Source organism: Protomyctophum parallelum (genome assembly GCF_964188405.1).
Source record: "Protomyctophum parallelum genome assembly, chromosome: 17".
In the NCBI taxonomy this organism is placed as follows: Eukaryota; Metazoa; Chordata; class Actinopteri; order Myctophiformes; family Myctophidae; genus Protomyctophum; species Protomyctophum parallelum.
The window spans coordinates 35,821,124-35,965,302 of NC_139719.1; the positions used below are offsets into that span (position 1 = coordinate 35,821,124).

Genomic DNA, 144,179 nt, shown 5'->3' on the forward strand with positions numbered 1-144,179 from the left:
GCAATGGTAAAAACCTAAATGATATATAATCTTAATCATATTCAGCTATTCGGTTTTCGGCCAACTGTTTCCTACCGTATATTCGGTTTCGGCCAAGAATGTCCCATTCAGTGCATCTATATTTCTATTCTGCCACCTATTCTATTAGTAATAATATTCATTCACCTGGGGGCATCAGTGGCTGCTTGGGAACAGTACAGTATATCCCCAACCATGCTCCATCTGGGTTAGTGCAGAAGTATCCTTGCCTTTTGTAAAGCACTTTGGGCAAAGAACCATTTACTGTACCATTTATTTTACAATTTATTTGTATGCACTTCTATCTTCTATGCACTTCTCTTATCTTCATGCCTTTTATCTAAGGATGCAGGAAAGTTTGTGATTATTGTATTTGTGAATAGAAACATGTAGCAACACATCATTTATGCATTCAATCCTCACATTCTTTCTAATGGTCTGGTTTTTAAAATGGATGTTGCCTGCCTGCCTGCAAGTGTACTGCCCATGATATAATAGCAGTGGTGGAAAGTAACTAAGTGCATTTACTCAAGTACTGTACTTAAACCATTCAGAACGGGAACCCCTTTCAGTGTTTTAAGGATTATGTTATACTTTACCTATTGAAAAATAACAGATCTAAGAGCTTGTAGATCTGTTATTTTTTTTAAATCGTGAAAATGTGTCGCAAATCTTTAAATATATTCTTTCAGAATGAACATTTTTAACTCAAATCTTTGCTTCTGGGAGGGTCCCTGGAAAAACATATTTTCAGAAGGGGGTCCGCGGCCTTGACATGAAAAAGGCAGAGCACCGCTGACATAGAAACATAAGTTTTCCAGGAAACTTTAGGATTTAGAAGACATTTGTTTAGAATCGGCCTCAGGTGTAAATGAGTTTCATGCGTTAAAGTAATTAAGATTAAATGCTAGCAATAGTGGAAGCAATGTAGAGAAAATAAAATAAACATTTTTTTTTTTTTTATATATATATATATATATATATATATATATATATATATATACACATACACATAGCCTACATGTATCCATACACACATATACATACAAACATGCACATGCACACATTCATACATATGCACACACATATGCATACCCGTGCACACATATACATACAGTACATACATGCACATGCACACATTCATACATATGCACAGTAGCGGGGGAATATTGGAATTAGTTCCTACTTAGATTGTGGTTAATGAATTGATGTATGTGAGGAATGGGTCCCAGGTTCTGTAGAACCTCTAACCGTGTATTTGATTTTTGGAGAAAGGATGACAAATCTTTTAGCCATAATGACGCATCAGGAGGATTAGGGCTCTTCCAGTGGAGCAGTATACGACGCCTGGGTATAAGGGAGGAGAAAGCAACCGCATCGGCCTGGAATCTATTAAATCTGCCTCCTACAGGGGACACACCAAAGATAGCTATAAAAGGACAGGGTGATACAGAGAATCCTAGAACCAAACTGAGTCTATCAAAGAAGGATTTCCAAAAAGAGGCGAGCTTTGAACAGGAATAAAAAGTGTGTGTGTGTGTGTGTGTGTGTGTGTGTGTGTGTGTGTGTGTGTGTGTGTGTGTGTGTGTGTGTGTGTGTGTGTGTGTGTGTGTGTGTGTGTGTGTGTGTGTGTGTGTGTGTGTGTGTGTGTGTGTGTGTGTGTGTGTGTGTGTGTGTGTGTGTGTGTGTGTGTGTGGTTTGCAGGCGATTGAAGGCACCTGTTACATGAGTCATTTGTTTCTGGGAATAGTCTGCTAAGCTTAGCTTTAGTGTAATGGATCCTATGAACCACTTTCAATTGAATAAGGCACCATCCATCCATCTTCAACCGTTTATCCATAGTCGAGTGACAGGTGCAACAGCTCCACCAGAGAAATCCAGACTTCTCTCCAGAGCAACATTAGTAACTTCCTCCTGTGTTCCAAGGCCAGTGTGGCGATGTAATCCTTCCATCTCATTCTTGGTCTGCCCCGGGGTCTCCTCCCAGTGGGACGATCCTAGGGAGACGCTCGAGAGGCATCCTAACCAGATGCCCGAACCACCTAAGCTGGCTCCTTTCCAGGTGAAGAAGCAGCGACTCTACTCCGAGTCTCTCTCATGTGACTTTACTTCTCACCCTGTCTTTAAGGGAGATGCCAGCCACCCATTGGAGAAAACCTATTTCGGCCGCTTGTATTCACGACCCTATTCTTTCGGTCACACTTCATGACCATAGGTGAGAGTAGTAACGAAGATTGCTTGGTAGACAGAGAACTTTGCCTTCTGGCTCAGCTCTCTTTTCGTCACAACAGTGCGGTACAGCGACTGCAACAGCGCCCCTGCCGCTCCAGCTGATCTCCTTCTCCGTCCTCCCCTCACTCGTGAACAAGACCCGAGATACATTTATGATTCTGATGCACACACAATGTAATATTGCTTAAGTATATTTTAATGCAAATGCAAATTCGAATGTACTTTTACTCAAGTTCCTTTTTAAACTGGACTTTTTCTTTCTGCGTTGTGGTATTGTTAGTTTTTACTTTAGTACAAAATGTGAGTACTTCTTCCACCACTGTATAATAGTCTGTCATACAATAATACTGATCACTGGTATTGATCTGTGTTCTCCATCTGTACTAAAAAAACAATCAATTTATATTCATCTCTTCATACGTCACCCTTCATTACCACAATGGTCTCTCTTCTGCTGCTGATCTCCTGAGACTGGTTTCATGAATTCGGTATTAAAGGACCATATCGCCATCATGTCGGTGTTTATTCAGAGCTTCAGCCTTATACATAAACATAGACCACTTTCCCATTAATGGCTTTCTTTTTTTATTAGATTCTGCATTTGTTTACATTTTGTCCAAAGTCATTAAAACATTACTGAACGTACCTGACCTGAATAACATCAGTGAATGGTTAGTGTGTTTAAATTTCATTCGTAAACCAGTATCTTTTTTTTTTCCTCCAAAAAAACCCAGTTTTAACATGCATTAAAATGCAATGATTACTTATTGGATTACCTAGAAAGAAAGTCTCTGCAAATAATTCCATACTGAAATGAATGGTATTTGATGGCTTTCTAGAAAATCAAACAAACCACGGTATGCTTTGGTAAAATGGTCAGCAGCAGTAATGTAAAGTATACCGTGAGTTGTACAGTAGTCAAGCTAAATATTCCAGACCTCAAGTATGGTCGTAAACAAAGTATAAGCATAAGCTTTAAATCGGAATCAACTTCACATCAAGATTAAATGTTTAAAGAATTTGGTGAATTAGTTTTTGTGCAAGCTCCATCATTTTTTGCTGTTTTTCAGGAAGAGAAAAGAAGACGATAGGATGGGACAGGGAGAGCAAAGAGTTAAAATGAAACAATAAATACAAACATGTCAATGATAGGCAAAAATCTAATATATTTACACATCTACATCTATATACATATGTATTTGTTTTGTCAAATTAAATTGATTGGAGAAGCATGAGTACTCGTGCATTGAAGGAGCTCAGTTCGGAGCACTCCCCAGGTTGGCAGGGGTAGAAATGTAAGGTTAACAGTAGATATCTCCAGGTTTTTTCAAATAATATGCAACATACAAATAACATAAAAACACCAATGAACCAAAAACAACAACACTGACCTGTGAAGCAAAGCAGCCATTTGTCATAGGAAGATGAAACATCAGGGAAAAACCTGTGTAGTCTGGTCTTTGAATAACCAAGTCTATGAATTGCATTATTGAATAACATTATTGACTTATACGTCTCCGGTGAGCACCTGGTTGTCTCTTTTTCTCTGAAATATATATATTTGAGAGGCCATCTTATACATGTGTGTTCTTTTCCTGTAGAAATTCAACACACCATGGAGAGCGTTCTTCACATCTATGCCAGTGTACGCCATCATCGTGGCCAACTTCTGCAGAAGCTGGACCTTCTATTTGCTGCTCATCAGCCAACCTGCTTACTTTGAGGAGGTGTTTAAATTTGAGATCAGCAAGGTAAGAATGGGCAATGCGCAAAGTGGGTGTCGGGCGATATGGTGTGTGAACTAAGTACTGTAATCCCACAAGAATCCATACACACTGCAGTTTCACTCTAAACAAGAGTACGTCAAACTTGATATTTGGCACACAAGGAGTTTCACAGAATAAAGTATAATTTGAAACATAGCCTACATAACCTTTCACAATCCCATTTACATAATACATCACACAGAAACCATAACACGAGAGTGAACATGCAAATGTGCACGTGCAGTAAGGCTGTGTGCTTGCATGTGGGTTATTAGAAAAATATATGGATATTGGCCTTGGTGAGAATAAAGGATTTTGGGCTTTAGCTAGGGCTCAAATACAGACAACTACAGTACCAGGGGAGGGTGAGAGGATCATTTTTAACCTTCATTGGTAGCATTTGTCTGTGAAAACTTGTTGCATATGATGCACAGAAGTATATGTGTCTTTAATCTGTATAACCTAACTTCCATCCCATCCACCACTGTCCCAATAGGTGGGAATGGTTTCTGCCCTCCCTCACCTGGTCATGACCATCATTGTGCCCATTGGGGGGCAGTTAGCTGACTACCTACGAGCCAACCAGATAATGACTACCACCAACGTCAGGAAGCTCATGAACTGTGGAGGTACAATAAGAGAGGAACAGAAGGGTGGAAGAGTACTGTAGATAGGAGTTTACATGTCCTGGGATGTTTTGCTTATTGTTGTTTATTGAGTGGCACTTGGTACTGCTGGCTCCCAGCAAGAAGGTCCTATGTTTGAATACCACTGGGATTGGGGTGTTTGTGTGGAGTTTCCATGTTATCCTGTGTTCACTCCCACCAAAAGACACATGCCAGAGAATAGTAGCTGCTCACCACTCGTAAAAGTTAGGATGGGTGAAATGCAGGGAACAATTGCAGGTATGTGTAAATGTACTTCACTAGAAAATGCATTAAATTAAACTACTTGACAGTCAGTCAAACTACAAAGCCATTCCACTACACTGTCTCTATCAGAACTGGATCATAAGGATTATGTTAAACTTAAGTGCTCAGTAATTCATATTCCAAGGTAGGGATTCTCAAACCATTCTGACAAATAATACTGTCAGCCAAGTTTCCTCTCTGGGTCGATTCCAGCTTGAGTAATTTATTTCTCCCTTTCTATGCTCATCTTCCTTCTTCACTACTACATAATGTATCAGTAATTGCCCCCAAAGAATAATACAGACTTCTCAATCCAATCAGTTGAGCAGAAGGACAGAAGTCAGCTGAGGTGAGAAAATGATAGCTGCATCATAAAGGCAAATTGTTAGTCGCAATGGTCAGACGAGGACTATTTCTGAACTACAGAGAAATCAATAGAGAAACGAGGGACATGGGGGAGTATGCATGTCGCACTGTGGTGAAGCTGCATCATGACGGAGACTGTGCTGGGCTAATGTTAGCCCCCATTGCTAACACAGCTTTTTAGAATGTGGAAGATAGACTTTTCCTTCCTACCAATATTCGATTATAACAATGTCCTCCTGTTGATGCATTTTTCAACACAGAAAACCTGTATTGTAACGGTACACCTTTAGCCCATTTATGTTCATCATCCTTTTTCTATTATTGTTACCAAGTGGTATCGGTATTTAATGATGTTGAAACATAAGCAAATGATATACACATACTGTACTGTATCTTGTTCCATACATAATACATCACATTCTACCTGAAATACTTTTCCAACAGCAGTTTTACAAACTGGTATATGTGTTCAGTTTCTTCCATCATTTGTTCTTTGCAACAGGCTTTGGAATGGAGGCAACATTACTGCTGGTAGTGGGTTTCTCTCATACAAAAGCCGTTGCAATTACATTCTTGGTCCTGGCAGTTGGCTTTTCTGGGTTTGCAATTTCAGGTGAGATACTATGAATATAGTACTTTTCTATACCTCCAACTTCTTCTGGCTGCAGTTACTTCGCTTTATTCTTTTATGTGGATAGGACAGCTCATATTAATGAGCAATATACATAAATACATAATGTAATGCAAATATGCTAATTTCCATAGACAGTCCCCCCAAACATAATAACATAAAGCACTACAAGAAAGTTACACAGCATTCAGTATGTTTAGCTCTCTCACAGATCAAAAGGATTTTCATCAACACCCATAACGCTCTAATTCAAACTCTGTCAGCCTTGATCTCAACTGAGGTGCTTGCCTTGATCCCTCTATTGAGAATTGCTTCATTGATAAAGCATGTGTAATATAATAAGATAGATCTGTGTAGTTGCCCTGAAGTTTACAAAATAAATAAGAAAAATAATAAATAAATAAAGAAGATACCTTATTGACTTTGACATAGATTTTATGATATAGTTTTTTTGTGCATGTGGTTCTGGAAAACAACATAATATTGCATTATGTTAGTAACCTCACAATATGTCACATAATAATACACAATCCGCTGCACCCAAAAACTGTCAAACACACCCAGCCAACTCGGATGTATCATTGCTTCAATATCAATTCGCTTAGCATAAACGATAAACAGGCAAACTTGCAACAATACTGTATTTTCTTATAAATTGTCCAAATCCATACAATTTCACCATAAAATGTAAACAATACGTACCTCAAACAAACTCACTTATGTAACGCACAAACACAGAGAATATGTATATGTTCACAGTTGGAAACTGAGAGAGAGTGCCAACTAAATGAAACAATACTATATTGGTTAAGTGTAAACCATTGTTTTTTTTACAGAATGTTGTAATTGGGCTAAACCAGCTTCAGCTTGAGACTTCAATAGTGTATAAACATGATAATACACAATCATAGTGCAGACTTCCTGTGTTTGTGATTGTGCTCATGTCATTCACATGCTTCTCCACAAGGGTTCAATGTCAACCATCTGGATATTGCACCCCGCTATGCCAGTATCCTCATGGGCATCTCCAATGGTGTGGGCACTCTGTCTGGTATGGTTTGCCCTCTTATAGTTGGTGCCATGACAAAAAACAAGGTGAGAACTGTTTCTGTATATACTGTGTTATAATTCAGTGGTTTTTAAGTTTCTGCTTTGGTGCTGAAGATCATGTTGTGGTGAAATTTGATCTTTATACTTTATCTTTATTCTCCTCTCATCTCACCACCTAATCACTATTCACTACTATCTCTTATCCTTTCCTTCTCTCTGTCTCTTCTCTCTCTTAGACACGGGAAGAGTGGCAGGGTGTCTTTCTCATAGCCTCACTCGTTCACTATGGAGGGGTTATATTCTATGGTGTGTATTCCTCTGCTTCCCATTTTCTGCTTTCCTTTAATTCTCATCTGCATCATTCTTACTCATCTCATTCTTATTCTTACTGCAAATGTGTACAGTATATACTCGTATACTGTAATCGTTGGTTAATTACGTCATGGCAGTAGTAACATCTGACATGGGTGTGATTAATGGGTGAGAGTCATTAATGGCTGTGAAAGACTTTGGATTTTCCTTTTTACACAATTATAATGTTTTCATTCTAGTCTCCAGGTTTTCTACAGAATATGTATGACATTGCACATTACGTGTCCAACTAGTACTAGTGGTTCTTAAATGTTTTATTTGCAAGGGCCCCCTTAACTCTGAGAGTGTTCAAATGGAACCATGCAGGACCTGTTATGGTCATTCAGGCCTAGCTCTAGCTCTTGTGTTTCTGGTAATATTATTAATAATATATTATCATTTTGTATGTCCGTGGCAAAAAAGATGTTGACAAAAATGTCCACCACAAGCCAGCATGGCGATCATGACCCCTGCTGTGAAAGCTCCTCTGTGTGCTGTAGGAATCTTTGCGTCCGGAGAGAAGCAATGGTGGGCCGAGCCGGAGCAGCTGAGTGACGAGAAGTGTGGCATCCTGGACGAGGACGAGCTGGGCAACGAGACGGAGGAACTGTACCGGACGACAGGCGGGGGCGGCGGCTATGGCGCCATGAACCAAGATCCCAACGGAGGAGTCGCCGATGGTGGCGGCGAGGGAGGTGGAGGGTGGGTCTCGGACTGGGACAAAACTGAGGAGTATGTTCAACCAGCCGGGACCAATAACTACCTCTACGGAGGCGATGACTCCCGGGAGTTGAGATAGAATGAGGGCGTGTTGTTGGTAGTCTTTGGGTGTTCGGGTGGTGGTGGTGGTGTGGGCACAGGAACGGGAGGTCGTGTGTGGAACACAGAACTTTTTGAAAAGGAATTTGGTGGGGAAACTGTAATGTGGGTGGGGCGGGGGGGTTACTCAGCTGTCTGGATGGACTATTATCATTGAACTGTAACAAGTGCTCACTGCACAGTGGAAATGAAGGGGAGATGAAGGACGCATAGGTTTGTGTGTGTGTGTGGTGTGTGTGTGTGTGTGTGTGTGTGTGTGTGAGGGTGTGTGTGTGTGTGTGTGTGTGTGTGTTTGCATTTGTGTATCTTGTGTGACAGACATGGTCACTAAGACTATTTCGGGGTAACCCTTTGTCAAGTCCCGGCCCTGATCCCACCCCTCTTCCGTGTGCATTTGTTGCTGTTCAAAAATCTTCTCTCTCTGTCCAGTAGCATTGGGAAACGAGGTGTTTGTAATTTCCTGGTTGGACGGTCAGGGACAAATGAGAAGGCTGACAGACAGGATTGTAGATTAATAGACCTAGTTTTGTTTCTTTATGTTTAGCATGTTATTCATGTCCATTTCATTCCATAGTTTAGTGGTTATCTATTCTATCTACACAGCAAAAAGTGTTCTTTTAACTCTGAAACCTTCATAGTTAAATGAACGTTGCATTTTACTGTGTAGTTTTGTCTATAATTTGAACATTTTCTAATTTCCTTTGTAAAGTTTTGATCTTCCAAGAACACCAATCAGTGGACAAGAGATTGACCACATGGTAATATCCTGAATATTAGTTCATCAGTGAAACTAAACACAGGATTTTGTTGTGCACAACATGTACACAAAATACTGGTAACTGACAATCTATTTTCAAATTCAGTCCTTAATAATGTGCACAATTTTAATCCTCCTTGTGCCAATACAGTAAAGCATTTTGCGCTGTAGTGTGGGTTTGCTTATCCACTGTGGGAACCTCAGTGTTAGTAAGAGTAATAAATGGACCTTACAAGATGCCACTTTATCTGGTGCTGAGAATCAAGGCAGAGAATTAATATCACCAATAATAAACATATACACATGATTGCACAAAATAAAATAACTATTTCATTACAATTCTTCAGTAAGTGTATTTTAGAGATATAGTTCAAAACGTAATTGATCAAAGGAAGTTTTTATGACACATTAAGCGGCGTGCGTGTGTGCGTGTGTGTGTGCGTGCGTGCACACACAAAGGCCAGCTGGTGCTCTCTGCCATGGTGACTTAAGTACACCGTGGTAAACTGACACTAGTGTTGTGATCTCAAGCGGTTAAGACTCGCCCTCTCCTCCTTTCTCTCCTGTTCTTGTTCAGTCTCTTGGTTACTCTTTCCGTCTCCCTCTCTCATGGAGGAATTTCTCATTTCCATACCTTCACTTCACTTGTTAATATAGCCAACTTGTTTTTATGTATTTAACCGTGTTAACGACAGCACAACAATGTCATTCCACTGTACATACATCTTTATTGATAGGTGTTGTGATTATTTAGCTAGCTTTCAGAGTCTAGGCTATAAATGTTAAACATCGCTGTTAGGTGATGGTTAAACAGCACAGGTAAAAGGTTAATCCACACAGCATCACTTTGACTGAGTGTTTCATTCACATTAATTTACAATTGTTGCTTAGTCTCCGTCACAGTCGCAAAGAAATTATTAAAAACATTTTAGGATTTTTACTGTATCTTCATTTTATTTTATTTGTTTCAGAATGTTTTTGACTGGTATTTTGGTTTATTTTATTTTACTGCAAATGGTATTGCTCTTGACTGTAAACAAATTGTATATGCAAAAGACAAAATGTGGAAATATTGTTTAATAACAAGTTAGAAGTGATTACAATATTTCACTTCAATAGTTATGGACGGGTTTTAACATAAAATTGTTTAAGTTGACTTGACCCGATTTGCTTGTCATTTAAGAATTGTAAAACCACAACTTGATCATCTGAGAGCAGCGTTGGGGTGAGTTTTTACAAAATGACACTGTCTTGTCTAGCTTCAGGTGTGAGTCCTGCTACATTGGTCTCCCCGTCGGCCCTCAAAGTGGTTTACAGTAAACGTTAATGGGGCTTGGGATCCTTCTGTCCTGATATAGTGGTTTACAGTAAACGTTAATGGGGCTTGGGATCCTTCTGTCCTGATACAGTGGTGTCCGGTTCCCGTTATGCTCTGCCCCTTCCCAGGAAGCGCATCGATCATGGAGCAAACAGATATTACACCCGGGGAAACGAAGATAAATCGACCTTTTGATGGGACAAGAAAGCAGGACTGGTGGCCGCTGTCAGCGTGGTTCCATATAGACCTGTTACTAATGGGACAGGGACTTTCTGTGCCCTCTCGGTACAGTCTAAAATCAGTTGGATTATCCCACCTCCGTCTCCCAGCAAGCAAGAGAGTGAGTGAGGGTGGGGGGTGCAGAGATATTCATTGCATGCTGATAATAGCCTGCTGCAACACTATATGCTTCAATGCATTTGTACATCCACAGTGTGGGGTTTTTTGTTAACAATAGTAAGGAATGGAGGGAGATGGCTGAAGTCTGAAGCTGACTGACATGTTATACTCACTCGGGTCATTCCCTTATGGAGAAATTATACAATAATACATTATACATTCAGAGCTTACTAATGAATATTGTGTGTGCGTGAGAGTAAATATACTATGTCACATTTTATGTATAATGTCACATTTTGGTCCTTTTACAATATAAATTTTACATTGCAGAGTTATACCATATAAGTCACACTTTTAACTGCCTGCTTCCTGAATTACTTCTGAGGTATTTTTTATTTTGGAGAGAATCCAGAAATCAGAAATGGCAAGGAATCTAATCACTGAGAAATGGCTAGACTATTGTGAGTTTTACTGTAGCTTATGATTTATTTTTTTAAACATACCACAATAGTTCTACCATAGCCTATCATGTAATTAAGAATGTTGTCCAGCAATAACAGTTGAAGTTGAAACACATGGAGTGGACAAGTGCTAGGGTACTTAGTTTAGTATCAAACTGCAAGGCAAGCGCTGGTTGCAGTTGGTTGGTAAAAACTAAAACAGTGTCTGGTCTGATTTTGGAGTGACATGTATTAGCTCTTTTTCCACAGATAAGAACTGAGATGGAGTATCTTCCTCTTCTTTGGACGTTACCCACTCACACACTGAACCGTAGAGTCAGAGTGCTTGGGGACAGCAGTCCCTGTATGCTTCACGTTCTGACCTGAATGGATGTGTTGGCTCAATCGAGACCTGAAGCCATGACGGACTCTCTCTTGGCCTGTTGTCACAACTCACCACTAATTGTGTCCCCATTGGATAGAAATGCAGGTAACGTTGAAATTAAGATGACACAGAGAGTGACAATGATGAATATAAAAGTGTAGCTGCTGCACAGCAGTGGTTTTCAACTCTTATCTGGTCCTGCTGAGGACATGGGATTATGCTAGTTTTCATTATAGGCCTAGCTGTATCTGGCTGTGCAATCAGGGACTACAGTATAAGAAAAGTGAGTATGTATGTACCTGGAATATATACTGTAAAACCAACAATAATCCAGGTTCACAGAGCACAAGAGCTGAGACCTGCTGCTGTGAGCTTTTGTGCAACCATATTGAGACCTGACATTTGGGGTATCTTTTAAGTGGCAAAGCATTACCTTGCATCATTGCTACCACCTAGTGGTATTCACTTGACATGAGTTTAACTCTTGTCTTATTATCTGGGAGGCTAGCCTGGGACTCCAACATCCCAGCTCTTTAATGAACAGAAATGATTTTCAGGTATATTGTATTGTATTGTATTGTATATTGTATTTTCAGACATCATTTTAGCAAATCAGCCATGAGGGGCAAGCGTGTACCCATTTATCAGCTTAATTGTGATAGTGTTCCATTTTGTCTGCTAATTTATTTGTGTTATCACTTCCCATTTATACCCTGACTGGATTGGATAAAATTAGTATCCCAACCTGAAGAATGGCCGGATGGGAACCGCAAGGTTGCTAGTTCGAATTCAGTCTCCCCCAGAGTTAGTGTCATAGTGTCCTTGAGCAAGACACTGAACCCCTAATGGCTCCCGATGTGCAGGTTGGTGCTTTGCATAGTTTCCTATATATGTGTGAATGGGTGAATGCAATGCACAATCGAGCGGGTTCAATACAAAGGTTTTATTAACAGAGGAGGGTGGAGAAGTAAGGGTTTGAAACCGAAAGGCAAAAAGCCGGCAAATAAATCCAAAAACCACAACTCCAGAGTCCAGGGACAAGCAAAGGTCAAACACACAGGTAAGACAGACAGACAGAACAGAACAGACTCCAGAAACCAGAACACGGATACAAAGGAACAGATGCTGAGACGGGACTCAGAAACATTTCACATACTGTACAACTATGAGGTTAGGGAGCCAAAGCCAAGACAAGAAACACATGGTGATAATGTTTAGAATCTGGCAGGAACAGCAGGGCTTAGAGACGGATCATGACAAAAGCTTTTGTCAGGACTCAGGATGATGATTTGCTCTTGAACACAATATAGTTTTGCTCTAGTCTTGCTTCCAGGTCTTGTAAGTTCAGGGAACCATACCTTTGTCTTTACACCTGTACAATTTGCCAGGTTCAAATGTAGACAATTACTTATGTATAGAGCAGTAAGTATGGACGTAAAATATATTGAACTTAAACTTAGAATAGGGTAATGAATTTGTTTACTGTGGACTATACTGTATCTAGACACCAAATATCTTCACCTAAAATAGCTAGTTCTACAAGATTATGAGCTTGTAGATCTGCTATTTTAGCTGACCGTTCGCCCCAGAATTAGGACGCTTGGGTTCATGTGGTTAAGCACTATTTTATAGTAAAAAATAGCCAATCTACAAGATCACTCACACATTGCATTTGTGATTAAAAGTACGAAAATAAATATCAACCATTTTCCAAAGGAATTTGGAAATCTGATATTTGTTTGCCTATTATGAGGTCCATGGACGAGGACTGGCTGAAACGAGGACTGGCTGAAAGTGGTCCCCTCTCCACCCACTTTCAGTTCCCTTTAACGGCCACCAGGGCTCACCGCTGCATTCTTCCCCTAGCTACAGTGACCAGGAGTTGTACTGTGCCATGCAGCATGTTCCCATTTGCACTGATTCATACAGATCATTCACATGATGCAGTCTACACAGCATCTAAGCAAGAATATGGTGCATAGGCTTCACGGCGTCTAAGGAACAATTGGCCAACAAGGATCAAAATCAAAATCATTCACATTGCTTTACAGTGTGAACCTAACCGAAGTCACATGCAGCATGTGTTTAACCTGTGATTTTAAGTGAGGCACGCTTGGCTGAGGCTCCTCATTTCATCACACAAGACGACACCTCTTTTCCTATGCCTTCACTTACCCTACATCTCTCTGATACTCTCTCTTGCACGCATGTGCGCATGCGCACACACACACACACACACACACACACTACGCAGCAAATTCTCATTGCACTGGACTGTACTGTACCTCATCTGCCCGTGACCCACTTTCCTCCCCTTGCCTTTGGCATGACAAGAGTTAACCCAGAAAGCACAAGCCAGCTTCTCAGAATAAGGACATTGGACACACAGTAGACCCACTGAAACCACTGTGGTACATTAAAGCATGCAGCTGATGGAGTGGCTCACCATCATAGGAGAGCACTCTAATGTGTCATCCCAGCCTCAATAGCCTGGATGTGGTACACTCTGCACTACCTTTGTAACCACTTAAGCCAATTTTATACTTTGGTGTCCTGCAGCGAAAATCGTCAAACTACACATGGTGAGTGACGTGTCGAGAGCTTGTGGATCTGCTCTTGTAGTTAGTATACCATGTCCAAAATGAGGACACCAGGTTGAAAGTGGTTAACACACCAATGTTTGATTTACCCTCTGCTGTATGACTTGTGTGCTTGTGCTGTAGATCAGCTATTTTCGGCAAGCAAAACCATCGTACGACGTAATGTAATATGTACTATATACAGTATATCTCAGGTCTAAATGGCGGACATCACTTGTCATTGTCAATGACTCCACCAGTCGTCGTCGTCCCCCCCCCCCCCCCCCCTGTTTGCGTTCTCTCTCTCTCTCTCGCTCTCTCTTTCTCAAGAACATCAACTCAATTCACAGTGACTCATGATCATGGGTGCATTTGTCATCACAATATCACCATGTGCCTGTTTGCGTCTGAATGATCAGTCGATATGTCATATTGTATGTTATTCTCTTTTGTAACCGTAAACTCGTTTTGATGTCAGCTTTGATATCTCTCTAATCTTCCCATGAGCTACTGTACCTGTTTTCTTTTTCTTTTTTTGCACCAGGTGTCAACGGCAATAGACCATGATGGAACAGATGTCTTCCACAGCTCCTCCTCCCACTGGGACACAGATGTTTGTAACAACAATACATCTCACCACACCTTACTGGGGTAACTGTCATCTGTACAAATTGGGGATAGTTTTGTGTAATTTATTTTCTATTTTTTTATTCTAACAGATATGCTTGTGTGTGTGTGTTGGGGGGGGGGGGGGGGGGGTGGGCGATTATTTTTAATAGTCTGTCAGCATCAAAGACACTGGGAACAATAAGATGGCCTGAATCTGACTGCTGCAGAGTGAAAGAAGGGGGGGCGGGGGGGCGTGTGTGTGTGTGTGTGTGTGTGTGTGTGTGTGTGTGTGTGTGTGTGTGTGTGTGTGTGTGTGTGTGTGTGTGTGTGTGTGTGTGTGTGTGTGTGTGTGTGTGTGTGTGTGTGTGTGTGTGTGTGTGTGTGTGTGGGGGAGAGTGGGATGGGGAGAGTGGGATGGGGAGAGTGGGATGTAGCATATTGAGGCTCTAACAGAATAGGAAAGGGATGCACGTGGGTGTGAGAGAAAGAGAGGGTGGGGAGATACTGATTGTGAATGAGAGGAGAGAGAGTGAAAGAGAGGGATCAATCGAGGAACTGGAACGAGAGGAAGGAGAGCAGGTACATACGGATAGAGAGAGCGGCTATTAAGATACTCCACAGTGGAGTGTGTGTGTGTGTGGGACATGTGAGTCAGACAGCTATAGAGGGACATGGAGGAGGTGAAGGGTGTATATGTGTGAGTGTGTAAATGAAAAGAGGGAGTGCTTGTCAGTGGCAGTGCTTGTTCTGTATTAACAGAAGCTGTACAATAGACCTTTTTGTTCAGGATTCAACCTGCCCATTTACAGACCATAGGGACTTCAGGGGGCACGGAAATGTGATTTCAAAAGAGAAAAAGAAAATTGCTTTATTTATCCACCCTCCTTCTTCTCCTCCACCCCCCTCTTCCTCCATCTCTTGACTTCACTGGATCTTGTGCTCTTTAGTCTGTGGGACCTACTTTCTCTGTGGCTTCATGAAGGAGGTCACTGCGGACACAAAAAGGAGCAGTGTGGACATCAGCCGCGCACTGGAAGGTATTCGCTATTTTAAGTTCCTTTTTAATTGGTGTGTTTGTTTTCAGACACATTTTAATCATACAGTGTATGACTTGTACTTGTAATGTTGAATAAGGCGCTTGTGGTGTCAGGAGCGGAGAGAAAAGAGGTGTGAGAGAGAAACAGGGAGCTGGAGATAAGTGTTAGTAAGATAACAGAAAGTTGCAATGACAGCAGCCGGGTGCATAATGAGCACAGGATACATGAGAAAGAAATGCAATCTGAAGCTCTGGGCATCTTTGTTGCTGCGAGGTGTGTGAGGCTGAAAGTCACAGTGATATTGAGAGGAAAGTGCGCGCTGGAGTAAATGTAGCAGAGTGTACCAGAGGGGTGAATAACTCCAGTAACCGATATGAGAGGTCTGAAACTCACATATTTTGTGTAATTTATATGCAAAGCATGGGGATGGAGCGAACGTGTAATGATAGCAGAGCCTTCCGAGACAACTTTTCAGTAATTGCGCAAATAAATTCAGAACAGCTTTAGACGAGCTTAAATGGGCTAACTCAAAGCCCACATTACCATTGATTGATCTTTGTTAGCTATTGTGTTTGTCTGCAGCAATTTTATTAAGCAACTGTACTGGAAGTTACAGTAAATGGATTCACTTCTTTCTGGAAAGTGAGTTGAGTGAAATGTAATATTGATTGTGTGGCAGTGATGCAAAGATTTGTTGTTCTTTGTTATACTGTCTATATAGAACCGAATACTGATTAATACTGATTCATTTGTATATTTATGCACTCCCACCTCTCAGGCAATATTGCCTAGAGTTAAATGAGCCTAAGTGGGTTATAACCTCTGGTAACGCGCAGTGACTGAATTTGGTCTGCAGAGGTGATTTCTGCTGAGACAGGCAATATAAAAGTCAGCCTAAGATTGCTCCAGAAATATAAATACTCTAAATACTACTCAAGTCAGTTTAGTGCTTCAGAATCTGCGAGACAGACAGACAGGCATGGTAGACAGACAGACTGGAGAAGAAAGTCATTGGAGAGCTCATCAACACACTGGTTTCCACACTGTGTGATGGCTTGTCTAAAAACTGTAGATCGTTAACTGATCTGTGTCAGCGCCTCGCCCAGGGCGCGGATTCACCTGCACACATACATACACGCGTACTGTATTTGCAATACGCATACTGTATTTGCAACACATGCCCACACGATAACCATGAACATGAATGTGTGCACGCACACACGCTCTCACACACACACACACACACACACACACACACACACACACAGTCTCTCTCACACACACACACACACACACACACACACACACACACACACACACACACACACACACACACACACACAGTCTCACACACACACACACACACAGAAGCACCCTTGAAAATGTTTACTTCATTCCAGGCCTGTAAGAGCGTGTGCACACACACACGCACACACACACACACACACACACACACACACACACACACACACACACACACACACACACACACACACACACACACACACACACACACACAGAAGCACACTTGAACATGTTTACCTCTTCATTCCAGGCCTGTAAGCATGTTTGAATTAGCATGTTATGTGTGTCAGAGGCTTGTTGTAGTGGCGGTACAGTGATGCGCTCTCTGCCAGCGTAAGCAAGTCATTCTCTGAGAGCAGCTCAGTAGACTTTGATCTGGTGGGTACAGACTAATTGGCTATACACAGCCTCCACACTACAGGCCCTACACTACACATGGTGTAATGCACAGCAAGCAATATTGACTTTAATAGCTTATTTTTGTATGGGAGAACTGGACCCAGGGGAATTAATTTGCAGAGAGGGGGAAATAGACAACTGGGGCACTTTGCAGGAGAGTGGATGCACAGTAAGATTAATGGCTCCCTTGCAAACAGAGAACAATTGATCAAAATTGAACAAAGGCAGTCTCCTGACATTATCAAAGCCAAAATGAGATTAAGCAATCATAGATGCTGTAAATGTGAGTATGTCAGAAGAGGGGGTGTGTGGGGACGGGGGTTCATTATTAAAGATGAAAGGAATAAAATAAAACAAAAGACTTATTGTTTTGTGTATGTATGGCCTATCTTAAATCCTTTCCTTCCTTCCTTTACAGTAAAATCATCTGTACTGTTAATTGATCCATTTCTTACTCTGAGAGAGTACAGATGTAACCGAATGGATACTGATGGGTCCATTTGGTTACATTTGTACACTCTTGTTGTGTTGTTGTGCCCTTTCCTTTCCTCTCCGATCCTGTACTCTACCCAGTAGTTTCCTTTTGTGTTGAGTGTTATTCCATCACTGACATCGAACTAAGTAGTATAACTACGGTGTAGGTCACTATAGAAGATGTGACAATGGCATATGCTGCAGTAATTCTCCAGGGATTCCTATAGGAAGAGAAAGAATAAGACAAAGGAGAAAATGTTCCAAGTGGCAGCTAGAGGAACTGCTATGGAGGAAATGTAGAAGTATAGGCTCCATTATCCACCTCTGGAAACAAAATGCAAAGTCCAATGTTTGTGATATTCCTAAATTCAATCCCAAGAGAGGTATTAAAGTTACAGCTGAATGGAACACACGCTCACGCACCCACCCACGCACGCACGCACATGCACGCACACACACACATGCACGCACACATTCACATGCACACGCACACATTCACACACACACACACACACACACACACACACACACACACACACACACACACACACACACACACACACACACACACACACACACACACAGACCACAAACACATGCATATATTGCCCTGATTTGCATCCTGCATGGTGGCTGAGCAGAGTTGTTCATTATAGCCCTGTGAGGTAATTTGATACTTAATTGAGATAATCCTCAGTCTCGGTTTTAATTGAACCGTATATATTGATTGTACTAGAACAGACTAGTAGAATCAGAATGAATGCAGTTGAGCCGCTCATTAAGCCGGTGGAACACAGCAAAATAGCAGTTTCTCCTGATTCTGCAACTTTTATATTACATTCAGGCAGACATCCCCCCAAGGGAAAGATGGATTTATGTAAACTGTGAAATGGAAGTGGTACAACTATACAGTATATCCAACCTTATAAGAAAATGAAGTAACCCAAGGCTTGCCCTACAGCAATGACTGTGTCTTGTAAGCCTTGTCGATATTTTATGCAACACGGCAAACACCTGACAGTTGCTTGCTTCACTTGACATTTGCCTTTGCTTTGGTTGGTCTTTGTGGATTTAATTATGCTACGGTTACAGAGGTTAGGTCAAAAGGTGCAAGACATCACAGTGACTATACAGTATGTAGCAAACTAATTGCGGTCTAATAGTACCTAGTAAAAGCAGAAGTAGTTCAAGTAAAGTAGACTGTATAAAGCTGCAGTGAAGTGTCCCAATTAAGGTGACTGCCTCTCCCTGTAACCAATTACACAGCAGTACACAGCATTAATCAGTAGTGGGGCAGACCCTAATGGGACCTGACAGTCATGGCTTATAGACTACCGTTCTCATTCCGTGACAGCTGGGGCCTCCTGTTTGTCTATCTGAGTTACCTGCATTAACAGACATATACAGTAAGTGGATCTGTCACTACGTCAGGCCATAGGTTTGGGCCATTTCTCCATGCTCTGAGTGGCGAGTTTAGACTCTTCTTTGTCCTGCTTTCATTGCAGTTGAGGCCTGAGGTTTTTACTCGGGAGTCTTGGGACAGCGAGGAAACATATGCCCTTGAATGAGTTACTTGATATTAGATTTTCAAGTAAATGCTATATACTTCGTTGTAAGTCAAATGGAAAAATAGCGTATTTGCCTATTTTCACCAAATATTTGCCTATTTTCATCTAGCCTGGCCCAGCCACCGTGATTTCTGGTATAGAGGGTGTCGCCGGGAGCAATACGCTGGATCATATTGGTTCAGCGATCTGAGTGCCCGCCCCCCTCCGCCCTCTGGTAGGAAACAGCGGACAACACTGACTGATCACCAAATTTGGTGTGACGCCCTTCTGCATTGTAGTTCACTCCCACTCCTAGACCAGGTAATGTGTCTCGTTTCCCCAGGCTTTCATTTTTGAGCTGAATGCGAGGCTAATTTTCATCAATTGTGTCACGACCAGAATCGGGACGCTATAGGATTCAAGTGGTGCAACAGGGCTTATTTTGATGTTTAAAGCATTCAGATTCTCCTTTCATGCCATGTGTAATGGACATAAAGTAAAAAAGGCCACAACCTTGGAATACAATGCACAGCGGTTTCCAATAGTCCAATCGTGCCGAAGTCTGACTAATCCGGATTTTTCTAACCTATATGTAGTTATTCACTTCGGTTGATTGATGGGTCCTGGCGTGGCTGGTTGTCGGGCGATGATTGTACTGAATTTCTGGAGTGAGGTGAGATTCTCAGAACTTGGTGTCATTTTCAGTCCTTGAGGCTGACCTTGCGGTTGGAAGAAGTCTCCCCAACCTGTTTATCTCAGTGTAGCTGCAGGATTGTTTTGTCCCCTTCTAAGTCATAACAATGAGTCCAAGACTGTGCATGCAAACTGTGTGGAGTTTGCATGTTCTCCCCGTGTCCGCTAGGGTAGGTACCCTCACAAAAAACATGCAGTAATCCTGGTCTCTAAACTGCCTCCCCCTGGCCAACCAGGGCACCTGATGGAGGGGAAAGGAACTGGTTGGAATAACGTGTTCCTTCCACGCGCTACGTCCAACCAGGGAAACTCCCCCCTGTCAGGTGTAAAGGAACAACTTGGACACTCAGGCATGAAGGAAGCATGACTTCAAGTCCGTTGATCTTCCCCTGTCCCCCATATAATTATGGGGACTAGGTTGGCGGAGGGTGTGTAGAGCCCAGGGTCACATTAGATAATTGACACAGGGGTGAAAAATGGGTTACGAAATCGTGGTATAAAAATTATAAGTTTCTTTTAAAAGTGCATTTATATAGCGCCTTTATCCAAGGCGCTTTACAGAGATTGTGCATTACATTCACCCATTCACACACACACATTCATAGTTTCATACACCGATGGCAGCGTAAACCATGCAAAGCACCAACTAGCACATCAGGAGCAATTAGGGGTTCTGTGTCTTGCTCAAGGACACTTCGACAGTGACTCTGGGGGAGCCCGGGTTCGAGCTGGCAACCTCACGGTTGCCATCCAGCCACTCTATCCCTGAGCCACCGCCGCCCCTACTAAGAGAAGAAGCTTCCAGCAGAGGTCAGGAGGAAGTGGGGTGAAGAGGTCATAAAGATCAAATTGGTCATTGATACTTAAAAACATTTTTCCATCTGGCCTGTAACAGAGGTCAATGATTATTGGCCTGTAACATAGGTAAATCATTATTTTTCCTTTATTCTTTAGTGCACAATTTACTGGATCAATACTGAGTAGTACATAATTTAGGACAGAGAGGAAATCTCTGACGTAATCTGAGAGATATAATGCACCACAGACCTCCAGAATCTCCTCACATGCACATACAGTAGTAGCCCAGTATACTGTACAGTAGCTTTGTAGTTTGCAGCTTTCAGCGTAGCTTGTGGCTGTTGTGGCTTGTAACTGTTGCTTGTAGTGGTGAAAGGATTAGCAGTATCTTGTCGATCTCGCCGATCTCGTCAATACTCCCAGGGCCGCGACCGCAACGTGGGCGCTCCTTTCATGTCCCAAGCAATGGAATAGGGTACCTTTATGTTCACTTCATTTATAAAATAAGTCAGGAATGTTAGGATCGAATTTATTCAATTTCTCCGGGGTTATATACAGTACACTGTAAACTCTCATTATCCAATTACATTGAATTAGTTAGCTAGTATTAATAGTTTGTGCCTCAGAACATATTAAACCTCAATCAATTTTCCATTTGAAGGTCCTCCATTTTGTATCCATTTTGTCTTATATTCTCTGAGTCATCTTTATGAAACCCTTCTAGTATACAGTACATTTGTGAGACCAACCCTTTTCCTAAACAATCCTGTGTGGAAAACTTCTCAAGCACGGTTAAAGGAGGTTGTTTTGTATTTATGACACATTAATAACATTTCTGACCTGCAAGTATTTGAAGAAGTGGTTTTGTGGTATGTCATATCTCCTCCTCAGCCCCTCAAAAGACATTAGATTGCCATTTTTATATAGATCCACCACTTTCTTTAAGACTTTATTGAACTATATTTTAAATCCCAGGTCCCTTTTAGCTGGAATTAAATGTTAATTTCCCCAACTTTGTGCAAAGCAGGACAGCTCAGGGGTGTCTCCTACAAATGTATGGATTTCAAACCAAATATGTATAGTATTGATGACAAAAGGGTTAAACACACTTTTCCTTTTAACTTTAGCCGAGTATAGCAAGGAATCCAGAGACAGATCCCTTGAGGATAGGAGTTCATTTTGGACCCAGGATGGCTTAGAATCTCCAGTAAACCAAAATATTGCCATTATTCCACTTCTAAGGGTTTTTCATTTCAGGTATCACATGGATTATATTTTTCATGTTAATTAGTTTATAGCCCACAGTATCACAAAGCAGCAGCGCTTCATAACCTGAATATTAGTTTAGTTTCACTGCAGAAGAAATGTGTACAAGGGCCCAGAAGTCATTGAGTGTTTCTTGTTATTGCTGTAGGGAACGTTCATTGACGAAAACAGCAACAAGAGCCTCATAATGCAGAATTATGACTCGTACATTACTTTTGGTGTAAACAAAAAATCTGCCTACAGGCTCAAATTCTAATAACAGAGCGTGAATTATATTTTACTTTCATAGCAGATTGGTTGAACACACATATTCATATTCCAACTTGAATGCATATAGCGTCTGATATTGTGTCTGACAAATGTTAAGAATCAAGTGTTATTTCTTTGCATTTAATGGAGTAATCATCCTGCTTTTTAAACAGGCTTTTGGTGTAAAAGGGGGATGTCTAAAAATAGCACAGGGGATGTTGCTGCATTGAGGGCTCCCAGCCCTTGCTGCCAAGTATAGCCCAAGTGAAGTCCTCAGCACATGCTTCACCTGACCCATTTACACACCCAGACTGCCCACTTTGATCTGCAATACACCACCCAGCTGAGTTCATACTCCATCTCACTACAGTGTCACTTGCCGAAAAGAACAGATTTTCACTTTAACAATGTGATGTGTACTTTGCTTGAGAATATATATTGTTCCGGCAAGCTCTAAAGAAAATTAGCTATAGGTCTGGCACTTAGAGTGACTTTATGCTGCAGCCACTTTTCCAGGACAGAGGTGTTTGTGCGCTGGCTCAAAAGTCAGCAGTCCCTCGATTTTGTGTCCCAGATGTACCAGATGATGAATGGCCTATTATTCTTAAATTGGACGTGCGTATCTGTTCCTGCTGCTTGGGTACACCCCCTGTCAACGCCGTACAACGCTTGCAGACTTAAGGGCCATGTGTGTCTATGAGCTATGGTGAAAAGACCCTAGATGAGTAACTTTTTCAGCTCTGAATTATAAGTGTTATTGTCGTATGTCAAGAAATGTCATATTTTTAAGTGTAACGAAACCATGAAAGCCATGAACATGTATCACGTGAACTTTGTGAAGTAGGTGGTGTTCATTAGCCGCCGATAGAAGACCAGACATGTGGGGCTCTGGAAATGGATAAAAGGATTGGTGCAATAATTGTTACACAGTAAAATTGTCAGTGAGTATTTCACTCAGAGAATGTGTGGTCCATTTCGTCGGTACATCTCAGATTGTATACTGTTTACACAGTATACATTTCATTGGCATTCACTGATGGGTGCAGGAGCTCTTTTGATTGATTGATTGAATTATTTATTAACAGATTGGAGAATTACAGTACATTACAAGCACAACTCGGCACAACTCAGCTCTCCGCCTGCAGTGTCTAAGGCAGCATATCCAACAGCCTTTGGCGTGCCTACAGTATGGTGCACTCTATGGTGCACTGACACCACAAATATGGTTAGTTTGTTGCTATTAGGTTCTGCACTAAATGTACCACTAATTGATTTTGCACAAAGAATGAGGCAATTCTAAATAGGTGCCACGTACTGCTTATTGCATCGTTGTTCATTTTGAATGTACCAGGGACAAATTCACATGTCCTACATAGACCTCTGAATTTTGTCCCCTGTATCTACATGATACAGTTTAAAAACCCGGGAAAGCATCTGTGTCGTTTTATATTTTTACGTTGACTAAAATAGCAGATATACAAGGTCATGGTACGTAACTTCGTGCTGCGCTGTGAGCTACTACATCTGCTATTTTTGAGTGGTGCAGCCACTCCATTGCCCAGCAATGTGTGTCCCTGGCTAGGTCCCTGGCTGGCTGGGTCCGTCCGGAAATAGCATTTTTTGTCACTGTTGCGCAGCCTAACACACACACACACACACACACACACACACACACACACACACACACACACACACACACACACGTACAGTACAATTACAGTATTTTCTTGAAAGTGTGAGAACTATACTATGTCTTAGTGGTATCAAAACTCTCATATATCACACGTTTGTGAATGACGAGGGAGTACAGTATGTGGGGGGTGTGTGCTTAATTGTGCGTGTAGGTGAAGTGTCTGTGTTCATGTGTGCATAGTGCATACACCTGTCGGTGTACTCTTTATGTGACTTCACAGGTGTGTACTAGGGTACTATTTTTGTGTGTGTGTGTGTGTGTGTGTACACACGTGTGTGTGTGTGTGTGTGTGTGTGTGTGTGTGTGTGTGCATTCATGCATGTGTGGTCAAAGCATAATCCGCCTACCTGTCTGTAACCAATCCAAGGAGAGTTGTGCCCCCCTTTAAAAATATAGTAAAAGAATAAATGTGCTGCAGTGGCAATGGAGAAGATAGAACTAGAGACTAGAGATGAAAGGCGAGGAAATTGTTTACTGTCATGTAGGGCATGGGGTAATTATCCACTTAATTAATGATTAGATGCTGAACTTTTTGTTTGAATAGAGCTTTGATGCACATCAGGCTAATTGTTTGATTAAAATGTTCTTTCTTTTATTGTTGCTGGAGGGGATCATTTAAGGGATGCTAGTATTGGCATCACTGTTCTTTTATGTGTGTATAATATATGTAGATTAATCACAGCAGCAGGGATTGTCAATTAAGTGCTTAACAATTGCACTTGCATTGCGTCACATTTTCCCAAGTCGCAATCAATTTAATTTTGAAACACTTTCAACGTGGAGTCTATATTTTGGGTACGTAATTTCTTTTTTTAAATCCACAAATTGCAAAAATAGCCGACCTTACAAGCTCACAATGCGTCACACCATGGCGCATTTTTTTTTTTTTTAAGATATTTTTTTGCGGCTTACGCCTTTATTGATTTTTTAAGGGATAGAAAGTAGGCTGACAGGAAACGGGAGAGAGATGGGGGGATGACATGCGGTAAAGGCCGTGTCGGGTCCGGGAGTCGAACCCGCGGCACACCGCGACTGGATCACCAGTCCGGTGCCCAGACCGTTACGCTACGGCCTGGGCCACCATGGCGCAATTTTGACCATTTTTTTAAATAGGGCTATGGAAACCCCTATGGATAACCCCTATGGATAACCCCTTGCCTTTTGGAATTCTTTATAATCTTTTCCTGACTAATGGAGAACAGTCAGAACACATGATGTTTTTAAAGAGGGAGAGTGGGGAGGGGAGTCGTTGTCCTTTGTAGTTGTTGAGTGGCGCAACCACTGTTGGCTGTGTCTCTGGGTCCCTGGCTGGGTCTGAGCACGGAAATAACTTTTTTTCACCATCAAGTGTCACTGTTGCGCAGCCTAACACACACACACACACACACACACACACACACACACACACACACACAGGCCAGGGAGGAGGACTGTACTGTACTGTACTGTACTGTACTGTACTGTACTGTACTGTACTGTACTGTACTGTACTGTACTGTACTGTACTGTACTGTACTGTACTGTACTGTACTGTACTGTACATTTACAACATTGGCAGAACCCACTTTGTTCTTGTTTGTTCTTGTGAAAAAGAGAATGAATGGAATCAGTACTTCCAGTTCCATACTCTCAGAGCTCAGAAAAAGATGATTCACAATATTTGAACTTGCCCAAGGTTGTTCACTACAATCACTTCCATCATTAACGTCTCAATGTGACCCTCCCCTATATGCCCAGATTAACCACATTCATCTTTGTGTCCCTATTTTGGACAGGTTGTTATAGTGTGTATATATGCTTATAATAATGAATAGACCTATTTGATCCCACAGGGGAAATTCAGCTTTGCACAGCTGATTGCTGCCCAAGTGGTAGACTGCTTAATTTATAATGTGTCGTATGCCGACACATTATCTACAAGCTTACTGTATAACCCATTGCAATGCAAGATGTTGTGATTTTTGTCAAGGGTATACTATAAGTGGTTTAAACTTCTACCCTGTACTTGGTTGACTCGATTCCCAAACCCAAGTGCAATATACCAGTAAGACACCCAGAGGGTGAGGTCGCGCTGAAACTACAGGTCTGAGAATGCCCATATATGGATTTATTACATTTCTTTTTCGTTTTCGTTTGTTAATTAGTAAGGCCAGACGGGACCTCGAGTCAGCCCAGTTAGGGCCCAGGCAATAATAATAATAATAATAAAACTTTATTTGTATAGCACCTTTCATGACATGAAATGCAGCTCAAAGTGCTTTACAGAACAATGGAGAATAAAAGAAAAGCAAGGCAACGACAAAAAACAAGCAGTAATGCAATACAGTGAGGACATGAATAACAAAAAATTAAATAAAAATAAAAGATCAATTAAAAGCAATGTTGTAGAAGTGGGTCTTGAGCTGAGCTTTAAAAATGTCTACAGAGGCTGCCTGACGAAGGTACAGTGGGAGCTTGTTCCATGCCGATGGCCCGTAGAAGCAAAAAGCTGCTTCCCCGTATTTTTTAGTTGCCATTTTTTTAGGCAAAGCGAGCAGGCCAGCAGTGGAAGACCTTAGGGGGCGGTTTGGGACATATTTAGGCAGGCAGTCATGTAGGTAGGAAGGTGCGAGACCATTGAGAGCTTTATAGACAAGTAAAATAATTTTAAAATCAATCCTAAAAACAACCGGAAGCCAGTGCAGTGATGCCAAAACTGGAGTAATATGTTCTCTCATCTTAGTTCTAGTTAAAACTCTGGCTGCTGCATTTTGGACAAGTTGTAATCTGTCAGTTGTTTTCTTAGGCAGTCCTGAAAAAAAGTGCATTGCAGTAATCAAGCCGAGAAAAAACAAAGGCGTGGATTAGCGTTTTTGCATCGTCCAAGGACACATAGGCTCTGATTCGTGCAATATTTCTAAGGTGAAAAAAGGCAATCTTGGTAACATGATTAATGTGTGAATTAAAATTCAATTCAGAATCAATAATAACCCCCAGGTTCTTTACTGTACTGTTTAATATTGATTATTTCTGTTCACTAGAACCGATTATGAGAACTTCTGTCTTATCCTCATTTAGCTTGAGAAAGTTCTCACTCATCCAACATTTGATGCTAGACAGACAGGTAACCAGCGGGTCTAAAGCACAGGGATCATCTGGAGCCACAGAAAGATATAGTTGGGTATCATCAGCATAGAAATTAAAATTGACTCCGTGATTGGCAATGAGTTCGCCCAATGGCAGTATGTACAAGGAGAAAAGCAGAAGGCCAAGAATTGAGCCCTGTGGAATACCAGAACTGATGTCGTGTTTGTCTGAGTCAAACTCGGCTAGATTGACAAAGTAACTTCTATTTGATAGGTAGGAGGAAAACCAGGACAGGGCCGTACCAGACAGGCCTATCCAGTGCTCCAGACGCTGTATTAAAATTGAATGATCAATCGTGTCAAATGCAGCCGTTAGATCTAGAAGTAAGAGAACGGATACATGTTTCTTGTCAGCAGACACCCTAACATCATTCATTACTTTTACAAGTGCTGTTTCTGTACTGTGACCTTTCCTAAAGCCAGATTGGAATTTGTTGTGCACATTATTGTTCTGTAGAAACACATCCAAGGTGACGAGAGAACTCGTCGGCTGCAGAAGAGCTAAAACAAACGCTTTTTTATGGTATATTCAGTGATGTTTTTCTCTAGATCAGAGACAGTCATATTAAAACACAGCAGATAGTGGTCTGATAGCTCAGGCCTTTCAATAGTCCTTTCCACAGTGATGTTCAGCCCTCTAGAAATCACCAGGTCCAGAGTGTGCCCATGTTTATGTGTAGGCCCAACAACATGTTGGATACATTCAAAGGAGTGCAATAACTCTAAGAAACCCATAGCCATAGCATCTGTAGCATCATCCAGGTGAAGATTAAGATCACCTGAGATAAGAGTTCTGTCATAGTTAGTGGAGCAGATAGATAAAAGTTCTGATATTTCTGTTAGAAATATTGCTTTACTGCATTTTGGCGGGCGATATATGCTAATCATTGGCATAGAGGCTTGACCATGTAGTATAGTGGCCTGGTATTCAAAGGATGTAAAGCTGCCAAGGGTCAGAGCCTTGAATTTTAACGTGTCTGAAAAAATAATTGCCAGTCCACCTCCTTTCTTAGCCTCGCGAACAGAGTGAATGAAACTGTAGTTTGCGGGACAGGCTGGCGCTAGGAGAACAGCTCCATCTGAGCCAAGCCATGTCTCTGTTAGAAAGATTATATCTAGCTTCTCTTTACAGATTATATCATTTACGTGATGTTAAACAAGGCAAGGTTAAGCTTGTTATCACATTTTCGGGGGCTATGATGCCTGTGAGGTACAGTAACCAAACAGCATTCTCTCTCCAGACCACTCCTTGTGTTGGACACTCTATTTGAAATAACAGTAGAAATGTTGTGGACCTCAACCTGTGCAGTGATTGAAACACCAGGCTTTCTAGAAGCATGGGGTCCATACATGTTTGTTGCTGCGCATAATGGACCATGTTCATATCAGTTATCAAATGTATTTTCTAGGCTATCTGGAGCTGGGCTTGACGGGTGCATCCCTCCATTCCGACATGTTGCCATTCCGATATCCCCCCATTCCGACACATTTTAGTCCCACCATTCCGACAGTCCACAAATCTTAAATGTATTTTCAAGGCAATTTTTTAAGGGGTGTGTAGCAACTTATAATGTAATAATCAGCTCATAATGTAATTAAAAGACGAGCACATAACTTAATAGATTTTTCTATAATGTAATAATGTGTTACATTAAGAACCTCCACATACGCGACTCATACTGTAATAAAACTTCATAATGCAATGATGTCTTTATAATATATGAGCTGATTATTACATTATGAGTTTTTATTACATTTTAGTCATATTATTGACCATGATACTGACATGACACTGACACTGACCATGACACTGACATGATACTGACCATGACACTGACATGACACTGACATGATACTGACCATGATACTGACATGACACTGACCATGACAATGACATGATACTGACCATGACACTGACATGATACTGACCATGACACTGACATGATACTGACCATGATACTGACATGACACTGACCATGACACTGACCATGACACTGACATGACACTGACCATGACACTGACATGATACTGACCATGACACTGACATGACACTGACATGATACTGACCATGACACTGACCATGACACTGACATGACACTGACCATTACACTGACATGATACTGACCATGACACTGACATGATACTGACCATGATACTGACATGACACTGACCATGACACTGACATGATACTGACCATGACAGTGACCATGACACTGACATGATACTGACCATGACACTGACATGATACTGACCATGACACTGACATGATACTGACCATGACACTGACATTATACTGACCATGACACTGACCATGACACTGACATGATACTGACCATGACACTGACATGATACTGACATGATACTGACCATGACACTGACCATGACACTGACATGATACTGACCATGACACTGACATGATACTGACCATGACACTGACCATGACACTGACATGATACTGACCATGATACTGACCATGATACTGACATGATACTGACCATGACACTGACCATGACACTGACATGATACTGACCATGACACTGACATTATACTGACCATGACACTGACCATGACACTGACATGATACTGACCATGATACTGACATGATACTGGCATGGATGGAACTAGTAACTAGGTCCCGTTTTGTTATAATAATACTCAGTTGAAGGCATATTTCTGCTGGCATGTGACTTTCTTTCTGCTGGCATGTGACTTTCTTTCTGGGACACACTGTATAGGCCTATCATCTTCAGAAATAATCAAATATAATTCAGAGTTAAATTAATAATTCAATTGAGTAATTCATGCTATTACATTCGATAATATTCAAGCAGGATAAACCATTTGTACTATAATCAATAAACCATAAATAAATAATAATAAATAAATATAAATAATAATATTTATATTAATATAAATAATAATAAATAAAATAATAATAATAATAAAGAAATATAAATAATAATAATAATAAATAAATAAAATAAATATAAATAATATAAATAATATTTATATTAATATAAATAATAATAAATAAATAGTTGTAAACCATTTGTACTATAATCAATAAACCATAAATAAGTAAATAATAAATACATAAATACATAAATAATAATATTTAAATTAATATAAATAATAATAAATAAATAGTTGTAAACCATTTGTACTATAATCAATAAACCATAAATAAGTAAAAATAAATAAATAAATAAATAAATAAATAAATAAATAAATAAATAAATAGTTGTGAAAGTGATCTGTCGGAATGGTGGGACTTTTTCTGCCGCGGGTCCCTGTCGGAATGGTGGGACTTTTTTCTGTCGGAATGGTGGGATGTTTACAAATATGGAGCATACCACCATTCCGACAATTAGAAGTCAATGTCGGAGTGGCAGCATGTCGGAATGGAGAGTGAACACCGGGCTTGACATATGGGACGCCGTCAGTTGGTGACATCGTCTGGTAAGGGGGGTCGACTTTATTCCAATGTTTATCAGGTCCACCATGCCCGGGGTGAAAGAGAGGAGATGTATTGGTGAGGGAGTTAGAAATTCTTCATCAACGTCTTCATCATCGTCTTCATCATCGTCATTGAAGGACAATCTTTCAATCGACTGTCGAAATTCTTCCAATCGACTGTCATTGAGGGACCTCTCGGCGGCCTCAGTAACTTCTTCCAATCGACTGTCATTGAGGGACCTCTCGGCGGCCTCAGTATCTTGTGGTTTTTTCTCCACCAGGGGACGCTGTGACTTCATGCTCTGAGATTTCTTCTCCACCCGGGGACGCTGTGGCTTCATGCTCTGTGACCTTTTCTCCACCAGGGGACGCTGTGACTTCATGATCTCGGCGGCCTCAGTATCTTCTCCACCAGGGGACGCTGTGACTTCATGCTCTGTGATTTCTTCTCCACCAGGGGACGCTGTGGCTTCATGCTCTGTGGTTTTTTCTCCACCAGGGGACGCTGTGACTTCATGCTCTGAGATTTCTTCTCCACCAGGGGACGCTGTGGCTTCATGCTCTGTGGTTTTTTCTCCACCAGGGGACGCTGTGACTTCATGCTCTTGAGATTTCTTCTCCACCAGGGGACGCTGTGGCTTCATGCTCTGTGATCTTTTCTCCACCAGGGGACGCTGTGACTTCATGCTCTGAGATTTTTTCTCCACCAGGGGGCACTGTGACTTCACACTCTGTGAGTTTTCTTCCGCCAGGGGGCACTGTGACTTCACGCTCTGTGAGTTTTTCTCCACCAGGAGGCGCTGTGTCTCCACCAGGGGGAGTTGTGGGTTCACCATCTGTGACATTCCCTGTTTTTGGCTGCTTGGCGATCATTGCCACCATATTATCTGTTTTGGCTAGGGCGCTATCTCTTGATTCTGCTCTGTCCTTGGAATTTATGTTGTGGGGCAACACGTTTCTGGCCAGTTTGGAGAGTTGACAGGGATGATTCATGTTATGAAATATGTTGGTGAAGAATAATTTAACACCCAACTTGTTTAGGTGTGTTGCGTCTACAAAAAGATGCCTTCTGTCCCAGAAAAAAAATGAAATAGTCAATAAAATTGAATGATTTTTGCCCGGGCGATTCTTCTGTGCATGCCGTTGAGAGCCATTCATTGAATGCAAACAATCTGCTAAAACGCTCACTCCCTGTCATCGGAGGAAGTGGGCCACTTATCCAAATGTCAACATCAACAAGTGAGCTCAGGGTGGACAGTAGGGCTTTGAAATCCTTTTTTACGATTTCTGATTCTCGTTTTTCCGCATCACGTGTAACGATGTGCAGTATCAGCGTTTTTACCATGGGGTGTGCATCAACAATCTCTTCAATTCTGTCATCCATATCAGAGACAGTGTCATTGGGAAAGCATATTACTTTAGCTTTTCTCTTTTTGTTGCTTTTAACATATTTTACAGCCTGATCGCCGACAATCAGACATTCAATCATTTGCTCTCCATTAGCTACCCTGCTCGGAGTGGCGTTAACACGGTTATCTGATGGGCCACTAGACTCAGCAGCATTCAGCAGTGGGTTAAATCTATTAGTCAACCGCATATTCTCCCTTTGGGGAGGTGTGAATTTTGATTTGCCTTTTACACATTTCCACTGCGGGGGGGGGGGGGGGGGGGGGGGTGGTTTTGGGTCGGGCTGGGAGCGTAGGCCAGCTGGTCTTATCAGGGCTCCGAGTCCTCCCACTTAGCCGTCCTTTCATGTTATCTCTGTTAGTAATCACTGTGGAGATAGTTGATATTATAGCGGGCGGTGAGATTCTCACCGCCCGCCCGCTACTCACAGTTTTTCGACCTTTCATGTCCTTTGGCCTTGCGCAGAGAGTACTCCAGACGAATTAGTTATTCTGCGTGTGATTTTCTTTCCCATGTTTTACTCCCAAATTCACTCTTAAGAGGTGTAATTCCGTTTCCAGCAAAGCAATCTTTTGAAGCAGCTTCTGAAAGTCCTCTGAGGAGATTGTTGGGGGCATGGCTGGCTATTTGCCAAGTATCCAGAGCTAGTTAGCTATATAGCTAGCTATGTGCCACGTACCCAGTCACAGAAGGTAAAAAAAGGGTATTTTGAAGTAGGCAAAAACTTCTATCTAAAGAACAAAAACAGTCCCATCGGTTTACAAGTATCTAGGATCCACTTGTAGAGATAAAAAAAATAAAAAAAAAATAAAGCATGGATATCAGTTGAGGAATGCAAGCATAGGCGAGAGCGGCGAAGCGAAGCGTCCTCACTGTACGAGGAGCAGGAGGATTATTATTAGGTAGGGCCGGGTCTTAATTTTTGGGCCTGTTTTCGCTCGCTGTCGGGCGCGGCTGCGCTAATAACTTTGGGGCTGGCCCATTTAGAGTTTGAATGGACACGTATCCGTCAAAAGGGAGACATCAAAAAGGAAGGAGGGGTGGGGACGGATCAATGTCGGAATAGGTCAGCTCCATATGGAGATCTAAGGGTTTGAGGTTTGAGGCCAGATGTAGAGTTGCTGGCCGGCGCAGATCTAGGTGATGAGCCAGTCTTCTCCATATATGGCTATCCAGGGTTTGATGAGGTCAGTGTCGTGATCTTCAGATGGCCATATATGGAGCGTGTCACAAGGCGTGATGGACTGACTGCCATATATGGAGGCGTGACGGATGGACGGACTGACTGACGGGTTTTCAGGTTTTCGTAATAATCTGCAACCTAGTGTCGCAACTAGGCCACCATACTGTTTTCGCTCTACTCACTAAACGTCTTCACTAAAAACTGCTGATCTCCAAGCTTTTAGAACTGTTCTTTTAGCCACATTTTAGCCCCAGTATAGGGATGCTATTGTGGATGTGGATAAACAATTAATTCATTGACGCTGTAATAGGGTTTTGGTATTCTTGAATGTTGCCTGTCACATCCAACAATGATGGCCTGGAAATGTGGCTGAAGGATGGAGACCCAGTGGAAGGGAAGGAAATATGGAGGACAGTACTTGGCCGCTCCACTTTCACGGGGACGTAGAAGTGGGACAATCTGTTCCTTGGATGATCTCCAATTCTACTTTCTGGGGACTGATACACTGAAAATATATCTATACACATGCTCTGTCCTACATAGAGAGAGGGATGGAGAGATAGAGAGAGAGAGGAGCGAGAGAGGCAGAGGGAGAAGGCGTAAGCCCTTTAAAATGCACCCTGCTGTGTCCGTGTTCATGAATGTTTCTGTGAGATTGGGCAGGCACTTTTTAGACTGTGAATGAAAGATCCAGCCTTTAGATCTGAGCCTGTTATTGACTGACTGACTAACTGACTGACTGGTCTATTGCATGCACAGTATGTGTGGAAAATACGGAATTCAGTTTCAGTTTCAAATGCTCTGCTAATTAGTGGACAATATTAAAATGAAAATGCAACTTTGAAAATTCAAATGAAATAAGATAAATGCTATTGCATTTTAGATTATTTTGTTTCTCAAGAAATGCGTTAATGACCTGCAAATGAAAAAGCATTCATCTTATTTCAATTACTTTTCGTAATTACCATTTAATTTGAATTTTGGCAGCTTTATGCGTCCATAGATGTGTTCACCTATTAACCACCAGAGACAGACCCTGACTCTCTGCTTTTCTCCTACCCACCTGTGAGCTCTCCTGTTGAGCTCCTAGAGCTCATACTGGACTACAACTCACCTACAACTCACCTATAAGTATGAGTTGTGCTCGTGGCTTCTATAGACCAAAGGTTCTCAACCTTTTCCATGATAAGGCCAACTTATTCTTCATTAGCACATGTCAGATAATTTCTCATTTAACATTTATTAGTGCCACAATGCAGTGCTTTAATCAATTCATTCAACTTTAAACCTAACTTTAATGATTAAAGTGGTAATCTTTTTAAGCTGGCTTAAATTGAATCACTGGTGCTTCGTTTGTAAATGGCACTTTAAATGGCACTTAAGGGTTTCATTTCAATGCCTAATTTGGAAGCATCAAAACTCAACCCACGTGACTGGGCTTTTGGTTCAGTGTCATCACCTCAGGTAAAGCCATATTTAATTAATTCTGGACTATAGAGAACAGCTTTGCTGTTTGTTTTTCATTTGAGCTACCTGTTGTATTCTGCCACAATCCACATGCACACATACACCTGCAGAGTGCCTGCATTCTGACTTACTGAGACAATTACTCCTTTGATATACAGTACCTGATTATTTTACATTACACTTGAACATCTATTTTATATTAAGTTGATCATTTTTCGTTGATAATCCCTGCTCTAGTCCAAAGACTACTCGATGTAGTTAAAATGTGAGAAAATGTCTTGCCTATGCATTGTAATTTGCAAGCTTCTGTGGTAAGTGGATGAACAGGAACAGACATATCAGGATGTAGCTCCCCTCACAGGCTCACACTGACTTAATATTGAGAAATAATATATCATTTTATATAAAATACAGAAAAGTGTCCAGAACAGCCCAAAGTCAACGTGACTTTGCGTTTCTTGGCTGAATAACTAGCTCAAGATTGTGTGTTCAATCACGACGAGGTCAAAACGACAGATGGCGACATGGCTGGCTGACCAGTGGTGTCACTAACTTCATCAATCAATGACATTCAGCTTGTCATGTTATCCCCATAGAGGTTTGGTCGTGCCAGTTTAATAGATCACCCAGGCTGACTGAAACCAAGGGTTGCATACAATATGTATTCAACCATGACCATGCAAGTAGTATACTGTAAGCCCTGGCGTTCTGTATGCTCGATTGATTTCTGAACATAGCCCTGACGGAAACTGCGGACTGGGTCTGCATGAGTTCATCCTTCATAAAAGGATATCTGCATATCTATAGCATAGACTGTAAACAGTTGTGAAGTGCCTGCAAGTAGTGCTTGCTCAGTGTGTGTGTCTCTCTCTCTCTCTCTCTCTCTCTCTCTCTCTCTCTCTCCCCCTCCCCCTCCCTCACCCATGCACAAACTCAATTACTCTCACACACACACACACACACACACACACACACACACACACACACACACACACACACACATGCAATCACTCACTCTCTCAGCCTGCTGTCCAGAGGCAATACGCAATTACAACTATCCAATCAGATTACAATAATTGTTTTAGGATTGCTTGAGATTTAATACATGGGGTGGGGGCAGGGTTAAGGTTTGGTGATATATGATTCTGATTCTGGGTAGGATTCTGGTTCATAGGACCAAATGCAAGTGAAATACTCACACTCTTTAGAGGACAGTCCAGGCCGAAAGGCAAAGATAGACAGAGCCGTGAGGTGTCAGTAGCACTATCTTGTGATCTCTCCATCCATCCATATTTTCATCCCAGATGCAGAGGGAGGATATCCATCTCTGTCATCATTATCAACATTAATCAGCGCCTAGTCCTCATCTCACTTTCAGTTCACTTCCTTCTGTGCTGCGTCTGTACCCACCACAGAGAGACAGACAGACAGACTGACTGACTGATAGCTATAAACCAATAATAACGAAAGTTATATTCTTTATATACACAGTTTTATTTCATGATTAAAACCAACAAACAGCAGTGTAGCTGCTCTTTAAAGAATCCCTTTGCCTTTGTACAATTTTTTACAGTTTGTAAAGACACTCCTTTCATTTGTGATCATTGTAGCAGCACGGGGACGGGATTAAATCATGCATTCTCACAGACTGGAGGGGAATTGCAGAAAGCAGAAATGATAGGAACTACCTTGCTGTACGGAAACATGCATTCACTGTTAGTTATGCTGTCTGTGTGCTATAGACGCCCAATTCCATATCCTCCCTGTAGCGTCTACACTCCACAGGGCTTCTGATGATCGGGCGTCAAGCTGCAGTACCTACAGTAGCAGAAACTGTCAAATGCCTGGGATTTTTCCACGAGCAAAGCAGCTTCTGAAATGTTCAAATGCCAACCGCACCATTATTTTCCATTGCACGTGACTTACAGTATATGGTCTGTGGAGTTGCTCTGGAGGAGGAATTCTTATATACTGTGCCACCAAAAATGAGACATTTACATGTCAGACAATGCTAGTGTATGAAATCGCCACAGCTTACATTACATTACTGTAGCTGGTTGAATGGGCAGTCTCTTTCATGTAGCCTATCTCTTTCAGAAGAATGGCAGGGAAGAATACATTTTATATCCTGTAGATTTCTAGTGTTTTAGAATAGTCCAAGTGGGCTGCAGATTTGGTCATTTTTAACGAGGGTTTACTGTATGTTACTCCATCTTTGGTGTTTGGCTACTCTTTTAATCTCGTCTTGTTTTGTCTTTAGGTTACTTCCTCCGTCGGCTCATTTATCTAGTCACTCTCGTTACAGCTCCACCAAGGCAATTGCTCTCTCATTCCCTTTCCCTGTCTTAATGTGATTACACTGCTTTATGCAAAATATAACACCCTCTCTACTCTCTCTCTCTCATGTGTTCCCCCCTTCCCAATTAATTAGACCCTGCCTCTCCTCTGCCCGACCCCCACAGTTTCTTATCGTTCCCAATGCAGACTCAACGTTCTTTAATATTTAATGACACTTTGTTCATATATCAACCTGCTTGGGCAACCTGAATGATAGTGTTAATCTCCTGAAGACTTGTGAAACTTAACACACAGCAGTCTGTCAACTTTTGTCTACCGGGCTAAATGTGATGCGTGTGAATTTATTTACAGCTTCAGTCTGAGCTTCAGTCGCCAGTAATGTTGGTGTAAGTAAGTCTTACACCAACATGGGTCTCCTTCTCCCACAAATAGGGCTTACGTTTCCTCTTGACTGTTCATAATTTCCAGACACTGACGTACTTTCGTCAGACGTGGTGGATTGGCTCACTCTGTCACTCTCCGAGCTCCCAGGGGTCTGTCCTTCAATCGTGACACGGTCAATTCCTACAGCTATAGCATCTCTGCTGTCATCCAAACTGCTCAAGTGGCACACTTCCTTAAACGCGTTCAGACATGACATGGACATGTTCAGACTAGGCACTATATTGATTTGCCGGTATCCAACCTGCCATTCAACTAATTATCTGGGTTGAAACCTGACCTTCAAGGCTCTGTATGTCAGTATAACCTCAATCTGGGAACCCATCGGCAAAACAAGAAAAAATCACACCCGTATGAAATGAGGGGCGCTTTGTGTTGCCACAAATTTATGTCATATTTGGCGGACATTTTACCTAATTTCTCCTTTCATTGTCAATGGCAAATATTGAGACATGTGGGGAAAAGCTATATATAGGGGCCCCTCAGAAACAGAAAACAATTTTCTGTGTGATATGTTTAATTGCAAAATTTTCAACCATACAGTGGGTCGCATTTACTATGAAAACCTGCATCTCCCGTCCGTCAGTTTGTTAGTTAATCACCCATGCCTCCATATATGGTCACGCCTCGTGACATCACACCTGAATATATGGTCACGCCTCATGACATCACGCCTCCATATATATAAAAGGGACACAGACAGACAGACAGACAGACAGACAGACAGACAGACGGGTACAAGGTGTACTCTGACACTGGTACAACAGGTATTGCATAATAGGGTGGTGCATGCATTTTCAACTATTTATTACACTGATAGTAATCAAACTCAATTTCAGTGTTGAGTAATACAATATCATATAAAAAATCACACCAGTGTGAACCAAGTGGTGCAACTCCCATCAATTGGTTCTCTGTATCGTTCCAATTTGTATCATTCCAATTTCTTCTCTGTATCGTTTCAATTTCTTCTCTGTATCGTTTGCGTCCAGCAGGTGGCAGCCATGTCACATACTTCTCTCGTTCCAATTTCACGCATGCGCACACCACTCGTGCTCACAGACACAGGGGTACACACAAACAGGCACACGGACATTGTAAGCTGGATGTAGAAGTGGTTGCACCACTTAAAAAAGAAAACATCACAATACATCAGAAGAGCAATAAAAGGTATATGTGAATTGCATATGTTACAAAAAAAAAGCTGAGCTAAATCCCTGAGTAGTCCGGTGGCCAATGGGCACCAGTCTAGTACAGTATAATGTACTGTATACTATACGTACAGTACATAACATAATTCTGTATTTAAAATATACTGTAAGTTTCAATCAATACATTTTATAGTTACTCACTGGACCTCACTTCATACAAGTGTGATGTTTTATTTTTTTACTAGATATAATTAGCGGTAGGCCTACAATACTGTATGATATATAAAAAAAAGTAAAGATAAACAAAACGCTACATAATGATAGTGAGACACAACATACAATAAAAAGGCAAAAAGAAATAGTACGCTATTTAATATGTTTTTGTAAGAAAACTGCAGTGCAGAGAGTGCTGCTGAGAGAATTCTTCCTTTTTACAGAACAGTGGGAAATTAGATTTTCTCTTTACAATATGGTTAAAGAAGGCATTCCATATCCATACTTCATAAGCAGTCTTTGTGGCGCCCCTTTTTATTTTATTTCCTCTAACATGAGGAAGTACAGCGTATCTTTGATCCAGTGAGTGGAAAGAAAAGTGAAAAAAGTCCGATTGACATACAAGATCTCTGTAGGGAAGTAGGAAAAACACCTGTCTGTTTTCTGTCTCCATCAAGGTGACTTTTGACAGTGGCCCCAATTTGCAGAGGGCTGTAATGGCACCTTGTTGGTTGTTGCACCAAACTATCTACTACAACCTGAACTAGGACGTAACATAGAGTATACATACAGTATACAGATGCACCAACCTGTCGAAATTTAACTCAACTAGAACATAACATACAGTACAGCGGCACAGGCACCAACCAGTTGAATTTGCAGCAGAATAAAGCGATGAATACATTTTGAACGGCTCATACTGCAAGTCATTAGTCCAGGGTCGTCTCTTAGAAACTGTAGTTGTGTTTTGTTAATTCAATAGTAGTAATATTCCTGACCACTCGGGACATTCCGTTACATATCGCTCTCACCAGCAATGAATCTGTGATGCAAATTCATGGGATGTATATATAGCTATTCCCGCATGCATTCCCAGCAGCCAAATGGAAATATGTGGACCAGCTTTGCCTCTGGCTAGTGCTTCTATTATTGGACTTGTCTTTCTACTCAAATGCCTCGAATGGCACCCTCGACATCGATTAGTACTACAGTGCACGTGCACACACCGTACACCTGCACGCACGCACACGCCTATACGCACGCGCACACACACATGCACGCGCACACACACACACACACACACACACACGCGCACACACGCACACACACACACACACTTGCACACACACACACACACACACACACACACACACACACACACACACACACACACACACACACACACACACACACACACACACACACACACACACACACACACACACAACAAACAAACAAACAAACAAACAAACAAACAAACAAACAAACAAACACACACACACTGTGCAGTCTGAGCACACGAGAGAGTGAGGTCCTGTTGGCTGTGTAAGTTCTTGCAGTGCAGAGTGAGATGTTGAGCATTGGTACTCCACTACTCCTTGATTAAAGTGCTACAGACTAACCTCTGAGCAGAGTTTCACTCTTGCTTCATTGCTTCTGCCTTCGTCCACAGCATGTTTCAAAGGAGGAAGCCATGGGAGCCACATGGGGCGGCCATGACGCCACGTCGCCATGACAGCAGTGTCCCTCTGCGCTCTCTGCAGTGACCCCCCGCTCAGCCAAGGATGCTGGGAAATAACAAGCACTTTTATAATGGACAGGATGACAAGGACGGGGATGAGGAGGAGGAGGAAGACGAGCAGAGGGAAGGTGGATGCTTCAACGAGAACGGAGGGCTGGAGGAACTGGGGGAGTTGGAGTTGAGGACCAGGCGACAATCGTGGGAGGGGAAAGGCAGCGATGGGGGCAAGCCGGCGGCCATTGTTGTCGGGAGGCAGAGGGCAGAGCGGCAACTGAGGTCGGCCAACCCGGGGAACAGGGGTAACTCCAATCAAGTCCCCACTCACCATCAGCCAATGAATAAGCAGCATCATCATCATCATAAAGTTATCTCAACCAATCAGCAGCTCCATCACCCCGGAACAACCAATGCATTGCAGAAGAGGCGGGCTCATATGGAGCGCAGCATGACCACAGTAGCGCCATTGGAAGACACTCACCTGACTATGATGGTGTTCCGCATTGGAATCCCAGACATCAAACAAACGGTAGGTGCATTGTGTTGTGACTGGGATTGCTACTGCAGGGCCTGCTACAATATGCATGACTATGTAAGCACTGGTCCCTTCAAGGACAGGTTCATTAAGCACATTGCCTGTTGTTATTTTCATATTATAATTCCTCCAGTGCCAGTGATTCCCATATGGAAAGTCTCTGTTTAAGTGTTTGTAATAAAATTTCAAGTGCAGACCCAGCTACAAAACAGTGCCCCTTGGATCCAGGATTAATCACTTACTCTAGGTCTAGGACACTTCAGCAGGGCAGACATGCGGAACTTCAATCTGGGACTACCCATTGTGGTGGTTGTACCCAGAGTATCTAACATCTGCTGTATGTAAAAGAGTAGAGTTTTCAAATGCAACCTCATTAAAAGTATAACTGTCACTGGGCCCACTTGTAATAATTATAATTACCATTTTTATGACTGAGGCTGGCACCCATATACTGTACAGTCAAGTACTCTCTGTATTGGGGTGGAGGAAAGTGAGAATTGGCCGGGCCCAACTTAGAGTATATATGAATAGAGACGGTGGCAGCGGTGGCCGAACGGATTGCGGAGCGGTCTTGATACCGGAAGGTCGCCGGTTCGAATCAGCGGTCCGACACGTTAAAAATGACCACCGCTGAAGTGCCCTTGGACAAGGCATTGAACCACTACCATGAAATGTTCTATGAAATAAGCAGGGCCTGGCTGTAAACAAGTATCTGATGCTTAGTCAGTTACCCTGGGTAAACATAGTACCTTTCCTTTCCTTACCCGGAGGAAACCCTGAGGAGAAATTGACATAGTGGCCGAATTTGGTATTGCAGCGTGGGCCCAAACACTTGAACGCGCTGGTCCGTTGACTATCATTGTTCACGATGATACGTGAACGCTGTTTCATACGTGAACGCACGTGAACGCGTGCAATGATAGTCAACGGCAGCGCGTTCATGTGTTTGGGGCAAATCCATCCCAGAATGCACTCTGTTCCTACCCGGAAGGAGGAGTGAAATCGCCTCATGCGCTTTAGAGCAACTTAATGCAAGTGGATGGGAGTCGAACTCGGGTGCCGTCTCTATTCATATATACTCTAAGGGGCCCACACACTCCACATCCAGGTGACAATGCATGCAACCCCATGCAACCCCTCCCCCCAAGTTACTCTCTCTCCGTCTTCCAACTCCCTGAACATTCTGGCTGTTCCACATGTCAGCTAATCTGCTCTCAATATAACAGTAGTTGCTAATTATCTAATAAGGTTTTAATGAGTTTGTAGTGGGCCAGAGAGGGGAGGGGAAGGGGGAGGGACAGTGGAGGCAGGCACAAATGTGTGTAAGCCATTTGTGTTGGTCTCGGGGCACTGTGTCAGCCACTGGCTGACACGCTCCTATACCGCCCACCGCTTACAAACATTAAGCAAGCTAAATCTCAGCTGAAATGTAATCGGAAAAGATTAAAGGGGCACTGGGAGAAGGAGAGAATAATAGAAACACAGTTTGATGGAGAGAGAATGAGAAAGAAGGAGAGAGGTTATAATCAGAGAGAGATAGTAGGAATAACAAAACCACACCATGAGAACAGAGAAGGCTCCCTTGACTCAAATACACCAGAGTAAGGCCAAGTGTGGACAAGGACGGATACATGCACACCGCACAAACGATCAGTCTGGTGAGACGTAGGAGGACACTAGGCAGGAGGCAATCCATAGTCCTAGAGACCTCTCAGTGCCTGCGGTCCGCGCGCGCGGGGGGGGGGGGGGGGGTTTCTTACTTCCCTGTTGCCCAGGTGTGGCCCTCTCTCCCGGTGCTGGTTGCGCCTCGGTGGTGGCTGCGCCTGGGGTGCCCCACCGTGGACTTGTCTATAGCTGGAAGCCTGGAGGAGAGGGGCAGTGACTTGGCCAATTACTGCTGACCCGCCAACTGGAGAGTGTAGTGGTTGAGGGTTGAAACACGGTTGGAAGAAGGTTGGAGACCACCTCATTAATAACGGCATGGTGGCCCAGGCCGTAGCGTAACGGTCTGGGCACCGGACTGGTAATCCAGTCGCAGTGTGCCGCGGGTTCGACTCCCGGACCCGACACGGCCTTTACTGCATGTCATCCCCCCATCTCTCTCCCGTTTCCTGTCAGCCTACTGTCTGTCCCTTAAAAAATCAATAAAAGGCGTAAGCCGCAAAAAAAATATCTTTAAAAAAATAATAATAACGGCATGGAATTGGAGTAGTCAGCTGTAGGGTGGGGGTAGGGAACTGTGTATTTGTTTGTTTAACTGTATGTAATGTTTTATTTTCGTTTTATTCTTAGTTTTGTCATTATTATTTTTGTTCTGTATTTATTGTCAAATCATTTTGTTATAAGTTTTTGTTTGTATTTGTGCTGCCATGGGGATGTGGGGGGGAAAATATATGTAAATTGTTCTGAATATACTTCTTTGTACGAAAATGTAAGAAAATCAATAAACATATGTTTAAAAAAAAAAAAAATAATGATCAAATGAAAAAAAAAAAAAAAAAAATAATAATAATAATAATAATAACGGCATGGTGCCACTCAGACAACACTTAATTTGCATCCTCCATCCATATCGTCGTGATAAATCGGGTGAAAAGCTCGTTATGTCCAAAATATTATATTTGTATTTAGAGTAGACAATTATCTCTCCCCCATTATGCCGATGAATTCCAACCCTTACACATTTCTGACTTACTTGCCATTGAGGAGCCCCCACTGGGAGGACCTAGAGCTTTCGTCATAGTCCTCCATTGAGGAGCCCCCACTGGGAGGACCTAGAGCTTTCGTCATAGTCCTCCATTGAGGAGCCCCCACTGGGAGGACCTAGAGCTTTCGTCATAGTCCTCCATTGAGGAGCCCCCACCAGGAGGACCTAGAGCTTTCGTCATAGTCCTCCATTGAGGAGCCCCCACCAGGAGGACCTAGAGCTTTCGTCATAGTCCTCCCAGCCAACACTCGGGTGACTCAACTGACAGGTGCCGCCCCAGCCCGAACCGTCATTCTCCCGTTTTTATGCGAGAACTTCTGGGAACTCAGATTATGTTTGCATAGATACCCGACAAAGCCGGATGCACCACGGACGCGGTGGATTCAAACCCACAACCTCCGTGGTGGTGGGAAGGTCTTTCCACTATAACACCCGAGTACCAGACGATTCCTTTTTATTATGAATGTAAAATAAATAAAAACAAAACTTGAAAATTAGCTGATCTTCAAGCTCACAGCGATCTACTATTTTCACTACTTTTAAGTGACACTGTAGGCCAGTCTAGGGCATGAATTTACAAAAAAACATATACAAGAGAGATACAAGGAGATACAAGGTTTCTGCTCGACAGTAACGAAATGTTGACACTACAACTACACCATCTCAATAAAGCGCCACCCCCCAGACAGACACACACACACACACACACACACACACACACACACACACACACACACACACACACACACACTCATGCGGTTTACCTCCCATCGAGACACCAAGAGACATTGCTACAGCAACGGGTGCCTGGCTGTTCTAATGAACCGGTTGCCATGCCAATAGTGTTGGCTTCAGCATCACACAGAGCGACCGGGTGGGGAGAGGTGGGGGAGGCAGAGGTGTGTGTGTGTGTGTGTGTGTGTGTGTGTGTGTGTGTGTGTGTGTGTGTTTGTGCATAAATCCATATCTCATTCAGACATTACAGTACTTGTAAATGCCCTGGCAGGTGAACTCTGTGCGGCTCCGACCTTAATTGGCAAAAATGAAAAGCTTGTCCTTTTCCCCAGGAAATGCATTGGACATAATCCTTGGGCGAAAAATGAATGGAGCATCACCATGAAATCTAATTAGGTCCACACCAGATGCACATACAACATCAAAGATATTGTGGACTGTGACCATAGCCAGCCTGTCGCGGATGCTCGCACACAGACGCAAGACGCAAAGAGGCTTTACTCTCTATACGACTTCTCCACTTTCTCTCATATTGCGGAGATCTAAGTTTAATGTATGGAAGGATAAAAGCCGAAAAATAGCCAAGTGCATATTATTTCTACCCAGTATAGAGAATCCCAACTTCTCCATCTGGTTGAAAACAAACAGTACTGCATAATGTGGCTTGAATAACCAGTCCACCTCCTGTAAGTCATCTTACTTCAATGAATATGGCAGCTGATGAATTATTTAGATAAAATACATTCATATGCAGCACACATACCGGTAAGCGTACACACACACACACACACACACGTGCCATTCTAATGCACACTTAAAACACTAACTTGTGCACAGGCAGTGTAGTCGAGCTTATTCATAACCTAATAATGGATGCCATTTTATATGTCTACCCATGCTGACTTCAGTGACCTGCTAACAGCTGTGTGTGTGTGTGTGTGTGTGTGTGTGTGTGTGTGTGTGTGTGTGTGTGTGTGTGTGTGTGTGTGTGTGTGTGTGTGTGGGTGGGTGGGTGGGTGGGTGGGTGGGTGGGTGTGTGTGTGTGTAAGGAAACAACTCCAATCAAATGCAGATAGACGCGTGTGTGCACACATGCACGGCACACTTATTTTATACCTTATCTTTCAGAGGTGTCTCCAGTTTGACCCTGACTTCATGGTGTGGGGCGCCAAACAGCAGATTATCTGTTCCCTCAGCGAGCCCCTGTGGGACGTCCATAACTATGGCCTCTTCCAGCCAGCTGGGGAAGGAAGAGAGGCCAAGTTCTTAGACGAGGAGCGCCCCCTGCGAGACTACCCACAGTCCTTCGAGCAAGGGGTACCTTACCTGGAGGTACTGTATGGCATACCTGTCTTCATTGTCATTAACATTAGGGACAGTGTTTAAACTTTGAACTCCAATAAGTGGGAGCTGGTGCAGCACTCTCAAACCCTTATACTGTATGGGGATGCAGAGGCATACAGTGGACTTTTACCTCAAATTGATACTTGCTCACTGAAAAGAAATAAGGGATATGGACATATAAGACAGAGTGATGCATTAGATTTGACTTCTCATGTATTAAATGTCATGTAACATAATGCTGTATTACAGCATTGCTGTAAATGTGTCTTGAAACAACTTGTAATTGGGAGTGTGATACCTCTCGAATAGTTTAGGCATTGACTGCCGTTATTTTCTTGAAAGCTTGAGGTTTCACAATCAATGAAAATGCAGTTCTGTTCATCCAGCATTTTTGTGCGTCTATGCGAACCCAATTGTTCCGTGTTTGATTGATTGATTGATTGATTGATTGAAGAATTTATTAACAGTTTGTAGGATTACAGTACATTTCAAGCACTACTCAATACAAAACTGTTAACTGTGTGTGGACAACACCATAAATCATTACACTTGTTTACAATAGGGTCCACCATGTTCAATTCATCATAACATTTAGAGGCGTACAAGAAATATACACTTCTAATTCTATATAGCCAAAAACAGGAAATCATCATAGAGGAGGTAAAAAGGGGAAAAGAACATACAGTGAGGGGAAAAGGGGGTGGGATTTTACGGGGGCCAGTTTCGAATTGCAGCCGTCCGTAGGTGCCCTTTGAGAGTGTTCGGGGGAGGGAAGCCTGGCGGGAAGGGTGATATTTGTCACTGCATGTACTCATATGAGCTTGGGTGGTACCGGGCCAGCAGGAAGTGTTGGGCGGGAGGAGTAGGACAAAGGTCTTAAGTCCTCCCGGTGGGGGCTCGATCCTCACTGGCAGGTGAGTCAGTGGGATACGACAGCAGTGACAAAATGGCACAATGACTAAATTAGGGAGAAAAATGGGGGTAATTGGCTACTCTAAATTTAGAAGGAAAGAAAAAGAAGAACAAAAGAAGATGCAGTTCTGTGACCATCAGTGGACTGAATTATTGGAGATGGGTAGTTGTTTGCATTGGCACTTCCCTGTTTCTAGTGTTATACTCGGAGTAGTGTACTGTACTCTGAGTTAGGGATCACATTTTTTTGCTTCCGATCTGATTCCGAGCATCTGCCGATACTGATTTTTCCCGATCCGATATTTATATTTTATGGAACACGTTTATATCATATCACAATAGTACAATATCCCAAATCACAGACAATATCCAGTCTAATATCATGATATATATATATATATATTATACCTATTCATGTTCCATTCCATTTAGCACCATGATGACTCTGACCTGAATGGAAACAGAACCTCCTTAATTAGTATCATTCCATTCAGGTCAAGTAGCTGTGTTTACCCTACTATGTCAAAATGGCTGCTGTGAAAAGGGTCTATTAAATGAAAACCAACAGTACAGCCACTGCTATAGATGTAACCTACTCATTCTAAACTGAAGCGGTTGTTTCCCCAACAGTGGCTTTTAAGTGGGTTGTTGTGAATGGGTGTGACATGCCATAGATTTCTACTATGGTTTACTCACACATACTGTACAACGATGCTACAGTGCCCTCTGCAGGTGAATTTACTTTAAAACTGTGGGCTCAGAAATATGTTCATAATTTGTGTTGAAAGCACAAAATCACATACAGTAGTTGGGGAAACATGTAGGCTATTTTAAATATGGCTTTGTGTACTGTGACGTCATGTATAACAAAGTGAAAGTTCACCCAGCTGTTGTTCCTGTGATCTTTCAGTCAATCTACATTAGTGACCACAAGCAACACACAGGCTCTGATCAAATTTAAATAAGATAGGTATAAGATCAAACTTTATTGATGCCCAGAGGGAACAGCACAGGAACGGGTAAGAACTATTTATACTTAGTAGTTCTCCAGCATCTCGCACTGAAAAGAGGTGAACAAACTCAGGAGCTCATAGATTGGCTATTTTCGGTGCGTGACACAATGCACAACAAAGTATAACTCAGCTGATATAATACTAAAATAATTAGGCTTAGGTTGTGACAACTCTGAATGGTACAGTCTATCAATAAATATTTCTGAATATAGTCTATCACAAATTGATCTCTCCCTGGTGCTGTGTATATTGCGCTCAGATCAGCCGATGCAGGGAACCGCCGGGTCAACGCTCCACACGTCCCAAACTCTTCTCCCTTCTGGCTCCAAAACTATGAAATGCACTTCCCATTGCAATCATTCAGGAATACCGGATGACTCGCCCCAGTGCGTGCCCGTTTTTCCTCCCGGAATTTTCCCCAGTGAGGGGGATAACTTTGTAATATGCTATTGGCTGTTTGTATTCTTTTTGGAAAAATATGAAAAGATACTCCTGTGGAAAGGCTATATTATTTTACTTATATTGACCCTATAAACAATTTAGTATTATTTAGTATATGTAAGGTTTTGCCCCCTCAAATGGTACCTCGTCAGATAATCCCCACATAGCCTACAACAACTTCTGTGAACAGACTTCAATGTAGTAGCTTTTCATAAATTATATTTATACTGCTGTCATGAGAGTTTATAGTTAGAGAAATTCAAAGTCCAGCCGTCTGCCGTCCAGCCTCTCCCACCCCTCACTGGGGAAAATTCTGGGAGGAAAACGGAAAAGGGGCGAGTCATCTTGTTACCTCATTCAGAACTACAGATTCACTCCCAATCTTCTGCCGCAGTCTGAAAACGCACCTCTTCAAACTCCATCTTAGCCCATAGCACTAAGTAGTACTTGCCCTAGCCTCAACCTCCTACAGGCGTAGGCAAAGGCTCAACTTATGTAACTTGGATAGCATATTTTATGTAGACTTAGATAGCAGTTTATGTAGACTTATAGCATTTTATATAAACATCGCACTATGCATAGTTTCATTATATAGATATTCCACTGTTCTTAGTTTACGTATGATTCAACTACTTTGTAGGCCTATGTATATGATATATTGCCATGCTTTTTTGTTCTTGCTTAATGTAAATCGCTCTGGATTAAGAGCATCTGCTATGCCTAAATTGTAAATTGTATATTGACTGTATAAGCTTATGGATATAATGCACACCTTAAAAAAAAGAAGAAAATACATTATTCTTTTTGTTTTGTTGTTCCACAGTTTAGGTACAAAACCAGGGTTTACAAACAGACAAATCTGGATGAGAAAATCCTCTCCAAACTGAGCACCAAGGTATCCGTTACAAGTCTATTGAAAGTACCAGTTTTACAATGCCATTGCTTTTACAAACGAGGGAATTCTACCTCCTTTTCAGGCCAATCTGAAAAAGTTCCTTGAGTACGTTCAAACAGGAGCTGTGGAGAAGATAGCAAAGGTCCTGGAGAAAGGCCTCGACCCTAATTTCCATGACCCTGACACTGGAGGTGAGTTACACTGCCCTGAGAGATTTATCCTGGCTCCCAATTGAAAAACAAGAGACTGACCCGGGCTACTGGCATAGCGGTCCAGGCACCTAGGCTGCAAATGACCATCCCAACGACCTTTGCTGCGTGTCATTCCCCATCTCTCTCCCCATTTCTATTGTCCTATAAATAAAGGCAAATACAAAAAATAAATAAAAAAAGGCTTTTTGATCCTGTTCTCCCCATAAGATTATCCTTTATTTTCAGAGTGACAGAAAAAAGGGCTTTAAAGGTAGGACATGAAAAGCACTTGCATTGCTCTTGGCTGTCAGTGTCAGCTGTGATTTTGCTCTCTTCCGTACCTATCATAGAGTACATCACTTTTTTGACTGATAAGTCATGCGATTAAGGTGAGCTCATACTGACAGTGACACTCAATCCTTTTCCTCCTCTTTGTCTTCATGTTCTCGTTCTTCCTCATCTTCTGTGTTCTCCTTATTTGTCTTGCTCTTTATTTTGTGTTTATTTTGGGTGTTATATGATTCTTCCTTTTCCTCAAGGTACTACTTCATATTTCTTGTTTGATTGATTGAAGTATTTATTAACAGTTTGCAGAATTACAGTACATTTCAAGCACAACTCGATACAAAAAACTTAACTGTGAGTGGACGACCAATAAAGCACTAGACTTGTTTACAAGAGGGTCCACCTTGTTCAATTCATAACATTTAGAGACATACAAATATACACTTCTATGTTGTTGTTGTTCTTCTTCTTTGTTCTCTTCTTCTTTATCCTCTTTTTCATCATCTTCTTCTCCATGTCCGTTGTGTCTTCCTCTTATTCTTCCTGTTATTCTTTGTTCTCTTCATCTACTACTAATCATTATTATTATTACTGTCATTTTAACTTCAAAATGCATTTGACAAGAACACATATGAAGCACCCTTCATACTGGAACACAAAGTGTCACAATAACTCCTCCCATACATTAAACTTAGATAACCACCACAATGACATAATGTCTTTCTGTCTCCCCCTGTGAGGCAGAGAGCCCCCTCTCCGTGGCGGTGCAGTCAGGACAGTCCACAGAAGTCATTCGCGTGCTGTTCCAAGGCGGGTCCCATCTGGATTTCAGGACCAGAGATGGTCTGACAACCTTGCACAGAGCTGTTAGAGCACAGAATCACATTGGGCTGATGGTAATGAGGACCGCTCACTAAATCACATGCATGCAGGCACACTTTTTACAGTATTCTGTTTGTGTAAGTTTCAGCTGACCTCGCCCATTTCGTATATAATTTTTAATTATAGATTTATTTTATTGGTTTTCTTCATTTTGTATCGTCTTTATTTTCTAACCTATTCCCGCTGTCTTTTGCTCAACTCCTGTGTTGTAAAACTATTCACTTTCTACCCATTCCCTCCATACTGTCCATCCTACTGTCCATCCTACTCTGCCATCATCTTAAAACATGTCTTTTGTACGTCGGCGCACGCACGCACGCACGCACGCACGCACGCATGCACGCACGCACGCATGCACACACACACACACACACACACACACACACACACACACACACACACACACACACACACACACACACATTGGTTTACATGGTGTCGTGCTCTCCTTGGCAGGCTCTCCTGTCTCTGGGAGCATCTCCGGACTACAAAGATCGTTGTTTCCTCACCCCGCTGTACCACAGCGTGCTTGCAGGAGGCGAGACCTCCTGTTGCGAGACCCTCCTCTACTACAGGGCCAGGCTAGGTACGAAGGACGAGAATGGCTGGGAGGAGACACACCAGGTAAATCTGTCTGTCTGTCTGTCTGTCTCTGAATTGTCATATGGTTTCCTTTCATATTTTTATGTAAAAACTAAAAGTCACCAGTCTGTTCCTTTCATATACAGTAAGTCCCTCCCATTCATAGTCTCTGTCTGTCTCTGTCTCTGTCTCTGTCTGTCTGTCTGTCTGTCTGTCTGTCTGTCTGTCTGTCTGTCTGTCTGTCTGTCTGTCTGTCTGTCTGTCTGTCTGTCTGTCTGTCTGTCTGTCTGTCTCTGTCTCTGTCTCTGTCTCTGTCTCTGTCTCTGTCTCTGTCTCTGTCTCTGTCTCTGTCTCTGCCTCTGTCTGTCTGTCTGTCTGTCTGTCTGTCTGTCTGTCTGTCTGTCTGTCTGTCTGTCTGTCTGTCTGTCTGTCTGTCTGTCTGTCTGTCTCTGTCTCTGTCTCTGTCTCTGTCTCTGTCTCTGTCTCTGTCTCTGTCTCTGTCTCTGTCTCTGCCTCTCTCCCTCTCTCTCTCTAATTTGTTATGTAGCACAATGCCATTTCCCTCTCTTATCAATGTTGTATTCATTTAACATCACCTCTGTCTCTTTGACTCTTCTCTCACGCCCTCTCTTCCCGCCCCTAAGTTGAGGCACGTTCTGTCTCACTCATCTCTCCATTATCTGCTCCTCCTTCCCTCCCTCCTGTCTCCAAATAGCACAGGGATGAAGAGGAATATGGAATGGAAGAGATACATAAGGTACCCATCACCCATTCATCCATCCTCATCAAGCTTTCAGAGCAAATGCACCAACAACTCTCTTTTCATGAGATATGACCGATTATGTAGGTTAATTTTGTCCTTGGGTTTAATTGTGAACTTGACAGTTGTTGAGCTTTTCGACACAAAAGTTAATCATCTTTTCGTGGCAACTGATAATTCTTCCCAGTCCCATCAAGTTTCATGAAACTCCACCCAGGATTAAAATACTCTGCCTTGCATTGTTACGGTTGGAGTAATACAAAAAAGGAGAAAGAAAGTAAAAAGTAAAAATAAATAAATAAAATACAACAAATCAGGAGAAACTTTCTCAAGCAAATCCTGCTTACTATTGCATCAAGTTGGAACTCCGCGTTTTATTATTATTTGTGTGCTCACATCAAGTTGCAACACTGTGTTATATTTTTATTATTAGTGTGTGCTCATATGGGTGCATTGCCAGTAACAGTTATTATCTCCGCCAGTCCAGAACGGTAGTTGGACAAGTGTGTGTGTGTGTGTGTGTGTGTGTGTGTGTGTGTGTGTGTGTGTGTGTGTGTGTGTGTGTGTGTGTGTGTGTGTGTGTGTGTGTGTGTGTGTGTGTGTGTGTGTGTGTGTGTGTGTGTGTGTGTGTGTGTGTGTGTGTGTGTGTGTGTGTGTGTGTGTGAGGCTCGGCTCCAGGATGAAATGACTGAGGGGGCATTTGAAAATGGCGAGGGTCCACATCTAATTTTTATATAGTAAAACTATGCTGTATGTACATAAAAGTGAGGGTGCAGAATTTGGAACGGAGGGTGCTGGGCACCCTCTGGCACCCCCGTGGCGCCGGGCCTGAGTGTGTGTGTGTGTGTGTGACTACTACAACAATCAGCATCATATTTCCTGTGAATGGGATACATTTCCACAAGGCTAAGTAGAATCACGTGAATCTAGTTTGCGTCCGAGCATAGGCATGGTAACGCCCCGCCTGCCTCTGATTGGCCTACCGACACTGCCCGTCTTGACTGTCCTCCGAGGTGGATAGCTATGCTGGATAGTCTGATGCGAGGTTACTCCGTGGTGGGGAATAATACAAGTAGAATCAGCTAATCGTTTGCTAGCTGCCCGTCTGGCACATGGGATCTGCTATACTAGCAAGGGAAAGCGTGCTTCATCCCGACACCACTGTTTGACAGAGTACTGCATGTCCACACGTATCTCACACAAAGACAAAGAAAGACCACCTAATGCACATGCAGACAGACACACACTGTGATACCTATGCTATGCATGCGTGCAGAGAGACAGAGTGAGACACATCTGCACTTATGTCGTATGCACATTGGACAGACAGGCCGTTTATTTAAAGCCCAATTATTTAATGTGCCAAACTGTGACATGTGTGCACTGCACATGCACCAGACACACACAGACCGAGAGAGGGAGAGACAATTTATTGCATCAGTGTAAATAATATTATTGGGGTCTGCCACCTGGTACTTTATAATGCTGTGAAGAAGAACATATGTAACATTGTTAAATGCAATAATATAATTTTTGCTGCTATGACAAACATTTGCATTTATTCCGCCACATTATAACTCTTTCAGCTCCGCTAATAAATGCAGCTATCATAGGCCAACAGCTTTATGCTGTGATCAACACATATACGACTATACAGATTCTAATAACGTAATCTTGCCATGATAACACAATGTCTTACAATATAGAAGTGCATGTTTCCAACAACATGTTGTACATGCTTTTTGTATTGAAACAATGTCACACAACACCCCTGCCAATGTGACATTCTGCCTCTTGTACAGCCCAAGTTAGGCCGCCTGGCCTGGCAGAGATAATGGGCTTGGCTGAGCGTCCCTTTCTTCTCCTTTCCCTTTCTTGTTTGTAGTAGTATTTCTGATGCATGCTCATACATTACATAAGCAGCCAACTGTAAGCAGCTGTGTGCTTTGACGGTATGCCGGTTGTCGTGCTACTTTTCTTTGGCTTTGATATTTCATTTTGTTTTTATTGAATGTTATTTGAGTCTGAACCTGTCCTGAAGACTATTAATTCACTCTGCTGCACAAAAATATGAGGAAACCTGTTGGCATGTTGGAGGCCCTTTTCTGTTGTTTTCTTGCTTGTCGCTGTCATACAGATGTAACCAACGCTCTGATGTACAGATGTAATTCCCTCTGCTCTGACCTGTGTTCCTGTAAGGGCAATTTTGGATCTAAATGTGGGCCTGAAATATATTCTGTTGGTCTTTTATCTCTATCTTTTCTTTCATTTCATTTCATTTTCTTCATTAAACCTCTTTCCCTCTATCCCGGTGCCTCCTGTTACATGTTATGATGATGCTGCGGCTGCTGCCAGTTTTGAACGCTTTCCTTTGCATCCATTTGTATTGAAAGGCCTGCCAGAACGGCCTTGCCCAGCACTTGGAACACCTTCTGTTTTATGGGTCTGACACCGCTTCCCAGAATGCTTCAGGGAACACTGCACTTCACATTTGTGCCCTGTACAATAAGGCAAGTATGGAAACAACAGAAGAACATACACTGACATCCACAGTGTTCATTTAACTTAATGGACCCTTAGATTTGAGTTACACATTGATAAATGAACACTGAGGATTTACTATGTTCTTTCCAAAGATTTGTTTACGCCTCACACTGGTAAATTAAATTAACCAACACTATCTCGCTCACTTTCTGGCCAATCAGGAAAGCTGTTTGCGTGTCCTTCTGTACAGGGGAGCCAGTAAGGAGGCAAAGAACAAACATGGGCAAACCCCATTCCAGGTAATGAACATGTTTTGTATTAAGCTTGTCTTGTCACATTTGAAGTGTGTGTGTGTGTGTGTGTGTGTGTGTGTGTGTGTGTGTGTGTGTGTGTGTGTGTGTGTGTGTGTGTGTGTGTGTGTGTGTGTGTGTGTGTGTGTGTGTGTGTGTGTGTGTGTGTGTGTGTGTGTGTGCGTGCTTGCTAATCCATGTGTGAATGTGTGTACATAATTATATAGTGTAGCTTATGTGTACGTGTGTGCTTTCTGTTGCAGGTCGCTGTAATGTCCGGTCATTTTGAACTTGGGGAAATAATCAAAAACCATCGAGATTCTGACGTAGGTAAGCCTTCATATTGAACTTAGTCCCTTGAAGGGACTTAAGGGTCTTATCTATTAAATATAATTGAATCCCACTGCCTGTGAACACTAACACCCCCTGATTCACAATTTGTAATCAACAAATATTATTCTTTAGGTAAATTGTAATGTAAGGGCGCCTGGGTGGCGCAGCGGTACAGTACTTGAGACGGGGCTGCCTCCACAGCCTCTAGCAAACCCAATACGTCTTCCTACTTCCGGACCCTTCCCTACTTGTGTGTAGTTACTAGTTACTGATGATACTAATTAAGGCTCTGTTCCATTTAGTGTACACAGTGGTTCTTAAACCTTTTCAATTCAAGGACCCCCATAACTTTGATAGTGTACAAATGGAACCACCAAATGGACCCTTACGGCAGTGGTTCTCAGAGTCCAGGGACCCCCAGGGGTCCTTGAGGGAGCTCCAGGGGGTTCCCAGCTATGATGGATAGTTAGGAACCAAATGGACCCATGGATCTGTAACTGTACAAATGGAACTCTATGCACACAGGGGAGAAATGTCAAAATTGGGGAAATGTTCAAAAATGACAATGGAAGTATACTGTTATGGGATAGAGAGGTTTCTTCTATAACATATGTTGACTTTATTTGTTGATTACTACCGTAACCCTCACTCTTTTCATTCCTGTCCTTTTCACTTCTCACTGTTATGATGCAACCCCCCCCCCCCCCACACACACACACAAACCTCAATGTCACCCTTCACACCTCTATCCCCAGTGCCCTTTTTGGAATCCCCAAAGTATGTTCCCATACGCCAAGAGAGTGCCCGCACGCTGCCTTCCTCCCTACTCCAGCCCCATCTCTTGCTGCGAGCCAACAGTGATAACACCATGCAGCCTGACCCCATGGTCAGGGGGGACCCCATGCCACTGCCCAATAAGACTTCAACCAACCCCTTCCCTGCACAGGTATTCAGAGGAGATTGTCATAGGTGGATGCTGTCTTCCTGACCTTTATGACTTTTGAGATTAGATTGTACCTGTGATCTAATATGTTACCTGCTCGTTAGAGTCGCCTCTGTCCCACTGCACACCACTCCACATGTCTTGTCTTTTACAAACACCATTTGAAGTCAGTCCGGTTATTGTTAAGCAAGTCACACATGCTCCACCGATGCCAATTCTGTCTCTCATCATCTTAATTTTCTAGCATCAAACAAGTCTTTGAATTCTTAGCTGATTTGGAACCCAAATCAGTTGGAATAAAATACCACATCTGTCTTTTGTGTATTCAACTGAAAAATCCATGTGTCATCATGTCTTAATAACTAAACTGCTACTCAATTTCAACTCAAATAAAAATGTATCTGTACTATACGTATTATACATAGGGAAACTCGCTTCACAGGAAATTACACTCAAAATAAAAGCCTAAATGAAACGGTAGCTCTCGCTCCACATAACGTGAAGTGCATTATTTGTATCTGTAGCGCAGAGCTTCGGTAGGCATGAGGAGCTCCAGCAGCCCCCGGAATCGGACACGCTCCCCCTCCAGGGGCAGAGGAGTTCACAGCGACACTGAGGAGAGACCACGGCAGACAAGAGGCAGGCAGGGGTGAGGAGCCCATGATGAAGTCATAAACGGATAAGACTGTACAGTATATGATCCCAGAGGTTGTGATCTTACAGTATTGTTATTGCAGCGATTCTGTGGGCCAGGGCCCACTGTTGGGCAGTGAGGATACTGCAAGTTGGCCCCCAAATAATTGGCAAAAACACTAAGATCGATTTTGACGATTTAGCATTAATATTAAAAAAGCATGACAAAAGGTCATGGTATTCTTTCGTTAAAACGTTAAACATAATGTTTCATTGTGATACAGATAAATAGGATATACTACATATACTTGCATTGATCCAAGCCGCAACACAATTGTATTATTGATCATTAAAATAAACTGCGGCCCACCTATCTGATCACCACTAAGTGGTCAGATGGGTGTACTGCAAACGGTTTGGTTTGGTTTTCAAATGTTTTGTAATAAGAACTTATTATTGATCATTACTAATTTGACATCCCAAACATCTGCAATCCTGCAGTAATAACTTAAACTGTGAAGAAGAAAAATACGTTAAAATCGGTAGTAGCGACGGGTGGTGCGCAAAGGGCAGGGACGAGCTGGTGAGTGACCAACATGAGTCACGCTTACTGACTCATGTTGTAAGATCTTTCCTCTTGAATGTATTTTATTTCTGTAGCCTACAATTTAGTCTAATTAGAGTCTTAACACTCTTTGTTTCCCTCCCCCATTTCTCTCTTTCCGTCTTGGTTTCTCTGTGCCTCTCTCTCTCTGTAGTGTGACCTCAGGAGGGGCTGGCGGTGGTCAGATGAGGCGTATGTACAGTGCGGTGCCTGGGAGGGTGTACGTAGCCACTCGTGGCCACAATGCCAGCGGAGACAGAGAGCTCAACCTCAGCAAAGGAGACAAAGTGAAAGGTGAAGTTCAATGTGCGGTACAGGTTAAGACTTAAGAGTGTGGATGTCTTTCTGTCTCATCATCTCTCTCTGTCTGTCCCTCTTTCACTCACTCACTCACTCTCTCTCTCTCTCTCTGTGTGTGTGTGTGTGTGTGTGTGTGTGTGTGTGTGTGTGTGTGTGTGTGTGTGTGTGTGCGTGTGTGCGCGTGTGCGCGTGTGCACGTGTGCGCGTGTGTGCGTGCGTGCGCGACGTGTGTGCGTGTTTCTCTCTCTCAGTGTTGAGTGTAGGAGAGGGAGGCTACTGGGAGGGTACAGTGAAAGGCCGTACTGGCTGGTTCCCATCTGAATGTGTGGAGGAGGTGGCACCACCCAATAAGGACAATCGACCAGGTGGGGAAACATCAGTCGGAGGTCTCATCTTAATACAGTTTTTTTTTAATGAACTGGAAGGCGGGAGGACCATCAATAATCCATCAATAATTTCATTCATTACACCTAGAGGGTGCATAGAGTGACTGCATACAGCTAGCCACACGGGATATGCGACCACCAACATAACACAATGCATTCAGTGTGCATTTGTTAGATTCAGAAGTGTTGCTGTAAAGGCAACACGTCTATAGAAAGACAAAGAAGGTGTCAGGAGTAAATTGGCTGGAAGTGGGGATGCGCCCACACGTCACTGTGCCTGTGTGTCTTTTTCAGATACACGCAGTGAGAAAGCCAAGAGGAAGTTGTTCCGAAACGTCACTGTGGGAGCCTATGATGGAATCGATGGGCCCAGGTAGGAATTGACCAGATTCTGATTTTTGTCAACCCCCCCCCCCCCCCCCCCCCCCCCGTGGTATGAGCAAAACGCCACTGTGTGAATACAGTCAATGGATAAAGGTCGGTAAAGGCCATAGGGATGCTTTCCCCTATGACCTTTACTACCTGCAATTACTACAGTAAACAAGTATGATGATCAATAAATGCCCTCATTCTTTTCTGCTGACAATGACGGTGCTGAATAATTGGTTAAAGGAATATTTCACTTCCAAAAACATTTGGGTCATTTTATCGTCTACTCAGGTTTTTGTGAACACCCATAGACAGATTCTAAGTTACTCTATTCAATATTTAGATATTTGATATTCACTTTATTACTCTTCATATGACCACCGCGGTCTGACTGTAGGTGTGCTACCCGTTCAAAACATATCAAAATAACGGTAGTGGGTCGTACACACCAAGACTTCAGCTCAAATAGTTTATATCATATTTGAACAATTACGGACAAACGTTTCGGCTATCCAGCCTTCATCTGATGATACGGTACGGTGCCGTGCCATGCCGTACTGTACCGTAATGTACTGTAGCAGACTGTACTGTACTGTCCAATACTATACCATTCTGTACTGTACTGTACTGTACTGTACTGTACTGTACTGTACTGTACTGTACTGTACTGTACTGTACTGTACTGTACTGTACTGTACTGTACTGTACTGTACTGTACTTGTACCGCACCGCACTGCACCGCACTGCACTGTACAATACTATACCGTACTGTACTGTACCATACTGTGCCATACTGTGCTGTACTGTACAATACTATACTGCTGCGCCCTGTGTGTGTGTGTGTGTGTGTGTGTGTGTGTGTGTGCACTTGTGTGTGTGTGTGCGCTTGTGTGTATGCTCTGATGCACACCTGCCTGCCTCATTGCCTCCGTATGTCTTCATGTCTTCTTGGCATGGGTTTGTTTTGGGTTGATTCCAGGCCAAAGCGTGCAGTATGTTTCTGTATGTTGCTCTGCTAGACAGCCACATGTACTGAACTCTATTGTGCTGTGCTTTAGGTGCGGAAAAGCACAAAAGGCAGGTGCGTCAGTTCAATTCTGTTCCTTCCAGATTCCAAATGGATCGGGGAAATGTGAACGTCCACTTTCACGCTGCCAAGCCTGTGTCCACATGCTTCACTGTTTCCCAGTGCTTGTTTTCACAGAGGAGAATAACGCCATGAATGGAGAAGAGGGTTTTCCTTCTCTGTCTCCCCCATCGCATCTGTCTGATCAGCTAGCATCATACTGCAGCCCTGCCCCAGGCAGCTGCACTTAACTGGGCTCTGTGTATATATTTGCATGTGTGCAGTATACTATATACATGCAGTACAGTATTGTATGTACTGCGTGCGTACGTGCGTGCGTGCGTGCGTGCGTGCGTGCGCACACATCTGTTGGGTTGTGCAGGTCTGTGCGTGTACAGTGTGGCTATACATAGGATCTGTGCATGTATATGTTACAGTATGCATGTATGTGTCAGTCTCCTCGCTATGTGTTGTTGTGCGACACACAAACCATCCCACTAATGAGTCATGTACAGTACGTACAGTACGTGGGGAGGCTGGTGGGCTGGGTGAGGGTCAGTCCTACGGGCCATTGGTCTCACTGTATTCACCTTCCCTGGAGTGTAGCGTGGCTCCTACACACTAGTGTAGTTGACACATTACATTACATTATTGCAACATCAAGTGATAGTTTAACTCTGAACAAAGAATACGACTCTGCGTACCATCGTGACTCAATATTCTGAGATATATATATATATATATATATATATATATATATATATATATATATATATATATATATATATATGCATTGTAATGTAAGTAGAAATAGACGTTTATTGTGATATGGGATATGGTAACAGGGGGATGAAGGTTATGTTTGAATATGCTGAAGGATTAGCTTTTTTGATGGTGTCTATCTTCATTTGTAAGCCACATAATTCAGAACATGCACCAAAATGTCTTATTAAATCTTAGCTTTTTCACTGTCCTATCCAGAAAGCCATGTGGAAAATGTTTGTTGGGATGAAGAAAATGTGTAAAAATACTATGCACCTTGAGTGATCAGTTTAGTCATATCCATCTAGTCTCTCTGCTGTCTGACAAAGTGTCACCCACATCAAGGTGGCCTCACCTCTGTTTTGAATGGAACTAGATGATGGGTGGCGGGAAGTACAGTAGGACTATAAGATTTGTGTTAACTGTAACTGTTGCTGGTGTGGTTTTACACATACTGCAGCTGTGCATTTGGTAGAATGTCAATTATAGCTTTCCAAATGGGAGCATTAGCCCATTGAGGTGAGGGTGCTGTGTGTGTGTGTGTGTGTGTGTGTGTGTGTGTGTGTGCGTGTGCGTGTGTGTGTGCGTGTGTGTGTGCGTGTGTGTGTGCGTGTGCGCGTGTGTGTGTGTGTGTGTGTGTGTGTGTGTGTGTGTGTGTGTGTGTGTGTGTGTGTGTGTGTGTGTGTGTGTGGGTGTGTGTGCGCATTGCTTGCGCGTGGGGGCGTACGCGTGTGTGTGTCTGTCAGTCATTAAATCCAGGGTGGGCATCCTCTCCCCTGGAAGTGGCCAGTGGGTCTGTGATACAGCAGGCATGTACAAATGCACACATGCTATCCTTGTTTCCTACCCCCCTTGTGGGTCCTGATATCTCTACCCATCCCCCCATCCACACCCGCACATTCAACACCCCTCCATCTCTCTCCCTTCTCACATCCAGAGCTGGATATCACATCCCTCTCTCTCTCTCTCTCTCTCTCTCTGTGATGCAGCCATCTCTGATGTTCTTTCATGCGGTCTCTCTACGTCTCTCTCTCTCTCTCTATCTCTCTCACACACACACTCTCACGCCCTCTCGCACGCGCACACAAGCGGGTGCTGTCTTAAGCATGCGGGGTGCAGGCACACTAGGCCAGCGCCTTCTCCCTCTCCCCCGTCTCTCTCCGTCTCTCTCTCTCACTCTCTCCCTCCTCTCTTCGACTGTCGCGGCTCTCTCTCCGGCTGCATTCTCGCTGCTGGAAGACCGACAGGCGGAGGAGGAGGAGGAGGAGGAAGAGTGCGAGGAGAGGGAGGAGGAGGCGGAGGAGGTGGTGGTGGTGGTGGTGGCGAGTGCGCGGCTGAGCGAGGAGGAGGAGGAGGAGGAGGAGGGGGGGGACATGGCAATGGGGGGATGCGGAGAGAGAGATTTGTCTCTCTCTCTCTCCCTCTCTTCTTCGTGGCCATCACTGGGCCCCAGAAACAGGAGCGTGTGGTTCATATACAGGTAGCGGCTGTTTCCTCATTCATTGGCTGGCTATGGATGTGAGGAGAGCACGATGGAGAGAGGGGAGAGGTAGATGATGCTATTGAGAGGCCGTGCTTTTTTTTCTTCTCAAAGGCGCGGACTAATAAGCAATGTATTTTTTCTGTGTGTGCGTGTGTGAGTGAGTGTGTGCGTGCGTGCATGCTTGCGCATCTGTGTTCATCTGCGTGTGTCTGCGTGAGTGCAGGTTTCTGAGTGTGCGCGTTGGGTTTTATGTGCGTGTGTGTAATTGTCCCTTTCCTGTTCGCGTGAGAGAGAGAGAGACGGAAGTGCAGCGCGTTTATTTTTGTGGCTCCATGTATTTCTGAATGCTGTGTGTGTGCATGCGCGTGCGTGTGTGTGTACTAATGCATTTCACTCAGACGGTGTGGGTGTCATTCACTTTGAGTCATGATCTGATTTTCATTCACCAGGACATTTCCATTTAATGTATCTTTTAATTTTAAAGTACCATATTGTTGTATTACATCAAATGTGTGTGTGCACTGTGCAGTTGAATCACTGAAGATGTGTGTTGCAGTCTCCAGAAGGTGGGGTGAAAATGTAGTTCACAAGTGGAGAGTGTGGTTCGTGCATTACTTATTCGTGCACATAATTTGACATATTCCGGAAGAGAGAGAGTGTGTGTGCGTGCGTGCGTGCGTGCACGTGAGTATGTATCTTCATTCTACCTAGGTGTATACAGTGAATGTGTTTGTATGTCATTTCTACGTAGGAGTGCATACATCATAGTGGCTGACTGTCCATCATGTTTCCGCACATTACTAACACAAGTCCAGTGTCTTTGTTGTGTTTGTGCTGTACAGTACACTGTGTGGGTTCTGTGTCCAACATCTACCTTTCAAGTCCAGTGTTTCACTTGTGTCTGTGTGCTGAACATGGTGCGTGGGCACCGTCTCCATATTGCCGGTTCAAGTGTGTTTGAACCGGCAATGTTTTACTTTTTTTACTTGGTGTATGTGCTACTGTATGGTATATGTGCTACTGTATGGTATATGTGCTACTGTATGTTGTGTGGGCACCGTCTCCATTTTGCCGGTTCAAGTCCAGTGTTTTACTTGGTGTATGTGCTACTGTATGGTGCGTGGGCACTGTCTGCATATATATCGCCGGTTCATCTGCATGTAATTGTGTGTGCAGCACATAAATGGTTAAAATGCTGCCTTTTTCTCCTCCGTAATTGTGGACGTTGAGAGGATGACTCAGGAGGCAACATAATAACACTGCTCTCTAATAGGCTTAGAGCTCTGCTCGGGCCACTGCTGGAGAGATCGCACTACAACCATAAAATCCATACGTGTTAATTTAACTCTGAAAGCGTACCCCCAATGAATGGACCCAATGATCCATTGAGTTCCATTTGTACACTCTACTGTGTACCAGTCAGTACAAGCGTTTCGCTTAACCAGGGACATTGAAGCTGTACAGGGCCATAGTCAACGGTAGAGATGACCTGATGATCAGGACATCAGTGTACGGACATGACCATTACGAACGGGGAGTTACGGGAAAGTTACATGGCTCTTCGGCGTGAAGGAATTCAGATTCAGGTTGTCCCACAAGTATAGCAACACTTCTCAATCTCCTCGGGAGAATGGGAGAATACATTTTTGAGTCGGCCATCCCTACCCCACGCACACTCTCAAACAAACACACACACACACACACACACGCGCACACACACACACGCACACACACACACACACACACACACACACACACACACACACACACACACACACACACACACACACACACACACACACACACACAATGGATGGAATGCCTGGTGAATCCGTCCACCCACTCTGTGTTACCTTGATCTGTGGAGAGGGAGAGCATGATTGAGGATGGCTTGAGAGAAGAATGAATGAGGTGTGAAGAGCAGATGGTTGGCAGGCGGCGGTGTGTTGATGGAGAACGCACGAGGGATGGACCTCAGCGGGGGGGCTTTCTGTTGAGGGCTAGAAGTTGTCTCTTTGCATGAAGTCTGGTCTGTGAGTTCAGTGACGTCGAAAAAAAAAAAAAAAAAAGGTTTTCTAAATCATGACAATTTTCGGAAAGATTTGAAGCACATTTTAACGATTTTTCAAAAATAGCAGACCTACAAGTTCATAGCTTGAGCTTGTAGATCTGCTATTTTTCAGTAGCTAAATTATAACATAATGTTTAAAACACCAGAATGTTTCCCGCCCAGAATGGATTAAACCATCTCTGACTCTCACAGCATAAACCTGCCCCACGCTGTGTTGTACAAATGCTATTAACCGATAAGAAATGAATGATTGAACACTTTAATTAACAGTCAAAGAATGTGGTATGATTTACACATTTGATTTAGCATCCTTTAATTCACCTACTGTGATTAGAAAGACTGTTGCAGGAAAAACATTTCTTCCCCAATTTGTCAAGACTAATAATTGCAGTTATTGTTATTCATCATGATCACAATATGTAGTCAAACAATGAGCAATGTCATTTTATCTGTAATTGTGCAGCTCTACACAGCTGGCATGATTACACATTGTTGCTGGATTGTGTGTTGTATGGAGTGAATATTGTGTGGAATCTGTGCCTGCATAATCTAATCCATCAACACCATAATGTCGTGGTGGATAGACCCCTGTCTCAGTAACTTCACTCATTACAGATAGGATACATGGCTATTTTATATTTTTGTAAATTAGTGGTGGTGTACACTTTTACATTCATAAATGCTACAGCCAACACACTGCTATAAATCACACAGCTTGAAGGATGTATGCATGTAAACTTGAACACTCGCCCTGTTCATTTCACAAGGGAAACGACACTGCACATTCAATTGGAGTCAAATGTCAGTTTGATTTCACTTGAACACCAACTAATGCAGAGATGAGACGTTGTGGAAAGACAAATTCTACAACTCTCCTTCAAGTTGCACAGCACAAGCTCCAGCCCCCAGGCTCTTTAACAGGCCAATGGATTGACATCGTAGAGTAGAACTCACTGGGTCGTGAGACACGAGTTGAGTAAAGCGGCTCCGAGTCCAATGCTGATTATGCCGGGTACCGTGTAAGGCACGTATCCAGACATAGTAATAGAGTGAAGAAACCGCTTGACTTCCTGGTCTAAACATTCCATAACACTACTCCCACTGTTTCTCAACGAGATCATCACTGACTTCTATGATAGCTATCAGAGCTCTCCTGTATTGGTCTTCATGCAGGAGTATTGTGGAGAGAGTTTAGGCGACTGTTGAATTTCCTCCTGTACATAATTTGTGTCATCTATGACCAGTAGCTCTGCACTGGAATCAGTAAAGCAGCAGGCCTGCTCGCCAAGGCCGCCTGAGGCAGTGATGAAAGCTAATACAATGATTTAGGTGCATTTGAAAGATTCCATCATTGGTGAAGGGTATGTACATAACCCCCCCCCCCCCCCCCCCCCTCCCCAATTCCGCCTTAAGTATGGATGGTTCTGTCTGTGTATACGTGCTCAGTCTTCACCCGTCTTGATACTAACCCCCCCACCCCCCTAGCCATCACCCCCCTTAGTGCTACTTGTATGACATACTCAAACCCTCCCATCTTTTGGTGCAGTGTGATTTCATAATGTGATGCAGTATAACTGTCTCCCACATTCAGAAAATGCTTTATTTGCATGACAATGAGACTTTTATTTTTGTTGCTAAAGAATTCATATAGCTAGCACTCTCTCTCTCTCTCTCTCTCTCTCTCTCTCTCTCTCTCTCTCTCTCTCTCCCTCTCTTTCCTCTTCTTGTGTGTTCCTGTCACTCTCTCTCTTGCTGTCCTCCCTCTTTATTCTCTTTAAGTGACTACATCATTAAGGAGAAGACAGTTCTCCTGCAGAAGAAAGACAATGAGGGTTTTGGCTTTGTGCTTAGGGGAGCAAAAGGTGAGCCAGCACCTGTCCTCCTCCAAAATTAACCCCAAATCCCTCAATCTAGATTCTAGATGTCTCATTCTCTCAGAATCCACCACTATCCCTCCCATTTCCCCTCTTTCACTCTAATCTCTGTCTAACCCTTTCAAACCCACTTGTTCTTCCTTATCGGTCACCTTTTTTGTTGATGTTGCTAAACCTCTCTTGCCTTCCTGTCTCCATAGCTCAGACTCCCATAGAGGAGTTCACTCCAACTCCAGCGTTCCCTGCGCTGCAGTACCTGGAGTCTGTCGATGAGGGGGGTGTGGCCTGGAGGGCGGGGCTAAGGATGGGGGACTTCCTCATCGAGGTAGGGACACCCTCCAGAGTAGACTCACAAATCAAGGCCAACACTGGAAACTGGAGAGGGAGCCTTTAGCTGTGATGATGAATAATCAGCACTAGCAGGCAGTCTGCTCTCTGGGGCCACGCAAAGTCCAGTGGTGGAGGATGCACATGAGGTGCACAACACAATGATACAGTATACGCCACTTGTAGTTATTTGCTCAGTAGTACCAAATGTCCTGGCTTAGTTAGCAGCAGCATATGTGCTTTCAGGCCCATAGGTTTTTACATTAGTCCAATAACTGTTCTGATTTGACAGTGGAACTTGATTCATTTCACACAAGGAAGTAGGAGGTAGGGATTCCCAATTGCTTGCTACCAGGAAGACTTTCCTAAGACGAACAACATGCTGTGTGATGAGTGATGACCCCTCCAGCTGCACCTATGGTGCTGTCATCAGAAATGGACGCCGCACTTCAGAAGAATTTACGTCCCCTTTCCTCTCTCTGCTTTTCGTTTCCTGCATGTTTCCTAAACGAGAGGCAAGGAAAGGACGCAAGTGTAGGATGTGTATATATATATATATATATATATATATATATATATATATATATATAAAGGGTACCATATTAGGGGCGATTACAAGTTGTATAATAGCCTACAACATCTGGGTACACATCTGTGAGAACTCAATGGCTAAGTTATAGAATATAAACAAAAGAATGTGCAAGACAAGTACTTGTTTTTCTAGACACTATATGGAGCATACTGTATAGCCAAACAGCATTAGCAAGTGACTCATTACTGTTATAAAGGAGTATAATTTAATATAAAGTTACAATATTGATAAAAAAAGATATATTAAAAAAAGAGTCTGGCCCCCTCTGCCCGCTAAAAGTCACCTATGTTTACAGGCCTCAACCGGTCTGTTTTGGAACACAACAGGAGAGCATGGACTGTCATTATCTATGCCATCATATTACTCTTCATTCTCTTCCTCAGCTACAGTGCGCTCATGTACATCGTTTGTTTATGATGTAATGGTTATGTGTTTGTGTGTCCGTCAGGTGAATGGCCAGAATGTGGTTAAGGTTGGCCACAGGCAGGTGGTCAACATGATCCGACAGGGTGGCAACAGCCTCATGGTTAAGGTTGTGATGGTGGCTCGTAACCCTGAGCTGGAGGACACTTCCAGGAAGAAAGGTACAACACTCAACATTCAAGAGTCAGCACAGCAGTTTTCTTGTGTTGTTGTTATGAACAGAGGGTGCAATTATTTCTAAGAATTGCTTGAATTTGTTTCTGTGTACTGAGAAAATGAGTCAGGATTTGACATATGTACATGATTTACATATGCGTACTATATATACATAGTAGATTATCACAGTGGTGTTTGTCTTTGGTTAACCATCTGAGGGCAATGATGAATACCAGGTAATAATTTGTTTATCACATATCCATAGCTTTATTTATTTACAGAGACAACGAGAAAATAACATAGGCCTACTGACAGCGTGTCGCTAGTTCGAGTCCCGATCTCGACGTCCTTGCTGCATTTCCTGTTAGTCTACTCTACCGTACTCTATCATTAATTAAAGGCAGAAAAAGCACCAAATAAATCTTAATAAAAGGAAAAAAAGAATACTGTCAATGAGGAAGTGCCCGGCAGATGAGAGGGTAGTCCTGCTGGGATTATGCAGTAGTGTGGGGAGGAAGGCATCTGAAAACATGACCTGCCTCACATTTCGTGAACCATCGAAGATGTGTTTTGGTTCCATGGCACCTGGATAAACTCCAGTGTCAACGCATAGCAACGCATAGCAACACAAAATTTGTGTTCATGTTTTACGGACGAGTTCTTTAAGCGGTCAGCTGCCGTATTTTCCCTAGGGAAAATGCCGAATCTGACCAATCGGCACAAAGCTTATGACACTGCTTTTATCACCCCCCCAGGAAACATTAAGGTTGGGTTATGTGATCCGCATACACACATTTATACAGATAGATTCAGCTTTTTATTGTTGTGATGTGATGATACAGCTGATCATTTCACTGTGTTGGCTTGTTGTAACATGGCTGTGACTGATGACAGCACATGTACTCCAGAGCACTAAACATTAAGACTGTGTTTGGCTGGATTCCTCTGGCAGCTCCACAGCAGACTAAGAGGCTGACTCCTCCTGCCATCGCTATGCGCTCCAAATCCATGACATCAGAGCTGGAAGACATGGGTAAGAAAGACACTGGAGGAGAAGGAAGAATGGAGGGAAGAAAAGAGAAGAAAGAGTAAAGAAGACAAAGAGTTCTTTAGTTGCTAGGAGTCTGACCTTTGGAAGAAGATTTGAATTTATTTCGTGCCAAAATGTTTATTTCGCAGCTAAATTTGGTCAGAGTGGAGAGATAGTTAAACTTGAATGATCCTTGACAGGTAATTGCTGAAATTTGGTCAAAATGTTTATTCAGTAACAGCTACATTAAATCATACGGCAGATTTCTTTAGATTGTACAGAAAGGTCCCTTGGGTCAGCAACCATTTCACCTCAGTGGCACTAAGATTCTCAGCTGAAAGCAATAATAATGAAATTCCTTTTCATGACGATGATGGGAACTTATCTAGGCAGAGAGCCCCTGCCCCCACCCCCCTCCACCAGTTCGATGGTTGGGGAAAACGCTGCATTAAATATTAAGATGAGTTTATGTGGGGGGCCTTGAAAGGATCTGCTGTACTGTAGGTGCGATGACATTTTTAATTAGTAATGGCATAATGAGGAGGACTGTGCAGATGAAAGTCCCTTCACAAGACGATTGTTGGATATTAGCTGTAAGTGAGAGAACTGGACTTTACATATATTGCGATAGCATTCATTGCAGTACAGAGAATTCTAGAGAACTTAATGGTTTGGACACTCTCAATAACACAGAATATATTCACATATATGTTGTTGTTTTTCCTCTTCTTTCTTTCTTTCTTTCTTTCTTTCTTTCTTATGCTGAACAAAATCTGCCACTACCAGTGGAGAAAGGTGGGAGAATCACAGATGTTTGACACCCCTCATTCCCATTTGTGTTCATCTGCCATCACTCCTACCACATCAGCACTCTCATCATCCCAGTGTGCCCCCATACCGTATGTATTCCATCCCTTCATCCACACGATGGCCATGTCACACTTTAACCCAGTTCTAATTCCTGTTTTTCCAATTGTTATGTCACAGCTGCCTCTCCGTGGAAAAAGAAAGGAGGTGATTATGGTTATTTGGCTTTTATGTTTAATATCTCCCATCAGCCCCTGAACCAAAATTAAGGGTTAATTTGTAATATGTCGTCCGGTCGTGTCGCTTGGCAAAAATACGTTTTTTGCAGTTTAAATTTTCATTTTCATCAAGCGATAAAGCCAGAGTGTCCTCGTTTGATGCTTAGAGGAGTCCTATTTTATGTTCTTCCTCCATCAGAATACGAGTCCACTCAGGCTCCTGACAAGAAGAGAACGGTTTATCAGATGGCACTGAGTAAGAAATCACCCGTGCTCTTGTCATGTGCTGTTAGAGGATGTGGTTAAACGTCTAGAGATGTTATTATTGGTGAAAATGTTCCAAATGATTCAAATATCTTTAATAAGCAAAGGTCTACAAGCTTACAACTCAATGTGATGCCATGTAAAGCTTGTAGATCTACTATTTTTTTCTATTCGGTGTACGACGAATTGTATTGTATATAGGGCTCAAGTGGTTAAGAGCTGATGTTTCAATGGCTTGAATTGACCTGAATTGAGCTGAACTGAATTGAGCTGAACTGAATTGAGCTGAACTGAATTGAGCTGAACTGAATTGAACTGAACTGAACTGAATTGAACTGAACTGAACTGAACTGAACTGAACTGAACTGAACTGAACTGAACTGAACTGAACTCCATGTATTTGAACCACAGTGAGTGCGCTATTTAATTCAGTTGAATGAAAACATCCTATTATTGTTTTCACCAAGCATGTCTACATTGTGACCTATGATTGTGACTCCATAAATCTCCTATCTTTCCTGGCTTGCTCTCCACTCCCCTTCCTCTCCGTCTCAGATAAACTAGATGAAATCCTGGCAGCGGCCCAGCACACCATTACATCGGACAGCCAGGGTCAGCGAGGTCACGCTGGCAAACGGGAACGGGAACGGGAACGGGACCGGAGCAAGAGTGTTGTTCCAAATGACTCCAGCGAGGTATTGTTGGAAACTGTTTGAAAACTATGATCACTGCTCTAATGCCTGGCAAGCTCCCTATATATGTGTCACACTGAGTTGCGTTGTGAGCTCGTATAAATCACCTATTATTGTATAAATCACCCTTCACTGTACTTTCAATGTGTTTTAGTTTTAGAAATATTTAACAGGTTGCTGAGGTTGGCAGTGGGATTCTTGGGAATTGGAATGCAATTGGATGGTAGTTCCTTATTAGCTATTGATTGTGCATTCATACAGTAACCCAACAAAATTGACTTCATATATATACTGTAGCTACATGTGAAAGTGCTCCTTCCAAAATGTTGTAGATCTGTAAAGCAAACAATTGCAACCAGAAATTCACCAGTGTGAATCTGAAAAACACAGATGGTTCTATCTCTTCAAGACGTTTTATAATTAAAGGTCTGATGATGACTCATAGGTTTAATAACTAACCAAATGACAAGTCTGTCTCTATTTCCAGCTTCAGTCTCTGTGTCCAGGAAGAGGCCTTTTCTTCCTTGCCGTTTCAGTCACTTTTGTATTAATTTATTCAAAAATTAAATTACAAAGACATAAATAACAAATATCATGTTGCTATATACTGTACATATAGCAACAACAGCCGGTTCCTGTCTTAAAGGGTAAAAACCCTGAAAGGGGTTCCCGTCCCTTAATATTCAAAATGTCATAGGCCAAAGCCTGATTGCTTATTACAGTGACTCTCTCAAAACCCCAATTCCATATATTTGACAGATTCCTCACATCCATTGCTTTCCATCAGTGAGGTGCTTAATGCTTATTGATACCTTGTGCATATTGATTGGAAGATATCCAAGATATCCCAGTTTGATCATGCAATCATCGAGCACACTATCATCATCATCATCATCGTGTGTGTGTGTGTGTGTGTGTGTGTGTGTGTGTGTGTGTGTGTGTGTGTGTGTGACTGTGTGTGACTGTGTGTGACTGTGTGTGTGTGTGTGTGTGTGTGTGTGTGTGTGTGTGTGTGTGTGTAAGACGTATTGATTGATATATTTAATGCGTATGATAATAAGAGCGCCCCTCACTTCTTTTTTAAGAACCTTATACAGTGCTGTCTCTAAGTCTCTTTAGTTAAAGCTCATAAAGTCATGCTATATTCTGTCCACCACTTCTTATAAGTTGTTAATGTTATATTAATTATAAATTTGTATAAATAATTTTGTAAAGCCTTATAAATGCATTATAATGTCTTAGGAATGTGCTTATAATGCATTATAGACATGATCTTCATATAAATGAAGTACTAAAGTATTCAATCAATCAATCAATCAAATATATGTTTTGGGGATTGTCTGCCTTTATTTTGGATAGTACAGTGAATATAGGGCAGGAAACAGTCTGGCTTGGGAATCGAACCTCGACTGTCTGTCGTCAGGCTACATTAGAGCCTATATGTGGTATGTGCCTTGACTCCTCATAGAAATTGCTACCGTAGTTCCATTCACTCTGTGTCTCAGAGGTGGACTGTGTATATGGCTTGAAAATGAAGGTGAACAGGTAAAATAACGTGTGTTTTTATTGGATATACACCCTGTTGACCCTCCTCTTTCTCTGTGACTTTCTCTTACTGCATGTGTTTCAACGCCTAAAGCCGACCTATGAGCAGCAGCAGCAGCAACCTGCAGGTTTTGGCTACAACCAAGCTCAGTTTCAGACCAGCCACGCACCTCAGCAAGCAGGCATAATGCGACAAAAATCTATCGGTAATTCATTGCTTGTACAAAGACATCACACATACTGTACCGCTTAGGGAGTGAGCTTAGAATGAGTTTATCCTAACTTTTTGATTGATTTTTAATTCCATTGCACCTTACAACATGTTTTGTTTACCTCATTAGAGTTTCTGTCAGTACTTGGCCTGTTAATTAGATGGAGTTGTGTTATAGTATTAATATTAGTACAGTATTCTTTTGTTTATCTCCAACCTTTTTTGTGTAAAAATTGAAAACGTAATAAACATTGAGTCATACAAGTACAGTAGTACAGTATATTCATTGGATTCTTTTTCTTGTATTTTGTCATAATTTGTCAGTATTTTCATCATTGTACAATATTAACTAAATGTGTGTCCGTGTGTTCAGGTGTGACAGAGGAGGAGAGGGGGTACCTCAACCCTCCAGCCATGAAACTGGCTCGCAGCCTGTCTGTTCCTGGACCCGAGGAGATCCCCCCACCTCCCGAGAACTCACCTCCAGCGCCGCCCTTATCTGCTGCTCCACATCCTGGGAGAGGGTCAGGACCAGGGCCAGCCATGCCCCTGCCCCCTGTATCCAAAGCCCAGGGCCAGTACCAGCCCCACTCCCAGCCGGGGCATACCAGCCAAGCAGCCTGGGAGAGAGGAGGTCCAGGTGGGATGAATCAGCAGGCTGTTGTTCCCACCCTCCATAGACAATCTGACGGACAGACGCCTTATGGCAGGGAGCCAGAGGTTTCAAGGAGGGGAGGGGGAAAAATGGGAGGGTTGAGGAGAGGATACAGCAGTGCCACGCCGCCTGCAAGCACTACAGCCAAAACCCAACCAGCTCCACAGCATCAACCACATGTGGCCACCCGCGAGCGGGCTGGCAAAGGGGCAGGCAAAAGGGGAGGCAGGGGTGGTCTGATTAAGCAGTCAAAGATAGAGGACGGGCTGAGGCAACACAGAGGGAAGGGAGGTGGAGCGAAGGAGAAAAGCTCCATTCCCATCCCCACCATCATTGTCAAGGCCCCCTCCACCAGCAGCAGTGGACGCAGCAGCCAGGGCAGCAGCATTGAGGCTGACACACCGCTTGACACAGAGGACGCCAACTCGCCGACCGAGACCCATGATGACCCCAACACCAATCCGGCCTCCCCACTGACCTCCACACCACCCCAGCCCCTCACCTCCGCACCCATGGCTGCTTCCTCTGTCGCCCCCTCCTTGCCCTCCCAGCAAAATATGGAAAACCTGGACTATGCCGGGCAATACCACACAGGGTTTGCGAGTGCACCGCGCAGAGACCGGGAGCGTCTCCGAGACTTGAGGCGAAGGAGTGCCTCCTTCTTCCACTCATCTGAAGAGGACATTCAAGGCGAGGCAGGAGGAGGAGAGGGGGTGGGAGGCATGGGAGGGATAAGGATCCAGCCCCTGCAGGGATCCCAAATGGAGGTGCCCACCCCTCGACTCCGTCCATCCAAATCCATTGATGAAGGCATGTTTTCTGGGGACAACTATGTCAACTATACCAGCAGCATGCCCCCAGCCTTTGGCCTGCCTGAGTACTCGTCCCCTGTTCTCGGCCATGACGGCCAGCCCAAGTCAGCTCCCTCTAGCTATGGCTCACAGCCGGCCACTACCTTCATCCACCCTCTCACTGGGAAGGTTCTGGATCCTTTGTCCCCTCTGGGTCTGGCGCTAGCTGCAAGAGAGAGGGCCCTTAAGGACGACCGCAGGACACGCCGAGAGGACAGGCACTTTGGACGGCAGATGTCCACCGTGGGATCATTTCCCACCCCCGTGCAGACCCCTACGCCTTCACTCTTTCCGACCCCTACTCCGTCTGCCTACACTTCTCCCGTCCCCCTTCATCTCACCTCCCCAACCGTAACCACTTCCCCCGCCTCGCTGAGCCGGCCGCAGTCGCCGAGGATTCTACGCTTGGGAGGAGGCATACCAATGGAGAGAATGGACAGAGAGAGGGAAGGAGGCCCAAGGGAGGGCCTCCGAGTGAGGTTCTCTGAGGACAGGTCAAACCAGTACTCGACCCAGTTCTACCCACAGAGCCACAGGGACAGAGACAGAGAGAACGAGGGCTATGAGGCGAGACCTGTCGCTCAACCCATGCAGCCTCCTGCCCCACCACAGCAGCCCATGCCTCGCCGGCCCTCCTTCCTGCAAATGGACATCGCCCCCAACCCCAGCTATGTCCCCCAGTACACCGTTCCCACGGCCCCCAGCCAGACACATGATCCTATGGGAGAGGTGAGAGGTGGAGGGGGGGGTGCTGGAGGACTTGGACTTATGGTTCTCCCTCCACCAGCCCCCTCGATAGATGACGACGACTTTGTCTTCGCTGACCCCTTGCCCCCTCCATTGCAGTTCGCCAATGGTGGCAACGAGCGGGTGCAGAAGCACCCGCCACAGCAGCACCATCACCCACATCACCAGACTGCTACCGCCGGACCGCCACCGCCGCCCCCGCTTCCATCTCCCAAGGCTCCCAGCTTCACCCCAGGGGCAACCCAACCTTCGCCCCAGGGTGGCGACTCTGCCACCTCTAGCCTCACCTCCTATGACAGCGAGGTGGCCAACCTCACACAGTCAGCTCTCTCGCCCTCCCTCCCAGGTATTCCCCACTCCTCCTCTGCCACCTCCACTTTGCCAGCCTCCTCGCTCCACCGACCCCAGCCCATGTCCCACACCCACACCTACTACACCAGCCCCCACAACCCCTCTGTGGCCGGCCAAGCCCCGACCCCCATGACGCTAGCCCAGGACCGAGGCACAGCCACCCTCACCACCACCATGACCTATGCCACCACCACAGCCACCATGGCTGCAACCACGACCACCACCTCTCCTGTGTCCTCTGACTACGGCGTGACCACAGCCGGCCCCAACAAGCCTGGCAAAATGGCCGCTGAACCCCACCACCCGCACACCGCCATGATGCCCGAGGCAGGTGACTGGCAAGACACGGTGGTGGATTCGGGAATTGAGGAGCTGGACAGTCACAGCAGCAGTGACCACCATCTGGAAATGCTGGGAGTGAGCGGGCTGAGAGGCGAGAGTGTAGGAGGAGGGGCACCAGAAGGGGAGAAAGGACCCGGCGAGCACCCGGACACCTATGTGACCTACTCAGGCGGGCAAACATTCGAAGTACACAATGCCAAAGCAGCAAACTCCACGTTTCCAAAGACAACTCACTACAAGGAAGTGGCAGGGAGGGGCCACCCACCCGTGGTGCTACGGCGGCAGAGCAGCACCAACCCGTCTGCCGGGCAAATGCACCGACACAGCAATCCCCCCGAGGACACCGGGAGTGAGGGTGCCATTGCTGAGGAGAGGAAACGCAGGCTGCAGGGCCGATCGAAAGTGGACGAGGGCTTTGGCTCTGCCCTGGCCGCCTGCTTAGAAAGACCCATAGAGGCCAGACCGGTGAGCTGGGCAGAGACGGGGGAGCATGAGCGAGGAGGTGGAAGTGAGGGTCAGAGAAGTGGAGGGACGACTCTGGAAGGGCGTAGGGGTCACCCTCCTCTTGGTATGAAGGCCAGCATCATCAACGAGCTGAGCTCCAAGTTACAACATATGAGCAACATGAAGAGCATGGAGGAAGTGAGCCTCGTCCATAGGCCACCCGCTATGAACAGGTACCGATCAGTCCGCTTTCATGGAGAGAACATATCAACCTTTGTGTATTTTATTTTGTCTGTTTCCGAAATCACTATAGGATACCTATATTATCACTATACTACTGCACTGTAGTGGCAATTTTTTAGTGGTGTCCGAATGTATAGTGATCGTTATTATACCTCATATAGTGTACTCATTTTATCCCACAATACATCGTGAAAAGTAGGGTACAACCGATCACTGGTCACTATCGCAAATCCTACTGTACATACATCATGGATTGCGCTGAAAGAAAATGCTGATCTGGCACATTTTAATTGTGTGACACCAATGATGACATTTACGGTAAGCCATGTAGTGTCTGAAGTGTGTTATATTTTTGTTTGTTTTTCATGATAGGGTCTCCTACATAGAACTCTCTATAAAGGGATTAGGGACTAGTGAATAAGTGAGTGATTTCGGAAACAGCATTTTGTATTTGTTCAGTTAATTTTTTTGTTTTATAAAACATAGAACTTAGTACTTGAGGAATCTGACAATGGAGAAGACATACGTGTCAAATATAGGTTATATGAACAGTCAGGGGTGGCCTTAGGAATCTGGAGGCCAGTTTCAAGACCAAATATGAGGCCCCCTGCATATACAGTATACCTGACATATTTATTCTGTTGATACAGGCGTGAGATACAAATAGTTTTGACTGTTCAATATCGCACGCAGCCATTACTCTCGACAATTACGCAGCAACAACAACTCTCCTAATCCTGTCGTCCCTTCACAATAAAGTGTCTCCCCTTTACCTCCCAATGCCACACATTTTACCCAGGTAATTAACAGGAACAACCGGAAGCAAGGCAGCGAGAGAGAGAGGGCCAAGGGTGGCAAGGGGTTGACTGACCTCAGTCAGAGTTTGGAGGCCCCCCTGAGGGTGGAGGCCCGTTTCAATTGAAACTGGTTAAACATAGCAAAGGCCTCCTATATGTGAACAGTAAAATTAGGTTAGGGTTATACTGTATATAGGAAATATATAGAACATTTTAATTAAAATGATTTAGCATAAAGTCTCATCAGTCTGATCTTTGTCTTCCAGGTATTCAGCAGATTACTCTGATGCATTTCACAGCCCTCCAACTGGCCGCTCCACCTCGCCCTTACCTACCTCCTCTCCCCAGCATCGCCAGATCCTCAACCCGAACATGTCTGCCACGCCATCCATCTCCCCGACCAACCAGGTGCCAATACAGCGCAACTGGACCCGCTCCCCTTCTCCGCAGATGCCTTCCTCGCCGGTCCATTCCCACCCTCCACTCTCTCCGACCTACTCCCCGTACCCGACATCGCCCAAGCACCGGGCAAAGTTCAGCCGACAGACATTTGACTTCCAGGGCAATGCCAGTCAGGAGATTAGGTCCAGGGCCTCCCGCCGTCGCGCCCCCAGTCCTCTAATGTACACCTCTGAACAGCCCAGTCCGGCCCCTCCGAGACCATCGTCCCTCCCCATCCTCCCTAGCACCCCCGTCTACAACAACCCTTTTGACTTCCCCGCTCCCCACACCCCTCCCTCGCCAGGCCACTCTCTCGGAGACACATACAACCCGTCCACCCAGCCTCTGTACTCCCCTTCAGGGGTCCCCAACGCCCTCCTGGGCTCCCGTTCTCTCTCCCCTACCCAGTTCCTGTCTGGGGCCGCCTCTCCCATGCACCTTCCACCTAGCCCTTCGTGCCTCAGCTACCCACACTTCACGCCTCCTCCTGCCGCCAAGCCCTTCGTGGTCAAGCCCCTGCCCTACTGGACCAAGTACGATGTGGCCGATTGGCTGGCTTACCTGAACCTCGGCGAGCACCGGGAGCGCTTCCTGGACAACGAGATTGACGGCTCGCACCTGCCCTCGCTTACCAAGGACGACTTCCTGGACCTGGGGGTGACACGAGTGGGCCACCGCATGAACATCGAGAGGGCACTGAAGAAACTCACCGACAGGTGAGGCGGGAGGGACGCCCTGGCCAACAGGCAAAGAAACATGCATGGCGTCATCGAGATGGGTCATCACCAGGGAGAGCTGGAGTGTGAGGCGGGTGGGGGTGGTGTTGGGGGATCAAAAGGAAGGATGGAGAAGGAAAATCAAAAATGTTTCCTTCCTTCCACGCAAGTCGCCTGCGTCCATCCCCCTTTCCTTTGTTAGATTCTCATTAGATTAGATTTGTTACAGTATTCAGTCTATTCTTGTCTCTCTCTATCACCTCAGTTCTTTCTAGTCTTTCTCCATCGTACCTCTCTTTTATCTCTTGTTTGTTCTTTATTAATTCATCGGTCACACCATTTAGTGTGCTCCCTTGTCCTTTTTTTCCTGCCTGTTCATATTCCTTTATTTGCCCTCCCTCTCTCCCCAGGCGTCTCTTCTCTCCCTTGCATGTCACTCCTCCTCCCCAAGACACAGACTGAGAAAATGAAAGCAGGAGGGTGACTAAAAGCTGAGAGAAAGAGAGAGAGAGGTACAGACTGACAAAGACGAACAGTAAGAGAAGATGGGCGAGAGAGTGAGAGAAGTGGACACAATCAGGTTGTGTGGAACTCAGACTCTAGGGAAGATACATGGGGAAATGGTGTGATCATGCAAACACCAATTTGCTATGTGTGAAGAGCGGTCTTTCTTTGGCCAAGGAAGGAAATTGTCACGTGATGATGATGATGCTGTACAACCACCGATGCAGTAATTGAACAGATACGGATACAATTAACACAACAGGTGCACACACACACACACACACACACACACACACACACACACACACACACACACACACACACACACACACACACACACACACACACACACACACACGTATGTAACATCTTTATTTGTATTCACATTTTACAAGAAATTTCTTGAACACAAACAATAGTGGATGCGCAAACTTGAGAAAACTCTACAACAAGTGCTTCAGATACAGATCACGGGTACAGAAAGCATCGCGTGCACACACACACACACACACACACACACGCACACACACGCACACACACACACACACACACACACACACACACACACACACACACACATGCACCACACACGCACATGCACAAATACCACAAACACTCAAAACACAAACTATTTTATTCTCTAACCATTTGCTGCTTTGTAGCACTGGGGGAAAAAAACTGATTTTTATTTGAGTGAAGAGATGGCGAAGCTGCTGAGTGAAGAGTCAACCTCAAGAAATGGTTTTACTGACTGTGGCAAACCCCTGACACAAAGCAAGGGCCGCATTTCAACTTCACTACAGTAGCTTTAAGCTATTTGAAGTACGGAATGGCTGTGGAGGGGAATTCATTCCTGTTTGACTTGCAGGACACAAGCCAAAGTCAGAATATGGCCCTAAAAACAGTCGAAAGGGATATTTGTAAATCATGACGGATTAAATCAATAGATAACAAGAGTAGTCTTTTTTTACACTGACATTATTTCTTAGCCCTATCTGCCTGAATGATGCCCCAATATGCTTTGTATGTATGTACTTTGCGAGCACTGAATATATCCTGTGTTTTAAAAGGGATCCACTAAAAGTAGAACCATTTGATTGCTTTTTATTGTTCCAAGTGAGTGCTGACTGCAATCATTCATTTAATATTGGTCAGGGAATTTAAGAATGGTTGTATCCAAAATGTGCATAATGAGGATAAAGTAGACATACTGCTGCGAAATGACATTATCATAGTTATTACATTGAGAAGCAACGGTGGCTTTGGGGGAGGAGAAGAAATATTTAACAGGTTTGCATGTTATTTTACACTGCAAATTGATGATTTTCTTAGACAATATCAATGTTTACGAACATAGCACAGGTGGCAGGATGGACACATCCTCATTGAGGCCATAATAATGTTGACAGCTCTCTCACACACCAATCAAAAAGGGCTTTTTTACTTGCTAGTCTGTCTGCCTGACTTCAGCTTTCAGTCTCTGTGAGCCTGCGTGTCTGTCCGCGTGTCTGTCAGCCTGCCTTGTTCTCTAATACAGTGGTTCTCAAAGTGGGGTCCAGGGACCCTCAAGGTTCCTTTACTGGGTTCTAAATGGACCCTTACAGGTCTGTGACTCTGAGAGAGTCATTTGTACACTCGAGAGTTATGGGGGTCCTTGAAATTAAAATGTTTGAGAACCACTGGTCTAATACCCCTGTCCCCACTCACCAATCCCTCTATCTCTGTTGCCTTCTACAAAAACACATTTATAATTGTCAGAGAACACTGTATTTTTCACACCACTTGACAATCCTAATGTTGCCCTATTCCACACATTAACCCCCTCAAAATCTCTTATCAGAAAGGAAACCTTTTTTCACAGTGGCATACTTCTAGTACATATAAACACAAATTATCTGGCTTTGTTTCTTTAGTTTTTTTATATGTCAGTTAGCCGTTCCCTGCAGTGAATTCAACTGTACGGTTAAAACACGTCAGTTATACGTCTACATGTAATAATAATGATGATGACAAAACAAACATAGTATAATTTAACAGGTAACAGTGTTAATTACTAAGTATGTAAACATTTTTAAGAATCTCTGTCTTCCAAATAGCGTGGACAAATTATCTGAAGCTATTTGTTATTTTATTTATTAATTTATTGTCTTTTTGCTTTTGTTTGAGCTTTGGTTTCACCTGTAGAATGCTTTCTATACTGCTCGCTGTGTTATGACATGCCCCCAACCCCGCCCTCATGAAACCGACATGTTTTATGCATATTCTCCGTGAGTACACAGTTATGAGTGTCCTCATTCTCATGCTGAGATACAATGCTACTTGTGTGATGGACGCTACTCAGTGACAGTGTGCAAATGGGAAAGTGGCCAGCGCGGTAGTGTAGAAAGCGTTACATTTTATGATTTAACAAAGAGTATTTTAGGACTAGTGAAAAACATAAAGTATGACTATATACAGTAATGAGCGTAAGTATGCAGAGATAAGAGGTATATATTATGACACTTTGTTTTAAATGAAATAAAGTATATATACTGATTTAAATTATATATATGATAGAGCTATAACTAAGGTGTTGAAATAAATGCTGAATAAACTGATGGTCTCGCCTCCATTCTTACCTGCCATCCCTCGCCACACACTGCCACACATGAGTTTATTTTTAAGCTGAATCTTCATTGCCTGCAATACCAGCCATCTCCCAAGGCAGAAGTCTCCAGTGATCCTCTTTGGCAAGCAGGTGAGTCCACCAGGCCCCAGGCGAAAGGTTGGCAGGGCCTGGGAGGACGTCATACACTGACTGAAGAAGTTTAAATGGTGTGGCTTCCACAGTTCTGCCCAGCAGGTGACCTTTTGGCCAGCTGTGTGCTCCCACTTGGACCAGGTAAGGTAAGGCAGAGGTGGAGGAAGCTTGCATCAACAGAGCAGTGGGCAAACTGGGCCCACTCACCTCCGGGATAAGCTTTCACCTCTCCTTTCCTATATAGCTTTACTGTAGCAATTCCATGAATTCTGTATTTCTAGGAGTCAGGTCTTTGCATTACTTCTTTAAGGATGTACAGTGTGTGTCATCAAATCTGCTGTTTTTTCCAGGTTTCAGCTTTCTCATTGCCGTTTCAATTGTCAAAAGGCTTGGTGAGAGGCATCGCTGGCTGTGGTAAGTTTGAGATTGTTTTTCAATCCTCAGCAACAGTTCATAAAACATTACATACTGTAGTAATACTATACAGTTTACTGTAGTGGTTATGGGTGGTACCGTGGTATGTTTGTTTTTAGTTTTTTGCAGAGATGGCGAAATGTGGCCTATGCCTTCCTGATGTTTGTCATGTTGGTGTCATCTCCTTCCAGACTTTCCTTCCATCTCTCCAAGTTCCATGGTAGTAGAAGAAAGGGTCATTGTAGCTCTCAGCATGATGCTGGATGTTTCTGAAAGCCCAGGGATTTCACCAAGTCTGTGAAATTAGGATGTGGTAGTTCGCTGAAAATTGAATGTTCGGTCTCCTGTTGGAATGACAACCAACCAACCAACCAGCTTTCTGTATGTTGAACCTCCTGCAGAATGGGACGGTTATTGCTTGGAGTGTGGCTCTAGCAATTGGTCGGACTTCCTTCAAGCAATTCATGTTTGGGTTACATATCGTATTCCATTTGGTGCTGTAGAAAGGTGTGGGTACAATTTACAATTTGGTAAATGTGCATAGTTTAAATTTGGGGTAGTTTGACATTGTGCATCAGAGTTAGGTGTTTTGACTTTAATGAAGCTGCTTTTGATAGGTGTATTGACTTCATCTCCATCTCAGTTGTTGCTCTCAAAGCCCAGAGATGTGCACTGAATTTGTAGAGTAGAATTTCCTCTTGCATACTGTAGTTCTGTGTGTGACAATGGGATTGGGGATGGCTTGTACACTGATGTGACATTTGGGAGGGCAACTATGATGGTTTCAGTAGTAGGTGCAGACTTCTTCAATTTTGAGGTTTGGTCTGCTGAAAACAACTTATATCGGTGTTGGATTTCTGCAAACAACTTCATTACATGGGATATTGTACAGGGCCGATGTGGGTTTCCTGTGTGCATAGAGTATGACAAATCCTTTGGCCATCGTTTCCAATATTGTATATGTCTTGCATCTGGAGAATCCTTTGATGTTGATTAGGATGATTGTGAGTGTGGGCCCAGAGAGGGTCAGGTATTTGTGTGACACAATCGTGATCTGGCAGGCATCATCATAGATGATTAGATTGCAGTAGGTATGTACAGACATTGGCCTACTGGTCATCCAATTATAAAAGTCTTGATTATATCTTATTAAATGGTCCGCCGTTTCCCAAGCTGCACCACAGGGTGGTCCTGTACTGGATCTGCAGCCCATGGAGTCAAATAATTAGATGTTCCTGTTCAGTTCCTGTTCATGTTCAGGATTACACTCATCTAGGCTAGATGTGTGTGTATGTGCGAGGAGGGGTGCTCACTGGGACCGTTGACAGGACACATGCATCAACAGTGAACAGTTATTGTATTAATACACAGTACCGCTCGGAAAGAAGCCCGTAGGGAGTGACAAACAAAGGAAAAAAACAGAGGACCATGATTTCACTGGTTTCCACCTTCTGCATGTGGAACCCACTGGCATATATCCAAAAGAGAGTAGGCCTATAGGCCAGAGAGAGTCGACACAATAATGGCTCATAGCCTTTGACACAGGCACATTTCTAGTCCCCACCGGAGAATGCCCGCTCACAAAGGAGTACAGGGCCATGTGAGGGTTGGTTCATGGGACCCCCTCTCTCACTCACACACACACACACACACACACACACGCTAATGAGCTCACATGATTGTGTGGCACACTGACATAGTACTGTGACTAACAGATTGTCAAAATGAATTTCGCATTCTCTCCCCGGGCTTGCCTAACGCATTGGCACTACCGTTCATTAGCACCATATTGAGATGTAGGGAGGGACTGGACAGAGGGAGGAGGGGAATTCCTCCAGCTGTTTATGTGCTACTCAGTGGAGAGAGGGGGGTAAGGGCAGAGGGGGATAGTCCAATAGGGGCAACACAAACTTAACACTCAGGACAGCGAGGGAGCCAGTCAAGTCCACTACAGGAAAAGTAAGGAGGGATGGTGAGACAGTAAAAAGCAGAAGAATAGGAGCGATCATCCGTGGAATGAGTGTTAGGATAGAAAACCACAGATGACAGGGGAGGAGAGCAAGGAAGGTATGGTGGCTCTTGTTTTGTTCATTTCTCTACCCTGCCAGTTGACAAGTTGGCAATTACCTTTGTTTAACTTTCTTGCTTGCATCGCCTGGGTGACTGTGACTCACACTCACCCTGAGATCAACAATAACTCAACTCAATCTTGCAGTGTGTATGTGTGCGCGCGTGTGTGTGTGTGTGTGTGTGTGTGTGTGTGTGTGTGTGTGTGTGTGTGTGTCTTTAAGTGTCAGGAGGGAATTGGGTCAGTGAGTGAGGAAAGAGTAGCATGAGTTACATAGGAGGAGAGGCACACGGGGAGAGAGAGAGAGAGAGAGAGAGAGAGAGAGAGAGATAGAGAGAGAGAGAGAGAGAGAGAGAGAGAGAGAGAGAGAGAAATGGAGTGAAATCCTCAGCAGTCCTAACAAGTGGTCACTTGGGTAATCACTGGTGAATTCAGAGAAAACTGTAAGTGCGGGTTTGTCCCGGGCATGGCTTCTGTTTGGTGTTTACAAGAACACGAGAATTATGTCTCATCACAGTCCTAGGGGCAGTTTGATTGCATCTTGAATTACAGTACGGCAAAACGCTTGGGTCTGGCTGTTTAGTCACGCATTACTAGGCAAAGAGTGCTCTTTTGTGCTCTGCATGATCCGACGGTATTTGTCAGAGGACAAAATTAGGATGGGAAAAACTGTGTGTGTGTGTGTGTGACTGTGTGTGTGTGTGTGTATGTGTGTGTGCGCGAGTGCGAGTGCGCGTGAGCATGGGGTCATCAGTTAAGGATCTTGGCAATAGTGTGACCTGATGAAATTGATCAATCCTTCAACATGACAATATTTCTAAACACCAGGCGTATTTAATAACATCACACAGACACAGGGAGAAAGAGAGAGAGAGAGAGAGAGAGAGAGAGAGAGAGAGAGAGAGAGAGAGAGAGAGAGAGAGAGAGAGAGAGAGGATAAACATGCAGTTCCTTTAGGAGCCTGACTCTGCCTGGTAGTCAGAGTCTTGTGATGAGGTGTGGTTAGTCCCTCATGCAGCTCAGACAGGCAATGTGTGCAGCTGGCTACGCAGACAGAAATAAATCTGCATGTAAGTGAATGTTTATATGTGTGTCTCCAGTACTCCAGTACGACTACAACACATGGTGGTCTTCACACACTGCTCAACGTTATCTAGAGTTTATTCCCTTTTAAATTCTGCACCCAACCTTGTATGCCACAACTCTCCTCCCTGGTAGACTTGTTGTTCTTGATCCCATACCATAATGTCAGGTGGGGGTGAGAGTGGCAGACAGTTGAGGCTAATAGGACTGGCATTAGAGCTAAAGGAAAGATGACCTTTCCCTGCTGTTTATTTTGGGACGGCTGTGGAGAGGAATGCCGGTGCGGCTGTTCTATTCCGGCTGTCAGATCCCTGCCCTATGAATTCCACTTCACCACTGGGAATGTCAGTCCCCTTATTCACGTATGCACGGTGGGCTTGGATGTATGAAAGCATCGGTTACAGTATAAATAACAGCTTATCAGAGTCTTCCAGGTTGCCATGGTACTGCGCTCAACAAGACGTGCTGCTAGGATTCAGAAGCCAATTACTTGATATAGACACTACTACGCAGAGCAGAGGAGATGGTTCTGTTTATGATGCAGTCAGCTCACTATCTGAACATTACACAGGCAGACTGCAGGGACATACGCCAAATTGCGCAGCCACTTGCAAAGCACACCATTCCCAAAAGCATTTTATGTATTAATGTCATGCTTGTCAATAAAGTGTTTCTCTCATTCTATTATTGTTATCAAGATCAATTATCATTAAAACCACTCATTATCTGATGAAACAGCAATGACTTCCACTCCCTCTTTACTCCAGACAATTCTCCTATAATGGCGGCTCTCCCAAAAGATCCTCCTGAGGATGCCAAGAAGCAGAGCTTCTGGATGGTGAGGATATTTTTAAAGATACATTTGAGAAAACAGCCACATTGGAAATTGTCAAAATGCCGAGCAGCAGCAGAGTATGTGCGCTTGTGTATCAGTGGTACAGTATGTATCCTTGTGCATCTTTCTATAGTTATTTATCATCTGTCTGTCTGTCTGTTTCCTCATCTACCCAGCCAGATAATTATGGTCGAACGGTGCACCGTACTGACCAATCCTACCAGGCCTGCAATGACATCATGGCCTGCTTCCTGGAGAGGGCCAAAGTAGAAAAGCAGTATGCTCAGCAACTCAGCCAGTGGAGTAACAAATGGAAGGCCATAGTGGATTCTCGTAAGTATTACAATAACAATGACGGCAACCTGCAGAGAGCCACAATGACCGAAAACGATCTGCATTCATGCTCAGACATGATGTAGTCTATAGTGCTTAAAGCCCTATTGTGTGATTTGCCGCCTCTGCGGATAAGAAATGGGAATTATACAATTGTTCTAGCTCTCCTCCTCCCCTTCTCATACGTCCAGGAGACTATACGACAGCCAAAGTGAGACACACTTAGAATAATACACCATATTGGGAAGCATGTGTATGGGAGGGAGGTGTCGAGGTGTTTCAACAGACCTTGGAGGCCGGATTATTTTCTAAATATGCTTTAGAAAGGAGGAGAAAGGGGCGTGCCGGTAGCTGACCGGACAGTGCATTGCCCCACATAATGCTAACCCCTCTTTGTCTCTCCACTGTCCTAAATAAAGCAACAACATATACAGCTGGTGTTTGCACATACAGTAATGTATTGGCTGGCATCGCTGTGTCTCAGTGAAATCTTCATGCACTATGTTCAGGCCTTGTGGGCTATTGGCCCTTTAAGAACTAAGAACTCAAGTGTGTGCCCCTTCCTGGCCAAGGATCCATTTTCGCCAAAGTCTTCTTTTCTGTACCAGCCAGCACTCACCCAAACCCCAAAGGTATCTCCATCAGTGGTTATTGTAGATTAGAGCAGCATGATCTGCACACCAAATGGCTCCCATTAACCCATTAAGACCGATGGTCTTTTAAATCAGTAGTGCTCAAACTTTTCCGTGCCAAGGAGCCCCAAAATGATATGTATTTGGTCGCGAAAATGTGTTGTGCCAGGGAAGAGAAGATCTGTTTTAAAAAAAATCACACTTTCAAGATTTTTCCAAAATGTAAAAAATAGTCAGATACAAGCTCAGTGCGGCACGACGTGACACGCTGTTAGCTTGTATATCTGCTATTTTTGAGATCTGCTGTTAATCTAAACCACTGTTCTCCATCCTGTTGCTATTTATATATATAGCTAAAATACCAGTAAGACACCCTGAGGGCGAGAAATGACAGAGGCATCCGCCTGGGTGATGGCAGACTGCTGGGCGAGCGCTAGCGCTTTGGCATGGGGGGTCAGATCAACATATTGATTGAATTCTGTACTAAGAAAGGAAAGAGGAGATCCGCACACCGGTTTAAAAGCTCAACAGAGCGGAAAACAATACAACGTTTGGGCCTCAGGGGCCTTCGTCAGGTTGGGAGCTTTTAAAACGGTTTGCGGATCTCCTCTTTCCTTTCTTAGTTATTCTTTTGGATCCCGCACCCGTGGACATTTGTGGATGTGCGTGCACCTCTTGACCATATGAATTCTGTACTAGCCATATATGGAGCATGTCTTGAGTACAGGGTTTGATGAGGTCAGATCAACATATGGAATGTCAAAACCGGTTAGCTCCAGAGATCTAAGGGCGGCAGCGGGGCAGTGTCTTGAGTGTACAGGGTTTGATGAGGGCCCATGTAGGGCCGGGCCTTAATTTTCGGTCCTGTTGAGAACATGTATGGCTATCCAGGGTTTGATGAGGTCAGTGTCGTGATCTTCATATATGGAGACGGCCATATATGGAGTGTGTCACGAGGCGTGACGGACGGATCGACGGACTGGCAGGTTTTGCAGGTTATCTTGCCACACTAATTAAAGCGGCGCGCCCCTGTCTGCATATCTCACCATGCACAACACCTACAGCAGGCCTGTCTGCACCATAGACTGTAAAAAATATGGACAAAGCGTTCCCCGGGTCTAACATGAATGTAAAATGAAGCCTGTCAGTCCTTGAATTGTACATCGCCATCTTTCTAGATCCGTTTGGGCCCAGCTGGCCCATTGGCTGGCCCAGACAACGAGGCGGGACTTCCCCCCTTCTTCTTAGTTGGTTTTTATTTTGACTCGAGTGGGTGGGGAATCCCGATCATAGACTGTACGTAATGGTAGCCACGCCCCTCAGAACATACGCGAATTTATGGTAATAACCATAATTTTCCAAAAAGAATATTATGACATTAGAAATGAGACTTTAAACTAGTGACTGGAAGCACAAAGTATTCATGACCATGTTTATTAAGGTAATACAGTCTAGGTGAAGTTGGGCCCAAATACATGGACTTCTATGGGGCTATGGTTTTTTTTGGGCCCAATGACAGTGCCACAACAGGCCATTATATGAACTTTCAGGAAATCCCGATTTCCTTGTGGCTTCACAAAATATCTGTCTGACTGCCCCCCTGCTCTGCACACACCTCACCATGCACAACACCTACAGCATGCCTGTCTGCACACATCTCACCATGCACAACACCTACAGCATGCCTGTCTGCACACATCTCACCATGCACAACACCTACAGCATGCCTGTCCAGACATAACGCACCCATGCAACTGTCATAGTTACTGTACAGTTAGTATTTGCATGAAATACCATGCTATTGCGCAACATTTCACGGTGCTGCAAATTACATAACATTTTAGGCCACACCCCGTTCCACTGCGCCGCGCGCACACACACACACACACACACACACACACACACACACACACACACACACACACACACACACACACACACACACACACAGGGCGCAGCAGTACAGTACGGTACAGCACAGTATGATACAGTACGGCACAGTACTGTATACAGTACAGTACAGTATGGTACAGTACAGTCTGCTACAGTACAGTACAGCACAGTATGGTACAGTACGGCACAGTACGGTACGGTACGGTACAGTGTGGTACAGTGCAGTACCGTACAGTATGGTACATTACAGCACATTACAGTACAGTATAATCCTCTTAAAGGGAGCGCTTTCTGCTCTATTCTACAAGGTATTTCTTGGATCCTTTATGAAATGTGCATATATCTTTTTAATATTTTCCTATACTAATCATTCCCATAGGAAAAATAATTACAAAGGGGCGGACCACCCACTCACAAAAAAAAGAGAAAAAGAACAATGTACATGGATCCCACGTTCTACCGTGTAAATTAGGTCTGTTTGATCATGTGAAATCACTGGGATTGCATCGAATGCTCCATTCCCACCAAATGGATGCATCTGCCCCTTGTTTGAACATTTCCAGTGGGCAGATGGAGTCAATTATTTCCTCATTGGTTCCAGCGTGACTCACTAGTACCCTTTTGATCTCTCTCAGACCTCTCCTCTTTTCTCCCCCTCCCCAGGACCACTGTACGGCTCTCTCATGAGGGCGTGGCAGTGTTTCTTCTCTTCCACGGAGCGCCTGTCCGTCCTCCATTCTTCCATCTCCCAGTCCCTGGTTGCAGAGGACGGGGACAGGATGAAGACCTGGCAGAAGGAGACCTTCCCAAAGAAGTTGTTCTGTGGCTTCAAGGAAAGCCACGACACCAGCACGGGCTTCTCACGCGCTCAGAAGCCCTGGGCCAATAAGTTGAAAAAGGTCTAAACTCATTACGTCCCCTGCGTTCATTTCCTAAAACCATTCACAGTGAAATCCTGAGTGTTAATTTAACACTGAGAGTTACGTGCGTGCGTGCCATTATTTTGGCATTTTCTATTCCGTTTGTTTCCGTTTGTGCCTCATGTGATGCTTAGTTAAAATGATAACAAAAGTGATGTACTGTAACTGTTATGTAATTAATTTCTTCGCAGTAATGTTGCAATCCATGTGTAATATGGGCACGCATACATGCGTGGCGTGGGATATATTTATTTCCACATACATTACAGTATGTCCAATGTATGCATGCGTCTTTTGCTTTTCATATTTGTGTTCCACACTGGTGGGAAACTGAAGAAGACTAGAATTTTGGTGGTAGATTCCAGGGGCCTCAATATATCTTTTATGTGCATGTCACACCCTGGATGATTAGATTACTGCAGTGCACACACAGGGAGGTTCTGCATTCACTTTTAGCCAAGGGAGGTCGATGTTAATGAAAACAGGCCTCTGCGTATGCGCATGTGTGTGAAAGTGTGTGTGTAAGTGTAACACATTAAAGCATAAAAAGTACAATTCTTATTGAAAAAAATGTGAGTTTAGGAAACAGGATAAATACATGTGTCTGTTTATAATATAGTTCTGTGTAACTTATTAAGTAATGTAATGTTCTGTTCTAGCTGGACAATGTGCGAGGAGCCTACCACAAGGCCTGCCAAAAGGAAAAGACAGCCATAGGCAAAGAGACACAGGCAAAGGAGAACACAGAGATGAGTCCGGAGAAACTGCAGAAGATGACACTGGCCAGAGAGAAGGCCACACTGGCCAGAGAGAAGGCCACAGAGGAGAAGGATAAAGTGAGGAGAGATGTTGACACACAACACCACATGACAGCCGCTGAGCAGGGGTCACCACGTCCATCAAAGGAAAAAGGGGATTAGAGGGGGTTACTTTATTCCCTACATTATGAAACAATGGAAGTTCACAGTTCACTTTCTCACTCCGCTCACATTTTGCATATAGCCCCAAATGTCCCTGTTTCGACTGATAAAATCTCACTCAGCAAGACACATCACATTAGTGGAGAGTTTATCAAATAATTCACAGGGATGATGTTTATTCAGCTGACATGTATTGTGATTCTGTCTATATGAGGAACTGTCCTCTCCAAACACACCCTCCTCCCGTCTTATTCTCTCAAGCTGAGGCTCCTTTTATGGCATGTTGTTATTGTTTCCGTGCCCATGTTTATGCAGACGTAGATCAGGTCCACATAACATAGGGACAGTGAGGAGCACCGGGAAATGATTTACATATCTCAGAACCAGACCAGTGTAAAAGAAGCTATATGCAGAGCAGCCATATTGGAAATAAATTGGGCCTCTTTCTTACTTCCTTCACAGGCCTGACCAATATTATACTAATTAAGGCTGTTTAGTGTAGCGCAGTTGTTCTCAAAACTTTTAATTTCAAGGACCTCCATGAGAGTTACACACCTGTATAGGGGCCATTTGGAGCCCCCTCAAGGAACCATGAGGGTAACTGGACCACACTTTGAGACCCACTAGTGTAGCAGAGTGTTTTCCAGTGAGCCAACAGATACAGTATCAGCACCCTGAGTCCCTGACTTTGTTTGACGTGAATGGAATCAGTAATTCTGATCAATGGTAACACCTGCAAAGGAACTAAGGAAAAGGCCACATCTCTTTCCAATAATATTGGAAAGAAATGTGGACATGCGTGCACTCTAGCCATATTATGGCTAGTGTGCATAGAGCCTATTGGTGCTGTCCCAGGAGGCGGAGGGCACATTTTGGGATGGTAAAACCGACATCATGTGTTCTTTGCAGGTCCGTGACCGCTACGAGAAAGTGTTGGAGGACGTGACGTCCTACACGCCTCGCTACATGGAGGAGATGGAGGCTATTTTTGACCAATCACAAGAGGAGGAGAGGAAGAGGGTTAGCTTCGTCAAGCAGGCCTTCCTCTCCATCCACCGACATCTTGACATCACCAACAATGAGAGGTAAGGGGGTCACGTTTTTTCTTTCTTTCTTTCTCATACTATTTCAGCAAAAGTGTTCAAGTGCCAATTAAGCACATTACCTCTGCCGTCACAATTTTAAGCACGTCATACTGTAGAGATGAAACAAAAAAATAATAACGTTTTCCGAAGATATCAGCTCTACAAGCTCACAACGTGTAATTAGAATGGGTCTAGCACAGGATGATCATGATGCTAAACCAATTAACCCCTTAAAACGCCTATTAATGGAACCTACTTTAACAAGTTCACACTTTTGGGCCGGGTGTGCATGTGATAGATGTGCCAGCCATGTTCTAAAAACAGACTTCACACCGCATATCTCTGAAACGCTGAGGAAGGCATCATGCTATTTCTTTCTGCTGCTGTGTATTGTGTTATTAAAACGGTTACATATTTATTTGTGTGAACTTTATTTGCCCATTTTGTGCCTTTTGTATCTGCACTTATTCTGAAGACTCAAAGTCTTCAGATTCCAGTTATATCCTTAGGGCGGAAAGCAACTGTGGTAAATGAGAGAAATTATGTAGGCATAAAGAATTGCCTTTTCTTAAATGATTGGCCATTGTTTGGCTACTGTATGTGTGCAAGCTTCTTAACTGCATTGATGACATCAACCACTAGATGTCCTAACCTTTATACAGAAGCTGAGCAAAGACAAGTTTGAGATCCTAGCAGTAGATGTTGAAGGTCAGAGGCAGGAGTTTGATTCATTCCTAATTGATTTGATCTCTTGAACGCAGTGAGCAAATCATCCGTATGTGTACATTAATATCAGAAGTAAAACTATAACACTCAGGATTTTGTAGTGTGGGTGTTATTTATGATGTAATTAGTGTAAATCATGTCACAGCTTTTTATAATTTAAAGAACGGCTCCAAAGTTAGATTTTTTCTTACTCTGAAAACTTGTGAATGCATTCATCTCTAACAGCAACAGGTTAGATTACTGTAATGCCACCAACGTTCACCAAACATTCAAAGATTCTACTTTATAGTCAAGAAGTTTATACCTTATATATTGGAGGGTGGATGGCGTGACAGTGGAGCCATCAATAGTGAGGGAGAAGTTATGAGAGGAGCAGATGAGGGAGTCGGGGCCAATGATGAGAATGTCAGATTTATTGCAGTTGAGCTTTAGAAAGTTTGTTTGCATCCATGTTTTGAAGTCAGTCAGGCAGTAGGTGAGGGTGGAGTGGGTGATGGCGGTGATGGTTTTGGAGGGGAGATGCAGTTGTGTGTCATCGGCATAACAGTGAAAGCGGAGGCTGTGACTGCAGAGTATCTGACCAAGGGGGAGCATGTAGAGAATGAAGAGGAGGGGACCAAGTACTGAGCCTTGGGGGACGCCGCGGGTGACAGGTGATGTGAATGATTGGCAGTTGTTGATAGAGATGTGATGTCAGTTTTGCACTCCTGAAAAGCCTGAAATCTCCATTTCATTCTCTCTCTCTCTCTCTCTCTCTCTCTCTCTCTCTCTCTCTCTCAGTGTGAAGACAGTCTACAGTGAGCTCCACCACACACTCATGTCCATCAGTGAACAGGATGACCTGAGATGGTGGAAGAACAATCACGGGCCGGGCATGCCCACAGACTGGCCAAGGATTGAGGTGCATTTGAAGACTGAAAAATGCAAAATATCACTTACTATAGGAAGAGTTTTTGAAAGGTGGATGTATAAATAAAGTTATTATTATTATTATTAATATAGAGAAAGTACAAACGGTTCCAAAGCAACCCTTGACCTCACTTTGAGTATATTACTAACATTCATTCATACATACACGTGTAGCAACATACAGTAGGAGCACTCATTAAACTCAGATCTATATGTATGTATTCCTTACATCAGGAATGGGTCCCACCGGTTAAAAAACTGAAGAGAAAGAAGCGTGACCAAGCACTCAGCAACCGGCCGTATGTTAACCAGTGGAGTGTGTTAAAACCGCTCTCAAATTGAACTGTACACAGTGCATAGGCTACAATGACCCTCACTGTTCTGCCCTGTCCCCTCCCAGGGTGATGATTGGGGGCGTGAAGGTGCGTGCTTTGTACGACTACGTGGGAGAAGAGGGAGATGAGCTATCCTTTAGATCAGGTGACACAGATTTGGTGTGATACCTGATCATTTACACCAGTGATTATAACATTTCATGATTGATTTGTTTTGTTAGAGGGTTTTTTATTTGTCTTATTGGTTAAAGCAGCAGTTCCCAATATTTTCTGGATCAGCAGGGCCCACTTGAAAGTCTTGAAAGCATTTGCGGCCCACCCATGGCCCACCCATTTGACAAGTTATGACGGCAGCCATTCAGCCATTTAATACAGCAGCTGTGTTAAGTGGTCAGATGGGTGGGCACTGGGCATGCTTGCTTGCATGGTTATTTCAATCAATTGTGTGGAGGTACGTTTAAATATATATATATATTCATTGTTTTTTTTTTATTATTTGGGGGTCCACTTGCAATATCCCCACAGCCCACAGGTTTGGGAATTGCTGCATTAGAGATATTTCCATCAGCATGAAAATCTTTTTTTGATTCCCAAAAATGTGATCCCAGGCGAGGTGTTCCTGAAGGTTGAGGAAGAGGATGAGCAGGGCTGGTGTCGGGGGGTGCTCAGTGGAGGCAAGGAGGGCTTCTATCCAGCCAACTATGTGGAAGTCGCGGAGTGACGTCATATCATCAGTCACATGTCATGAACTCGGTTTTATGCCATGGGGGGTTATTTTGTTGTTTATAAGTTCATGTGAATTTATACGTATGGTTTCGACTCTCTAAATTAATCTTGATTAACATAATGATGTCAAAAATGCTGTTTCTGATGATTAGATGTGTGGCGTTAATGTTCCCAGACTGTATAACATCAGATTTCATTATTTACTTTAAAACTCTAACTCATTTGGTTCCAGTATACTTGTGCAATATGAATTAATTTATCACTGACTTCAGTGCACTGGGTACTTTTTGTGCATGTGTGGTGTGTGTGTGTGCGTGCACGTTCGTACGTGTGATTATTAGAGTGAGTGAGTGAGTGAGTGAGTGAGTGAGTGAGTGAGTGAGTGAGTGAGTGAGTGAGTGAGTGAGTGAGCACACGTGACGTGCGTCAACAATTTGTTTATGAGTCTATGTGCTTGGTGCTTGATGACAAAATAAAAGAGTATTATTTGATATTTATCCACTGTCACATCGTCCAATATTATTTATTCATTAGGTTATAGAAATGAATGATTCTCTGGTCATGATGCACAAGACTTATTACCCAGGTTTACAAAGACGAGCATCTAAATCCAGATGATGTTAGTTAATAAATCAATGTTTACATGATAATTATTATACAGAAGGACATGATTCCTCTTGACATTAGGATTGGATTTTCAAAATAAAAGTCTAGACTCTAACTCAACCTTGTGTGCCCCCAGTGTCATTCTTGTGGATGGGCCTGCAGCCTACAGTGGAGGAGATGAAACACATTTTAACCAGCTCCTCCTTTGACTCCATACCTCAGTGCTACATGTTATCTATCTATCACCTATCCCTTTCACGCCCACTCTTTTCACAGTTATGGAATGTTTGACAAACATTAGGTAATGTGCAATTAAATCACTGGCTGAGTAACTGGGCAGCTGTACTGTACTGTATGTTGGGAGAAACCGGTTGCTCAAGCTCTGTTAGACATTACAGTATGCACACGACAAGACGTCAGGTACTATGTGACTGGGAGGGATTACTAATGTTTCAACAGTCATTGCCCAAAGGACTCCGTGACTACAGGTATGCCTATGTCTCTACTCGTATTGTTATTTCTTATTTGTTGATTTAATTCAGTAGGCCTATTCATTTCATGACACTAATACCAGCCCACTTTTGGGTCTGTGACTCTGTACTATATATTGTTAATTGGACTGGCTGTAACGACTGGGCTACATTTGATTTATTAAATGGGGATAACCTTAAGCAATGCATTATTAGCCTATGTCCTGCTTGTACAATATTGTTTCTTGATTAAGTTAGTGCTTTAATTGACTGTAAAAGTGTTAGTTATTAAATGTATCTTTGTTGGGTTGAAGTTGTTTGTTTCATTTATTGTTTAATTTTTAACTGGTAGGGAGCAAAGCCAATGGAATTTGCTTGTGGGTTTGTTTATGTCCCACCATCAGCCAATCAGAGAGGGGTCCAAAGTACAAATCCACATGTCATCAAACGCTCAGGTGAAAAGTGTATTTCAAATGTTCAGTGACTTTGGCTGTCTATTTGGTCAGTACATGCTGTGTATAGGCTGCTCACAGCAAACTGTGCAGCTCTCTGTGTTCATCTATCTGTGAACATATAATCACTGATAGCCCAGGTCTACTGTAAATGCCACCTGAGTCATACTTGAATCACTGCAGTGCACTGCATATAGATGGTGTAAGCTACCATTTTAGCCTACTTTCACTGTCTGCATCCTAATATATAATTCACATGCATGCTCTCTTATGAGATAAGATAGGATATGACTTGAATGGTCCCCAAGGCAAGCTGCAAACATTACAGCAGACTAACATGATATAGATAGAGAAACAGTGTCCAATACATTTGATGTGATTTGGTGCAGTATCAGGAGCAATCTGCAATACTGTATGTACAGTAGCTACAGTTATTGTGTGTGCAAAATATGACTGAGAATGTTTCCATTACAATCTTAAGCACATTTTTTCTTGTCATATTTTGTAGCGCTCCTCCCTCCCATCAACAGGGTCCGTCCTAGCATACCACCCCCTCCTCCTCCAACCCAACCGTCAGACTCAGAAGTACCCAACCGTCCAAAAACCCTCCCTCCTGCCCAGAAGTTCTTTGAGCATGTGTGCAATGAAGAGGTGACGAAAGATGCAAAGCCTTCTCCTGTGTATGAGAATGCAGCCTTTCACCTCAAGACAGGAGCAGGTGCCTCTGACAACAAGACACATGAACTGATGACACCACCTCGAAAGATAGGTACCCTATGTTTTACACTAAACAAGTCTGTTGTCTATATTTTACCTAAAGTAGGACATATTGATAATTGATTCTAAAGTGATTAGGATTCTGACCACTAACCCACAGTTCATTGTAGATTGTTTTCAGGCTTGACACTGTGCCCTTATCCATTTCATTAGCCCTTCTTCCACCACACATGAGACCTTCAGCAAATAGAAAGTCTCTACCTTACAGCAAGCCACTCACAAGTCCAACTCCCAACACAGACAGTCAGACATTCACCTATGACCTTCCCAAGGTTGAGCCTGACACTGCCGCCTATCCCTGGGACCCAAACTACACATATAACATCCCAGAATGCAGTGGGGGAGAGGCAAAGTCACCAATTGCTACCAGTGTCTCAACACAGAAGACAGGTGAATGGACTATTCGTTGGCCGCTGCAGTTCACTGGAGCAATGCAATATTTTGGGTGCAAAGTTGTCTGTAATATAGTACATGGCATGGGGCATGTACATTATTATTATCCACTAAAATAATCATAACTCATAAATTAGGTTAACAGTAATGGTTCTAGAACAGTTTTTTTTTTACGATGCATTTTAACAGCGTCAGTCTAGTGTATTTTCTGGAAGTGCGTTATTTGTCTATGGCATGCCATAGAGATAGGTGTCTATAGGTATTTATGTCTATGGGTTTTAACCTTTGTGGTCATTTTCAGTTTGATTCGGACAAACCTGCAGACTCTAAACAGGTGATGCTGATTTTGCCAATCAGCATCACCTGTTTGGAAAAAGACCAATTAAACAAATCAGTTCGAGTGGTTCTGCCTAGAGCCATAGAGTAAGACAGAGTTACGACAACTCCGTTCACTTCATGGGGCCAGTCCAATGGCGGGTTTTCTACATAGACTTCTATTGGCGAAGAGCCTGGACTCCTGGACAGGAGTTGGCAGAAATGCATTGGACTAATGATCTTAAATCCCTTTATTCTATATAGTTTTTTAGTAATTGTACAACATAAACATTACAGAGACTTTAGTTGTTACTGTGCAAATTACTTTAAAACAGTTGTCATGTTGCACACATGCCTAAAATTGCTCATAATTGCGCCACCCTTTGAAAACAATGTATTTCCAACTCGATCTTGTCCCAGTTCAGGCTGCATGAACAGAGCTTGAGCGCACACTTTTCTGCCCCCTCAATGTCGTAACTCTGTCTTACTCTGGCTCTGGTTCCAACCTCAGCTCCACCACTCCCACCCAGACCCTCGTTCTTGAAGTCAATGCCAGAGTACCTGCTGTTGCTGCCACCCTCTTCAACATCCTCCTCATTCTCTCAGTCCCCCTCAATCCCTCCTTCTGAAATGGCTCCTACTGGTAAATGTTTACCGTTTCATACATTTTTATATTTTCTTTTTCTGTGGCTTTATCTCCAATCTGTATCTGTTTACTGGCTGCTGTGACAATTACAATTTCCTCTCAGGTTTCAATTTAGTTTTACCGTATCTTCTTTCACGGTGCAGGTTCATCAGAAGGACCTTTACCGGGCAATCCAAATGTGATCCTTCTCAGTTTGGGAAAACTGGTTTCAGATGAAAATGGTTGGTAAACAAGTGATAATTCAAATAAAATAAAGCTGGGTGTAAAGTTCAGTAAAGTACAATTTATAGTAAATGAGCTATACAAAAATATGTACCAATGTACATAGGCGGCGGTGGCTCAGGGGTAGAGTGCCTGGATGGTAACCGTAAGGTTGCCAGTTCGAACCCGGGCTCCCCCAGAGTTACTGTCGAAGTGTCCTTGAGCAAGACACTGAACCCCTAATTGCTCCCGATGTGCTAGTTGGTGCCTTGCATGGTTTCCGCTGCCATCGGTGTATGAATGTGTGTGTGAATGGGTGAATGTAATGCACAATCTCTGTAAAGCGCTTTGGATAAAAGCGCTATATAAATGCACCATTTACCATTTACCATTTACAGAAAATAGTAAGACGTACAAGTAAGTAGTCAAGCCATGTCGATAATGTGGACCATTGGTCAGGACAGGAGCCAATCTGTTATTTCCTTAGCGTGAGGCAGCTTGATCCCCCTGGACATGATGTACAAATAGACCCTCTAGACAGGCTTGTATGTGGCATGACATTGGGTACCATTATTTTTAATAGTCTTTGGTATAATGTAAAAGACTGACACGCACACACGATTGAACGTCAGAACCAACACGGCTTTACTTAGTCTCTTGTCTCAGTACAGAACAGAACTTCCTTGTTATTTTGCACGCTCTGTGTATTACATGAGCATCCCATAATAACCAGTCTCTTAAAGGCACCTTAACCATTATCTGCAAACCCCATATAACACAGTGTCCATGTCATTAGAACATAACATAACTCGGCCAAGGATTGAACCCTGACCTCCCAATCTCAGGGACACTCTAATCACACCCTCAAACCAGTGTTATCTCTCTTCTGGTCGAAAGTTTGTTTATCTAAATATATTTTCATCTAAAATGTTTATTTAGCAATTGCATATTAGCCATTGATTATTTCTTGATTAGTGTATGTATTTTCAGTGGTAACCATAGAAGGAGTGCCCAACACCTGTTCCCACTGTGGCTCTGTACTGGACTCCTGCTATGACAATGTGGTAATTTGATCTTTACATTTGACCTTTAACTCTAATGCAACAGATGTACAAACATGATGTTAAAATGACAGTTACTGTGCACGTCCTCATGAAGCAAATAAACGTGATTATCTTAATCACTTTCATCTTGTCCATATTTGACGTATGCGCTCACAACATGTAATGCTATGCTTGTAGATCGGATATTGTAGAAAAATTGAATAGGGCATGAGAAGTCACTGTTTTCTTTTCTTTGTCTCCGCTTTCTGTTGCTGTCATCACCTGTTCCTCTCTTTTTCTCATATCTATTTCTATTACCTGCTGCTAACTTCTTGTGTCTCTCTAGTAGGCTATAAGAGAGCTGTGTCTTTGACTCTTCGATGTCACTAACCGATAAAATCACTTCCATCACTATGTTGAACTGCAGGTTAAGGAGTGTTACTTCTGTCAGTCATGGGAGCCCACAGAAGCTGGCACTGCCAAACTCCGGTGTCCCCAAAATGGCTGCCAGGACAGCCTCTTCCTGTTGAGCCCCGATGAGAACCTCCTATCGCCTGACGACACCCTGCTTCTCTTCTGTATTGACATCTCTGGCTCCATGAGCATAACCTCAGAGGTAAGTCTGTTTTATATCAGTGCTTCCCAAACTTTTTCATGTCAAGGATCCTCAAATGTACTTGGCCACGGACCCCCATCTGAAAATATTTTGTGCCACACAAGATTTGTGTTGTTTAAATGCTGGTGTACAGTATATATAGGGTTAAAGTGGTTAAAATGATTATTTAACTAATTTAGCTGGGAACTCCACCAAGGACCCCACAAGCTTGAAATTGGATTTTTATTTTACATCTAAAAAAAATTTCATCTATATCTATTTCAAGAAATGTCATCACTTAGTTTTTCATCAATTTGGTTTTATGTTTTGTGCCTTTTGTTTTACCTATATCCTTATTTGGTTTCATGTTTTGTGACTTTTACCTGTCCTTAAAGGTGTCAGAGGGAGGGCAGCTTTTCTACAGGTCCCGTCTTCAGGTAGGGTATAATTATCCTTAAACTTAAAAATTGAACTCAAAAGAATCATAATAGACTAGTATGCCAAATATACAACCACATGGATTCCATTCCTTCCTGGTAAATGCTGAATTTGATAAAAATCTCTTTTCAAACCAGTTTGTCCAGGAGTCTGTGTTACAGTGTGTTCAGAAACTAACTCGCCAACAACCACATGCACGAGTGGGTCTGATCACCTTCAACAATCAGGTAGGGAATAGAAACACTCCATTTCCCACTGAGGTAAAGAGTCTCTCACATTTCTAATGGCAACACAGTGCTGGGATCAAAAACATGTATTTATATTTTCATACAAGTACAATAATTGGCCAAAGATTGGCCTATATATATTTTTTTTTTAATTATATACTTATTATGGTAAATATATATTTTTTTATAATTTTATGAAAATAGTAGTTAGTTACTGTTACATGTAAGAGAATGTGGAATTGAATTATGCAGACAACAGCAAATATCTTGAATAATGATTTCTCAGTCATTGCTGTGTTTGGTCTATCACCAGGTGACGATACATGGTTACGAGGAGTTCACATCCCGTTTCCTGGTGGGTGCAGAGTTGATTGACAGCGAGTATCTGAAGGAGGCTGCCTTTAGCTTCCCAAGTCCACCTCCGCTCTCACAAACCAAGAACTACCTGCAGAGAGAGCTTCTGGGGTAAAAATGGAAAACGTGACTGTCGGTCACTCTATATAGGATGAATATATTATTTAAATGTTTGCATTGTGTTTAAACTAAGCAAAGGTTCTCAAATATTTACATGTCAAGGACCCCCAAAATGAAATGTATTTGGCCATGGACCCCCAACTGAAACGATTTTGTGCCAGGGACCCCATAAGGAGAAGATTTATTAAGCATTGTCAAAATTATCTCAAGCTCACAATGGCACCACCACATCATGGTACATTTTGAGATTGTAGATCAGCCGTTTTAAAATGGCCTAAGTATAAAATAGGGTCAGAGTGATTAAACTGATTTGTCTGGGGACACCCTCAAGGACCCATGGGGGCCTCCGAACCCCAATTTGAGAACCAATAGTTTAAGAATGACTTTTTGTTCTCATTATTCACCTCAGTTCATTTATACAACAGTAGAACAGACCGTAGGAGACTGTTCTAGAAAGTATGTAGAATGGTTTAGCATAGAAGATTAGAGATATTAAGTGAGACAATGAGATTTAAAAAAATAATATTGGATTACAAAAATATTCTTCCATCAGGCAAACAAAAACGAAAAAGCAGTAACAAAATCAAGCAAAAGAAGCAAATTTTATTTATATTATTTTATGGATGAAATGCATGTCAGGGTTAAAAATCTAAATGAAAACAAGATGCTTTAAAAGCAGCTAGAAATTAAAATAAGATAAGATCAATTCAAATATACCTAATTCAGAAATCTTTTTTTTAAGATTATCAGAGTGCGGAGCCACAGCCCTGGGTCCAGCTGCACTCATCGCCATCGCAATGGCCTCTAGGCAGCCAGGTTCAAAGGTAAGTCTGTACCCTGAAATACCTAATTTGTAAATATTAATTAATCATTTCTATCTATTCTGTTCTATTCTATCTATTTTGTACCATATTCCTATTTGTACTTCTGTGTTCACTATTCAAACACCACCTGTCTTTGTCCGTTTCCAAGGTGATAATCTGTACAGATGGAAAGGCGAACACAGAGTTGGGCAATCTAGAAGTGGAAGACAGTGATGCTCGCACTCTTCTGTCATCAACCATTTTCTACCAGGATTTGGGGGAATATGCTGCCAAACAGGGGTTGGTACAACTGGGGAGGGACCACACAGATAAAACCTTCAAAGAGATCACATGTTTATACCTGAATCGGAAGCGCTGTTGCCCATCCTCCTATATTGTTTGGAGAATAACATCATAGTGCTAATATAGGAAAATACAGGGTGGTTAGGACCTCTACTATAATGGATACCATATGTGTGCTGTTGCAACTTGCAATGACATTTATGGTGAAATAACCTTTTCTTCTCTAGTGTGACAGTATCTGTGCTGTCCATAGAAGGAACAGACTGCAGGCTGGATGAGCTGGGGAGACTCGCAGATCGCACAGGCGGGAAGGTATGACACAATGTTATTCTTGGCAAGCAACATTGTCTTTTTAAGACAAAGTATAAATTAGGCTTAAATGTGTCAGACTCTGTCAGAATGAAGAGGTATGTGCCATGCAATATCAACCTTCACATCTTTCAAGTTTACATTGGGTGTGTCTCCTGTCTTTTCCCCTAGGTGGTGATAACAAGCCCTCATAAGCTGTGGACAGAGTTTGAAGAGATCATTGAGAACAGGACCATAGCTACACACTGTGGCGTCACTTTACTGTTGCCCCAAACACTGTGAGTTCTGAATCCCACTTCTGTGCATCTGGAAAACATTAGATGATCCAAGGCAAGCGTTTAGTCCAATGTGTTTCGAGGCAGCCCTCTTTCTTGATCCATGGCTCAGATATAAAGCACATGGTGTGTACGTCATATGGCCTTAGCATTACATAACATCAGTGGTTCTCAAAGTGGGGTCCGGGGACCTCCAGGGGTCCTTGAAGGGGTTCCAGGGTGTCTCCACTCTCCAGTTTATATAGCATCACAATCTGTTTAACCACATTAACCCTATTTCATCCTCATTGCCCTTGTCACACTGTCCTGTCCTTCAGGAGGGTGATGGGTGAGAGGGTGGGAGGCCACAAAGGGACAAGAGAGGTTGGTAACATGGCTCCAGAAAAGGAGATCACCTTTCAATTTGGAGCCAAGGAAGGAGATTCAGAAGGTGAGAAGACAAACAAGTCAGACAATTAGAAGAATATTAGCCACTTAAGCTTAACTTTTTTACTTTCACCTATAATTAAAGCTGTGAATGTGGTTAAAACATGTCTGCATTTTTGCTTGTAGCATCACCCCCAACCTCCGGCAGCCATGTGTCCATCCAACTACAGATCAGATACAGACAGAGGGATGGACAGAGGATGCTCCGAGTCCTGACAGAAGACCGGGAGGTGACAGATGACAGGTGCCCTGTGTTGCATTCACTAAGCTTCCCTGTTAGCGTTCATGTCTCTGCTCAACATTTCAAGCAACTGATTTCCGTTTCCTTAAATCGGTCTCTGCCCCAAGGCCAAGGAGGTATATTTTAATTCAACCGTCATCTCCCCTTAATCAAATTGTGATGTTCGTATTGGAACGTAACAATAAGTGCAATACGGTAATATTAAAAGTGTCCACTGACTGTCCCCTACAGCTCGTCAGTCCTTTCCTCTCTGTCTCTGGCCATCATTCAGCTCAACTCATCACAGGCCAGCGCTGCGCTGGCAGTCAGGGGACGCTTCCAGGATGCCAAGAGTGAAGGAGAGATGCAGAGAAAATTAATGGAGAGAGCACTGTGAGTCAACAATATGGAGGGAGGTGGTGGTTAAGTGTTGGAATAGAGGCTAAAGTGAGGTAGATTATTCTCTGTGACAAGTTGGTATCACCAGCCAAAAGCCATCGGTTTTCATTATCTTACAATGTGGGAAAGGAGAGGGAAGTAAAATATGGAAGGAGTAAAATAATAATTATATAGATATACTATTCCAATCCACCTTATTTCTAGGCATATAGCACATTTTTCAAACAGCGTTACCAAAATGTTGCACAAGGAATCTAAAAATAAATACACTATATAAGCTAAGAAACAAACAATTACTATATGCATCTCACACACGCACGCAGGCACGCATGGACGCACGCAACTACGTAGTACTAATTCATGAGATTATTGTGGCTTCACTATGTTGATCATGTCATTATTGTCACAATGTGTCACAATATGACCCACTGAGATTGTAGAGACTTTGGTTGTCCTTGGCATGAAAATGTTTGGGAACCCATGGTTATGTGAGAAGAGGGGTAGAAATCAAATTTGTTTCCCGGTATTAACAGAGACCGTAATCGCAGTGCAGAGGACGAACAGACATATGAAGAATGGGTTAAAACCATGGAGCCAATATACAATAACATACACAACTACACAAGGGTGAGCTTTTGATGTCATTTTTCAAAATACACAGTTAATATGCTCAATACAATACAATACTTTATAAAGTAAAAGTGATCATCAAATTTCTTTTTCTTTCTAGAAAATGTCAGTCATCTCAGACTCAAAGGTACATGTCATAAAATCTTTCAATCTTTCATTCAATCTTTCATTTGTCTTGCACTGTTTTGAAGTTAATTACTTATGCATTTTCGTATGGTTTGTTCGTCTTGCCCCAGTGTGTGAAGACTGCTTACCATAATGGTACAAATTGTTTGTAATGTGCCTGTAATCAGAATACAAATATTTCATTCAGGGTTCGTACATTGTTAAAAACCGTGTCTGAAAGAATGCTTTGAGTTGTGTGTTGTAATTGTAATGGAGTCCTTCATCTCTCTCTCTCCAACAGTCCCTAACAGACACGGCTGCAGCTCTGCTCTACAATATGAAGCACAGTAACAGGAAGACAATCTCAATTAAGAAGAGACATAAAACCTCTTCCTTTGGCATTTTAAAGGACACTTGAAGCTTAATGTATGCTTTGTTGTGTGACTGTCTTGTAAATCTGCTCTTTTTGGTGAGCGACAGTCTAATGATGTAGTATACATAGCTTACAGGTGAATTCTGCTTAGTTTGTTCCTTTGATCACCTGCAAAGCGCTCTCTGGGTCTGAGCACACTTTAGATTCCATGCGCGGACAGAAGAAGCTGTCTTTTGCGTCATTTCCGGTTTTTTTAGACAGCTGGTGGCTGGAAAAGAAGCTCGGAAAAGCTTGCCCCAGCGGCATGCCGCGTGGGTGGAGCTTCATTTCCATCCACCAGCTGTCTAAAAAACCACAAAAGACAGCTTCTTCTGTCTGCATAGAAGTTCAAGTACGTGTGCCCAGGCTGTCTCTTTACCTCTCTAGAAGCAACTGAAGTCATGTGACTGCTGTTGAAAGGCAAGCTGATTGATTAGCATTCTGCAATATGAGTAATATATTCCAGTTACCAGTTGCCCATGTTGTAGATTTTTTAAATATTTTATTCAGGGTCGTGCAGACTTTTTGTAGGGCAGGTGTCCCCTAGAAAAGCAAAAATGCACATGCTTTAACTGAATTCCCTCGACAGAATCAATAAAGGTCTACTAACATATATGATAATGATTAATAGTTAAACTCAAATTATTTTTGACTGGTTAACCTAGGCGTGGGCAACCTTTTTGGGCATTTAATAATTTGGCAGTGCCAGACAGTTGAAACAAACATATCATTTTATACAAGCATAAAATAAGTCAATAAGTTAATAATAAAACCTAACAAAGAATAAATGAATCATTTAATATTAATAATGGAAATAAAAAAATTTAACTATGGAACCTACGGTAGAAAGTTCACACTTTTGACCATGATGTGATTGTGATGTGCTAGTCTTGTCCTAAAACAAGACTTCCCACCCACTCTGAGAATATGCTGTGCATTATTAAAGAGATATTTCACTTTAAAACACTTTATCTGACTACTCTGGCTTTTGAGTGATCCCCAAACAGTTTTTAAGTTGCTTGTCTTGATTCAATGTTTAGATATTTGATCATTAGATCAGAATTTCCAGACCAGCTGCAGAACATATACGGTAGGCCTACAAACCAGACTTCCACCACAATCTTCAGAATGGTGCTGAGCAAGTAGAAGCCTAAAGTTTATTTGTCCCTGACTGTGAAGATCTATGACCGTCTTGGCCTTGGTGTCTGTGTACGCAGCTGAAACAACCTAGCTCCCTTTGGCCTACGCCTCAAAACAAATAAAGTTTTATTCATGGAGTACGTCATATAACAATGCAATGTGCTTTACAAATATTGTTAAAGAAAACATAACCCACCTCCACATTAGTCATCAAGCGGGAGATCTTCTGGGCCACAAAGCGCAGGTGGGAGGCAATCATCTCCATGAGGATGACGGAGCATGATGCGAATAGAGAAGGTTCCAGGCCGTCATGATGGGTTTAGGCTTGAGTGAAGATGCAGTCTCTAGTGGAGTTGCAGCTGAAGTCAGCGACCCAGGGGAGCTCTGCCAGGAACGGCACAACAAAGTGGGTAGCCTACACAGGAAACTGAACCACAGTGAACGGCACTTGTAGGTGGTCCTGTCCTTTGCTGTAAGCAGCTGAGGATGAGTCCTGTTACTATTGCATCCATTGCCTAACACCATATGCAGGGGTAAAAGTAAAATAAAATGTAGCACAATGTTTTTCATTATAATCCTGATTTGTATTACCGGTATACATAAATTATACATTGCGGTAATTTAAAACGATTTCTGAGCAAATATTTCACTCAGCCTAACCACAACCACTCATCATTTTTAATAGTTTTACATAGTCTTCAAAACATCACAAAGGAATTAATGTGGCTTGCCATTAAATCTTTCCACCCTTTTTACACTTGCAACATAACATTCAGATTTAACTAATTGCCATGCACATTTACATTGTTATTGTATTGTATTGCAGACTCTGCTCAGCTGTGGAGAAACTGCAACATTCCATTTGACTTTCACCAAAGTTATTATTTTCTAGAGCTAGAGGTTATATTTCCAATGTAAGATGATGAGTAACAGAATACAAGTACTTTGCTGTTTGGATAGATGACAAACACATTCAAATAGACAATCTTGTCAACAAATTACTTTCTCTGTGACTGTCATGGATTATGATGTAATTTATAGGCAAACCACTACTCTGAAGCTCATACCGTTTACCACTCTGCTCTAAGGTTCATTATCCATGAAGTTTATAGCACTCATTATTGCATTCTGTATAGTAGAGTAGGGTGGTCTTCTCTTTCTGAGAGATGTGACAGGCATATGCATTCATTTATCTACAAAGCTTTTATATGGAAGCTGCCATGTTGCATTACAACTAGATTGGTCCTCAGTCTGGACCACATCCTACCTGATCTCAATGACTGGCTTTCACTGCAAATCGCTAGTAAAACCCCACAAGCTTGTACTTGACTTGGGAAATGTTTTGTTTTCATGCTTCGATCACCTGGAACTCTTTCAAAAATGTAGTAACCCTTTTTTAGTAATTGTCTTAAGGGACAATTCAGTTTGCACCATTTAAAATTATGTCCTTTATATACCAGTATCTTGTTTCACTTATCTGTAGAAATGTAATTGTTTTGTTGCATCTTGTATATTTTATTTTGTTAACATTTTGTTGATCACCATGTCAACATGTTTTTTTTGTGGGTTTCGCCTTTATTTTATGGAGAGATGGGGGGTGACATGCAGCAAAGGCCGTCGGGATCGGGAGTCGAACCCGCAGCACACTGCCAGACTGGATTACCAGCCAAGGTGCCTGGGCCGCTGAGCCACGGCCCAGGCCTACCATGTCAACATGTTGAGTCAACTTGAGGCCACCTCACTTTTTCCAAGCCACATTATACTTGGCTGTCAAAGATGCTAAGTATCTAATACAAATATACTGAAAGAGGGGTACATTCCTAAACATTAGAGCAAGTTCATAAAGGGTAATAAATATTTTATTTTACAACTGCTCAATGGAATTACTGTGTGTAAGTGACGTTAAATAAATACTTGGTAATGGTGTTTAAAAGCAAATAGGATTTAATTTCATCAGCAATCATAATACTGTATGCAGTAGTACTAATATGTTACACATAGTAATATGTTACACAAAATCCAGTGACAAATTAGTTAATTATTATACCAAATTGGCAAACAACCAAGGCAGGTTACGATTCAAATAATAGTACATAACACATTAAATGTAAATGTTGTTAAAATGAGATTAGTTCACACCGTAGGAACTGCTGTAGCATATCATTTTAGAAGACTGTGTGCTTTTATGCTGTGATCATGACAAAAATAAGACACTTTATAGAGTCCATAGTAACAAATATTTAGTAAAACAAAAATAATATATAAATAGCATCTTTCAAATAGCAATAGGTTTTGTTTTCTTTCAAATCACAATAGGTTTTATAAAAACAAGCTCTGGGCATTTTACGTTGACTTGATATTAAAGGTCTTGAAGCCATTTTTGCAAGCTAAATATTTGTAATACAAATTTGTCTTTTTAAATGTAAGCCTGTAAGTGACATCGCTACTGCAGTGCACATCAATTACACTCCCTCTTCCTTAACCAAGTACTCTGGCAGGGTCTGAAAGGCAGTCACAGGTACTGTCACAGGAACTGCCAAAGATATTGCACTATGTTCTACAATGGTAGGGGGAATCTCAATGGGTGGTGGTAGTGGTGGAGAGGGCAGCGGGTCTGTATGTTGAATAATGCTCAGATCAGAGAGTGAAGTGGCTGGAGAGTGAAGAACCTGGTCTGGGTGTGTGCGTAAGTGCTTGCGCAGATAGGCAGCAAACAAAAAGGCTTTGCCACACTGAGGGCAGCAGTGGGGTTTGTTGGTGGAGTGGATCTTCTGGTGTTTGCGCAGTCCGGCTTTGTTAAGGAAGGCTTTGCCGCAGCTGTTGCAAACGTGGGGCCTCGGCTTGGGGTGCTGTTTCTCATGCTCCTGCAACTCTGCCAGCTGTGCAAACTCAGCATGGCAGGTCTCACAGATATGTGAGCCAATATGAATTTTCGTAACAATGGAACTGCTAGACATGGTGTGAAGGTTCTCATGGGCCTGAACTTCCTCCCAGGTTCCAAACGTAACATCACAATGGCTACAGGAGAACTGGGGCAGGGTGGTGTGAGCAGGAAAGACAGGCACTGACTCTGATACAACTTGTTGTATCTGCTGTTGAGATCTTTCAGCCAGGTGAGTCCTCTCATGCTTGCGCAGGCTTGAGGAGACAACAAATGACTTGAAACACTCTTCACATTTGAACGGGCGCTCACCCGAGTGCACGCGACGGTGCTTGTTGAGGCTGGACCGCTCTGCAAATGATTTTCCACACTCTGTGCAGGAGAAGGGCCTCTTGTCTGTATGCACAAGCATGTGGCGCCGCAGGTCCCATGATGCAACAAACGCCTTGTCACAGCTCTGACATTTGTAGGGTCGCTCTCCAGAATGGACGCGCTCATGCACTGCCAGATCTGCTGGCTGGCGGAACCTCTTGGAACACTTGTCACACGGATATGGCTTGAAACCAGAGTGGGCTCTTTGGTGACGCCGGAAACTGGAGGGGTCAGAAAACATCTTACCACACTGTGGACAGAGAAACGGTTTCTCTCCAGAGTGCGTGCGCAAGTGAGACTGGTAGGAGGAGAGCTGGGTGAATCCCTTGGCACACTGCTCACACTGGTAGGGCTTGCTCTGTGAATGAATGCGCTGGTGGCAGGCGAGTGAGGAAGAGCGAGAGAAGGCTTTGCCACAGTCTGAGCACAAGTATGGCTTTTCCCCTGTGTGAGATCGCTCATGGTTTTTCAGGTCCTTAAGTTCGGTGTACGTTTTCCCACATTTGTCACAGGCGTACGGCCGGTGGCCCTGATGGTTGCGTCTATGCTTTCTGAACACAGAAGGGTCAGCAAAGCTCTTGCCACACTCAGTGCAGAAATACGGCTTTTCACCTGTGTGAGAACGCATGTGCACCTTTAGTTTAGAGAGAGTGGGGTAACTTTTGGAGCACTGGGGGCAGGAGTAGGGACGCTCTCCACTATGCTGTGTCATATGTATCCTCAGGCATATGGCTTGCATGAATGCCTTACCACAATCTGTGCATATAAACGGCTTCTCACCTGTGTGGGAGCGGCTATGGTTGCGTAGCTCTGTCGGGGTCTTATATGCCTTGTGACAGTCAGGACACTGAAAGGGTCGCTGGGCTGAGTGTGTGCGCTCATGCTTTGAGAGTTGGGCCTTGCTAGAGAATGTCTTACTACACTGGCTGCATGTGTGCTGTTGTGGCTGCTGACGCTCCTTGCTGTGTTCCAAAAGTTTATGACTTCGTAAAGCTGAGGGGCTCTTGAAAGCCTCCTGACACGGAGAGCATTTGAAAGAAAGCTTGGATTTTGGAGGTCTGCCTCTCCCTCGCTTTCTTGTAGGTTCCTTTGACACTTCTTCCTCCTGTTGGCCTTCCTCACTCTGTGCAGATGTTGGAGTGGATTGTTCTGCAAGTGGTGGGCTGCCAGGTTGGGGGGATGCCATATTTTTTGTATGCTATACCTTTGTGTTATTGTCACTAGAAAGAGAGAGAGAATTTATATTAGTAGGCAATCTGGGAAATTGATAAATAAAAAATACCATTCACTTTGGGGTGGAGTTCCTGTGGTATTTTCCATAGGCCTTGAACCAAGCCTTGCATTACCAACACAATGCTGGATACTCAACTCAGCTACTATGGTCAATATTCTATTCTATACGAGAGGATCTAAGGATAAGGATAAAGTGGATGTGCGTGTGCTTGAAGGGGGTGTGTGGTGCAACGCACAAAATGGCTGGCATTAGGACCTTAGGGACAATAAGCTAACCGCTTGATGCCAAAAGGAAGTTGGCAGGGCATTTGGTATGATGGACACCGAAACGTTAGCAGGAGGCGAGAGGTAAGTTATCCGAGCTTAGAAACACAATTGTAAAATCATCAAGTGAAATTAAAACCAGTCGCCACCAGTAACGCCACCAGGTGTTATGACCAACTGAACACAAATTATTGCCTTTCGATAGCGTTAGCTAAACTCGCTAATGTTAGTTAATTTAACCTACTCAAAATGGCTGGCTTTAGGACCGGGGCTCAGCGGAGTCATCGTCGTTATTATGACCATCATCATCACCATCATACAGGATGAATTTAGCTGCCGTCTTTTGCATCACGTTTACATTCACGCGTACAAATACAAAATCGGTATTCTTACCTGGTTTAGTGGATGGATCGGATGATAATGTCGCGCCAACAAGAGCCAGGGTGATGGCCGGTTATACTGCCGCGCTGGGAGTAGACTGCGGTGCCGGAGGGCGGCTTTAGGACCATGATGACGTTCCTGCTATGGAATGGCTAGCATAGCGGGCTAAAAATCACATAACAGACACAGTGAAACAAGTCAACCCGACTGCATAAAGTTGATCTGTGATCACATTTATGAAAACACAAGTATACAGCGCCTGAGCGGTGGTTTTAAGGTAACGGGGTTTGTGATTTTATATAAGATGACGTAGTTCACGCTAAAGGACCATTCCGGTGTTTTAGCTGCTGACGACTACAAGTCATGTGTACTACTTTTTACATCATTGCCCGCCCCGGTACTTCCAAAACATGATACCTATCATTAAATTAGATTTATCATATCTTCCAGGAAGCCATTTCTTTCCATACACTTCAGAAATTCAGTACTGCTTGCAGAGACTTGAAACAATTGCTTGAGATGTGCATTGTGCAGTCCAACTTTATTATAGTTGCATTTATGCATAGCAGCGTTGCTTGATTATAACATTCTAGCCCTGAAACATGACTGCCATGATACGAGCGTCATGAACCATGGCTAGTAACATTCCAGCTGCAGCCTGCAAACAGTGAGTCTCTGTGGAAAAAACATATGGGTTCGAAATGGGGTAATTTAATTCATTTTATTGCAAGCTCTAACAAGATAATACACATGACTTTTATTCAGTAGGCTCCGCTAAACATGCAATAACAATAACGCCGTAATCTAAGGTAATCTAAGTGTTTTGTGGGATATGGTTTGTGTGTTAGAAAAGTTAACGAGAATGAATGAAGGTAAAATATATTTTCTTTATAACACGAACTATTTATTTGTGTTTGTATGTATGGTGAGTCCTCCTGTGTGATTACGTTTATTTTAACATCACTGTCTAGACCCAGCTAGCAGTGCAGTATAGCCTCGGAAACCCAGACGTGGTTCTCTCAGTGGATTTCAGGGAATTTTCCAGTCCGGGTTCCCTTTTTTAGGGGGAGGGGGGGGGGGGGTCTAAATTTAATATGACATGTATAATCTGACATACAAATAGAACCAAAGGGACCTTAATGGCCATTTGTATACTGTCGGGGTTAAGGGGAGATCTTGACATGTAAACGTTTGAGAACCGTTGAGCAGCAGTGGTGGGTTAGCTGGTTAGCTGTAGTGTATACCTTTATTTTTTTTTAGAGGGGGAAGCATTTCACCGTGACACATTTCCTGTTTCCTAGCAACAAGAGCAATGTGGAAATGAGGATGGAAGAAGGAAGGGGGAAAGACAATTGAAAAAGAAGGCTTGTCCTTTAACGTTGCATCAAGAAAACAACGATGTGTTAATAATGAATGAAAACATGTCGTCGGAGGCGGTTGTTGAGTCAAAGATGCTAGAGGTGATTATGTAACGCATCCGTTTATAAGGGGACTTCGCATAAAGGGACTTCTCGGCTTTTTTGGTGCAATGTTTGTTTAGCTAGGGATGGTGATGCTACTGGGTAGCGGCTAGCGAACAGCTAACGTTAGCGCGTTCGTGAAACAAAATCAGTACTGTGCCTGCGTATCAGCAGAACTTTCCGCAGCGATGATGAGATGCGGTGAATGTGGTTCGCTTTGAAACGCCGAGGGAGAACAACAAACTGCTTTTATTTAATCATTTGAAAACAAAACGATGCGATGCGTTTTGTAGCGCCCAGGCGTTGGTCTTCCCCGGTTTATTGACATTGCTAGCTGTGCTGGTGGACGCTAAGTGTGAACACGGTTACAACATTCAACAATTCTGGTGATTTAGACTTTAGAGTAGACTATCCTTTTCTATATGGGCCTACATACAAAAAAATAGACGCTTGTTGTTGTGCAGTTTGCGGTGAGCGACAATGCGCACAACCAAGTAAAACATCCTTTACTTTAAGCTAAAGAACGAAGACTCAAAAAGCCATATATCGGTCCATTTATTGCCGTCCTGAATCAGATTCACGAATATTTCACATGGCCATGTGGGCGTGCCGTGTTGATTAGACGGTGTCAGGAGCAATTTAAAGATTTCTACAAGTATTCATATGTTTCTTTTTTGTGTTAATGTTTACTGATTGAGTGAATGAATGATACATCATAGTGTTTGTAAAATGTTATTTAAAATTTGCCCCCTAGCTTCAATTAACTGTAGTTTCTTTTTTTCCTCAACAGATTTCATGCTGTGCCTGCCTCTCCTAAACCCAAACCACCCCTCACTTCATGGTGTGGAACTCATGCCTGCCATCATCCCTAGTGTTACTTTGTTGGACATTCCTTGGATCTTACTACAACGAACAAGACTATTATTAGATGGACTAGCTTGTCAGCTAATGTATTTCCCCTCCAACTATCTACATAATCTGTACCCTGCTCAATTATTTCAAACATCTTGCAATGGCCATGCACGAGTCTCCCAGGACAAAGGGGTTTCCTTGCAAACAGTGTGGCATGATATGTGCCAACATGCCCAGCCTCCTAGAACATATGGAGATTCATCAGGACCAAGAGGAGGAACGCAAATATAAATGTGATGAATGTGGTCGTGGATACAGGCATGCTGGTAGTTTGGCTAACCACAAGAAGACACATGACGTAGGCTCTTTCCAATGTCAACTATGTGGTAAAGAAAACACTAATGCTTTGGCCCTGAAAAGTCATCTCCGGAGCCATATGTCACAAAAAAAGCATGCCTGTTTGGAATGTGGGAAGACATTTCGTCTTGCTACCCAACTAGCCACCCATGAAAAGGTTCACCTATCTAGGCACGCCAAGGAACAGCCGTTCAGGAGCGTAGGCACGGACTATGCTTCAGGTGAAAATGGCGATGGATCTGAAGATGATTTGAATTACTTTGATGAAGCCGGCGCTGAAACTTCGACACAAAATAGCCCTGTTGAGGACCATAATACAGAAACCGAGGCCTCTGAAGATGCAAGAAATCGACCTTTCAAATGTGATTTATGTGACAAGTCATACATTCACCATCGAAGCCTAACCAATCACAAAAAGACTCACCAGGTGGGAATGTTTGAGTGTACCGTCTGTTTTAAACTTTTCAATAACATGGCTGCTCTCTACAGCCACCAGAGAACTCACAAGACGAGAAGTGCGGCAGACCCTAGTGCAGTGGATGCTACATACACAGGGCCACCAGCAGACCACTTTTCACCTCAGAGTGAGGAAGCACCAGTAAATTTCTGCCACCTGTGTCAAGTGTTATTTCCTAATGATGAAAAGTTCCAGGAACACATTCAAATGCATAATTCTTCATCTATGTCACTAGGGCACCATGATGGCACCCCAGGGAACCATAATATGTCTTATAACAACAATAACATTGCTTCTCCTGAGTCAAGTTTTTATGCCTCACCTGTAAATAATGTCCCCTCAGTGTCCTCGTCAATGGAGAACCATGGGGATTTTGATCAGCCACAGGAGCAGATTATGAATAATGGTCACATGTACCCAGACTGCTCCAACAGTCATACACCATCTGCTATGAATAGTCAGGGTGAACCCTCGGTCATGGATACAGATGTGCTCATCCCTGGCCTAACACACATGGCAAGCGCTGACGACATGAATGAGATGGAAGAGGACTCTGCTGCCGATTCAGTGGAGCGTCGTTACAAGTGTGAAATCTGTGGCAAACGCTACCGGCATTCTGGGAGCTTAATCAACCACAAACGATCCCATCAGGTGGGGATTTATCAGTGTTCCATCTGCAGAAAGAGCTATCCCCACTTGGCTGCTCTTAAGAGTCACCTCCGCCTCCACAAGGGACAGCCGTCCACCTTCAGCCTCAACAATGAGGGAGACTGGCTATCCTCAGAGCCCCTGACCTTGGAGGGCTGCTTCCCTTCTCAGGAAGAGGATGGCGGTGGTGCCATGCTAGGCCTTGATCAGGAAACCTCGGTTGACTACAGCAGTGGAGAGTTATACCATGAGCAATTCAGTCCTGAATTCTCTCAAGATAGGACTGTACATCTACCTCACGATGAGCACCTGATGCAAAGGCACATGTGTGCTGACTGCGGTGAGACTTTTGCAGACATTGCAGGGATCAAGTCACATAGCTGTCCCTTGCTGCAACAGCAACACACAGCCTCCACCAATGGCTATGGCAGTAATATGAACTTCCAGCACAGTAATGGTCAGTGCACAGTTGCAACCCCAGGGGAAAACATAGAGTTCCAAGGCCTGAATGGCAGCCATGATCAAAGTTACTTTAGTGAGCAAGATTTCCGTGAAAATATAAACAGCGAGCAGTTGAATGGCGGCGAGGAAGGTGATAATGCTGATGACGAGGATGAAGATGATGGAGATCTCTATCAATGCTCTGTATGCGGGAACAGCTACACTAGCATGAGTGCTCTGAGGAGTCATCTCCGTGGACACACTCAGTCTCATAGAACGCCTGTGAGCTCTGGCCCTTCTTCCATGTCCTCCCATGAAGAGGTGAAAGATGATGAGTCAGGGGAGGTTATGATCTGTAGTACCTGTGGGGAAAGTTTTGCAAAAAGACAGGACTTGATTGCCCATCAGCGTTTGCACAACCAGACCCAGGTAGATAATGCTGAACATCTAGACATGACAAACGTCAAAAGTGAGAAAACTGGAGGTAGCGAGGCACAGAGCATCATCTGTGGAGCTTGTGGCATCTTCTGCACCAGTTATCATCATCTGGAGGACCACAGTTGTTCAGCTAAAATCAAAGACAATTCAACAGCAGTCAGTGAACAGAAAATGAATACATGCAATGATGAAATGGTTCTCCTGAAAGAAAATGTTGATAGTGGAGAACGTCAGTACAAGTGTGAACAGTGTGGGCGGTCATATAGACATGCCGGCTCACTTCTTAACCACAAGAAGTCACACAAAACTGGAGTTTTCCGCTGTCTTGTCTGCCAGAAACGCTTCTACAATCTACTAGCCCTTAAAAGCCACCAGAGGTCCCATTTTGATGTTAAGAGGTTAGTGCCTGAATGCAAACATTAAATTAGCACTAATGTTAATCATATTATTAAATATTTGACTGTTATGTTAACATTCTTATTTAAAATAACCATGCTGATGTGGAACAAGATAAGAACAGTCTACCAAGTTTCTGTTGTGTACATGGCAGATGTGTTTTGGCATCACACCTGCCATTCATTCTGTAGAATGTGCTTTGTTTTGTAAACGAAGGATTAACGCTATGCTTCTTTTCTCCCCCACAGGCATACGTGCCACGAGTGTGGGAAAGCGTTCAAAATTCAGAAGCAGCTGTTGAACCACCTGAGGAGGCACAAGGAGAACCAGGCAAAAATCCAGGAGCTCAATGACCAGATCCAGGCTTTAATGCTAATGAATGGGAAGAATGGGTCAGAAGGAGGAATGCAGTCACTAAATGCAAATGCCAATCAGGCTAATGCATTCATCCGACGGCGCAGACAACGACCTCAAGTTAGACCACGTCAAAGTCAAACTGTTTCTGAAAATGCAGTTAAATCAGAAGAGTCGGGTGACCCTCGACCCTTCGCCTGTGACCAATGTGGGCGAACATATCGGCATGCAGGAAGTCTGGTGAACCACAGAAACTCTCATAAGACGGGCGAATATTACTGCTCTGTGTGTAACAACACTTACTCTAACCAACTAGCAATGAAGAACCACATGCGCACCCACTTTGCATATAAGAGGCATATTTGCCAAAATTGTGGAAAAGGCTTCAGGGGGAAAAAGCAGTTGTTGGCCCATGCCTGTGGACGCCTCAGAAAGGCTGGGCAAGGCGCTGTGAGGGGACTAAAAACCAGAGCTGTTAAATGCAAGGGATGTAAGCAGGCCTTCTTGTCTGTTGACCAGCTGGCAGGCCACACATGTGATAGACCTTCAGGCAAGGTTAAAGCACAGACACAGACACAAGACGTGTCGCTAAAGAAGGAGGAACGGCCGTTCACATGCAACATATGCAATCGCAGCTACCGTCACGCAGGCAGTCTCCTGAACCACAAAAACACCCACAAGACGGGGCACTTCAACTGCACGTTCTGCTCCAAGCCCTTCTCCAATCCCATGGCATTACGTAATCACACACGCATCCACACACAGAAGAAAAAGTATGTTTGCCTCACTTGTGGAAAGGCTTTCCGCCTCGCCAGTATCCTTCACAACCACCAGAAGATCCATAACCGCACGGTGAGCCACTTCAGCTGCCCTGCATGCGGCAAGAGCTTCCAAGGCAAGTCTGGCTTGAAGAGACATCGTTGCCGGAGGAGCCTGGATAACTCAACAAGGGCCAATGTCCAACATTCAGAGGGTGGAGACAAGTGCTTCATGTGAGTTACTGTCCCATAATGAACTGAATATGTAAGTCATGCTCTATCCTCATTTTCTGTTTTAAATCACTGCCTCTACATTTTATAAACTTATTTTCTGATTATTGTTATTGTTCAACATTGTTTTTCGTATAAGTTTTTCGTCATTAAGTGTTCTAACTTGGAGTTTCTACTATCATTTAGTCTTGGGTAAAATTATCTTAGTGTTAGTCTAATGCTTATGGATTGAATGTGAACATATCCCTGCTGCAGGTGTGACCTGTGTGGGCGCTCCTACCGCCACGCTGGCTCCCTCCTCAACCATAAAAAGACACACTCCGAAAACCTCCACCACTGTACCTTGTGTCTCCAGACATTCCCTGACCCTCTCACCCTACAGATCCACTCCCAGATGAAGCGCCACTGCTGCCCTGAATGCGGGAAGACTTTCTGTCTGCTCACACACTTGCAGAGCCACATGGAGGTGCACTCCAAGGACAGGTCTGTGGTGTGTAGCCCCTGCCACCAGAGCTTCCCCAACACGGCAAGCTACCAGCAGCACCAAGACATCCACCACAGTCTTCAAAACCACTTTCAGCAACAGCAGGGCATGACAACAGAGCCGGTGGAAAGCAACCTCTGCTGGATTTCAGGTATGGAACAAAGCATGGGGCTCTCCTCCTTCTCCCAGATGCAGGGCGAAGTGTCGGAACCGCAGGAAAGCAACGAGGAGAAGACCCACGCATGTGAGCACTGTGGTCGTACATATCGCCATGCCGGCTCTCTGCTCAACCACAAGAACAGCCACAAGACGGGCTCCTTCTTCTGCACAGTGTGCCAGAAGGAGTTCACTAACCTAATGGCTCTGAAGAACCACAGACGCATACACACAGAGCCCAAGCGATACCAGTGCCTGGAGTGTGGCAAGGCCTTCCGAGTGTCCACCCAGCTCATATGTCATCGGCGAATCCACACCAAAGAGAAGCCCTTTGCCTGCATGCTGTGCGACAAGAGCTTTTCCAGCAAGTCTAACTTGCGGCACCATCAAAAGATGCACCAGAACTCCCAAGCCTATGACTCCTCATTTAGTATGGATGCCAGCTCCTTTATGGACCTTGACATGGAGTCTTTCCTCTGAAGTAGGGTTATAGAGTGCTTAAAAGAAAAATAAGTTTTCTTTTTTTAATCCCTCTATCAATAATTGTAAAATCATTAATATTTTTTCAGAAAGTGCCCCTGACCAGACAAAAAGTCGTTTTGAAGATGTGCACATTTCATTATTGACTTCCGATCTTACCTCTGCAGTATAAAAGTCTCCATTGTCTGTTAGGCCACCCTATAAGCTCTGAATGTTTTTCATGGAGTGCACAAGATTCCAGAACGCTGAGCTGTGCAGTGGAGCGGTTGATCAAAGTAGAGAGTCCACTGCTCATTCTGATACAACTAACCAACCAAAGTGAACAGTAAACTGCATCAGCCCAGGCCCATGTGCAAATGTTGATGCCTTTTTGTTTCTTTTAATGAGAGACGGTACTGTTCTATTAAAGGTGATGTTTCCTTTAGTATCTATATATGATTTTGTTCAGTGCCTCTGTAAGTTCCTTACAAAAGAACTATACAGATATATATCTGAATTATTTCGTCAGCATTGTCATGAGATGGAAAGGGTTATTCAATTTCCTTTTTAATGCAATTTTTGGCAAACCTGTTCTAGTTCAGTCAAAATACCTCTGGGAGTATCCAAAGGTCAATGGCAAAGTGTTTTACTGAAATCATTTAATCTTAAATCAGTGGTTGTACTGCTAATATTAAGTACACGTTTGAGTGGCATTGTATGCTAAAATGGATATTTAATAATTTATTATTGGTCTATTGATTTTATTTTTGTGTATATTTTAATAGGACAACTTTTTATGAATCTTTCAAAAAACAAATGTTGCGTCTTCTAAGATTCATGTAGCCTTGAAGGAAGTTTCAGTCACTGTCTGATTCCAGAATTATTCAGTTAGTTGAACGGCAGGTAGAAATTGAATGGCCAAGGATGATATTGGCATCACTCAGGGTACACCTTGCAAAGGAACATACCTGATGTGTAAAATGTTGTAGATAGTATTCTTTCATATATATTTTCCTTCGAACTGTGCCATTTCTACATTAATGTCCTTTTGCTCCATGACCATTAACCTTTTAACATTAATGATGCATTTCCACAGCACCACATGTATTGCATGCTCTTGAATTGTAACCCCCTGTCAAACCTATTAAGAAGCATAAAGTGCCAGTGCCTAAAATGTAAGTCGACTGTAGCAATTAAGTGTGAACAAATCTTGTCTCACTGTATTCATATACTGTAGAACACAAAACATTTGTTTTCTTATGAGATAGTATTTTTTACAAACACGGTTTGTTCTGGACTCGTAAATCTTATGATTTATTAATGTCACATTTAAGAATAATGCAGTCAGTGGAAATCCTATCAGAACTCGAAGTGAAATTACTCTGGTCAATCTGATTATTTTTGTATCTTCTGCTCAAAAGCTGTACATGAAGCAACTGATCATTTATTGATCTTTGATTATCTTGTATGTATCTTGTATGTTAAAACCATTGTATTGCTAGGAAATGTTTAAAAAGGAACCGGTTTCACTCTCCCAATACTTTTACCACTTGCTGTATTTGCTAAATGTGTACATTGGAGACAAATTATCTTATGTTTTACTCAAAGAAACATGCCAATTAATTTGCAGTGCCTGTCTGCTCTGCTGTTTGTAAAATATCAGTGCAAAACCATGGAGCTGGGAGTACGAGCTGCGTCATTTAAACAAACTATTCAAATTTCCTTTTGTTTATGCCTTAAATGAAATAATGAATATATAAATGTGTGGCACTGTTCTGACGTATGAAATACCTCATAAAAATCCCTGCCTACCTAGCAAGAAAATATTTAAATGCCTCATGCAGCTTAATTCTGGAGAATACACTGTAATCATGCAAAAGAAACATAGTAATCAAATGTATGACATGGTGACAAGACTGATCATCTACCAAATTCATATGTTCAACTTAAGTAAGTAATTTTTGCCATGAAATGATTCCTTCTCTTAAATTTGCCACTTTTTTTTTTACAGATATATTTGCACAGTTTGTAGAGAAGCTTGTAGCCTAACCGGGCTCATAAACATAAAGCCTTGTTTGCAGTACAACTTGTAGAGAGGGTGGTGTTTGCTTTGGAATATCGATGTATCCCTTCCAATGCCCATCTCCCAACTGGCAGGGAATGAGTTGGTTAGCCTGCTTGTCAGTTGGCTTCACTTAGTCTGTGTGTTCTAATAATAATCCATTTTGGCCTGACCTCGAAATATGAAAAAAATCTGAAATAAATATTTTCACGATCTTTCAAAAATAGCAGACCTACAAGCTCGTAGCGCGCCACTTGGTGGCGCGTTATGGGCTTGTAGATTAAAGCAATATGCTATATTGGAAAACATGTCAGCTGATGGTTTTAGTACACCTCAAACTTCATCTTACCATTGTATTGAGTACAATGAAATCATTAGATTTGGTATACTCTGGAAGTTTACAGACCATAGAAAAAAGGTCTGATTTTCAATAAATGTTATTACTTAGATCTTATGTACATTAATGATGTAGATTTTCCAACTGTAATTATGAATGCGTCATTGTAGCCTAATGGTGTAAAATGACTTCAGATTTCAGAGTACTATAGACTAATAACAGTTTAAGTCCACACTAATTATCCATAATGTATAAATGATGGATAAGGGGTCAGGACAACTAGGCCTTTTCGTGGAGGGGTCAATACAATTTGGACTTAAACTGTTATTCGTCTATAGTACTCAGGAGGACTGACCATCTGTTTTCCAAAAATGATTGGTCTCCTATGGCACTTAGATGTACTCCTGTTATTGGTCCCAATCACAGCCCTGTATGTGTAGGCCTACTGTGTTTATCTCAGAGCATGTAAGTAGGACACATCGATTGGGTTCCCTTGTACATTTAATGGCAAGATTTTCTTCTGCAGAAGGAAAACTGCTAGATTAGCTATTGTTTAATAAAAGGCATATACCACACATTTTGATTTATTGAAATTTTAGTGTTCACAAATACAGGTCTGCTCAATATTTAATTCATATTTATATAACTATTTTGTCACTTTGAAACGTAGATTTTTACTTCTTTGTTAGGACTAAGACCTTAGTTTAGAATATAATCAAATTATGGAAAATTAGTTGTTGAAATTAAATGACTTGGAAAATACCATTGGTGTTTTTGTGTCCATATTCTGTGCGGGGAAGTAAATGTGACTAATGGAATGTTTACACATTTAGCTGTTTTTGTAACATTCAAGTAAAAAAGGTATTAGGGAGAAATAACTGATGAAAGGTAGGTAGGCTGTAGCTCAGTGGATTAGATGTTTACTTGAAGCGTGACATAAGACGTTTAAGTTCAAACAGCACAAAACAAAAGGGCGTGAAGAAATCCAGATACTCTGGTAGGTTTGATAACTTCAGCTCAAACCTATCCAAAGTGCCTGAACCTGGGTTTCATAATATACCCCTTTGGTCATGAATTAATCTCCTGAATACTATTCTCTTCCATGAGCAGTAGTGCTGTTGTACCACACCTTACCAAGAATACACCTTACAATGACCATGTCACCTTAAACACAGGTGACAAGTATAGGCCTATTTTATTTCTCTACAGTTTTATTTATTCAAGATTTCAGGTGTATACAGTAAATCAAATAATATGTGACACACACACATAGAATGCATTGGGCGTTTAATTTTAATAACTCAGAAACTACAAAACATTTCAAAGTAAAAAGTTCCAGCATGTGTCTCCACAGTAAACTAAATTATAAAAAGTGTCACTGGAGTTAGGCAAAAGTGATGTTAAAAGTCTCAAATTTGAAAGCACTATATTTCTAAAACTATGACACCTTTCAAAGATTCCTTTTCAGACAACCATGTCCACCGTAAGATGACCCTAAGTAGGCTAGAATGGGGTTGGTAGGTTTAAGTATGTAGGACTAGTAGCATGCCAAAGTTAGAATGCATTGGGCGTTTAAGTTAAATAAATCAGAAACTACAAAACATTTCAAAGTAAAACGTTCCAGCATGTGTCTCCACAGTAAGCGGAATAATAAAAAGTGTGAATGGAGTTTCTAGGTGAAAGTGATTTTTTGACGTGCCAAAATCTGCCATTGAGCGGGGAATAACCCATGGGCTATAACCCATACCGTACACCATCACTCAAATTACTACACCATCACTCTTTACAGTTTACAGTAACATCTGCCTCTTTGTACTGTTGAAGCGATCTTTTGTATGTTAGCCTTCAGATAGTAAAGTTGAAAGAATCAAGAGTTGAACATAGAATCACGTTCATCAGAGTAACACCCAGGAATCGAACACAGGTCACCTGCACTGAAGGCCAACATCTTAACCACTAAGCCAAAGCAACTGCCTATATGGCTCAGGGGAGATATGAGACTTTTGAGGTCATCAGGCTGTGAGCCACTGCTATACAATAGCCTTCAGTTAATACACCTTTACATGTTCAAATCCCTGTTCTCCTATAGCTTAATGCTGGAGTGTTTCAACTTTACTAACTGAGGGCTAACACACACACATTGCGCGAAAGGTGACTTGATGAGGGCGTTTTTTGAATTTTTGACTTTTTTTTTAATCCTCGTTTTTCATCATTTTTGAGGATTTGAAAAAAAAAAAAAAAAAAAAAAAAAGGGTTATAGCCCATCGTTTTTTGAAATTTTGAAAAAAAAATAACCTCGTTTTTCATCATTTTTGAACATGGGCTATAGCCCATACCGAACGGCATACTATAGCACGCCGTTTTTCATCATTTTTGAGGATTTGAAAAAAATGAAAAAAAAAAAAAAACATGGGTTATAGCCAATCGTTTTTTTATTTTTTGAAAAAAACATTATCCTCGTTTTTCATCATTTTCGAACATGGGCTATAGCCCATACCGTACGGCATACTATAGCACGCCGTGTTTCATCAGTTTTGAGGATTTGAAAAAAATGAAAAAATAAAAAAACATGGGTTATAGCCCATCGTTTTTTGAAATTTTGAAAAAGAAAATTAACCTCGTTTTTCATCATTTTTGAACATGGGCTATAGCCCATACCGTACGGCATACTATAGCACGCCGTTTTTCATCATTTTTGAGGATTTGCAGATTTTATTGTTAATACAAAAATGGTTACAAAGCTGATCTGTGATGTGACATTATGAGCATGCGTAGCAGAGTGGCTCAGAGCCGATCTGCCTGATGGCCTCAAAAGTCCGTAGACAACGCCCTGGTAACGTCTGTCCCAACAGCCAGGAATCTTGGTGTTGTCCTGGACAGTCAGCTCTCGTTCAAAACTCACATCACAGCTGTCACTCGATCCTGTAGGTTCACACTCTATAACATACGACGAATTAGACCGTTCCTCACCCAGGAATCAGCCCAGCTCCTAATCCAGACAACAGTCTTGTCAAAACTCGACTATTGTAACTCCCTAGTCCTTACTGGCCTACCAGCATGTGCACTTAAGCCTCTCCAGCTGATCCAAAATGCCGCAGCTCGCTTGGTCTTGAACCAGCCAAAATTCTCACATGTCTCCCCCCTGCTCCGCTCCCTCCACTGGCTCCCGGTCGCTGCCCGCACAGAATACAAAACTCTGATGCTGGCATTCAAGGCAACCAAAGGTATGGCTCCCCCATATCTTGCAAGTATGATTGAACCCTACAAACCCTCCCGCGAACTCAGATCAGCCAACGCAGGGAAGCTGGAAGTACCCTCACTAAAAACGCCGGGACAACGCTCCACACGTCCCAAACTCTTCTCCCTTCTGGCTCCAAAACTGTGGCATGCACTTCCCATTGCAGTCAGAACTGCAGCATCACTCCCAATCTTCCGCCGTAGTCTGAAAACCCACCTTTTCAGACTCCATCATGGCCCATAGCACTTACCCTACCCCCTTAGATAGCATTTCTGTAGACTTAGATAGCATCTGATACAGACTTATAGCATGTTATGTAGACACTAGACAGCACTATAATTGCATTGTATATAGTCATAGCACGCCATAGTACATATGTATAGCATAGTAGTATATATATATATATATATAGTTTATATGTATAGTCTCATAATATAGATATTCCACTGTTACTTTCTTAGCTTACGCATGTTTTATGATAAATGCTTTTTTGTGATGTATTCCCATGCTTTTTGTTCTTGCTTAATGTAAGTCGCTCTGGATTAAGAGCGTCTGCTAAATGCCTAAATTGTAAATTGTAAATTGTTCTACATTTTTGTCTAATAAAATAGGCTATTCATTTAATCAAACTGCATTAACTATAACAGAGATACTACTAACCAAGCTATCCATGTCAACATGCTCCTATAGGAGTCTCAATAACAGGTATAAGTAACGTTTAATGTTTAGTCATGTTTAATGTAGCAGAAGAGGCCATTCATTGGACAGAGTTTTGCACAATTTTAACATCCCAGATCGATTGAAATATGAATCTACTGTGCTGTGCTACACCATGATATATTAAGAGTACAATAACATTCCATTGTGAATAAAAACGTATTAACCACAGTGTAATGCTACAGGTTTCATCACAGGGCTGTCTGCTTCATGTAATATAATTATTAAAAGTGTTGTTGGTGACAGTTATATGGGTCACGTGGTGTTGCGTGCTACTACCCTACGTCACTCATAGTAAAGTCAGCTGTTCACGAGGCGGCATTTCATGAATGGAAGGAGAGAGGGGTGAACGGGGAAGGTCCAACTTCGTTGACCGCAATCGCTTTTTACTATGCTGTAATGCTGTGATTCACTGTGGTAATGTTCTCTAACTTTAATACAATATAACAAAAGCCGTACCCTGGCCTGGAGCAGTGATTCTCATGCAGACAACGACTGAAGCAGCGAGTCTGACAGCTAAAACGTTTCCCCGCTGTAGCCTCTCGGCGTCAAGTGTATTGTGAATCAATGGATGGAGTGCTATCCTTACTTTCATGCAAAGCACCAACTTCAGTGTTTACGGACTGACCTACAATAACAATAGGCCTATAGCCTACAATAGCACAGTGAGTCACAGACTGGGGGGTCCGTCCGGAACCCATGTGCAGTACCTACCTGTCAGTTGCTGGGGTCCGGGGACCCCCAGTAGGCCTACCTACCTGTCAGTGCAATCAATCAAAATGTACTGTAATTCTGCAAACTGTTAATACATATTTAAATCAATCAATCAAAATGTACTGTAATTCTGCAAACTGTTAATAAATATTTAAATCAATCAATCAATCAAAATGTACTGTAATTCTGCAAACTGTTAATAAATATTTAAATCAATCAATCAATCAAAATGTACTGTAATTCTGCAAACTGTTAATAAATATTTCAATCAATCAATCAATCAATCAAAGGTTGCTGGGGTCTGGGTCTGCAGTACCTACCTGTTTGTTGCTGGGGGTCCCAGAGATATAAATGCCACTAAATGGGGGTCCGCAGTCTAATGCATGTCAAACTAGCCCTAACCATAAAGTCACAAAAACAAGCAGTCCGTGTTGTTGGAAATTTTCCAACGGGGTTTGAACAGGCAAAATTACGAGGTTAAGACTTTAAGTCCGATGACTAGTCCACTGGACCACCAAGGACGCTGCCAAGTTAGAGATCAAGCTCTGTATTGTGTATTTAAGCCGTGACGTCAGCCACTTCCGGGTTGTACTCCAGGAAGTTCCACGTCATATAAAATCTCGCGGGCGTGGCCTCACACCGGAAGGAAGTGAACGCCACCCATAAATACGGAAGAGACGCGTGGAGGTGAGTTTGGTCAGTGTTTGTTTGGAAGTGCCACGTCACCACGCATCGGGTCCCTCTACGGAGCAGGTATGTTATTTAATACTTAACGCTGTTGTTGTTTTTGTGTTCAAACGTCGATCACTTATGAAGTTACTTGTTATGATGTGTATATATGATGTTTGTACGAAGCTGTAAAACAGTGTTTCAGTGGCCGAACGGTTAGTGTCGAAGGTTTATAAACAACGGGCCCGAGTTCACATCCCCGTCGATGACCGAGTGTTTTTCCTTTTTATCAAAACAAACACAATTGTTTTTGCATCTAGTCGAGGTCCATTAAACATTCAGTATTTGAGCCAAGGACCACCATGTTACATTTATAGACTCACAATGGTGGTCAGTGGCTCAGATACTGAATGGACCTCGACTATCGATGCAATTTTGTTTTGTAAGAAGAAAACACACTCTCAGCCCTGGACGGGGAGTAGAACCCGGACCTCAATGTTCACTGACCATCGACATTACCCACTCGGCTACCAAAACACGGCTTTAAAGTGTAGTATTTACATATATAAACACAACAAGTAACTCCAAAAGTGATAACATGTTTGAGCCACGGACCACCATTTCACATTAATAGACTCTCACGATGGTGGTCAGTGGCTCAAATGGGTCTGATTGAGAGTGTAAATATCTACTATTGGGGTCCATTTGGTTACCTAAATTAAATTGCTCTCTATTGTGACAGTAATCATTGCTATAGTGTGTGTTCAGTAACAGTGTTAAATAGCTCTATAGTGTGACAGTAATCATTGCTATAGTGTGTGTTCAGTAACTTGCAACACAGCAGCCAAGTATATGCAGAACACATATACACGCATTTGACATAACACAAACAACAAGACAATTTACATACATAAAGACATGAAGAAAAGAGCAATATCCACCGCTTTGATTATCCTGTGGCTACTACAACTCCTGATTAAACCCTTTTCTATTTATTAAAGAGCTGGAGAGACAGGAATATTCCTGTTACTGAACACACACTATAGCAATTATTACTGTCACAATAACTTTGTACTTTTGCTACTGATGTTTGTGTGCAACATTTGAGCTGGTGTCAAGTCACCTTAATTCAAGTGATAGATTATATACAGGGGCATGCCATATGGTCTACCTGCACAGCCTTTGTGATTACTGGTAGATCACGATGTACCTTTTGGGCACCCCTGCAATACAGGATTCCTGTCCAGAATTGTTTTTTATTAAATATAGAGGGTTTAAGTGTAGGGTTTGTCATGTTGGTGTTCTCTATAACTTTTCGTCCTGGGCATGACGTTAAACTGTCCAGTGTAACTCCAAGTTACATGGGGTGGGTATGGTTTGAGAGTTTGTGATGCTCAGTTCTTTTTTTGCGTCTCGGTTCCTCAGGTGGAAGCTGCATAGTTGGGTTTTTGATGGGTTGGGTTTCAAGTGGCTGGTCGTTTGTTTAGATATTGAAAAGGAGGGGGGCGAGCGCGCTACCTTGTGGGAGGCCGTTCTTTTCGGCTTTCCATTTACTCCTCTGGTCATTTAACTGAACATAGAAGCGCCTGTTGTTGAGGAGGCTTTTCCTGACCATTGTGCGGTGTTGGACAGTGTCGTAGGCAGCAGAGAGATCTCTGAATGCTGCTCCAGTTATTTGTTTCCCCTCAAACCCATCCTCAATGTGTTGGGTGAGGTTGAGCTCTGTCCAGCACAGGAGCGGCTGGGACGGAAACCAGCTTGGTCTTTAGTCAGCTTGGTATCTATGAGTGGCAACAAGGCGTTGGAGTAGCAGCTTCTCATATAGCCTTGTAGGTGATGCAGAGGGAAATGGGTCGGTAGCTCTTTGTGGATAATGGGTCTATGCCAGGTTTAGGGATTGCAACCACGTTGGCCTTTTCCCAGACAGAAGGGATGGTTTTCTGTGCTATGCATGTGTTCAGCATCCCCACAAGCCAGGTCTTTGCGTTGGGTCCCAGGTGCTGTAACATTTCTGCCAGTAGGTCATCAATCCCTGCTGCTTTTCCGGGTTTCAACTTTCCCATTGCAGTTTCAAGTTCTTCTAGGTCGAAGGGTTTGGTTTGAGGGCTGGCTGATTGTGGTTGGTCTGATACCACTGTGCGATGGTATTCTCCTGTGGGTCGGTGGCGGTCTTGGTCACAACTGGTGGCCAACAGTTGTAACCAACACCGCCACCGACCCACATAGAATACCATCGCACAGTGGTATCAGACCAACCACAATCAGCCAGCCCTCAAACCAAACCCTTCGACTTAGAAGAACGTGAAACTGCAATGGGAAAGTTGAAACCCGGAAAAGCAGCAGGGATTGATGGCATACTGGCAGAAATGATACAGCACCTGGGACCTATCGCAAGGACCTGGCTTGTGGGGATGCTGAACACATGCATAGCACAGAAAACCATCCCTTCTGTTTGGAAAAAGGCTGGAGTAGTTGCAATCCCTAAACCTGGCAAAGACCCATTATCCCGAAGAGCTACCGACCCATTTCCCTCCTCTGCATCACCTACAAGCTCAATGAGAGGCACTACAATTTCTGAACAGACTATATTTACATCAATATGTCTGGGTCCCCACCTACTCACTCAGGGTTGACGTGTCACACCTGCAGTGATGGGAGGGGCACCAAAATGTGGTATTTTGATTGTTTAATGGGGGCACTCCCTTAGTATAAAAGAGTATGTTTTGTGTACACATGACCTGATGAAGATCAAATGGATCGAAACGCTGTCAGTATTTCAACAAAGAACGTCTTTCTTATACCTGTGGTGTGCGGGCTCCATCCAATACCTACACCAGTTGTGATGCAACAGAGTTTGCTGTGACCGTTGTGAATTATGGGTGGTGTGGTTTTTGCCAAGACGGTGGATTGTGGCCCATGCCTTCCTGCTGTTATTTGACATGTTGGTGTTCTCTATATCTTTTCGTCCTGGGCATGACGTTAAACTGTTCCGTTCGAGAGGACCATCGACCCTCGAATGTAAACGGCCACGAAAGGAAATTATGTGTGTGTGAGGTGTTCTCTATAGGTTGGGTTTCAGGTGGTTGTATTGTAGTAGCTTGACATTTCTTGGAGGGCACTTTCAAGGACAGACTCAATCTTCTGGAAGTCTGCTTGTTGGGTCGTAATGCAGAGGTTGTCGGCGTAGATGAAACGCTGGCATTAGGCATTGGGTAGTGGCTGGTCGTTTGTGTAGATATTGAAAAGGAGGGGGGCGAGCACGCTACCTTGTTGGAGGCCGTTCTTTTGGGCTTTCCATTTACTCCTCTGGTCATTTAACTGGACATAGAAGCGCCTGTTGTTGAGGAGGCTTTTCCTGACCATTGTGCGGTGTTGGACAGTGTCGTAGGCAGCAGAGAGATCTCTAAATGCTGCTCCAGTTATTTGTTTCCCCTCAAACCCATCCTCAATGTGTTGGGTGAGGTTGAGCTCTGTCCAGCACAGGAGCGGCTGGGACGGAAACCAGCTTGGTCTTTAGTCAGCTTGGTATCTATGAGTGGCAACAAGGCGTTGGAGTAGCAGCTTCTCATATAGCCTTGTAGGTGATGCAGAGGGAAATGGGTCGGTAGCTCTTTGTGGATAATGGGTCTTTGCCAGGTTTAGGGATTGCAACCACTTTGGCCTTTTCCCAGACAGAAGGGATGGTTTTCTGTGCTATGCATGTGTTCAGCATCCCCACAAGCCAGGTCTTTGCGTTGGGTCCCAGGTGCTGTAACATTTCTGCCAGTAGGTCATCAATCCCTGCTGCTTTTCCGGGTTTCAACTTTCCCATTGCAGTTTCAAGTTCTTCTAGGTCGAAGGGTTTGGTTTGAGGGCTGGCTGATTGTGGTTGGTCTGATACCACTGTGCGATGGTATTCTCCTGTGGGTCGGTGGCGGTCTTGGTCACAACTGGTGGCCAACAGTTGTAACCAACACCGCCACCGACCCACATAGAATACCATCGCACAGTGGTATCAGACCAACCACAATCAGCCAGCCCTCAAACCAAACCCTTCGACTTAGAAGAACGTGAAACTGCAATGGGAAAGTTGAAACCCGGAAAAGCAGCAGGGATTGATGGCATACTGGCAGAAATGATACAGCACCTGGGACCTATCGCAAGGACCTGGCTTGTGGGGATGCTGAACACATGCATAGCACAGAAAACCATCCCTTCTGTTTGGAAAAAGGCTGGAGTAGTTGCAATCCCTAAACCTGGCAAAGACCCATTATCCCCGAAGAGCTACCGACCCATTTCCCTCCTCTGCATCACCTACAAGCTCTATGAGAGGCACTACAATTTCTGAACAGACTATATTTACATCAATATGTCTGGGTTCCCACCTACTCACTCAGGGTTGACGTGTCACACCTGCAGTGATGGGAGGGGCACCAAAATGTGGTATTTTGATTGTTTAATGGGGGCACTCCCTTAGTATAAAAGTGTATGTTTTGTGTACACATGACCTGATGAAGATCAAATGGATCGAAACGCTGTCAGTATTTCAACAAAGAACGTCTTTCTTATACCTGTGGTGTGCGGGCTCCATCCAATACCTACACCAGTTGTGATGCAACAGAGTTTGCTGTGACCGTTGTGAATTATGGGTGGTGTGGTTTTTGCCAAGACGGTGGATTGTGGCCCATGCCTTCCTGCTGTTATTTGACATGTTGGTGTTCTCTATATCTTTTCGTCCTGGGCATGACGTTAAACTGTTCCGTTCGAGAGGACCAGCGACCCTCGAATGTAAACGGCCACGAAAGGAAATTATGTGTGTGTGAGGTGTTCTCTATAGGTTGGGTTTCAGGTGGTTGTATTGTAGTAGCTTGACATTTCTTGGAGGGCACTTTCAAGGACAGACTCAATCTTCTGGAAGTCTGCTTGTTGGGTCGTAATGCAGAGGTTGTCGGCGTAGATGAAACGCTGGCATTAGGCATTGGGTAGTGGCTGGTCGTTTGTGTAGATATTGAAAAGGAGGGGGGCGAGCACGCCACCTTGTTGGATGCCGTTCTTTTGGGCTTTCCATTTACTCCTCTGGTCATTTAACTGGACATAGAAGCGCCTGTTGTTGAGGAGGCTTTTCCTGACCATTGTGCGGTGTTGGACAGTGTCGTAGGCAGCAGAGAGATCTCTGAATGCTGCTCCAGTTATTTGTTTCCCCTCAAACCCATCCTCAATGTGTTGGGTGAGGTTGAGCTCTGTCCAGCACAGGACGGGACGGAAACCAGCTTGGTCTTTAGTCAGCTTGGTGTCTATGAGTGGTATGAGGCGTTGGAGTAGCAGCCTCTCTTGTAGGTGATGCAGAGGAGGGAAATGGGTCGGTAGCTCTTTGAGGATGATGGGTCTTTGCCAGGTTTGGGGATTGCAACCACTTTGGCTTTTCTCCAGACAGAAGGGATGGTTTTCTGTGCCATGCATGTGTTCAGCATCCCCACGAGCCAGGTCTTTGCGTTAGGTTCCAGGTGCTGTATAATTTCTGCCAGTATGTCATCAATCCCTGCTGCTTTTCCGGGTTTCAACTTTCCCATTGCAGTTTTGAGTTCTTCTAGGTCGAAGGGTTTGGTTTGAGGGCTGGCTGATTGTGGTTGGTCTGATACCACTGTGCGATGGTATTCTCCTGTGGGTCGTGGCGGTGTTGGTTACGACTGTTGGCCACCAGTTGTGATGCAACAGAGTTCGCTGTGACCGTTGTGAATTATGGGTGGCTCCCTGAGGTCCTTGATCGCCATTGGGTCCAACAGTGGTCATTGAAGCGTGCACACACATGCACACATGCACCTACACACACAGGGGCACATGCGTATGCACACCTGGACCTTTAAATGAACAACAACACAAAAACTAAGGCACTGGTGTCGGACTTCTGGTTTACCGGAACGGGGTTCAACTCCCTGCAGTGCCCTGCTCAATGTGTTGTATTTCATTCATTGGTCCATGGTCTCAGGTCATTGAGCGGCGCGCTATAGTGTGCGATTCTTCATCATTGTTGAGGATTTTTTAAAGGTGAAAATCAAGGAAAAGCAAAAGGCTATAGTCCATGGTCACGGACCGCATACTGGTCAAGGTCATTTATACTGGTGAAGATCATTTACTAGTCTTCTAAAGGTCATTTATACTGGTGAAGATCATTTACTAGTCTTCTAAAGGTCATTTATACTGGTCAAGGTCAATTACTAGTCTCATGAAGGTAATTTATACTGGTCACAGTCATATACTGGTCACGGTCATTTCTACTGGTGAAGGTCATTTATACTGGTCAAGGTCATTTGTACTTGTCAAGGTCATTTATACTGGTCAAGGTCATTTACTAGTCTTATTGAAGGTAATTTATACTGCTCAAGGTCATTGATATTGGTCAAGGTCATTAAGTGGCACGCTATAGTGCGCGATTCTTCATCATTGTTGAGGATTTGAAAAAAGGTTAAATTGCAGAAAAGCGAAAGGCTAAAGTCCATGGTCACGGAGGGCATACTATAGTATGTTGTTTTTCTTTTTTTTGGTGGTGTGCGGGCTCCATCCAATAACTACACCAGTTGTGATGCAATAGAGTTTTCTGTGACCGTTGTGAATTATGGGTGGTGTGGTCTTTGCCAAGACGGTGGATTGTGGCCCATGCCTTCCTGCTGTTATTTGTCATGTTGGTGTTCTCTATATCTTTTCGTCCTGGGCATGACGTTAAACTGTTCCGTTCGAGAGGACCAGCGACCCTCGAATGTAAACGGCCACGAAAGGAAATTATGTGTGTGTGAGGTGTTCTCTATAGGTTGGGTTTCAGGTGGTTGTATTGTAGTAGCTTGACATTTCTTGGAGGGCACTTTCAAGGACAGACTCAATCTTCTGGAAGTCTGCTTGTTGGGTCGTAATGCAGAGGTTGTCGGCGTAGATGAAACGCTGGCATTAGGCATTGGGTAGTGGCTGGTCGTTTGTGTAGATATTGAAAAGGAGGGGGGCGAGCACGCTACCTTGTTGGATGCCGTTCTTTTGGGCTTTCCATTTACTCCTCTGGTCATTTAACTGGACATAGAAGCGCCTGTTGTTGAGGAGGCTTTTCCTGACCATTGTGCGGTGTTGGACAGTGTCGTAGTCAGCAGAGAGATCTCTGAATGCTGCTCCAGTTATTTGTTTCCCCTCAAACCCATCCTTAATGTGTTGGGTGAGGTTGAGCTCTGTCCAGCACAGGAGCGGCTGGGACGGAAACCAGCTTGGTCTTTAGTCAGCTTGGTATCTATGAGTGGCAACAAGGCGTTGGAGTAGCAGCTTCTCATATAGCCTTGTAGGTGATGCAGAGGGAAATGGGTCGGTAGCTCTTTGTGGATAATGGGTCTTTGCCAGGTTTAGGGATTGCAACCACTTTGGCCTTTTCCCAGACAGAAGGGATGGTTTTCTGTGCTATGCATGTGTTCAGCATCCCCACAAGCCAGGTCTTTGCGTTGGGTCCCAGGTGCTGTAACATTTCTGCCAGTAGGTCATCAATCCCTGCTGCTTTTCCGGGTTTCAACTTTCCCATTGCAGTTTCAAGTTCTTCTAGGTCGAAGGGTTTGGTTTGAGGGCTGGCTGATTGTGGTTGGTCTGATACCACTGTGCGATGGTATTCTCCTGTGGGTCGGTGGCGGTCTTGGTCACAACTGGTGGCCAACAGTTGTAACCAACACCGCCACCGACCCACATAGAATACCATCGCACAGTGGTATCAGACCAACCACAATCAGCCAGCCCTCAAACCAAACCCTTCGACTTAGAAGAACGTGAAACTGCAATGGGAAAGTTGAAACCCGGAAAAGCAGCAGCGATTGATGGCATACTGGCAGAAATGATACAGCACCTGGGACCTATCGCAAGGACCTGGCTTGTGGGGATGCTGAACACATGCATAGCACAGAAAACCATCCCTTCTGTTTGGAAAAAGGCTGGAGTAGTTGCAATCCCTAAACCTGGCAAAGACCCATTATCCCCGAAGAGCTACCGACCCATTTCCCTCCTCTGCATCACGTCTTTCTTATACCTGTGGTGTGCGGGCTCCATCCAATACCTACACCAGTTGTGATGCAACAGAGTTTGCTGTGACCGTTGTGAATTATGGGTGGTGTGGTCTTTGCCAAGACGGTGGATTGTGGCCCATGCCTTCCTGCTGTTATTTGTCATTATGGTGTTCTCTATATCTTTTCGTCCTGGGCATGACGTTAAACTGTTCCGTTCGAGAGGACCGGCGACCCTCGAATGTAAACGGCCACGAAAGGAAACTGTGTGTGTGAGGTGTTCTCTATCATTTCATTCCAGACTTCACTGTCTATCTCCTGTGTTTTCCATTCATCTTGAGCGTTACACAGTCGTCTGATGTGCGGGGGGAGGTGCCGGCTAGCGCATAAAGGCACGGACGGGACAGGTGTTGTCTTGACCCATCCCGTGATGATGCGACAGGTGTCATTTAGGGCTGTGTCGACCAATTTGGTGTGACGTGATCGGCTCCAGCTTGAGCAGGCATACTCTGCTGCAGAGAAAGACAGGGCCATGGCAGTTGCACGGATTGTTTGTGGGTCTGCGCCCCACTCGGGAGTTCACTAGTTTTCACAGGATGTTATTGTGGGTGTTGACCGTGGCTTTTGTGTTCTCCAGGTGTTTTTTTGAAGAAGAGTGTCCTGTCCAGTGTAACTCCAAGATACATGGGGTGGGTATGGTTGGAGAGTTTGTGACCATCCCAAGTGACGCTCAGTTCTTTTCTCGCGTCTCGGTTCCTCAGGTGGAAGCTGCATAGTTGGGTTTGTGTGTCTTTCTTTTTCTGTCTTTCTTTCTTAGGACGGAGATCAAGGTAGACGCCATAGGAAGGCTCAACACTAGCCGATGCCCCTAGAGATCCATCCCAAAGCTTCCCTCAGGGAGCACAGCAAGCCAGCTAGCCAGCAAGCCTGCCCAGTCAGCCAACGCAGCCAGTCAGCTCCGCCAGTCAGCCAGTGTAGAAAGTCAGGCTGCCAAGCCAGAGCATATCAGCCCTTGCAGTCAGCCATTGCAGCCATACCAGCCTTGCTCAGTCAGCTCAGCCAGGCCTCTCTTGAGGCCTGGCTCTCTGTCTGCCTGGCCCGGTCTGCCCTGCCCTGCCTTGCAGCAACAGAACCAGCCTTTCTGGAAAGCCAGCCAGCTCAGAATGCGAGCTGAGCAAGCCAGTGCAGCAGCAAGCCCAGACTAGGTTACCGCAGCCTTACTGTGCAGCCACAGCCACTCAGTCTAGACCAGCAGGAGCTGGCCAGGCTCCAACCCTTGCAGCGCAGCCTTAGGCCGGACAGTCCCCCTGCCTGCACTTTGTTGCCTTCCTGGCCTGTCTGCCTGCCTAGGCGCCTCGGTCTTCCTGTCTGTCTGCCTTGGCCTGCCAGTCTGAAACTGGTTTAGACTAACTGCGTGCTTGCCAGCTGCGCTGGCTTGCTGAGCTCGTATTCTGAGCTGGCTGGCTTGCCAGCAAGGCTGGTTCTGTTGCTGCAAGGCAGGGCGGGGCAGACCGGGCCAGGCAGACAGAGAGCCAGGCCTCGAGAGAGGCCTGGCTGAGCTGACTGAGCAAGGCTGGTATGGCTACAATGGTTGACTGCAAGGGCTGATGTGCGCTGGCTTGGCAGCCTGACTTTCTACACTGGCTGACTGGCGGAGCTGGCTGGCTGCGTTGGCTGACTGGGCGGGCTTGCTGGCTAGCTGGCTTGCTGGACTCCCTGAGGGAAGCTTTGGGATGGATCTCTAGGGGCATCGGCTTGTGTTGAGCCTTCCAACGGCGTCTACCTTGATCTTCGTCCTAAGAAAGAAAGACAGAAAAAGAAACACACACACAAACTCAACTATGCAGCTTCCACATGAGGAAGGCAGGCAGGCACGCAGGCAGGCACAAGCTGCCTGCGTGCTTGCTTCGCCCTCCAGTTGCTGCTCCAGTTATTTGTTTTCCCTCAAACCCATCCTCAATGTGTTGGGTGAGGTTGAGCTCTGTCCAGCACAGGACGGGACGGAAACCAGCTTGGTCTTTAGTCAGCTTGGTGTCTATGAGTGGTATGAGGCGTTGGAGTAGCAGCCTCTCTTGTAGGTGATGCAGAGGAGGGAAATGGGTCGGTAGCTCTTTGAGGATGATGGGTCTTTGCCAGGTTTGGGGATTGCAACCACTTTGGCTTTTCTCCAGACAGAAGGGATGGTTTTCTGTGCCATGCATGTGTTCAGCATCCCCACGAGCCAGGTCTTTGCGTTAGGTTCCAGGTGCTGTATAATTTCTGCCAGTATGTCATCAATCCCTGCTGCTTTTCCGGGTTTCAACTTTCCCATTGCAGTTTTGAGTTCTTCTAGGTCGAAGGGTTTGGTTTGAGGGCTGGCTGATTGTGGTTGGTCTGATACCACTGTGCGATGGTATTCTCCTGTGGGTCGTGGCGGTGTTGGTTACGACTGTTGGCCACCAGTTGTGATGCAACAGAGTTTGCTGTGACCGTTGTGAATTATGGGTGGCTCCCTGAGGTCCTTGATCGCCATTGGGTCCAACAGTGGTCATTGAAGCGTGCACACACATGCACACATGCACCTACACACACAGGGGCACATGCGTATGCACACCTGGACCTTTAAATGAACAACAACACAAAAACTAAGGCACTGGTGTCGGACTTCTGGTTTACCGGAACGGGGTTCAACTCCCTGCAGTGCCCTGCTCAATGTGTTGTATTTCATTCATTGGTCCATGGTCTCAGGTCATTGAGCGGCGCGCTATAGTGTGCGATTCTTCATCATTGTTGAGGATTTTTTAAAGGTGAAAATCAAGGAAAAGCAAAAGGCTATAGTCCATGGTCACGGACCGCATACTGGTCAAGGTCATTTATACTGGTGAAGATCATTTACTAGTCTTCTAAAGGTCATTTATACTGGTGAAGATCATTTACTAGTCTTCTAAAGGTCATTTATACTGGTCAAGGTCAATTACTAGTCTCATGAAGGTAATTTATACTGGTCACAGTCATATACTGGTCACGGTCATTTCTACTGGTGAAGGTCATTTATACTGGTCAAGGTCATTTGTACTTGTCAAGGTCATTTATACTGGTCAAGGTCATTTACTAGTCTTATTGAAGGTAATTTATACTGCTCAAGGTCATTGATATTGGTCAAGGTCATTAAGTGGCACGCTATAGTGCGCGATTCTTCATCATTGTTGAGGATTTGAAAAAAGGTTAAATTGCAGAAAAGCGAAAGGCTAAAGTCCATGGTCACGGAGGGCATACTATAGTATGTTGTTTTTCTTTTTTTTGGTGGTGTGCGGGCTCCATCCAATAACTACACCAGTTGTGATGCAATAGAGTTTGCTGTGACCGTTGTGAATTATGGGTGGTGTGGTCTTTGCCAAGACGGTGGATTGTGGCCCATGCCTTCCTGCTGTTATTTGTCATGTTGGTGTTCTCTATATCTTTTCGTCCTGGGCATGACGTTAAACTGTTCCGTTCGAGAGGACCAGCGACCCTCGAATGTAAACGGCCACGAAAGGAAATTATGTGTGTGTGAGGTGTTCTCTATAGGTTGGGTTTCAGGTGGTTGTATTGTAGTAGCTTGACATTTCTTGGAGGGCACTTTCAAGGACAGACTCAATCTTCTGGAAGTCTGCTTGTTGGGTCGTAATGCAGAGGTTGTCGGCGTAGATGAAACGCTGGCATTAGGCATTGGGTAGTGGCTGGTCGTTTGTGTAGATATTGAAAAGGAGGGGGGCGAGCACGCTACCTTGTTGGATGCCGTTCTTTTGGGCTTTCCATTTACTCCTCTGGTCATTTAACTGGACATAGAAGCGCCTGTTGTTGAGGAGGCTTTTCCTGACCATTGTGCGGTGTTGGACAGTGTCGTAGGCAGCAGAGAGATCTCTGAATGCTGCTCCAGTTATTTGTTTCCCCTCAAACCCATCCTCAATGTGTTGGGTGAGGTTGAGCTCTGTCCAGCACAGGAGCGGCTGGGACGGAAACCAGCTTGGTCTTTAGTCAGCTTGGTATCTATGAGTGGCAACAAGGCGTTGGAGTAGCAGCTTCTCATATAGCCTTGTAGGTGATGCAGAGGGAAATGGGTCGGTAGCTCTTTGTGGATAATGTGTCTTTGCCAGGTTTAGGGATTGCAACCACTTTGGCCTTTTCCCAGACAGAAGGGATGGTTTTCTGTGCTATGCATGTGTTCAGCATCCCCACAAGCCAGGTCTTTGCGTTGGGTCCCAGGTGCTGTAACATTTCTGCCAGTAGGTCATCAATCCCTGCTGCTTTTCCGGGTTTCAACTTTCCCATTGCAGTTTCAAGTTCTTCTAGGTCGAAGGGTTTGGTTTGAGGGCTGGCTGATTGTGGTTGGTCTGATACCACTGTGCGATGGTATTCTCCTGTGGGTCGGTGGCGGTCTTGGTCACAACTGGTGGCCAACAGTTGTAACCAACACCGCCACCGACCCACATAGAATACCATCGCACAGTGGTATCAGACCAACCACAATCAGCCAGCCCTCAAACCAAACCCTTCGACTTAGAAGAACGTGAAACTGCAATGGGAAAGTTGAAACCCGGAAAAGCAGCAGGGATTGATGGCATACTGGCAGAAATGATACAGCACCTGGGACCTATCGCAAGGACCTGGCTTGTGGGGATGCTGAACACATGCATAGCACAGAAAACCATCCCTTCTGTTTGGAAAAAGGCTGGAGTAGTTGCAATCCCTAAACCTGGCAAAGACCCATTATCCCCGAAGAGCTACCGACCCATTTCCCTCCTCTGCATCACGTCTTTCTTATACCTGTGGTGTGCGGGCTCCATCCAATACCTACACCAGTTGTGATGCAACAGAGTTTGCTGTGACCGTTGTGAATTATGGGTGGTGTGGTCTTTGCCAAGACGGTGGATTGTGGCCCATGCCTTCCTGCTGTTATTTGTCATTATGGTGTTCTCTATATCTTTTCGTCCTGGGCATGACGTTAAACTGTTCCGTTCGAGAGGACCGGCGACCCTCGAATGTAAACGGCCACGAAAGGAAACTGTGTGTGTGAGGTGTTCTCTATCATTTCATTCCAGACTTCACTGTCTATCTCCTGTGTTTTCCATTCATCTTGAGCGTTACACAGTCGTCTGATGTGCGGGGGGAGGTGCCGGCTAGCGCATAAAGGCACGGACGGGACAGGTGTTGTCTTGACCCATCCCGTGATGATGCGACAGGTGTCATTTAGGGCTGTGTCGACCAATTTGGTGTGACGTGATCGGCTCCAGCTTGAGCAGGCATACTCTGCTGCAGAGAAAGACAGGGCCATGGCAGTTGCACGGATTGTTTGTGGGTCTGCGCCCCACTCGGGAGTTCACTAGTTTTCACAGGATGTTATTGTGGGTGTTGACCGTGGCTTTTGTGTTCTCCAGGTGTTTTTTTGAAGAAGAGTGTCCTGTCCAGTGTAACTCCAAGATACATGGGGTGGGTATGGTTGGAGAGTTTGTGACCATCCCAAGTGACGCTCAGTTCTTTTCTCGCGTCTCGGTTCCTCAGGTGGAAGCTGCATAGTTGGGTTTGTGTGTCTTTCTTTTTCTGTCTTTCTTTCTTAGGACGGAGATCAAGGTAGACGCCATAGGAAGGCTCAACACTAGCCGATGCCCCTAGAGATCCATCCCAAAGCTTCCCTCAGGGAGCACAGCAAGCCAGCTAGCCAGCAAGCCTGCCCAGTCAGCCAACGCAGCCAGTCAGCTCCGCCAGTCAGCCAGTGTAGAAAGTCAGGCTGCCAAGCCAGAGCATATCAGCCCTTGCAGTCAGCCATTGCAGCCATACCAGCCTTGCTCAGTCAGCTCAGCCAGGCCTCTCTTGAGGCCTGGCTCTCTGTCTGCCTGGCCCGGTCTGCCCTGCCCTGCCTTGCAGCAACAGAACCAGCCTTTCTGGAAAGCCAGCCAGCTCAGAATGCGAGCTGAGCAAGCCAGTGCAGCAGCAAGCCCAGACTAGGTTACCGCAGCCTTACTGTGCAGCCACAGCCACTCAGTCTAGACCAGCAGGAGCTGGCCAGGCTCCAACCCTTGCAGCGCAGCCTTAGGCCGGACAGTCCCCCTGCCTGCACTTTGTTGCCTTCCTGGCCTGTCTGCCTGCCTAGGCGCCTCGGTCTTCCTGTCTGTCTGCCTTGGCCTGCCAGTCTGAAACTGGTTTAGACTAACTGCGTGCTTGCCAGCTGCGCTGGCTTGCTGAGCTCGTATTCTGAGCTGGCTGGCTTGCCAGCAAGGCTGGTTCTGTTGCTGCAAGGCAGGGCGGGGCAGACCGGGCCAGGCAGACAGAGAGCCAGGCCTCGAGAGAGGCCTGGCTGAGCTGACTGAGCAAGGCTGGTATGGCTACAATGGTTGACTGCAAGGGCTGATGTGCGCTGGCTTGGCAGCCTGACTTTCTACACTGGCTGACTGGCGGAGCTGGCTGGCTGCGTTGGCTGACTGGGCGGGCTTGCTGGCTAGCTGGCTTGCTGGACTCCCTGAGGGAAGCTTTGGGATGGATCTCTAGGGGCATCGGCTTGTGTTGAGCCTTCCAACGGCGTCTACCTTGATCTTCGTCCTAAGAAAGAAAGACAGAAAAAGAAACACACACACAAACTCAACTATGCAGCTTCCACATGAGGAAGGCAGGCAGGCACGCAGGCAGGCACAAGCTGCCTGCGTGCTTGCTTCGCCCTCCAGTTGCTGCTCCAGTTATTTGTTTTCCCTCAAACCCATCCTCAATGTGTTGGGTGAGGTTGAGCTCTGTCCAGCACAGGACGGGACGGAAACCAGCTTGGTCTTTAGTCAGCTTGGTGTCTATGAGTGGTATGAGGCGTTGGAGTAGCAGCCTCTCTTGTAGGTGATGCAGAGGAGGGAAATGGGTCGGTAGCTCTTTGAGGATGATGGGTCTTTGCCAGGTTTGGGGATTGCAACCACTTTGGCTTTTCTCCAGACAGAAGGGATGGTTTTCTGTGCCATGCATGTGTTCAGCATCCCCACGAGCCAGGTCTTTGCGTTAGGTTCCAGGTGCTGTATAATTTCTGCCAGTATGTCATCAATCCCTGCTGCTTTTCCGGGTTTCAACTTTCCCATTGCAGTTTTGAGTTCTTCTAGGTCGAAGGGTTTGGTTTGAGGGCTGGCTGATTGTGGTTGGTCTGATACCACTGTGCGATGGTATTCTCCTGTGGGTCGTGGCGGTGTTGGTTACGACTGTTGGCCACCAGTTGTGATGCAACAGAGTTTGCTGTGACCGTTGTGAATTATGGGTGGCTCCCTGAGGTCCTTGATCGCCATTGGGTCCAACAGTGGTCATTGAAGCGTGCACACACATGCACACATGCACCTACACACACAGGGGCACATGCGTATGCACACCTGGACCTTTAAATGAACAACAACACAAAAACTAAGGCACTGGTGTCGGACTTCTGGTTTACCGGAACGGGGTTCAACTCCCTGCAGTGCCCTGCTCAATGTGTTGTATTTCATTCATTGGTCCATGGTCTCAGGTCATTGAGCGGCGCGCTATAGTGTGCGATTCTTCATCATTGTTGAGGATTTTTTAAAGGTGAAAATCAAGGAAAAGCAAAAGGCTATAGTCCATGGTCACGGACCGCATACTGGTCAAGGTCATTTATACTGGTGAAGATCATTTACTAGTCTTCTAAAGGTCATTTATACTGGTGAAGATCATTTACTAGTCTTCTAAAGGTCATTTATACTGGTCAAGGTCAATTACTAGTCTCATGAAGGTAATTTATACTGGTCACAGTCATATACTGGTCACGGTCATTTCTACTGGTGAAGGTCATTTATACTGGTCAAGGTCATTTGTACTTGTCAAGGTCATTTATACTGGTCAAGGTCATTTACTAGTCTTATTGAAGGTAATTTATACTGCTCAAGGTCATTGATATTGGTCAAGGTCATTAAGTGGCACGCTATAGTGCGCGATTCTTCATCATTGTTGAGGATTTGAAAAAAGGTTAAATTGCAGAAAAGCGAAAGGCTAAAGTCCATGGTCACGGAGGGCATACTATAGTATGTTGTTTTTCTTTTTTTTGGTGGTGTGCGGGCTCCATCCAATAACTACACCAGTTGTGATGCAATAGAGTTTGCTGTGACCGTTGTGAATTATGGGTGGTGTGGTCTTTGCCAAGACGGTGGATTGTGGCCCATGCCTTCCTGCTGTTATTTGTCATGTTGGTGTTCTCTATATCTTTTCGTCCTGGGCATGACGTTAAACTGTTCCGTTCGAGAGGACCAGCGACCCTCGAATGTAAACGGCCACGAAAGGAAATTATGTGTGTGTGAGGTGTTCTCTATAGGTTGGGTTTCAGGTGGTTGTATTGTAGTAGCTTGACATTTCTTGGAGGGCACTTTCAAGGACAGACTCAATCTTCTGGAAGTCTGCTTGTTGGGTCGTAATGCAGAGGTTGTCGGCGTAGATGAAACGCTGGCATTAGGCATTGGGTAGTGGCTGGTCGTTTGTGTAGATATTGAAAAGGAGGGGGGCGAGCACGCTACCTTGTTGGATGCCGTTCTTTTGGGCTTTCCATTTACTCCTCTGGTCATTTAACTGGACATAGAAGCGCCTGTTGTTGAGGAGGCTTTTCCTGACCATTGTGCGGTGTTGGACAGTGTCGTAGGCAGCAGAGAGATCTCTGAATGCTGCTCCAGTTATTTGTTTCCCCTCAAACCCATCCTCAATGTGTTGGGTGAGGTTGAGCTCTGTCCAGCACAGGAGCGGCTGGGACGGAAACCAGCTTGGTCTTTAGTCAGCTTGGTATCTATGAGTGGCAACAAGGCGTTGGAGTAGCAGCTTCTCATATAGCCTTGTAGGTGATGCAGAGGGAAATGGGTCGGTAGCTCTTTGTGGATAATGGGTCTTTGCCAGGTTTAGGGATTGCAACCACTTTGGCCTTTTCCCAGACAGAAGGGATGGTTTTCTGTGCTATGCATGTGTTCAGCATCCCCACAAGCCAGGTCTTTGCGTTGGGTCCCAGGTGCTGTAACATTTCTGCCAGTAGGTCATCAATCCCTGCTGCTTTTCCGGGTTTCAACTTTCCCATTGCAGTTTCAAGTTCTTCTAGGTCGAAGGGTTTGGTTTGAGGGCTGGCTGATTGTGGTTGGTCTGATACCACTGTGCGATGGTATTCTCCTGTGGGTCGGTGGCGGTCTTGGTCACAACTGGTGGCCAACAGTTGTAACCAACACCGCCACCGACCCACATAGAATACCATCGCACAGTGGTATCAGACCAACCACAATCAGCCAGCCCTCAAACCAAACCCTTCGACTTAGAAGAACGTGAAACTGCAATGGGAAAGTTGAAACCCGGAAAAGCAGCAGGGATTGATGGCATACTGGCAGAAATGATACAGCACCTGGGACCTATCGCAAGGACCTGGCTTGTGGGGATGCTGAACACATGCATAGCACAGAAAACCATCCCTTCTGTTTGGAAAAAGGCTGGAGTAGTTGCAATCCCTAAACCTGGCAAAGACCCATTATCCCCGAAGAGCTACCGACCCATTTCCCTCCTCTGCATCACGTCTTTCTTATACCTGTGGTGTGCGGGCTCCATCCAATACCTACACCAGTTGTGATGCAACAGAGTTTGCTGTGACCGTTGTGAATTATGGGTGGTGTGGTCTTTGCCAAGACGGTGGATTGTGGCCCATGCCTTCCTGCTGTTATTTGTCATTATGGTGTTCTCTATATCTTTTCGTCCTGGGCATGACGTTAAACTGTTCCGTTCGAGAGGACCGGCGACCCTCGAATGTAAACGGCCACGAAAGGAAACTGTGTGTGTGAGGTGTTCTCTATCATTTCATTCCAGACTTCACTGTCTATCTCCTGTGTTTTCCATTCATCTTGAGCGTTACACAGTCGTCTGATGTGCGGGGGGAGGTGCCGGCTAGCGCATAAAGGCACGGACGGGACAGGTGTTGTCTTGACCCATCCCGTGATGATGCGACAGGTGTCATTTAGGGCTGTGTCGACCAATTTGGTGTGACGTGATCGGCTCCAGCTTGAGCAGGCATACTCTGCTGCAGAGAAAGACAGGGCCATGGCAGTTGCACGGATTGTTTGTGGGTCTGCGCCCCACTCGGGAGTTCACTAGTTTTCACAGGATGTTATTGTGGGTGTTGACCGTGGCTTTTGTGTTCTCCAGGTGTTTTTTTGAAGAAGAGTGTCCTGTCCAGTGTAACTCCAAGATACATGGGGTGGGTATGGTTGGAGAGTTTGTGACCATCCCAAGTGACGCTCAGTTCTTTTCTCGCGTCTCGGTTCCTCAGGTGGAAGCTGCATAGTTGGGTTTGTGTGTCTTTCTTTTTCTGTCTTTCTTTCTTAGGACGGAGATCAAGGTAGACGCCATAGGAAGGCTCAACACTAGCCGATGCCCCTAGAGATCCATCCCAAAGCTTCCCTCAGGGAGCACAGCAAGCCAGCTAGCCAGCAAGCCTGCCCAGTCAGCCAACGCAGCCAGTCAGCTCCGCCAGTCAGCCAGTGTAGAAAGTCAGGCTGCCAAGCCAGAGCATATCAGCCCTTGCAGTCAGCCATTGCAGCCATACCAGCCTTGCTCAGTCAGCTCAGCCAGGCCTCTCTTGAGGCCTGGCTCTCTGTCTGCCTGGCCCGGTCTGCCCTGCCCTGCCTTGCAGCAACAGAACCAGCCTTTCTGGAAAGCCAGCCAGCTCAGAATGCGAGCTGAGCAAGCCAGTGCAGCAGCAAGCCCAGACTAGGTTACCGCAGCCTTACTGTGCAGCCACAGCCACTCAGTCTAGACCAGCAGGAGCTGGCCAGGCTCCAACCCTTGCAGCGCAGCCTTAGGCCGGACAGTCCCCCTGCCTGCACTTTGTTGCCTTCCTGGCCTGTCTGCCTGCCTAGGCGCCTCGGTCTTCCTGTCTGTCTGCCTTGGCCTGCCAGTCTGAAACTGGTTTAGACTAACTGCGTGCTTGCCAGCTGCGCTGGCTTGCTGAGCTCGTATTCTGAGCTGGCTGGCTTGCCAGCAAGGCTGGTTCTGTTGCTGCAAGGCA

The 144,179-nt window shown here is 43.9% G+C and overlaps 6 protein-coding genes across 12 annotated transcripts in view; 5 read left to right on the plus strand and 1 right to left on the minus strand.

The window, feature by feature from the left end:
- Positions 1 to 8,124, plus strand: part of LOC310874953 (vesicular glutamate transporter 1-like) — a gene marked incomplete at both ends in the record, with an annotated part of 25,023 nt that extends 16,899 nt beyond the window's left edge. The window contains 6 exons of the mRNA XM_083787910.1: positions 3,852 to 4,001; positions 4,513 to 4,645; positions 5,796 to 5,906; positions 6,892 to 7,019; positions 7,211 to 7,280; positions 7,826 to 8,124. Of these exons, the coding sequence (XP_083644036.1) occupies positions 3,852 to 4,001; positions 4,513 to 4,645; positions 5,796 to 5,906; positions 6,892 to 7,019; positions 7,211 to 7,280; positions 7,826 to 8,124 (891 nt within the window). The remainder of the gene's footprint in view (positions 1 to 3,851; positions 4,002 to 4,512; positions 4,646 to 5,795; positions 5,907 to 6,891; positions 7,020 to 7,210; positions 7,281 to 7,825) is intronic.
- A 32,183-nt stretch (positions 8,125 to 40,307) lies between these two features.
- On the plus strand, positions 40,308 to 77,681 carry LOC310874950 (SH3 and multiple ankyrin repeat domains protein 1-like). Its single transcript, XM_083787905.1, has 26 exons — positions 40,308 to 40,821; positions 45,398 to 45,601; positions 48,803 to 48,874; positions 48,957 to 49,065; positions 50,095 to 50,246; positions 50,689 to 50,856; positions 51,530 to 51,571; positions 53,968 to 54,084; positions 54,280 to 54,357; positions 54,612 to 54,678; positions 55,437 to 55,627; positions 56,149 to 56,273; positions 57,016 to 57,155; positions 57,413 to 57,526; positions 57,842 to 57,920; positions 65,078 to 65,160; positions 65,373 to 65,497; positions 66,540 to 66,675; positions 67,623 to 67,703; positions 68,688 to 68,714; positions 68,925 to 68,981; positions 69,545 to 69,684; positions 71,321 to 71,432; positions 71,811 to 75,060; positions 76,134 to 77,024; positions 77,435 to 77,681. Exons 1-26 carry the CDS (start codon positions 40,339 to 40,341, stop codon positions 77,484 to 77,486), a joined length of 7,095 nt encoding a protein of 2,364 aa, XP_083644031.1. The 5' UTR covers positions 40,308 to 40,338; the 3' UTR covers positions 77,487 to 77,681.
- A 4,895-nt stretch (positions 77,682 to 82,576) lies between these two features.
- On the plus strand, positions 82,577 to 93,644 carry LOC310874955 (protein kinase C and casein kinase II substrate protein 3-like). 2 transcript variants are annotated; one of them, XM_083787912.1, is made up of 10 exons: positions 82,577 to 82,749; positions 84,601 to 84,671; positions 84,845 to 85,001; positions 88,190 to 88,425; positions 89,106 to 89,282; positions 90,276 to 90,451; positions 91,958 to 92,078; positions 92,321 to 92,385; positions 92,487 to 92,566; positions 93,030 to 93,644. In XM_083787912.1, exons 1-10 carry the CDS (start codon positions 82,725 to 82,727, stop codon positions 93,140 to 93,142), a joined length of 1,221 nt encoding a protein of 406 aa, XP_083644038.1. In that variant the 5' UTR covers positions 82,577 to 82,724; the 3' UTR covers positions 93,143 to 93,644. The 2 variants fall into 2 exon arrangements, with proteins under 2 accessions (XP_083644038.1, XP_083644039.1); XM_083787913.1 differs by lacking the exon at positions 82,577 to 82,749 and adding an exon at positions 83,046 to 83,193.
- Positions 93,645 to 93,778: 134 nt separating this feature from the next.
- LOC310874951 (circularly permutated Ras protein 1-like) lies at positions 93,779 to 103,903 on the plus strand. Of its 2 annotated transcripts, XM_083787906.1 has the most exons (21): positions 93,779 to 94,241; positions 94,576 to 94,678; positions 95,184 to 95,444; positions 95,606 to 95,842; positions 96,672 to 96,803; positions 96,950 to 97,027; positions 97,998 to 98,071; positions 98,478 to 98,666; positions 99,041 to 99,082; positions 99,221 to 99,310; positions 99,624 to 99,775; positions 100,527 to 100,608; positions 100,757 to 100,887; positions 101,118 to 101,202; positions 101,371 to 101,477; positions 101,792 to 101,904; positions 102,027 to 102,144; positions 102,373 to 102,513; positions 103,053 to 103,146; positions 103,250 to 103,276; positions 103,556 to 103,903. In XM_083787906.1, the coding sequence occupies exons 2-21, from the start codon at positions 94,588 to 94,590 to the stop codon at positions 103,670 to 103,672; spliced, it is 2,361 nt and encodes a 786-aa protein (XP_083644032.1). In that variant the 5' UTR covers positions 93,779 to 94,241; positions 94,576 to 94,587; the 3' UTR covers positions 103,673 to 103,903. The 2 variants fall into 2 exon arrangements, 1 of the variants encoding a protein (XP_083644032.1); XR_014570600.1 differs by lacking the exon at positions 103,556 to 103,903 and having other exon boundaries at positions 102,027 to 102,257; positions 103,250 to 103,268.
- Positions 103,904 to 106,686: 2,783 nt separating this feature from the next.
- Positions 106,687 to 110,069, minus strand: znf668 (zinc finger protein 668). 2 transcript variants are annotated; one of them, XM_083788268.1, is made up of 2 exons: positions 109,801 to 109,820; positions 106,687 to 109,279 (listed from the first exon to the last, which is right to left on the minus strand). In XM_083788268.1, the coding sequence occupies exon 2, from the start codon at positions 109,243 to 109,245 to the stop codon at positions 107,269 to 107,271; it is 1,977 nt and encodes a 658-aa protein (XP_083644394.1). In that variant the 5' UTR covers positions 109,246 to 109,279; positions 109,801 to 109,820; the 3' UTR covers positions 106,687 to 107,268. The 2 variants fall into 2 exon arrangements, with proteins under 2 accessions (XP_083644394.1, XP_083644393.1); XM_083788267.1 differs by lacking the exon at positions 109,801 to 109,820 and adding an exon at positions 109,950 to 110,069 and having other exon boundaries at positions 106,688 to 109,279.
- Positions 109,592 to 120,402, plus strand: znf646 (zinc finger protein 646). 4 transcript variants are annotated; one of them, XM_083788265.1, is made up of 4 exons: positions 109,592 to 109,640; positions 112,188 to 114,988; positions 115,235 to 116,332; positions 116,585 to 120,402. In XM_083788265.1, the coding sequence occupies exons 2-4, from the start codon at positions 112,410 to 112,412 to the stop codon at positions 117,447 to 117,449; spliced, it is 4,542 nt and encodes a 1,513-aa protein (XP_083644391.1). In that variant the 5' UTR covers positions 109,592 to 109,640; positions 112,188 to 112,409; the 3' UTR covers positions 117,450 to 120,402. The 4 variants fall into 4 exon arrangements, with proteins under 4 accessions (XP_083644391.1, XP_083644390.1, XP_083644389.1 ...); XM_083788264.1 differs by lacking the exon at positions 109,592 to 109,640 and adding an exon at positions 110,098 to 110,214; XM_083788263.1 differs by lacking the exon at positions 109,592 to 109,640 and adding an exon at positions 111,262 to 111,397.
- The last annotated feature ends 23,777 nt before the right edge of the window (positions 120,403 to 144,179 follow it).

Coding starts and splice junctions, on each gene's coding strand:
- LOC310874950 (XM_083787905.1), top strand. CDS start 40,339: ATGCTGGGAAATAACAAGCACTTTTATAATGGACAGGATGACAAGGAC. Junction 50,857..51,529: donor GCTGGGAGGAGACACACCAG/GTAAATCTGTCT, acceptor GTCTCCAAATAG/CACAGGGATGAAGAGGAATA. Junction 77,025..77,434: donor CTGAAGAAACTCACCGACAG/GTGAGGCGGGAG, acceptor CTCTCTCCCCAG/GCGTCTCTTCTCTCCCTTGC.
- LOC310874951 (XM_083787906.1), top strand. CDS start 94,588: ATGGAATTTGCTTGTGGGTTTGTTTATGTCCCACCATCAGCCAATCAG. Junction 98,667..99,040: donor CCATGAGCATAACCTCAGAG/GTAAGTCTGTTT, acceptor CTGTCCTTAAAG/GTGTCAGAGGGAGGGCAGCT. Junction 100,609..100,756: donor CTAGGCAGCCAGGTTCAAAG/GTAAGTCTGTAC, acceptor TCCGTTTCCAAG/GTGATAATCTGTACAGATGG.
- znf646 (XM_083788265.1), top strand. CDS start 112,410: ATGGCCATGCACGAGTCTCCCAGGACAAAGGGGTTTCCTTGCAAACAG. Junction 114,989..115,234: donor TCCCATTTTGATGTTAAGAG/GTTAGTGCCTGA, acceptor TCTCCCCCACAG/GCATACGTGCCACGAGTGTG. Junction 116,333..116,584: donor GGTGGAGACAAGTGCTTCAT/GTGAGTTACTGT, acceptor TCCCTGCTGCAG/GTGTGACCTGTGTGGGCGCT.
- LOC310874955 (XM_083787912.1), top strand. CDS start 82,725: ATGACAGGGGAGGAGAGCAAGGAAG. Junction 85,002..88,189: donor GAAGGCCATAGTGGATTCTC/GTAAGTATTACA, acceptor CCCCCTCCCCAG/GACCACTGTACGGCTCTCTC. Junction 88,426..89,105: donor GGGCCAATAAGTTGAAAAAG/GTCTAAACTCAT, acceptor GTTCTGTTCTAG/CTGGACAATGTGCGAGGAGC.
- znf668 (XM_083788268.1), bottom strand. CDS start 109,245: ATGGCATCCCCCCAACCTGGCAGCCCACCACTTGCAGAACAATCCACT.